General features: G+C 33.7%; 2 protein-coding genes and 2 long non-coding RNA genes across 4 annotated transcripts; all 4 read left to right on the forward strand.

The window, feature by feature from the left end:
- Window positions 1-4,368: 4,368 nt before the first annotated feature.
- On the forward strand, window positions 4,369-29,038 carry LOC133171741 (uncharacterized). Its single transcript, XR_009718858.1, has 3 exons — window positions 4,369-4,445; window positions 12,413-12,448; window positions 29,003-29,038. It is a non-coding gene; the product is annotated as an uncharacterized LOC133171741 (long non-coding RNA).
- A 7,504-nt stretch (window positions 29,039-36,542) lies between these two features.
- Window positions 36,543-52,791, forward strand: LOC133205129 (agrin-like). Its single transcript, XM_061340871.1, has 12 exons — window positions 36,543-37,297; window positions 39,050-39,265; window positions 41,866-41,904; window positions 46,009-46,218; window positions 48,702-48,826; window positions 49,075-49,183; window positions 50,226-50,335; window positions 50,671-50,785; window positions 51,207-51,398; window positions 52,345-52,398; window positions 52,521-52,574; window positions 52,697-52,791. Exons 1-12 carry the CDS (start codon window positions 36,979-36,981, stop codon window positions 52,789-52,791), a joined length of 1,638 nt encoding a protein of 545 aa, XP_061196855.1. The 5' UTR covers window positions 36,543-36,978.
- A 170-nt stretch (window positions 52,792-52,961) lies between these two features.
- Window positions 52,962-120,170, forward strand: LOC133171739 (agrin-like). The gene is made up of 20 exons (XM_061306532.1): window positions 52,962-53,161; window positions 96,000-96,167; window positions 96,399-96,548; window positions 100,331-100,582; window positions 100,962-101,081; window positions 101,813-101,935; window positions 102,493-102,642; window positions 107,746-107,950; window positions 108,649-108,861; window positions 108,975-109,222; window positions 109,748-109,882; window positions 110,607-110,729; window positions 111,936-112,053; window positions 112,274-112,385; window positions 112,779-112,892; window positions 113,205-113,391; window positions 115,823-115,904; window positions 116,496-116,735; window positions 118,567-118,670; window positions 119,105-120,170. The coding sequence occupies exons 1-20, from the start codon at window positions 53,041-53,043 to the stop codon at window positions 119,260-119,262; spliced, it is 3,123 nt and encodes a 1,040-aa protein (XP_061162516.1). The 5' UTR covers window positions 52,962-53,040; the 3' UTR covers window positions 119,263-120,170.
- Window positions 80,433-84,089, forward strand: LOC133171740 (uncharacterized). The gene is made up of 3 exons (XR_009718857.1): window positions 80,433-80,986; window positions 83,489-83,602; window positions 83,701-84,089. It is a non-coding gene; the product is annotated as an uncharacterized LOC133171740 (long non-coding RNA).
- Window positions 120,171-129,715: the final 9,545 nt, after the last annotated feature.

A 129,715-nucleotide genomic window follows, 5' to 3' on the forward strand; every position in this document is an offset into this window, starting at 1 on the left:
TCTCTATGTCTCCACTCACTTTTTATACCCCCGCTTGAAAAGTTGGGGAAGTATAGTGATGGGGATGTCCGTCCGTCTGTCCGTTACGCTTTGGGGTACCCATCTCTTATCCGCAACTCCTCTTGTACCACTGAATGAAATTTAATGAGACTTTCACAGAATCTTTGTTACATGGTGCCATTGTGCACCTCCTGTTTTACATTTTGATTGGACACATATTTCGGGTTTCCAATAGCAAAACATAGACACTGCCATTCTTTCTATAATATTGAGGGGAACCCATCTCTGATCCGCAACTCCTCCTATACCACCGAATAAAATTTAATGATACTTTCACAGAATCTTTATAACAAAGTGCTATTGTGCACTTCCTAGTTTACTTTTTGATCCGACACTTATTTCGGATCTCCCATAGCCGCAAAACATGGACTTTACCATTATAATCATCTGAGAGGCGGGGTATCATTTTGTGAGCTCAGTGCTCACATTTCCTCTAGTTTTAAGGGTAAATGTCATATGATCAAGATTATTCATATGAACCTACACTGTATTTATAACTTCTTATTTTAAGCTTTCCCACTGCGGCCTTTTTTCTTTAAAATACCTTATACATGCACGAAAGAAGGAGTGAACTTGGTCCTTATTTTCAGGCCAAATTAAAGTAACCAAAGCCCGATAAAGAGTATACAATGGGGGAGTACCGGAAATCTGATGTAGTGAATGAGTACTATACAAAATGTAGTTAACAGATATAGATTAAAAGTTAAGTAATCAATGGGTACATGTATAAATAATTCATCAGTGTTATATATTAATTTTAAAGCCATCCGTTACCTGATTTAAGTCTTGGTTTTTAAGGTATGGGGGTATTCGATACCAAGTTTTCAATATTGAGTTTTTGTGGCTGATTTCTCAATGTGCTTGATTAGCGGCCGATATCTCCAGGGGGACGGATCTTGTGGGATGGATAAATTTTGTCAAAATAATATATTTTGACCAAAAATTCTTTTGTTAAAAACTTTGGTAGTTGAATCTCTCTCTCTCTCTCTCTCTCTGTGTGTGTGTGTGTAGCAATGCCTGAGTGATTGAGAGCAATGATTAAAGATATAAAGATATAACGCTGTAATTCCCTCTAAAACAAACAGAAAAGTACATGTATATCCTTGAATAGCTCTGTTCGGTGAAGTAGAATCAATTATTTTTTAATTATGAATAATACCTGTCAAAACAAAGTACATATCAGAATTCATGAAGATAAACTTGTCGTGAATAATATTGGTCCATGTATTGACTATTGTGTCGTCATTCAGATCCAAAACAATTAATTAAAGTACAGACAAGAATGAGAATCAAATATAAATGCTGCAGATAAGGAGGAGAAAAAATATAATGAAATAAAAAAGGTACAGTTATGGTTTGAAAGAAGCGGGGGAGATGATCGATTAATGATAAAACAATTCATGGTCATAGAACGTAATGTCAGAAATAGTAATGCAAATCTTGTGTCGAAAAAGCAGGTTCGTGGCTGGGCTATGATACGGCAAGCGGGAGGGGGTGGGGATGGGTGCCACCCGGAAGTCTGTATAAAACTTTTGCATGGTAGTAATGGTACATGTATTAAACCTAGGTTTAAGTTAGTTTATTGATTTTAATTTTGATTAATATACCTGTAGAGGGATAATCTCTTTATCGTAACAAAAATGGAAAATTATATCAAATTATGGGTTTTATGTTAGGAATCCATGTATATCGCGTCTTAAAAAGAATTCGCGGAAAGGGAGATGGGTGGGTTACGCAGGAGCGGACGATCTATCATTGGTTGTGTTAGAAAGTGCGCATGGGGAAATGAGATGATATTTCTTTGTTGTTTCAAATAGTTCTGAATTATAACATTTATAAAATATGTATTAATTGTTGTTATTATGTTTCAGTTTATTTTCATTTCTCATCAGATAATTATTTATTTATGATTTTATTTTTAAAAAGTTTACTATAGGCACTCCCCGACGTGGGAGTGTGCAAGACATGAACGCAATTTTTTTAATGATTTTCTGGATAATTATTACAGTGGAAAAAGTGATGAATAAAAATTATAAGTTGGTAAGCTAGTAAAAATTAATTTGAATATACTACAACTGCAAATCACAGGTGCTTGAGGCCAGGACCCCCCCCCCCCCCGATATAGACCCCGGGCCGTTTCGACATTTTTCTTATAAATTATCTTTCCTTTCAAAAGGACAAAGATCAAATTGTAAACTACCTTGTTATATTTAACAAAGAATTTGTCAAATTTTGTGTTTGTTTTCTTTATACGTGTATTTAAATTGTTTTATAATGTGTGCTTGAAAATTTAATAAAAAATCATTCCAATAAACAACGTTTATCAGAAACTTATTTACTTAAATGTAGTTAGTCCTCTTCGTGCTTTGAGCACATAAGGCCTGCATCGAGGACCTCCATCTCTGCCTGTCCTGTCCGCTGACATTTGCTCCACCACGCCTAAAGTCCATCCCTGATTTTTCATCTCTTTTCTAATGGACGTCGCCATGTCTCCTTTGGTCGCCCTCTGTTTCGTTTCCCTGGTGGAGTCCATCTTAAGGCTACCCTCGGTATATCCGATGTTTCCATTCTCAGGACATAGCCAATCCAATTCCGTCGTTTCTCTTTAATCTGGTCGGATATGGCAGCTGTTTGTGTTCTTTCATACAGCTCCTCATTGCTGATCTTGTTCGGCCAGAAATTAGTGTTCTACGGAGGCATCTTATTTGGAAGGTATCTATATTTTGGGTGATGTTGTTTGTCACCTTCCAGGACTCAGATCCATAGTGGAGGACCTCAATAATATTTGTTTTGAATATCCTTCTTTTGGATCTCGTTCTGATAATTGAAGACTTCCAGATGTTCAGTAGGTTTGCAACGGTGGCACGGGCTTTTGCTAAATTCTATTTTCTACGTCCATGGTGAAATCTCCATTGGCTGTGATTTTGCTGCCAAGATAGATAAAATTGTCTACTTCTTCTATTCTGTTGTTGTTTGCTGTAACTTCTTTATCTTCATTAAGATATCATCTACAAAGTCAAGATCTTCGAGTGACTGTAGAAATGTCCAGGATATTATTTTTTGGCCTGACTAGTAGTGATTTTCATAAGCCAGTCTATGCAGAAAGTAAAGAGCAACGGTGAAAGCAGACATCCCTGTCATACCCCGTTTAGATTGGGAAACTATCTGTCAGTTCTGTGCCGCAAATCACCTTTGCTTGGAAGTCCTTGTAAAGCATCTGAAGATTGGAAATGATCTTGTCAGGGACGCCATAATGTGTGATTATCTTCCTAAAAGCAGGACGATTTATACTGTCAAATGCTTTGGCAAAGTCGATGAAGTTGGCATACAGCGTTGTGTTCCATTCATTGCTCTGTTCTTTTGCCTTAAGGAAAATATCTGCTGATCTGTGCATGATTTTCCTTTTCTGAATCCAGCTTGTTCTTTACGAAGGTATGGGTCTACCACTGAGGCCATTCTGTTTAATATGACTCTGCTTAAGACTTTGCTGGTAACTGCATGATAGCAACATAATTCCTCTCCAATTATTTGTGTCGGCTAAGTCACCATTCTTGAGTAGCTTCACTTTGAGACCAACCTTCCAATCATCTGGTGCTGTTTCTGTCAGCCAAATAGTTTGCAAGAAGTTTTGGTGTTAATACTTTCTGATATTTATCAGAAAACAAACTCTAATTTACTGGGAATAAACGTAGTTTGAAAAACTTGTAGTGTTTTGTGTGACGTTTTGGGCAAATAAACATGGAGCTGAAGGAGTTGACCATCCTTTTTGTATATACGTCCCTGGTAGCACACGTCTACACCCCCCTTTAAAAATAACAAACAAAAAACCCAACAAACAAACAAACGAAACAATAAACAAAAATAAATCGCGTTTATAGAATTGAAACCCGTTGATATACTTTTGCAACAAATTTTCTGCTAAATTATGTCAGAAAAATTTATCAATGATGGGAGGAGGGTAATACATTGATGTAAAACTGTTGAGGTTACGCCGCTAGGATCAATGTATGTTTAAGTAGTATGCTGATATATAAATATATATATATATGTTATTTTATCTCTCTGGTTACATGAAATGACATTGTGAATTTTATTATTTTGCGGATGATATATTCATCTAAACTTGGTGGTTTTTCTCTGTTGTCAATATTTACACCCCCCCCCCCGCCCCCTCCCTCCCCGAGGTGCCTTTGACTGAACCGGAAATTTGCAAGTTCCCATTTCGGTTTTTGACGTTATATACCGGATGGCGGGAATTGTGGAGGGTGAAGCAAGGTAGGCCTAGACTAGTGATGCGGAGGACTGGTGATAGTTAGCGTAGACTTTGTCCTGGTGTAGCCATAGCTTCTCTTTCATTGAACAGGTGTGACAATTCTAAGTTGCAGGTACATTTATAATGGACTTTAAATGGTTTCATTATCAGCCGCAGAAGCGGCCGATCATGGGGAAATGAGACGATCTTCTTTATCAGTTCGATATTAAAATAATTGGTTTATGATAACATGTGTAAAAATTATGAGTAAAATATTTTTAAAACTTTCTTTAAACTAAATCTTAATTGCAGTGATATTTGTCATTTTTATTTTCATTTTCTCATCAGATAATTATTAATTTATGACTGAAGGTATTCCATCCCTAATAGCAACAGATTCAATGAAATTGAATACATAGCAGGGACCTATATACTAACTAGTATATAGGTCCCTGTACATAGCAGATGTGGAGGGGTTGATAATATTTTGTAATATTTAGACATAATTCCCATTTATTACTATTAGCATGATTCAACTGCATTGAGCATGTTGAGTTAATCATTCTTGTCAAGAAGGGAAGGTAATCCAGATTAGTACAGAGGCCCGTGGACTACGTGTTTTAATTGTGACAGAGACACTGCATTTCATTACTTTAAGTCTGCCGCAGTCTTAGTATCAAGTTCAACTAATGCATAAATGTCTTGAAAAATTCTGCCCTTAGGATGAACCCATAATGGAAGTCATTCATTCAGCAGTATGTAACTACATTGATTCAGCAGTGTATAACTGCATTTTTTCAACAGTATGCAACTGCATTGTTCTCAGGCAATCGTCAAGGTCCCTGGACCCTTGCACCAGGAATGTGTTTGAACAGAAGAAATAACTTAGAACTCTGTAAATGTTAAGTGGCCTTAACTCAGGTGATCTGATAGAGGAATTGATAGATCAGAGGCAGTTCAGAAATTAATGATTCTGTGTGAAGTCTGGAGAGGCCAGGTCATAAAAACACTTAATCCACTTCTCTGTCATGCTTGTCATTGCTGAGATTGTTCCTCGCTGATGATGGATTAGTACAAAGTTTAAAACATTGGTGCCTAGCAGTTTTAAGCACTGTTACGACTGTTCTGGGACATTTGAAAATTTTCATAGTGCTTTATACATATTAAAACTTTATTTATAGAGTATATGAATATACATGTAGTGAAGACCTGCTTATAACAAAGTAAGAATCTTTTCATAAGCAGTAGTTCTAAAAGGTGTTTTTAATTAATATATTTTTTTCCCAAAAGATTAGCTCTTTGAATCTAATTTTTCTTTTTCAAAATTCAGTAAATTTTGTGAGGTAAGAGATGAACATGTTTTCTGTCTATCCATCCATCTATAAACTTTTCACATTTTCAACTTCTTCTCATGAAAAACTGGGCCAATTTTAACTGAAGTTGGCACAAAGTATTTTTGGGTAAACGGTAATTTATTTTGTTTAAATGAAGGACCAATCCCCTTTCCAAGGGGAAATAATCAAGAAAAGGAAAAATAATTGAGGTCCTAAAAAAAAATTTCTTCTCAAGAACTACTGGGCAAGAAAAGGTGAGACTTATGTGGAATCTTCCTGAGGTAGTGTGAATTCTAACTTGTTCAATATTCATTTTTATTCCTACATTGATTCAATATATATATGTATCCCTTTGAACTCGAAATAAAAATCACCACAGAGTCTGACGCATCTATTTTGTATTTGGATGTTTAACAAGAAAAAGACATTGATGGCAAACTTGATGACTTCAACTTTTCTATAGTAAACTTCTGGTATCTATGTAGCAATATACCATTTTCACCTACATGTGGGGTTTATGTCTCAGTTGATTCGATATGCAATAGCATGTCCAATGTATGACCAAATTCTGAAATGAGGCAGGCTACTGACAAATAAGTTGACAATACAAAGATATCAACAATCTCATTTTAAGTCAACATTTCCCAAATTCTATGATCAATACAATGACCTTGTCTGCAAATTATATACAATCTATCATTATGTTGAATGTTGACTGATGTTTTTCATCGAAATTGTAAGTCTATTTTTTTTAATACCGGATTGTATACAGATTTTTCCATTTACCTGATCATGATGGGTGAAACAAGTTTACAGGGGATGCTCACTCCTCCATGGCACATGATCCCATCTCTGTTTTCAGAAGTCCACCTTTGCTCTGCTTACAGTTTGTATAATTGTTTTATTAGTCTTATTAGCATGATAACTGTTTGTAATCCTCACATTTCATTCAAATCATGGTTCCTGGGTTAGGATGGGGCCACAACTAGGGAATCAAAGGTTTACATTGAAATATATTTATAAGAAAACCTTTAAAAATCTTTTCCCAAAAGCACTGTTCCAGAAAAGATGAAACATGAAAGCTTCCAGAAGTAGTGTAGATTCTAAATTGTTCAAACCTTTGCCCCTTGGGGGAATCAAAGTTTTTCATTGAAATGTGTAGGAAAAAACCTTAAAAATCTTATATAGAACCACTGGGCCTGAAAAATGAAACTTGTGGTCAAATTTGTCACAGGGTATCCTTGGCCCAAGGGCTCCCGTTTATACTAAAACTAGGTTTGTGACCCTTAAACAAGGGGAGATAATTAGGATAATAGAAACAAAAGTACTGGTTGCTAAAAAATCTTGTCAAGAACCACTGGGCAGATTATCACCAAACTTACACAAAAGGATGAGGATATGTCATAGATTAAAATTTGCATGGGGATTTACCCTGGGGCAAAGGGCGTGGTCTCAAGGTCACTTCAGAGTTGACCAAAAATTACATTTCATTAAAATGTTGATATTTTGCTTTCTATAAAGACTAGGATCATCAAATCTTGTCAGTTGATGCATCTAAGGACTTCAAATCATGTTGACTCAAAAGTAGGTCATGGTGACCTACTTTGGCCATTCTTTTTCAAAATGATTTAGAGGCATATTTTGAACAATTTAAGGTCTATGATCATCAAACTTTGTCAGTTGATGTATCTTGGGTCCTCGGAGTACGTCGACTAAAAAGTAGGTCACCATGACCTACTTTTTGAAATTTATGGTTAATCTTTTTCAAAACAATTAAGGTCATTAATTCGAATACTGAGAGGTTTAGAATCATTGAATCTTGTAAGATGATGCATCTTGGGGCCATAAAACATATTTATTAAAAAGTAGGTCACAGTGACCTACTTTTTGAACTTTGCAGGCATTCGATTTCAAAGCGTTTTAGAGGCATAATTTGGATATTTTAAGGCCTATGATCATAAAACTTTGTAAGATGATGCATCTTGGGTCCTCAAAAAACGACAACTGAAAAGTAGGTCACTTTGACCTACTTTTCAATTTATATGACTATAGTTGAATTTTTCAGGTACTACTTGGCTTTGAATCATCAAACTTTGTCAGTTGATGCATCTTGGGTGTTCAGAGTAAGTGGACTGAAAAGTAGGTCACTATGACCAACTTTTGAAATTTTATGGCTGTATTTTATTATATTTTCGGGTACTATTTGGCTTAGAATCATCAAAATTTATCAGTTGATGCATCTTGGGTCCTCGGAGTAGGTAGACTGAAAAGTAGGTCACTGTGACCTACTTTTCAATTTATATGACTATAATTAAATATTTTGGGTACTAATTGGCTTAGAATCATCAAACTTAGACCCTTGATGCATCTTGGGTCTTTGAAGTAAGTCAACTGAAAAGTAGGTCACCAGACCTACTTTTGAAAATTTATGGCTGTAATTAATATTTTCAGGTACTATTTGGCTTAGAATCATCAAAATTTGGCAGTTGATGCATCTTGGATCCTCAAAGTATGTCATCTGAAAAGGAGGTCACTGTGACCTATTTTTGAAATTTTATGGTTATAATTTTAAAAATAAGTTAGGTATTAATTGGATTAGAATCATCAAACTTAGTTGATGCATCTTGGGTCCTCAGAGAATGACAAGTGATAAGTAGGTCACCATGACCAACTCTCAGGTACTAATTGGCTTAGAATCGTCTTGGGTTCTCATAGTGTTTCTTCTAAAATGTACGTCACGATGGCCTACCTTTGGAATTTCAAGGGTTTATCTAAATATACAGGATACTGAGAGGCTTCAAACAGAAGTGATAGGTTGTACAGTTTATCAGTGATTCAAGGCCCTTGGGCTGCTTGTATGTAATTGATGAAATTTATGGAAATAACGAACAGTATTCAAGCTCAAAAGTCCATTAAACAATGGAAATTTTGGAGCAGAGCAAACAAGAACCTCTAAAACATCAGAGGTGGGGTCAGGTGCCATGGAGGAGTGAGCATCCCCTGCCACATTATGTTTGACTTTTTAAAAATGTAAACTGTAGAGAAATTATAAAATTCCTTCCAGTGATATGTTTAATTATTTTTCTTCACCGAAATATGGCTGAAATATTGCTGACTCGGCGTTAAACAATAATAATCGATCAATTATTTTCCGTAAGTCAGTTGTTGGTCCTTGGGTTCACATTGAAAGAACATTTTTTTTCCACTTTTATATTTATTTGTATGTTTAAATTACATGGTTACGTTTATTGGGATAAAAATTTGAGTTGACATTTTTAATGTGACTGATTGCGCTATGAAAGCTGTGTTACATCACAACAGTTAGAAGTGCGATCAGTCAGGAGTGATCTCCCTTGAGAACTCTCCTATTCTGCTGTCTGTCATGACATGTTACGGTGTTTTACATAAATAAATTCTAGCCTCGTCCCGCGAATTCCCAGGTGTATACCAGGAGATATTTTGTATTCATTTAAAACCACTGAGAATCCTTGCTAAATGATTCCCAATGTGAAGAACGTGTCACTGAAGATGAGGGACTCTGTTATAATGAAGTATGCCAGTTGTGTACTGGAAAATAATACAGTGGTATTTCATAGATTCTATCATTCTGATCTGCATTAGGAACATGCCAGGAATTAAAATGAAATATCTGATCAATGAAATGATATCTTCTCATACAAACAGATGCATATTGACTATATTCAGATTAATAAATCATTTATTTTCCAAGGGTAATTTGAAATATAGTAATACACAGAGTTGTTGAATGTTGTTACAAGTGTCCTATAATCTTTAGCATCATATCGGTCTGTTCATCTGTGTGATCTTGTTTGTCTGGGAGAGGCACTCTTAACTTTCGTTGTCTGACCCACCTATCTATTCTGTCTGTGTTGGAGAGGCACTCTAACTTCCCTGTGTCTGGCCCTATATTCTGTCTGTCAGTCTGTCTGTGTTGGAGAGGCACTCTAACACCCCCAGTGTCTGGCCATCTATCTATTCTTTCTGTCTGTCTGTGTTAGAGAGGCACTCTAACCCCCAGTGTCTGTCCCTCTCTCTATTCTGTCAGTCAGTCTGTCTGTCTTGCAGAGGCACTCTAACCCCCATTGTCTAATCTATCTTTTCTGTCTGTCAGTCTGTCTGTTTGTCTTGGAGAGGAACTTGAACTCCTAGTGTTTGGCCTTCTATCTATCTTCTGTCTGTCTTGGAGAGACACTCTTACCCCCAGTGTCTGGCTGTCTGTCTATTGGTACATTTGTCTGTGACTGTCTTGGATAGACACTTTAACCCCTAGTCTGGCTGTCTGTTTATTAGTACATTTGTCTATGTCTGTCTGTCTTAGAGAGACACTCTAACCCCCAGTGTTTGGCCTTCCACCTATTGGTATATTTTTCTATGTCTGTCTGTCTTAGAGAGACACTCTAACCCCCAGTGTTTGGCCTTCCATCTATTGGTATATTTTTCTATGTCTGTCTGTCTTGGAGGGACACTCTAACCCCCCAGTGTTTGGCCTTCCATCTATTGGTATATTTTTCTATGTCTGTCTGTCTTAGAGGGACACTCTAACCCCCCCAGTGTTTGGCCTTCCATCTATTGGTATATTTTTCTATGTCTGTCTGTCTTGGAGGGACACTCTAACCCCCAGTGTTTGGCCTTCCATCTATTGGTATATTTTTCTATGTCTGTCTGTCTTGGAGGGACACTCTAACCCCCAGTGTTTGGCCTTCCATCTATTGGTATATTTTTCTATGTCTGTCTGTCTTGGAGGGACACTCTAACCCCCAGTGTTTGGCCTTCCATCTATTGGTATATTTTTCTATATCTGTCTAGGAGAGTCTGTCTCTTTACCTATACCTCCCTCTCTCTCTCTATCTCTCTCTCTCTCTCTCAAGTTTATTGATGACAGACTTTAATCTCACTTATGCATGCATTGTCTGGTCTTTACTCTTGTTAGTTTAACTGTCAGTGAGATGTTTCTTAGTTTTGTCATGATTCCCAAGTCTATACTCTTGCTTAAACATCAATAATACTTAGTATTTCTAGCATTAAAACCTTAAACCAATCATACCAATTATTAAGTTAAGTACATAGTAAGCAAAATGAAAATAAGAAGTCACTAAGATGATACTGGACTACTGAACTTAACTGTGGTACATATGTGTGATGTATTTATTGAGAATTGACAAGGTTTGACGGTGATGAGTAGGGACTAACGGGGCTTCCTTATTTGTTGGTATCTCTCAGTCCTCCATTAGAGATGAGAAACAGATGTGATAATTTCCTTTTTGCCTTTGAAGGTAATGGAGGAAAAAATGCAATAAATATCTCATAAATCTGGCACAGTTAGCAGAAAATGGTAAAAAGAATTACATCAAATATGAATTTTAATGATAGAGTTGGCAGAGCTGAAGCCTGAGCGGTTAGTGACTGGCCCCACATCAACTTAATCAATAAGTAATTACGTGAACTTGAATATCTGTATTGTGAAGTTCGACACATGGGACTCCATTGTTTCACATGATACGTAATAATTCACCTTATTGGGTTAGATAATAACTTGGGTGTGCTGGAAGTATTAGATGCTTGGTTTTTAGTCTCCTTTTTGGGGGATATGTACACCATGTACAATGTATATATATATATATATATATACAAAGTCAAGCCCTAATTAAGGCTCCACTAGGGCTTCTGTTTAAATATCTCTTTAAAACAGAAGATTAGTACTGGTTATTAAACTGTGTTTGGGAATAATATTGATATATTTATAAATAAGAAGCAGAACTTAATGTATGGTTCCATTTACTGTAAATCTAAGGACTGTGTCTAAAAATGCTTTCTTTGGTTGTTAGTACGGGAATTAATGTTGCAGCTGTTGCAGAAAAAATAAATAACCCGCATAAGCGGGTTTTGTGAATTTTTTCTGCAATAGCTGCGACATTCATTGCCATACTAACAAAGAAAGAAAGACATTTTATTGTTTATATTTATATCTATTTAAAAAAAAATCAAAGTAAATTAAATATGTTAAATATTGTATTATAGATGTGTATGTCATTGTATGCATAATTGATGGAACAGCTGTTGCTTAAGAAATCTACGCAGGTGGCTTGCTTAGTGTTGTTTATGGACTGATTAATGGCAATGGTTTTTATAAGAAATAAAGGAAATAATATTCAGTGGATGTAAATATTGGTTAATCTTTGTTTGAGGACAGGGGTGTATATACATTAATTGGTTTGTCTGTTTGTCCATATATAACTCTAATATTAACCATAACAGCAGGAGGGTTAACTGCACAGAACAAAAAAATATAATTGTAAACATCAGTATCTAGAACTGACAGAGAAAGGGATAGACAGATAAATGTCCAGATGTCCATGTTTGAGATGAAAATTCATACTCACTCCTGACTTGATACCTGACATATCAGAGATTAAGTACCAAAGGTAAACCATATTTGATCAGAATTAAGGAGTTAATATGGCCAGGTGTTTAGAGTAAAAAGTCAAAGGAAGAATTGGGGTTTTAAATCCATATCTTGTTTGTAATACACCTTAAATGTGTGTCAATCCATCAATTTATATTGATGTCATTTTAAGTTTTTAAAGAATATGATACACAATTGTCACATGAATAATTTCCCCCCCCCCCCAAATCAGCAATATCAAGAACTGCAGAGTAATTATATTACATATATAAAGCATGTATATATAGTAGAAGTAATTACCTCTTTGAATGTATTTTGATGATTATTTATATTTTTCTACAGATATTCCATATGATGTTCCGCCAAAGAAGACGAAATGTGAGTATGAACTCTCTCTTGACTGTAATTACTGAAATTTATTGTAATGCCATAATTTGAGATTATGTGAAGACATCACAGTTTTAGTATAAAGATTTGTATGAATTTAAAATCTATAATGTACATTAGTGTGTTCGGTTACAATGCATAACACAATTGTGTTCTAGAACAGATTCCGACCTTAATCTCGTCTTTCATGGAGATCTAAAACACTCAGCAATGTTCATTTGAAGAAAAAAAATAATAAAATTGGAATGCGCTCCATGCAAGAGAAGGCCAAAGACTGGGAAGTGTCAAGAACATTAAATTATTGTCTTCCTGCTTTTATAGGTCTGGTTAGTATAATTATAAAGTCAGTTACATAGATATAATTAAATGTCGTTGCTCTGTTTGAAAATTGAATTTGAGCTGCTATGACACCTGATGAAGGGACTGGAGTAGGTGTTTAACATTTCCCATGACAGTACCAAGTTAACAGAGGACATGATTATTGATAATGTTGGTAAACAAAATTAATTACGTAAATATATTTCAAACTATTTGCTCATATCCTAGTTGTGTCAAGTGTCTTCCCACGTAAACAGTAGCATACCAAGATAAAATACTTTCAAATAGTATTTCAGAAAGGAAACACACTTCTCATTGCTTCTCCAACAGAGATGCTGTGTCAGAGAAATTAACAGTTATCTCAGTGAAATGTTGCATTTATTTTGGAGAAATATACAGTTATAGAAATATTTATTTATCTCAGAGAAATATACAGTCATCTCAGAGATTTGTATAGTTATCTCAGAGATTTATATAGTTATCTCAGAGATTTGTATAGTTATCTCAGAGATATGTATAGTTATCTCAGAGATTTATATAGTTATCTCAGAGATTTATATAGTTATCTCAGAGATTTGTATAGTTATCTCAGAGATTTATATAGTTATCTCAGAGATTTGTATAGTTATCTCAGAGATTTGTATAGTTATCTCAGAGATTTGTATAGGTATCTCAGAGATTTGTATAGTTATCTCAGAGATTTATATAGTTATCTCAGAGATATGTATAGTTATCTCAGAGATTTGTATAGGTATCTCAGAGATTTGTATAGTTATCTCAGAGATTTGTATAATATCTCAGAGATATGTATAGTTATTTCCGAGATTTGTATAGGTATCTGTAATGAGTTCTTTTGGATTTTGTAGAGTTGAGAAGGAAAACGATATCAATCAGAATAAACAAATAAATTTATTTACACAAAATAAATAAAATAGAAAACAAATAAATTCTATGTCACTCACTCACTCTCACATACAGGCTCACACACCGAAAATGAAATAAATGTAATAGTAAACTGTTAACTCAGTTTTCACCAATTCCGATACTTTACATTAATTCAATATTAATTTCTACAATTCTGATTCAGTAAGTATCAGCTATTATATCAAATGAAAAATTCACCAAAATTGACTTAAATAATATTTGAAAAAGCTCAAATAATTTTGGTTAATAATTATATATACTTCAAAAAATAAATTCCTTTTCTTAAACGGCTGAAAGTTACTCAATAGTTACTATATCACAGCTGCTTATAAAGGTTCACCGGAAGTCACACCACACGTGCATCCGCCAGTACCGTTCTCTCGTCACCACGTGGTAGTTGCTTTAACCGTAGCCCCGGGTCTATCGCCTCCCACTGCGGTTATCCTACAACATCGGTTCTTGTTCAGCATCGACGATTGAACATGACATGACTGGCCCTCCATCCAACGCTCCCCACTGACCTCAAACGCTTATAAAAGTCGTCAACTGACCCTCAGCCCGTCTTCTATGTACACAATATTCTCTCAGCACCTTATGCACTGAAATGAATTTACGTTTACAAAAACCTAACCTATATTACAACTGAAAACCGGAAATTATAACAATAAATCAACTATTTACATTATTTGAACACTCTTACCGGCTAGAACTGCATACACACGCTGCAATAGTCCTCCAAACAAGTTATATGGCTACCTGTTAAATTCGGTGCTATATCTCACCGAAATATATTCGCCACTTGTATAATCATGCAGGGGAAAACAACAAACGTGGCACACCTCCGGCTGGTCACTATACCGGACACCAAACTAGATCTGACCACTCTTACAAAACCGGTCCCTTTATATACTCGTAACAAAACAACCTCAATAGTAAGGAAACCCGTTAAAACCGAAATTAAAACAGTATATACAAAAAAAAAAATCAACTTCGTCACAGTATCTCAGAGATATGTATAGGTATCTCAGAGATTTGTATAGTTATCTCAGAGATTTGTATAGGTATCTCAGAGATTTGTTTAGGTATCTCAGAGATTCGTATAGGTATCTCGGAGATTTGTATAGGTATCTCAGAGATTTGTATAGTATCTCTGACATTTGTATAGGTATCTCAGAGATTTGTATAGTATCTCCGAGATTTGTATAGGTATCTCCGAGATTTGTATAGGTATCTCAGAGATTTTTATAGTATCTCAGAGAAATATACAGTTATCTCAGAGATATGTATAGTTATATCAGAGAAATATATGGTTATCTCAAAAAGATATACAGTCAAACCTCGTTACAGACTTGTCGAAATTTTGAAATCATTGTGACAGTCAGACATTTGGTCTGACAAAGTCAAATGTTTTGTCAGACCGGACAAAGATTTGTCAGACCAGATACATGTACTTTATTTTGACGCTGAGAAAGGAAAATAAATAACTGCACTAAAATGCCCTTTATTATTTTCAACAGCCTTCAATCTCACAAGTTTCTTTTCTTGGAATAGAGAGTCTTTAATCAGAGACATAAATGGCATGTTTTAATGTCTTTGCTGTAACAAATTTAATCCACCATCGTCACCACACGGCCATTTCTGCTGTTTTTGTGACCTTCATCTGAACACCACGATCCCGATCTTTTTAAAATTTGCTTCACTCTCGATTTTTTCAAACGGTCATTTGGACCGACATTTTCTTGAGAGTTAGCAGTCCAGACAATTTTTTATCAGCCTTGCCGACAGGACCGACAGATTTCGACAAGTCTGTCGTTATTGCGAACTCCATGGGACCGAGAAAAAACTTTGAGATATCTGGGGATTTGAGATGAGGGTAAAATCACTAAAGGAATAAGTGGTTGGGACTTCCAAATCATTTTGACATACCCATGGTATTCAAGATATTGGTGTTCGAGATATTGATGTTCAACTGTAGTTATCTTAGAGATTTGTACAATTATCTCAGAAAAATATATAGTTATATCAGGAAAAAAATGAAGTTATCTCAGGGAAATGTACAATTATATCAGAGAAATGTACAATTATATCGGAGAAATGTACAATTATATCGGAGAAATGTACAATTATATCGAAGAAATGTACAATTATATCGGAGAAATGTACAATTATCTTCAAGAAATTTACAGTTACCTCACAGAAATGTAGTTATCTAATAGAAAAATAAAAAAAATAAAATAGAAATAATAGAATGTAGTAATCTGATAGAAAAATTTTAAAAAAAAATTATTATTATTAAACATATCTAAAGCACCCTTTATAATTAGTAAACTTCTTTAAAATGCTTCACATAAAAATTGTGAGAAAATACTATGTCTTTTGAATTAAAAAAAAAGGAAACTATAAAAATAATAATGACAGGTTAAAATAACTCATAGTATAAGTGAAGTGTCTATAGTAAAAGTTGGATTAATTCTATTTGGTAAAAACCTACATGGTATGTAAAGCATGGTAAAGTGAAGACAATGAATTCTGTCATATTCTAATTAAGTTTAAGCACATCCAAGTCTGTCTCCTAAATACAGATGTTAAGTTAAATGATGGATTAATTCCAATCATTACCAGGTCTAAAAACTAACTTGGTATGCTTGGGTGTTGTTAGCATATCAGTGGTACAGAGTGTTATATTTTTGACAGCTAGATATCACCAATAGGTTTGGAGAATAGAGTCTTGGTCCTAAAACAGATCCTTGTAGTACACCACATTGAACATACTGAAGATGGAAATCTTTGGAAAGTGTTGATCCCATGGTCTCTTTCCGGGTCTTCTCCGAGAAATATGACTGTATCCATATGAGGGCTTATCTGGATATACCAACTGCTAGTTCCAGTCGCTTGAAACAGAATTGAGTGTGGTCAGTCATAACTGCAATAATGTCAAAAGCCAGTGACAGGTCTAACTTTATAAAGGAAACAGTGGAGCCAGAATCTAGGGCTGTTACAATGTCATGATGCACTTGAAGCAAGGCTGATTCTATTGAATGAAGGCATGGTATGCTCTCTAGGCTTTAGATGGTTCAATCCAGTTTGATGGTTTAAATGTTTTGCAACAACTCTCTCAACAATTCTGAAGAGAAATGGTACGTGGGTACCAATCTATAGTTTCGGAGTTCCTCTTGTTCCAATAAGAGGCCTAACAACTGCTCATTTAAAAGAAGATGGATGACAGATTGACTGAGTGATTTGTTTCCAAAGGGTGTAGATTAAATAGACAGGGCATGAATAATGATGTTGGAAAGGGGAAGGATCCAGATTACATGATGTTGGTGGTGCTGACCTGATGATGTTGTGTATGATATCCTGTGGTGCTGACGTGATGATGTTGTGTATGTTATCCTGTGGTGATGATGTGGTGTATGTTATCCTGTGGTGATGATGTGGTGTATGTTATCCTGTGGTGCTGACGTGATGATGTTGTGTATGTTATCCTTTGGTGATGATGTGGTGTATGTTATCCTGTGGTGCTGACCTGATGATGTTGTGTATGTTATCCTGTGGTGCTGGTACAAAGCTGCACATTGGAATGCCAGAAAACTTCTTATCTGATTTAAGTTACCTGGGAGACATGAACAGTTATCTCATAAAAATATAATTATCTCGGAGAAATAAACAGTTATTACTGAAAAATGTAGTTATCTCAGGGAAATGTCATCTCAGAGAAATATACAGTTACCTGAAGAAAAAAGTAAAGTTATCACAGAGAAATGTTTAATTACCTCCAAGGAATGTAGATTATATCCAAGAAATATACAGTTATGCAGAGATATGTTTATTAGAGTAACAGTTATTTCAGAAGCTGGGAAATTAGAAATGTCTCAGAAATGTGTCAGAGAAATGTTATCTCAGAGATATAAACATTTATCTCAGTCATTATATTTGAAGCTGTGAATGATTTTTTGAATTAGCTTTTTGAATAAAAATGATTCCACTTTCAGGCTGTATTACACATATAGTAGTCATTACAAGGATTTTATGATCCGGACATAATGTTTTATTCTGTATATTTGTGAGCCTGTTTGCCTGAATTTGACCCTTGATGATAAAATCTACAAATTAAAAAACTTGGTGTTTGATAAAGGGTCATGCAAGGTTAAGGTCAAGTCAGGTCAAAGATGTAAGTCAAGTCAGGTCAAGGACAAAGGTCATATTTCGACTCTATCTCTGTCGGAGATATTGTTTTGCACATACAGATGATGTTCAGATTTAAATTTCATGATGAAATTCACAGTTTGTTTTTAAAAACAGAGAGGAATTGATTTGGGAATTTCAAATCAATGTTAACACTAGTCATAAAAGAAAAGGTCATCCGGTGTTTTGAAAGCCTTAAGAAGTCTGCGTTTTAAAGTCAGAGCCATTGTTTTACCCTTGAGAGTACAGAGAATTATTGAATTATGTTTTTTAGTGCTTTTTTATGGCTTTGATCTGTAAATTCAGCTTCGGTGAAATAGTGACTTGAAACACGACACAATTATAGTTCATCTAGGCTGGTCTTAAATGACAGCTCGACAATAACTTTAAATGTTGTTAAAGGAAGGGTTGTCAAAGATCACAGGAAAACCTTCAAAGTGCAACATTTCCCTTTGACTAAATCTTTAAACTGCAGCAATATGAGATAAGTGCATGTGGGAAGGGAATGTGACAAATTTGACCCACAGTGATGAGAATGAGTCGTTCTTTTGGTCCTTCTTCTCTGTGAACATTATTAGGTACTAATGGTCAAAGTGAAGTGATGCGTATTATGCATTATATGCAGTTTGCTAAACGGTTTAGACATAAGTGGTTTGTTTAAAGCTGTTAGCCTCCTCTCATCACCTAGTATGATTAATGTTCTCTATGCACGCTTTGTCTTTATTGTGTCGTCTAACATTAAGCACAGTGCTACAGATCTAAAGTCTTTGACAAAACTTATTTGATCTTTTATGAGGTGTTTGTATAGCCATGTTGCAATATGACACTTGAAATTCTTGTTTTTCATCAAATTGAGAATTCATTACAAAAGTAAAGGTTCCAGCGATGACAAATGGGTAAATTTTGCTATTACTTGGATTTAGTAGGTTTTCACTTCAAGATATATAATTATATAGATGCAAAATTTATGATACATAATTCTGTAAATGTGAAATTGAAAGAAGTGTTTGTTCTACCACTCCTATAATTATAAAACTAGTAGAGCTTATTCTCATCAGAGACTTCTAGTGTAAAATTAAGAATTCTTATGGTTAGTAGCCCAGAGAAGTACTGCTATCATAGACTTTCTATTAGAATTCTTTCTTTGCTGTCTTGCATCTCTGGTACAGAATAATTTAGGGGGTCACCAAGTTTGATGAATTCCAGTCAAAGTTGGAGCCTCATCTTATATTCTCTCTGCAGTATGTGTTCATAAAAGCAGCCTAGTGAACATGGTAAAAGGATGATAAAATATTTAACTGATGTCAAAGTCAAATGCCAATGTAAAAAGGGTGAAGGCTTAGAACTTTATCTCCTACAAAGGCTCAGACTGTTGTACTTAATTTTCTTTAAACCAACAAATTTTGATATCCTATATAAATCCTGCTAGTTCTGAAATCCTATATAAATCCTGCGTTTTCCACCCAGAGATGTGAGTTCATATACACGTCCAAGATTGAATACCGTTGCATAAAATCTACTTTCCATCGGGAAAAACCGTGGCCCATCTCCTCTTAATCTATGAAGGATCAGCTGTCGTGTGATTTATCAGATCTCAAGGTCCGGGGTAGGATTGATCTGCTGAAAACCCAATCAGTGCCACAGACAAAAAACCTGCCATCTTCTGATTTGTATTGGGAAACCCTGCTCATCCAATCCGTCGTACATGAATAAACATGGTCTTGTCCAAGCGCAATCCCCTGGCAGATAAAATATCATCTTATATTGCCTTGTCAACACTGTTGAAGCCTATAGGAAAAGATGTTTTGTTTTCATGAAGAATATTAAGAATTTTTCTGAAACCTTTTCATATTTGTGACTTCATTTAGTTGTCTGTTTTGTGTCTTATGATACTTTAATACAGTACTTTTGATTGTCAATTTGGATAATTTATCTGTTTTTTTTTTTCCCCACATGAGTTTTAATTAATTGCAAAAAATAAAAAAGGTAAAATGAAATACTTACTAAAATTGTAACATCTGTACAATTTCTGCCATTTAGTTGTAAAAGTGTACATCTTTACAGTCAGTTGACTGTAAAGATGTATAAACATCTTTATACTCTGCACATTGTCAGGAATAAGTGTAACATCCTTAATCTCTACATTGTCAGTTTTGTGTAAAAGTGTCAGTTGGGTGTAAAAGTGTAATATATTTGTATTTTGTCGGTTGGGTTTTAAAAATGTAACATAAATTACTCTGTACTTTGTCAGTTGGGTGTAAAAGTGTTGGGTGAAAAAATGTAAAATTCTTACTTTGTATTTTGTCAGTTGGTTTTAGAAAAGTAACATGAATTACACTATACTTTGTTAGGTATAAAAGTGTACCATCTTTACTTAATGTACATTGTCAGATGAGTGTAAAAGTGAAACATCTTTACTTTTATATTTTGTCAGTTGAGTGTAAAAATGCAACGTAAAAGTTACTCTGTACTGTCTCAATTGAGTGTAAAAGTGTTAACATCATTACCCTGTTCGGTGTCAGTTGAGTTTACAATGCAGAAACAAATATGTTTACAAGTAGGTACTCGAGGAAGAGACTGCTTGATTAATTTATTAATTAGTTAGCAGCCTTTGTAAGTATTAACCTCCATTCTTTGGTCACTGTGGATCAATTAAGCAGACTCGATCAATACTCAGAGCTGCATATACTATCGAGTGCCTTTTAACAATGGAGAGACTTTGATCATTTTACTGCATATATTCAGAAATGGAAATATGCCTAACAAAATAACAGCGTATCCTTAGGTTATTTATAATTAAATAATTCATTGAGCTATATATGTAATCAATCACCTGTAAAGGAATAAAAAGTACTCTATCGTGTGATGTACTAAGTACTGTGTCATAATTGTAGTTAAGTGGTTTGGCCTTGAGTCTCAAAAGTTAGGAATTTGCAGGTTTAATCCCAGTGGAGTATTTGCCAGGGCACTTATTGTCTTCAGGGGAAATTAATTCAACACCACAGAAACTCATAGAGGAAACTGCAAGGTACGGAGGGAGAGTTGTTAATAATGAAATATCTGATTAATATTTGATTGACCTGAAGAATAAATTAAAACCTTTTATGAGCGTATAAAACAATAGATGTGCAGGAAACGCTCAGTTTTGTCAAGTTTGAGCATTGAAGCTGTGTTATCCATCAGGACTGTGTTCCACTACTTTCTGAGGATTCACTAGGGGATAAAGTGCTAAAATAAAAGGACAATATAATATTTAGTAACAGTCGACAAGTGAGTGCTATCAAGTTAGGTGTTTGGATTGTTGATTTTACATTGTTCTGTCTCTGAGGTTCAGAAATTTGCCATGAAATCCTGTGAATATAAAGCAAGGGAAAACTAACAAGGAGGAATCTTACAGTCAAGCGTTGCTGAATCGAGGATTAGAAAATCAGGAATTGGTGGGTCATTTAATGAACAATGGGGATGAGTTATTGGTGTTTATTGTAAGCAGCTTATATAAAAAAAGAAGAATATTGTTATTAATTATCATGGTAATTATGAATGAGGGAAAATGATTGCCATAATCAATTTAAGTGGAGGACGTGCTTTGTTCCCTGGGAGCTGCGTACAAGTGTCCTGATGATGTACAAGTAAGCAGTGGCTTGGAACAGTAATGACAGATTCGGGGTATAGTCTTTCATGTCAAAGCATTGTGATTCAATTATCAAAGGAAAAAAAAATTGATTAAAGAAAGTGCATCTAATTCTGATTACTGGAAAAATGAATTGGATTTGAACACAGTCTTTTTGATAGTCATTGAAGCAAAGTAGAATGCAGCCAAAATAATGTGTGTAATTTACTGTAGTAAACAAACAGAAGATTATTTGTGATAGTGTTTGCCTTTTGTTAGGCCAAATTGATGCAATGTTATACCCTAAAGGTCTGTACCAATTATATATTCTCTAATCGAAAGCAATAGATTCACTATTGGATTTTATGATCACTGGAACCCGACATTCAGCAATTACGTGAAAAAATATAATCATTGTGAATAAATGAATACCAAGAGTAATTAGAATTTCATATTGGACATAAAACGTTGTCTAATGCCAGAAACCGGACGAGCTAAGGATCCTCGACCCCAGATCTCATACTCGGAGGCCAGCACTGAAGACGACGACTCGCAAGCAAACATGTCGTTCCTGTCCCTGGGCCCCTGGTGTCGCCTGTGCTGGCAGAAACACTCTCTGGCCATTCTATGTTGTCTGTTTGGACTTTTCTGGTGTATTTTGGCCATTGTCATGATTCTGTTGTATACTAACCTTCTCAATCATACAGGTAAGATTTTTCACCTGAAAGCTTTACTGAAGCTAGAATACTACAGACTGGCTCTTGAAGAATGCTTCTCAAACACTGGTTAAATTTTAATAAAAATATGATTTGGAATTTTTATTATGAGATAGGTTTGTCAGTTTCAAGATTGAAATTTATATAGTGTCTGTAGATGTTGGCTTGTAAAAGACAAGATTCATTCAAGCATTTTAATTGGATGCAATGCCAATTTTGAGGTCAGCTTGAATCACAGATCTCAGTACATGTATTCCTTATATAATGTGCGATACATAATTCAGTTGAAAAATAATAGATTTTTTTCCCCCAATTTTTTTGGTATACATCTCTGGGAAGAAGTTCAAAATTTGTAAATTTTTAGTTCTTCCTCTCTGTTTGCCTTAGGAATGTCACAAATCCCCCCTCCCCCTCCCCCAAATGCCATTTTAAAATTTTTATCTATTTCAAGAGACTGATAAACAGTAAATGCCTAATTTTATTTTACAATGATCTCCAAAGAAATGCAAGTCACTAATCTGACCATGTATGTAAATTGTACTACTCTAGTATACTCTAATAGTCTGGGTATTTTACTACAATTATCAAGCATTGAATCTGTTTTTAAAAAATTAAAAAAAAATTAAATTTTAAGAATAACTGTTTTGAAAATAATTTGATATATTTACATTTGCAAATGTTTCCCCTTATATAACACTATTGAAAGCAACGCGTATCTATATCCGTATAAACACCGGTTCCTCGCGTCATAAACGTTCGACGTAATTTCTCAGTGACGTCATAAAGGGTGGACGCGCAAACAATGGATCAAATACCTGCCGTTGAGTTTGAAAAATAAAACATTTCATGCGTTAAAGATTATAATCAGGCAAATATAAAATATGAATAAGTCATAAATGTAAATATAAGAAATAATGTATCATTTTAAAACATCTATCGGATATAAATACGGGTTGGTATGAGATCAAATTTACCATAAAGCCCTTCGGGCTTTATGGAATTTGATCTCGTGACCAACCCGTATTTATATCCCGATAGATGTTTAAAAATGATACCTTATTTCTTAAGTAAATTCATTTATTAATTGTGATACATAAGATTAAAGCCTTGCATTGAAGTGATTCACTAATATTGCTTCACCTTAAAATCACAACAGGATTGATCCGAAACTTTTCTTAGGGGATTCCTTCTATGTCATAACCATGAATAGTTTGAGGGACAGAATTGGAACTTGTTTTAGAAACATGCATGTAGTTTTGAACTTCATTTCTTATTTTGTGAAATTGAAGAGTTAACATGCAGCCATTAAGTAAAAAACCTGTGTTTGACTCCTATGATACCATACACTTGCTCTAAAAAAATTTTAAAGAAATAATATTACCAGCAAAAACTTTACATTAATTTTGATCATTTATACATATATTTTTTATTTTGAAAAAACAAGGAATTCCATCATTTAATATCTTTTCAAACCCCTTGGTAATAGATTTAATAAATAATGGCTCAAAGCCTAGCCTAGCTAGGGCTTCAATGATAATATTAAGGGTTCAAATGAGATTTTTTGAGATTAAGAATATGATACACCATAAGGATTTGGTGAAATTTACATTTAAATATTTTTACTGGTGTGGGAAGAATCTGTTATCGAGATATTGTTAATAAAAATCATGGCTTGACAATTATAATATGTATCTGTTGTCATGTCAGCATCGATTGACAAACCTTTGATTAGGAATATGTCAGTGTTCTTAAACTGTCAACAGAAGTTTCACTTGAGAATTTGACTTGAGGAAAATCTTTGGGGTTTATGCAATCTCTTGCTGTTGATGGAGGTATTGTCAGATAGGAGTGATCAGTTGTCACATAACCATTACAAGCTGATGAGCTGAGGGGGTCCTTGTATAACGCCAAGCTTTCAGTGAACTGATGTGAAGTAATACTCCTGACCAGAAAAAAGTATTATCTCCTTAATGAGGAATCTGCCAGAGATTAACAAGTGATAAATGAGAAAGCCACTTGTTTAATCCACTTGTCTCTGGACTGCAATTACCCTGGCTTTCTGGGAAATCAGATGTAGCTAAACTGAGGACATTTTGTAGTTTTCATGTCACTCTATCTTAGAACCAGAGGGACAGTGCAGCAAATAAATGTAGTTCTGTAAGACATACTAATAGACAGTGGCTCCATAGGTGGAAAACAAGGAACAAAGAATTCATTAAGTTGACTTAATTAGTACAAATTAAAACAGACATTGATTAATGTGATTCTATTGTAGTGTTGCAGCATGTACCTTGTAAGTGTAGATCATAGGACGTGTATTGCAATTTGTAACATTAAAGTCTTTAAGGTAATTGTAATCCATGTATGTGTCAATTCATAGGTATTTAACAATCAATACATAGACTTAGGGACATCTCTGAGGTCAAAATTTGAAAACCCAGGATGGATCCACCAAGTGACCAGACCTTTTGGAGGCCAGTTTCCTAGAAGTCTTGTCACTTAATAAAATGTTCCTGTGCTTGAACAATTGCTGGACATCTCGGCATGTGGAGTCAGAGTTACAAAGATTTATAATTGGTATATATCATGTATGCATAATGGCCAAGAATTTAAATATTATAGATTTATACCTATATAGGACTGCTTAAAAATGTATTGAGAAAGGTGCCTTATGCTAAATTTCATTAAACTTAAGGAGGCTGGGGGGTCAACAAATTAACCACAAATTAACCACCAGATTTAACTTAATTTTTTAGATATGATATCTTAAGCTGTCAACTATCATTTGGCAAAGAAAAATTTCAAAAATTTTAGTTTTAAAATTTGATCATTTTCTATATCTTCATATGGAGCTCTTCTTCTAAAGGAGATCAATATAGTCTAAAATTGGCCACAACCCCCCAGCCTCTTTAAGTGGGTTTTTTTTTTATTTCGATCATTGCTTTGTCATATATTACATCATTTACATGATGGACTTAATAATAACTGAAACTTTTTGTGGGGGGGATATATGTGTATTGAATTGCTTTTTGTTTTTTGGATTTTAAGGAACAAATAATTGTATTAACTTACTGACTTATGTCTCAAATTTAATGTTCAGATTGGGTCGACTCATCCTGTGGTCCTAAAACACAGAAGATAATTGATGTTTTGTCGGTGGATCTGATTTTATTGTATAATAGGTCAGTCCAGTTTCTGGTTTTGTGTTCCAGGAATTAATTCCTGGTGATTGGCAATCGCTGTGGGCATCAAGTCCGTCCAGCTAATCAGGTCCCCCAATCCAAGCATGGCCTTCTGATTTCCTCCAGCTAATGGCTACAGAGAGCACACAGAAAAATAAATGTATAGAGAAAGTTATTAATATTTTTCATTTAATTCATCCTGAGTGGGTTAAATAGCTTCTGTGAACTGGGATTGATCAGATAATGATTTGTGAGTTGAAGCAATTGTTTTTCGGCATCTGTATGTAAATGACGTACAATATTCATATTACGGTATTTTTTTGTTAGTCTCCATTTCATTTCCTGTTTTTTCAGAGACTTGATTTTTCATTGTGATTTTTTTGTTGGGAAGACAATTTCCATTAAATTAATGTAAGAGAGATGTTCCATAGCACATAATGAATACAACTGTCACTCTCGATTTAAAGGTTGAAGGAATCCTTGACATTGGTTAACATTCCTTTCATCTTTGTATTTCATTATACCTTGATATTAAGTGACATTTAGCTAAGAAGGCAAAAATGCTGTGTCATTGGCTAATTACAAACTTATCTAGATACAAGGTGCCCCCAATCTTTTCTTTAAAAAAAAAAAACTGTTTATTGATAGTAAAATTAATGTGTTTTTGATCAATGAATTGAATTTAAGGATTCCTGCTAAAACAGACACTAATTATGTGAGTTGTTACATTTACCAAATATATCAATACATCAATTACATCCCAGATTTTTGCTTTTTTCACTCGTCATTACCAGAAATGATGAATTTTTGAATGAATATAAGACATTATCTAAGATTTCTAGCTTTGTTCAACGGAGCTGAGATAAGCTGATGCTTTACCTTTATGATGTCATCCCAGTTTAAATAAAGGTTTTGGGAACAGGTCCATTTACCAAGTCAGTATAAACTCATCTGGTCAGGACCAAAGTGAAACTTTGATGAGAGATGATGCAGATGAATAGTCAAGGTCCATTTCAAGAAACTCTAGATCCTACGTCAGAGTTTTTCTAGATCAGCTGAGTAGGTCCTAGGAAATCTACAGCCTTGACTTTAGTAGACCTCAAATGATTATAACCATTAAATCATGCTTTGTTTCACCCAATCCCACCTTATGCACGACGAAGTCAAGATGAGCTTATGCTATACCCCCGGCGTCGGTGTTGGCGTCCCGGTTAAAGTTTTAGGAGAAAGTCTATTTCCAAATAACTATAAGTCCTACCAGGACCAAACTTGCATGGATGTCATTGGATGATGCATCTAGGGATGGACACTACCAGACTTGCTTTGGATGCTGTATCTTGCCTCCGTTTTCCAGACAAGTGATCAGGTTAAAGTTTTTTGTGCAGGTCCATTCCCAAGTAACTAAATGCCTAAACTAAACAAAAACTAAACACTTCCCAACCTGCTTCAGATGCTGGATCTGACCTTTATTTTCTAGATGAGTGAATTTTAGCAATACTTTAACCAAATTAGCATGGATGATGTATCTAGAGATGGGCACTTCCAGACCAGCTTTGGATGCTGAATCTGACCTACATTTTCCAGATGAGTGACCAGGGAAATGTTTTTGGAGTAGCTCTATAGTTATGTGGCCTGATATGATTGATGCATCTGGGGATGGACACTTCCAGACTTGCTTTGGATGTTGGAAATGGCAGGCATTTTCTTGATTAGTAAACAGGTTAAAGTTTTTGGAGCAGGTCCATTTCCAAGTAACTATAAGTCCTGCTTAAACCATACTTGCACGGATAATGATTTCGGGATGCACACTAACTAGGAAAAAATATGATGTGAAATTTGCCATACTCTTAGATAACATTCCTCGAAGTGAGCTTAGTAATCTTTGATTACTATGTTTATACTTTCAGACTTGAATATATGTTCCTACAATTTCTAGTCAACCTCAAGGGAATTAATGGTAAAATATGTATGCATTGGAAAATATTGCAATATTTGAGATGCAAAATCTAGGTTTTAAAGTATTTGAGGAAAAAAAAATTTTGGCCTAGCTGCAATAATGTAGCCCTCTCCGATTTTTTAAATCTGATTTTTTCAGGAGAGGTCTCCAATTAAAACAAAAAAATTTGCAGCTATTTTTGGCCCACCTTGACAAAGATGGGGTAGCTAAAAAATATGAAATACCCTTTGCATCCCAGGGAAACAATTTTGGTGCATTTATTATATACATCTAGTAATTTTGTTTGTATTGGTAAGGTTTCAGATCCAACAATTTCCAGAAGATTGACCAGTTAAAGATTTTGGAACAATTTTTTTACTTTTTCTGTAGAACGACTGGGACTGATACTGTAGATTCCGTATTTTTAGTGAGTACTTTAGCAAAATAGCTCTTTGACATCAAATCATGAGAACAATAATTCACGTGGACGGTAGATCAAGAGATTTTATACTGATTTCAGTACCATAAAAATAAAAGGAAGTAAATTTATTTTGCAAGTGGTGTTCTCACGAAATTATGAGATAATTAATTCCTCACATATATTTCGGAATCTACAGTTTTTCAACAAACATTGTCACAAATTGTACTTAGGTGGAGAGAGTCATATTTGCAAACAAAGGGCAAGACCCTATTCAAGAGGGAGATTAAAAAAAATAAAGAAAAATGTTATAAATTCTTCTCGAGAACCAGAGGACAAAAAAAAAGTGAAACTTAAGGATCCTCTATACACTAAATCAAAATGGTTTTTGGACATTAAGAAAACTATATAGGATTGACTATATAAATTATTTTGTTCATTGAGAAATGAGTCTAAAAAACGAATCGCACACTTTATGAAAGCTGAAGGCCATTTGGTTGGACTTGGGTTTAAAGATTTTATTTGGTTATATAGGGAATAAATTTGTTATCCAGGTTCAATCAAGGGTGTACGGGTGTCTACCCTGGGTTCAATAAAACCTGGGGGAAAATCCCCGTACACCCTTGATTGAACCTGGATAATTAATATTCCCAAGAAAAATTGTCCAAAAGCTGAAGCATTCATTTCTCTGGTGTCCTAATGTCTGAAGGTCCACTATATATATATAAAAAATTAAAAACAAAATTATTTTGAAGAGAAACTAGCAGGGCTAAACAGTGAGTGTCAGAGTGTTTTTTTTTTACAAGAATAAAAAGAAAAAAATCTTGTTCTCGTGAACAGGGAAGCCATGGTTAGTCATATTCATTTGGAAACATCCTCAGGTAGCATAGATTCAGGTATAATTGAATAATTACTTTTCGGGTAGGATGGGGCCACAACATGTGATCAAAGGTTTACATAGAAATACATGGGGGGAGGGGAAATCTAATAATGAAGAACAGCAGGTTCATAGTGACTCAGATGAGCTTTGTGGCCTATGGGCCTCTTGTTTTCAAGGTTTCCCCCCAATATTTGGGGTGCATACATTACTTGAGTTTGTGATATACACTTATACACTCGACTTCGTGGTATGGTATCGTTATAATGATAACATGACTCAGGAAAATTTCCTTGTTAGGCTCGGGTGTGGAGGCCCATGGGTCTAATTACTGTTGGTGATGAAATTGTAATACACGTCTTTAATGCTTTAATTTCAGCTCCTTGTGATCTTAGCTTCTGTCCTTTTCATGCTCATTGTATTGTGAGGGAGGAGAAGGCGTATTGTGAATGTGTAGATAGCTGTCCATCAGATTACCAGCCAGTCTGCGGGACAGATGGCACCACCTACAAAAACCTGTGTTACCTCAAAAAAGCTAGCTGTGACGAAAGGAGGCGTATCAACAAGGCCTACACAGGGAAATGTCGCAAACCAAGTAAGTAGATTGACAACTACCAAGGAATGTCTCAAATCAATTACAGTAAGTGTAGAGTGACAACTGCCAGAACCAGGCACAGTACATGACACAGAGAATGTCAATGAGTGTAGAAGGTGAGGATGCAGCACAGGGGCTTAATCTCAGAATACATAAAAAAAATATCTACTAAACAACTACAGTGAAACACATACATATAGCGATTACGCTTATAATGAATTGATGCTTACAGGGAAGTGATTTTCATGCCCCTTTACTTTAAACTGTATTGTGATATTTACGTATATAACGAATTATGTTTAATATGAATCAAAATCATTTGTCCATGGCACTTCGTTATAAGCATGTTTTACTGTAGCAGTTGTTATATGAAATTTTTATAATCAAAGATTCAAACCCCCTTATATACTTTACCTTCTCGATACTGATTTCTGCTTTTCCCTAACCAAAGTGCTCAGGTGAGCGATGTGGCACATGGGCATCTTGCTTTTAAGTGGTTGGTGCTAAGGTTTTCATGCCTCACATATGTATTCTTGTGACAAAACCTCTGAGTACAAATATTTTGACCTCGTGATCTTGACTTGGAGTTTTTTACCTCTATTTGAAAAAAGTTTAACTTTGGTTTTGTCAGGTGCCATAAGGGGGCATCAGTGTTTCATAAATACATCTTGTTTATAAATATTTTTTTACTAATAATCCATGAACAAGCCACTGTACATAGAAAAGTTGAGACAATACTGTTTAGGGAAAGTCTTAAAGAGAGAAAGTAGGGTAACTGACACTAGAAATTCATCATTTTGGCATAAAATTGAGCAAAGGACAAGGTTGGTACAAAGTATGAGGGGGTTTAAATACAAATACAATAATGTATTCCCATTTGAATTTTGATACAGAGGAAACATATTCACATATTAAATTAATATTCTATTTATAAGTAGCAGTTCATGTGTTCATTTTTCTCATGTACATTGTATATTAGCATGATTTGCATTGATTTCAGTTGATGTTAAATTGTTAATATTTGATTATACATTTTAATGTATTGATTTCAAATGCTTTATAGTGCACAAGTCTTTTATTTTTTGGGTTACTGTTTTAAGTACCCCTATGTATAATAATATCCTTTAAAAGCTTGTTTCTGTGTATTGCAACAATGTAAAAGACGAGACGGAATATATTGATTTACATTTCACAAAAGTAAAGGGAGATAATGCAATCTCTAGGATTTGTCTTTCCTCTATCACTGTTACAATAACGTGGTATCTTTGAAATCTTCCGGAGAATTGAGTGTGCTGTCTATTCTTTTAATAGAAAAATTCAATGGATATTTTATGAGCACATTGCAGAAAATAGTTATTTATGTCTTTGAGGCTCATGAGATTAGCTGAATTTGATACACTTGTCTTTGAAGTGTGGAAGAGATGAGGCAGGGATATTGTATTCATTACTAATATATAATTGTACAGTTGACTATTGATTGAAAGAATGAAACAGCAAAATCAGGGGGGAGAAAGTTGTCTGTGGTTCATTTCACTTAGAAATCTATGTAAATACCACACTCAGTAAAACTGAACATGAATATCATACTTCCTGTAAATTGTAACACCAGATTTCAAAGGTACAGCATGATAAAATATATACATAAATATCGCACATCTTGTAGATTAATATGCATAATATTATATATCCAGGTAATCTACCTAAATGAAAAAAAATGTAAATCTGTATAAATATCATGCATCCTGAAAATTTACATTGATTTCACACATACTTACTAATAGTGAAGAAGAATTGAGGAAATGATTTAGCAGTCCCAACCACTTTTTCTCTATGTTTCTTCACCTAGTTATCTCAAAGTCTCTAATATGGGTTCAAGCTCAGTTCCATTGAATTCCATATAAGGTATACAATGGAACCTCATTATATGGAACTCCATGGGACAGAGATTAGACTTGGAGATATCCAAGAATTCGAGATAACTAGGTTAAAAAACATGAAAAGGAGGTTGGGATGACCAAATCACTTCTTTATATTCATGGTACAGTGGGATCTCGTTATTACGATGTTCATTTTGTCACGGTAAAACATCGTAATATCGAGGGCAACGTAATAAAAGTTCCCAATAAAATTCATTAAAACATCGTTTTGAAAGCTTATGTTATCCGTGTATGGGGTGTATTTTTTCCATTCCGTCTTCTTCCGTTCTACCTTAAATATCTTAGTTTATACACTTTGAAACTGTAATTTATTGACAACTTATCTTGTATATGTATATTTCTTTATGCTGTTGAACTCGTTTTGCTTTATTTCTAATGCAGCATTCATATTTTGTAGTAAACATCGGCTTTGTACATTCATTCCCGCCATTATCTTTTACTTTCACTTCACTGCGTACTTAGATAATGCATTCGTAAAAATTTCACTGAAAAACGGTTTCGCATACAACAGACGTTTATTACTTAAAAGACAACCCAAAACATCGTTTTTATTTATTTATTTTTTTTAAATTTAGATTTATTTTAAATCAAAAAGCAAACTTTAATTCACTCAAAACAGAGTTTTATGAGATTTGATAACACACAAGCTATATCGGTATACGTTGTAGTTCAATTGGCAGTTAACGATCCATGTTCCTATTAACATTTGTGAATTAGCCCAAGCCATTATCCAAGCTGTTAAAACTGGACTGAGGTTAAGTTTTTATCAAAATAATGTTTGACACCCAAGCTGTCCATTAACACAGTGTAACGGCAAACGTAATTACACAGTGGGTTTAACATGCATCAACACAATTAAAAGGAACGTTTTATTTTATAAATTAGTCTTTGGTAACCAACCTATGAAAAAATAAAGTAAATTTACAGAAATAAATAAAGTAGAAGCTATAGATATGCACCCTTTAATGTTTATCAATGGCTTTGACACAACGGCTTCACTTCTATAAACCCCGCTTGACTTGTCAAAGTGTGATCAGTCAAGCGTCACTAATCAGCTAATAGGTCTGTCAGGCAACAGGTGTTTCAATGTTTATTTAGAGGCTCCTTAAGTGTCAATTATTGATCAATACTGAAAAAAACAGGGTGGAAATCTTTTTTGCCAAATTTTTTACATCGTAATACCGAGTCCCGGCATTTTAGGACATCGTAATAAACAGTTCTATTTTGTATAGATTTGTTAAGAAATGGTTTTGTGCTTTGAATTTACAACGTAATAAGCGTTCTATCTTATAAAACCGTCACCGTAATAACGAGACTCCATTGTATTTGAGATTCAACTGTAGTTTAATGAAAATCTTGTATATAGCGAGTAGACAAGGAAGAATAGCTGCTAAAGGATAAATATATAGCTGAATGTAGCTCTCTCTGATATTGTAAATCTGATGTTTTCAGGAAAGGGCTGCAATTCCATCGAATTTTAATAGTGCAAAAACTTTTTAGCTCACCTTGACGAAGTCGAGATGAGCTTATGCTATACCCCCGGCGTTGGCGTCGGCATCCCGGTTAAAGTTTTAGGAGCAAGTCCCATTCCCAAGTTACTATAAGCCCTACCTGGACCAAACTTGCATGGATGATGCATCTAGAATGGACACTGCCACACTTGCTTCGGATGCTGGATCTGACCTAGATTTTCCAGATGAGTGACCAGGTTAAAGTTTTTGGAGCAGGTCCATTCCCAAGGAACTATACGCCCCACCTGAACCAAACTTGCATGGATGATGCATATAGGGATGGACACTACCACACTTGCTTCGGATGCTGAATCTGACCTAGATTTTCCAGATGAGTGACCAGGTTAAAGTTTTTGGAGCAGATCCATTCCCAAGTAACTATACGCCCTACCTGAACCAAACTTGCATGGATGATGCATATAGGGATGGACACTACCACACTTGCTTCGGATGCTGGATCTGACCTAGATTTTTCCAGATGAGTGACCAGGTTAAAGTTTTTGGAGCAGGTCCATTCCCAAGTAACTATACGCCCTACCTGGACCAAACTTGCATGGATGATGCATATAGGGATGGACACTACCACACTTGCTTCAGATGCTGAATCTAACCTAGATTTTCCAGATGAGTGACCAGGTTAAAGTTTTTGGAGCAGGTCCATTCCCAAGTAACTATACGCCCTACCTGGACCAAACTTGCATGGAAGATGCATCTAGGGATGGACACTACCACACTTGCTTCGGATGCTGAATCTGACCTAGATTTTCCAGATGAGTGACCAGGTTAAAGTTTTTGGAGCAGATCCATTCCCAAGTAACTATAAGCCCTACCTGGACCAAACTTGCATGGATGATGCATCTAGGGATGGACACTACCACACTTGCTTCGGATGCTGAATCTAATCTAGATTTTCCAGATGAGTGACCAGGTTAAAGTTTTTGGAGCAGGTCCATTCCCAAGTAACTATACGCCCTACCTGAACCAAATTTGCATGGATGATGCATCTAGGGATGGACACTACCACACTTGCTTCGGATGCTGAATCTGACCTAGATTTTCCAGATGAGTGACCAGGTTAAAGTTTTTGGAGCAGATCCATTCCCAAGTAACTATACGCCCTACCTGAACCAAACTTGCATGGATGATGCATATAGGGATGGACACTACCACACTTGCTTCGGATGCTGGATCTGACCTAGATTTTTCCAGATGAGTGACCAGGTTAAAGTTTTTGGAGCAGATCCATTCCCAAGTAACTATACGCCCTACCTGGACCAAACTTGCATGGATGATGCATATAGGGATGGACACTACCACACTTGCTTCAGATGCTGAATCTAACCTAGATTTTCCAGATGAGTGACCAGGTTAAAGTTTTTGGAGCAGGTCCATTCCCAAGTAACTATACGCCCTACCTGAACCAAACTTGCATGGATGATGCATCTAGGGATGGACACTACCACACTTGCTTCGGATGCTGAATCTGACCTAGATTTTCCAGATGAGTGACCAGGTTAAAGTTTTTGGAGCAGATCCTTTCCCAAGTAACTATAAGCCCTACCTGAACCAAACTTGCATGGATGATGCATCTAGGGATGGACACTACCACACTTGCTTCGGATGCTGGATCTGACCTAGATTTTCCAGATGAGTGACCAGGTTAAAGTTTTTGGAGCAGGTCCATTCCCAAGTAACTATACGCCCTACCTGGACCAAACTTGCATGGATGATGCATCTAGGGATGAACACTACACACTTGCTTCGGATGCTGAATCTGACCTAGATTTTCCAGATGAGTGACCAGGTTAAAGTTTTTTGAGCAGGTCTATTTCCAAGTAATTATAAGTCCTTCTTAAACCAAACTTGTATAGATATTGATCTTGGGATGTACACTAACTAGAAAAAATATGATGTGAGATTTGCCTTACTTATAGATAACCTTCGTCGAGGTGAGCTTCGTAATCTTTGATTACCTATGTTTTTATATTGTCTTCAGGCAAAATAAATGGCTTTTTAAGATTTGACTTTCTTTGACTAGGATGGATTATTTATTCATTATCATCACCCTATCCCTTGATATGCTAACAAAGTGAAGTGTAGCTACATGTTTTCCTGTAAATCAATGGCTATGACAGGTCTCATGTGATATACCGAGACTTGTACTTGAAATTTAGAATAGCTTGAAAAGTAAATATAGTTGCACATAAATTTTTTTTATCATGTGGTTTCACTTTAAAATCTACAAAAAACCATTTGATGTGGAATTTTGTTCATTTACAGCGGTATTTATGATGCTTAAAATATTGGATTCCTGTTAATTCGTTCAGAAGATCCTCTCCCTTGTGATCGAGTTCTCATTGGCTTGCCCAAAATAAAAATCGATTAAGGTCAGTAAAGATGACGGACAATTCAAGTTGTGATGTTGATATACTTGAAAAATAAACAATATATATATTGAAAAATTTTCATTGAATTTTTGGATCAATTTATGTCTTAAACAACATTTTTTGTGTTCAGGTAAGACATGTTAATAAAATAGTGATTTCTGATAATTCTAGCCAAAAAAATCTGTGGGGTAGTGAGACACTCCCTCAATTGCGCCATTATGGGGATCTTTTGGGGTACGTTGTAGCCACCCACCCCTTCCCCCACCCCCACCCACCAATAGAAAGAAATGGAGAGAACTAGATTATTGCAACTAGCTGAAGAACAATGCAGTTCTAATATTAATAAAACTGATATATGGTGAAAAAGTAAAGCAATACATATAGAAAAAAATGATATTTTTAAAAGTATTTCAAAGAATAAAGGTAAAATTCACCCATTTACCCAATGTCATTTAGCAAATTAGGATGACGATTTTAATAATTAACATTGCTATAACCAAGTATTACTGTAATTGCTCTTCTAAGAGAACTATTTAATATTTACTCCTCCCTGAAATTTTCTAGTAATGACTGAGTGAGGACATGATTAAGTTGCTGTCTTTGTTACACTAGATCATAATAAACGAGGCCAATAAATTTACAGGATTCTTTCCCTGAATATTCTTCATCATGAAGTTGCTTAATAGTTATGTTATACTTGGTCAGGACATTTCTTGTAATACTAATAAAACTGCATATCTTTTAAAAACATTTTCTTTGCATATTGGTGTGATAAGTAAAAATGTGCCGTTTATATTGATTGTTCTCAAGGATACTGTGCAAGTTTGCCTGAAAAGTATAGGCAATGCCATGTTATTTCAGTTAAATGCATTGTTAAGACGTATGAATTACCCTGCTGAAAATTGATTGACCAGAGAAGCTTTAAGAAATAATAAACACTTGATTTGATTTAGTGGACAAATAGAGATTGTATAGTCCGCTCTGAAGGCAATCTCCGGGAAAAACCAATCAGCTCTGCAGGCTCAATACAGTCTAACACAAAATCAAAATATTGAGGGGGGAAATTTTTGTCTTCTAATATGGATTATTGACTCAAGTTTTCAGAATCCATCACTTGATTCACATTTGACCCTAAAGCATTCACATCTTGCAAATAAAATAAAAAAGATGGAGACTTAAACAAAGTGCTTTACCAGGAGATTTTAACGGCAATCTACCAAAAAAAAATTCCAGTCAGGACTTATCCCCCATTTGATCAGCAGGGTAGCTCCAGAAAGGAGGAGGAATTTTTTGTCATACAGTGATAGATTGGAGCAGCAGTAGGAAGTGTTTTTGTCTTTAGGATTTGAAACACGGACAGACATCACTGTAAGGTGAGAAATCACATTATAGGAGGTCTAAAGAGTCGGCAAAATTCTGGTCTATGGGGACCGCACTGTACGATAGCTTTATCGAGTTCCAAATACATTCCTACCAAAACTAGTGCTGACAAAAGCTTAATGGTGATGAAGCGCGGCCCTTACTTAACAGAATAACACCAGATTTTTATGGAATTGAATGTAGAAAAGAGAGAGTTTATGTGGGTGAAATATAAACCTTTGATGCACTTTTGTGTTGGCTGCAAGAATTCAATAAAACACAGAATGTGATGAACTGTGATTATTAATGATACAACCATTAATATTTCAGACTGTGTCTGTCTTTGAACGGAGGAAAACAAGTTGAATTTTCTGTATGGATTAATCAAGGTTTATACCGAACAGTGAGAGAGAGGAGTTTTTTTTCCATTAGCAGCTTAGAGATGACAAGCTCAGTGCATCTTACATGTTTTGATGACTCTAGCAGAGAGGTCATCTCTGCACCATCCATACAGAACTAAATTTCTACTCTATATTTCTGTTTATCGTTGACATAGAGTTCTCAGAATGATCGTCTCTAGACTTGGAATACATGGAACTCTGTTTTTCTCTTTATTCGTTCGGGTGCAGGGTTGCTATGTCTATCCAGAAGGGAAAAGAGATCCTTGTCAAAATAAGACTTGTCATTTTTATGGCCGTTGTATTCCGTCTGACGATGGTCGACTTTCTGTGTGCGTTTGTCCGCAGTATTGTTACGATTACGGGGATAACGTGGATAACGAACCAGTGTGTGGAAGTAACAATGTGGACTACCCCAATCTCTGCTCCTTCCAGAAAGCTGCATGTGAAACTCAGAAAAACATGACTTTTACAATCGGAAAATGTGGTAAGGATTACTTGTATGGGGTAAATGCTCGTTTCTTTGGAATTCTTCCAAGTAAGAGCTACGTTTGCAGTAATGAGAATGGAAGATGATATTTTGAAAGATTTAAAAGTAGTTAAATGGTAAATGCCTAGTATAATGAAGTAAATAATCAATTCAGTTTTGATATTACATAATTGTCATTTCAAAAAGGGAAATAGATATTAGATGGATATTAGAGGTATTGTCGCTCAGCAGGAATTTTGTCTTCTGATTTCTTCAATCTAGTTTTGGTTATTGATCTGTGTTGCTCTAGAGGTGAGTTGTCATGGAGATAAATTTTCAGAATTTGTTCAAATTGTGATCGCTCTGTCAGTCTTAAAGTCATTTACAAGGGAAATGGAGAAACAGAGCTTTTTTGGGGATAAAAAGTGAAGTGTATTGATTTTCTGATGTAGCTGCCGGTCTCCAGAGGGGGTTGTATTTTTGTGGTAATTGAATTTTCTTTCCTTTGTTTGACAAGAAGTTTAACAGACACTGCCACGTACGTAACAAAGAAGTTGTTTTAAACTATCTGAGGGTCACAAGAAATATTTTATTGGCCACAATATCTGTCTGCAGATGAAAACTATTGGGTAACTGCTTTCTTAAAGCAAAATATTCTGTTCAAAATCAGTTTCTGCCAACTGATGTAGAATCACATGCGCTATGACCACCATCTGAAACCATGAGATCTGAATTAAATTTAAAGAAAGAGCAAACCTCAGGCTGCATGGTAATTGTATCATGAGTTTTGTGCTTTAACACACGTACTGTAAAAAGCCTTATTATGAAAAAGACTGAGTTTCATGGTGCATAAAGTTCATCAGCACAAACATTAAGAATAATCACTTTCCAAAAACCAGAGACTTTACTTCCTGTGTGTCTACAATGCTATACTCATCAGTTAAACACTATCACTACAAGTTGTTCAGTCAGTGTTTTGATGATTGATAGAGCCTTAGTTGACTACAATAGATTTTAGAGATTTGAGTGTTTCTAAAATGTATCAAGCTTTCAATGTAGATATAGCTTGGTATTAGTCGCTGCTATTTTTACTACAGATGGATGTATTTCTGAAATGTACTTGGGCTTTGCTAGGTCTTATGTTTGATTAGAGAGAGACTAAGGTATTAAGTAGCTAACATATCCAGCCTTTATTATAGAGAGACTAAAGTATTAAGTGGGTGCCAATTGTGTTCCTATAACATATCCAGCCTTTATTAGAGAGAGACTAAGGTATTAAGTGGGTGCCCAGTGTGTTCCTATAACATATCCAGCCTTTATTAGAGAGAGACTAAAGTATTAAGTGGGTGCCCAGTGTGTTCCTATAACATATCCAGCCTTTATCAGAGAGAGACTAAGGTATTAAGTAGGTGCCCAGTGTGTTCCTATAACATATCCAGCCTTTCTTCTATGTATCTGTAACAGAGCTTGATGTTAGTAGGTGCTCTTTTTCTTATGTATTTCTATAATGTACTGAGGTGATTTATTGGAGATAGGTATTGGTTGGTGCTCCTTTTCTTACAGTCAGTGTGTCTCTATAATGTATCTAGCCTTTCTAGATAGCAGAGATGGGTATTAGTTTATGCTATTCCTCCTACAGATGGATGTGTTACTATTATAACACTCTCCGCCTTTTGATTGGTGTTAGTTTGTGATATTCCTCCTACAGATGGGTGTGTTTCTATAAACATACCACATCTTTTGATGGACATTATGCTATTCCTCCTACAGATAGATGTAAGGATTTGGCCTGCACATCGCCCCAGGTCTGTATCGTCGACCCAGATACTGGTATCCCACGATGTGGGTGTGTCCAGAAGTGCGAGGACAGGATGGCCCAGGTGTGTGGGACGGACGGTCGTCAGTATAGCAATAGGTGTATGTTAGAACTACAGGCATGTCAGAGTAGACAGAATATCAAGGTCAAGAACGAAGGACCCTGCGAAGGTACTGACCTAATTAAGTCCTGCTGTCAAGCTTTTGACCTATTTAAGTCAAATGTCAAAGTACTGACCTAATTACGTCCTGCTGCCAAGGTTTTGACCTAATTAAGTCATGTCAAAGTACTGACCTAATTAAAGGTGCTTGGACACAGATTTTAAGTTAATATTTTCTCAAATTTTCTGTATAATTTCATGACTTATATGTTACTATAGCATTTCATACTAAAGTATAATAAAAATCTTGTTTCATCTCGAAGTTATTAAAACTTCGAATTTCTGGACGCGTTGGATTGACACATCCCTGCGCTTTCGCATATTTTAATTTTATTCTTAATTCTTTAGAAAAGTGGCAATTTTGTTGTGTATTAATGAAAAATATGAAAACTATAACCAAGAAATTTAAGAGTAGAAATGCTCGAAAGCAAAACCCACTCATAGTATTGTAAGTCCGTACTCAGTGGTGTGTGCAGAGTTTATCAATTGAACACACCTGGTGAATCGTAAACATTAACAATAACAGAGCTCGTGCCCTGTTTACAAAAACAGTTTACATTTCACGGGTGTGTTCAATTTGTTAAACTCTGTACACATCACAGAGCATGGACTGACAATACTGGTGAGATGGTTTTGCTTTGGAACATTTCTACTCTGAATTTTCTGGATTATAGATGTAATATTTTTCATTAATACATAACGAAATCGCTTCTTTTCTTAAATATTAAGGATAAAGTTAAAATCTGTGTAAGTGCAAAGATGTGTTAATCAAACACGTCCCAGAATTCGTAGTTCCAATAATATCCAGATAAAATAAGTTTTTAATTATATTTTCGTGTGAAATGCTATTGCAATATATAAGGCGTGATATTATACAGAAAATTTGAGAAAATATTAAGTTCAAATCTGTGTCTAAGCACCTTTAAGTCCTCCTGCCAAGCTTTTGACCTAATTAAGTCATGTCAAAGTACATGTACTGTCCTAATTAAGGGGCAGATAAATTATATTGAGTGCTGGCAGTATAAGTAAAAAAAGATGATATAGCATAAATATGTAAAAGTGTAAATTTTTAGGGGAAAATCTCCACATCTTTGCATTAGTATAAGTTGGCATTTGTCAAAAGATAAAGCCTTGGTATCTTTTTTTTTGCAAGATTAATAATAATTACTGTAAAAGTTAAAGAAATCACTTTCTGATTATTACATAATTATTTATGTCAGTGTCAGTGTTGCTTCATTATAAGAATACCTTTTTGGAACATGTTAATGGTTAATGGAAAGATAACATTTGATGGAAAAAATCCAACAGGATTACATTTTCGAAGTCTAAAGGAAACACACAGTCTCAGTTGAATCAAAACAAGTTATGGATTGCTGATTCTATGACTTTTTTGGGCATGCATATATATATATATATATATATATATATATATATATATATATATATATATATATATATACATAAAGCACATTTTACAACAACTCTTAAACTAACATAACTGCCCTAAGTGAAGAAATATTAATATAGAAAGCACAAAGAAATTCACTTTTACAAGGATACCCACTTCCGCCCCAGCCCAAAATAACTGTATCTCACTTCCATTCTCAATGACCGTGTAGTGTAGGGCAGCGCCGCGAGAATTCCATCGGCATCGAAAGCAAGTTTTTGACTTGCCTAGATAGCCGAGCGGTCTAGCGCGCTGTTCCTGTACTGCTAGGAGACAGATTTCGTAGGTCGAGAGTTCAACCCCGGGCTGGGGCGGAAGTGGGTATCCTTGCAAAAGTGAATTTCTTTGTGCTTTCTATATATATATATATATATATATATATATATATATTAAACAAATATAAAAAGAAAACACAAGAATCCTCCGTAAAGCTTTAGCGCTTTCATTAAAAATATATATATACACATGTTGTACATTAAGGTCTTTCCTATTCCATTATATATGGTAAATTTGTATTTTGTACCCTATATTATATATACTGTTGTTTGCCAGAAGTACAATTGTTGTATCAATAAAATTCTGTCAATTTGTGTCCGTGTGTGAAGTCCTATGTATTCTTTATAAATGGCATATTTTAACTTTGCATGAGTTGAAAAGCAAACATGGATATATATTTAATATGACTGACTTCAGGCTATATTTTTATAGAGGATTATTGACTGTTCTAACAATCAGTATGAATTTTTAAAGTGACCTATTGTTTCTCTATGTTAATTGTTTTGATCAGTTCTCACGTTCAAGACAAAACTTGTTTATGTAATTAGTTATACACTGTATTAGCGTAGATATATTTCAAAGACTATTATTGCATACTGGAAAACAAGAACAATTTCCCCATCTCTTCCTAAGACAGCATAGTAACTGAAATAAAGACATTGGTCATAGAATACAGACTTGTGCTCTGAATAACTTTTAACATCATGTTTTTGGCAAAATGAGGTTATATAGAATTATTCCAGATTGTCATTAAATATTTTTATGTAATAATGTGATTAATGATTTTGATGGAAACATTTGATTATTCTCTGTTACATATGTTTTTTTTGGCTTAGAATAGTTTGCAAAAGAACTATGTTACAATTTGAGTATAAAACTGATTTTAGATCAGCTGATTGATGGTGAATATAAACCAATGAGTGAGGGTGAGATAATCATGTGTTGTTTCAGCTTCGTGTGTATGAGCTGGTCTGACAGAATTATGTACGGAAAGGAATCGGTAATCCTTTACAATGATCATGAGTTTACAGTAATAAACTATGTCAAATTTAAAATTATGGAGAAATCTGTTGAAATGAATTAAGTTGATTTTCTCGTATAAAAAAAATGTAATTACACAGACTTGGTTTTTTAGGCTAAATAAATAAATATATATATACTCTCATGAAAAAATAGGGATTCCGAACTGAACATCAGTTGATTTTCTAATCAGTATGGTATGGTTACTAGTTATTCCAAGATTCTGTCAGATTGAGGCATCATACGTGTCTCTTGCCATAAACGTTGTTGAGGGGCATATGTCAGCACGATTTTGAAGAGCACAAATAGAATAGAGCACCTGTTATAGAGGACCTGTTACAGTAGCAGTATTGAGCCCCTCCCTCCTACTCCCTCATCAGCACAGAGTTAGGCCCTCACTAACTTTATCATGTAGATATATATGAAACATTAGGCATAACTTTTAAAATCATTTTGAAATTCTTTTTCAGTGAATGTCTTGTGTGTGATTTTGATGTACCTAATTCTTATGCATAATGACCATTACTTAGTGTTTTCCTGCATGTAGTTTGGGGTAGAGCAATGTTTTTTGAGGTGTTGTAACTTTTGCATTGTTGTATTTTATTCATTCAATTTGCTGTTTAAATATTTACTTTGTAATGATAGTAAACAGATTGTGTTAGTAGAGTTTAATATGAGAAAGGGATAAATTAATGAATTGAAGAGGCATGAAGTAAAATTATTAATGCAATAGATGAGTATTGCAATAATGGTAAACCATTGAAAGTGTAATGGAAAAATGGTAAAGCAAATAGGAGAGGTGTAATAATGCAATGAAGCTATAAAATATGGTAAACCAGTAAATGGAGGGATGTTGATGATTGTAAACCAATGACGGAGAAGTAATGCAGAGATGGTAAGATCAAATGTAACCATGCTATAAGGAATATATGGTAATCCATGACATAAGGGATGTATGGTAAACCATCAGATAAGGAGTATATTCAGGAATATATGGTAAACCATTAGATGAGGGGTATATTCAGTATATGGTAATCCATTAGATGAGGAATATATTCAGTACATGGTAAACCATTAGATTAGGAGTATATTCAATAGGGTGAGTTAACCATGCATCAGACACATACATTGCTTCGGACAACTTTAAGCAATAAACTTTCATTGAACCTGAGTCTCCCTGTGTTTTTACTTGTTTCTGTCTTAAAGGTGAAGAATTAAACTTTTTAATGATGCTGATTTTTATTTTCATGTTGTGATAAAAATACCACAAGGATGGCCTTGAAATTACGTCATATTTTGCATCATCAAAGGGGATAACCAGAATTTTACGATTTTGCAATTTTTAAAGTTGTCATTCTTTTAAATAGACGTCAACGGAATGGGTCGGACCGGCGTAAAATTTGTCAATGATTGATGATTCTACACAAATTTTTCAAAAATTTTACCTCAATGTGTGTATAATATTTTATAGAGTTGTTTTTAACTAGTATATTTATTTCACCGTACATCGGACACAAATTAACCATGCATTGGACACTTTCCGATGCATGGGTAATCACTTCCATTTTCATGTAAAACCCAAGTGACAGCTGTTTTTTACGGAACTAAAAAATAGGAACCAGTGTTTTCAATAAGAGCCGGCAACCGGCAAAATTAACCGCCTGTATGAGAAATTTTGCCGGCTATTAAATTTCCGTCACTGGGATTTTGCCGGAGTTTGTACATGAAATCCGTAGATTTTTATCACGAATGTAATCACTACATGATCTAGAGTAACTTCCCTTGAGTGCGCTCTTTTTCATTAAAGTTTGGTTTGATCCAATAAGTACGGTACTACAACTACTAAACAAGGCTACAGCTACAACTTGCGAGAATAAAGTTTAAAGAATAATTTTTTTAATGAATAATTCCAACCTCATATAAAATTCACAACTCAATGATTGTGATTTAACTAAAGCTTTACAGGATATGACCAAGATTATTGAGAATTTGGGGATTCATTGACAGAAGCATCATGTATCTACGGCTGGTCTAAAATGTTGAACAGGAAAATAAATGTTTTTTTTTTTTATTCACTGTCACTGCACAAGTTAGGTCAAGATTAACACAACAGCAATTATTTATATCCAGGCTGATATAATAGACCTTACGAATAAAAGTCTTAATTGTTTAATCCTGACTGAGACGTAGGACGTAGGAATTCTTACAGTATTTCCTCAAACTGAAAATGTCAAATTTTTAGACCTAACAAATAAAGTCTTAATTTTTTAATTGTGGCCAAGACGTAGGAATTCTAACAGAATTTCCTCAAACTGAAAATGTAAACTTTATATTCTCATTTATTTGTGTTAGATCTCTTGAAATACAGGAAAAGTAATTACCTTTAATTTTAAATGGCTTTATAAGGTAAAGTTTGATGATTGATAGTGACCGAAATGTGAAAAAACATGGTACTTTTTATTGGCCTGAGAGGTAAGAAAAATTAGTCAAAAAATCTAATTTTTGTTTTTGGCCGGGCCCCCCCCCCCCCCCACCAGGGCTTTGCCCTGGACCCGTTTGGGGCCTGATGCGGCCCCCAAACCCCCCACCGAGATTGGTTTCCTGCTATTCCAAGTATATTTCCTTGTATTGAAAATCTTATTGAAAACACTGGGAACTCTAAATTTTCAGTGAAAATACAAATTATCGACATATGATGACTAGAAGTGGACTCAATTTATTTCTTTAAACTAGATGATGATAACCCACAAGACAAAGGTGCGAGTTGCCATATTACTAGCATTGTAAAGCCTTTCTAAGGCGATGTGATGCAACTAAAATCTCTTCACATTTGTGAATCGAAATAGTCATTCAAATTTAACTAGAAGGTTAATTTTTAAATAAAATAATGTTTCGATTTCACTAATTTCAAAGCACCGAGATCAAAGTATAATATTTTTCTGGTTTAAATATTGTATGTCCGATGCATGGTGAATATTTTCCGATCCATGGTGAATTCTGACTTATTTCGGAAAAGTCAGTTTTTAATGATATTTTCTTAATAAATATGGCAAGATTGTGTCAAAAATTTATATTTTAACCACATACTACATGTCAAGTTCCATTTTGGTAGTATTCGGTCGGTAGCGATATCGCTAGAACTTGTTGAAGTGCGAGGGTGTCTGATGCATGGTGAATTCACCCTATATGGTAAACCATTAGATATTCAGGAATATATGGTTTACCATTAGATAATGTCAGTATGTTCAGAAGTGTATGGTAAACCATTAGATAATGTCAGTATTATAACACAGGTAAACCTGTGAGTGAATACTTGACTGTTAAAAAATACATGAGGATTTTGTCACAAGTATTTAGCAGTGATTGGGAAGGTGAATAATAGGTCATCAAATATGGCTTAATCATATGTGTGTGTATTTTCATCAAGATTATAAATGTTGTGGCTTTTATTTTTGTAAATTTTGTTAAAAAAAAATCACTTGTCCTTGTATCTGGGACAAATTTTTGCACTGAATTAGTTTTAGTGAACAAGTATTCCATTGCAACACTGGGCAAAATTAGTCTTTCATCATTAAATTTTGTTTTTAAAACATTTTTAGGAACTCTATGATAGATCACATTTCTTAAATAAGAGAACTTACTTACAATAAATAAATGTTCTTGTGATTTTTCTGAAAAGAAGTACATGTATTCCAAAATATGTAGTTTTCCAAAGTATTAAATGAAAGATATGTTAAGAATAATACTGTTTCGTTTAGAGTAAATTATTAAAGTAATTAAGTCAGAAATAGAATTAAAATTCAATATTTCAAAGAAGAAAAAAAAACATCCAAAGCAGAAAGATAAAAAAAAAAGTTATTTAAAGTTTACCTTACTTTTAGATCTCCTTAAAATTATGATTGACTGTATGCACATACGTATGGTCCTTTAACTATTGATTATAATGTTAGATAAATTTTGACAAACTTAAGCCTTTAAGTTTAATGATATAAATCTCATTTCTTTGGAAGGTCCCTGTGCTTCTGTGAGATGTTATTACGGTTCATGTCGAATTGACAACCGGAATCAGCCAGTTTGTGACTGTGAACCAGAGTGTCCCGACACCGGTCCTAACCCAGTGTGTGGGTCTGACGGACAGAACTACAGTAGCGAGTGTCAACTTAGGAAACATTCCTGTAGGAGTGGAAAATTAATCAACAAGATACAGGATGGACCATGTGGTAAATCTGAAAATCATGCTAGGTTTTTATTTATTAGGGCCCCACAAGGATTTGCGGGTGCCCTATAGTAATCACTCTGTCTGTCTGTCCGTCTGTCTAGCTGTCTGTCTGTCTGTCATTCTTCCATCCACAAATTTTCTGTTTTTTTCTAATAACTTTTTTTGTAGTTGACCAATTAAGTTCAAATTTGGTATATTGGTTGAAGAGGCAGTAAGACATATTTTGATGCTAAGTTTGGTTCTCTGTGTCATCCAGTTTGGAGCTGGGGTGGTGGGGTAGATTCCTAAACTTTACATTAGAATGAATGCCAGGGCAAAGAGAGATAACTGCTGAGAATGTTCCTATTGTAAACTATGAAAGCTGCAACTAGTCCCATGGGATTAATTAACTTTCCTCTAGAAGAAAATCCAAAGCATTATCTGTTTCTGTCAAATTGAGATTAATTAACACCTCTGTCTGCAAATGAAGTTTGTTTTGAAGTTAAGGTCAATTCTGAATGATGTTTACATTCTCTGAAATGTGGATTTAAATAATGTTCATACTTTATTTTGGTTAAATACACGATGAGTTATGATTTTATTGAATTCTCAAAGACAAGATATACATCAAGATATGTTTTTTTATTATTTATTTATTCATTTTTTAAAGAAAATTTTTTTGCTGCCTTATGTAAATTCAAGAATACATGTACTATTAATTTTAACAGGTAGTCCGATAATAAACTCATTCTATCATTACTGAAAAAGTTCTTATTGTAAAACTTGGAAGAAAAGGATGAAAGAGCAGTACAATTAATCCCCTGGGATTAATTATCTTGTCTGGGGCAGAAAATTTTCTAGGCTTATCTTTATTTGTCACTTTAAGATAAATTACCCTTTGTTTGCAACTTATGTTTGTTTTGAAGTTAAGGTCAAGCCTGGGTGATACAGGTAAACTTCGTTATCTCGACATCGACGGGACCATCGGAAAATGTTGAGATATCCGAGGTGTCGAGATATCAGAGTTGAGACTTGACGTCCAAGATTTCACTGCATAACCAAACACATACATGTGTATAAGCTTATTATACGTACATGACTTCAATATAGACTGTAGGTCAACTTATTTCAGCAATCCCTCTATTTTTATTAAAAATCTAAGAAGTTATTTTTAAAAATCTTATTTATAAAGCATGTTCTTTCTCTTTATCGAAATCGTTCTAAATTTTTGTAGTTTTCCATCCAGCATTCGCATGTTACTTGCTTTTTTGTCAGAACAGGATACGAAATAGCGCTCTATAAACTTCGAACCGAACCGTATAAACATGATAAAGTCGACATCCGAGAAACGAAAACATATTAAATGCGTAATTTTTTTCTTCTTATTTCATTCAGGAAGAATGTGCATTAATATTAATTTTTTTAAGAGATTTGTGTATCTAAACTAATGTAGTGATATTACAGATGCATGAATTACGGATGATTCGGTTAATCAATTCTTTAGTTTGAATTTATTCAATATGTTTCTTATTCTTTGTAATTTAGTTATCTTTTTCAATTTTAAAAGTTATGTTAGGTTTCGACATAAATAAACACCTGCAAATTTAAGCAGAATCGTGTAGATTTATCAGTGATATTACCCAAACTGAACATTAAGCAATTAACGTCTCAAAGACGCCGAGGGGGCTTTGGATTCACCTACAAACACAGTCTATCGAATTAATTAAGCAGCATGCAGTCATAACATGGGTGTGAAAGGTGTGAATTTTTGACGACGTCGAGATACCCGGAGCCGTCCGCGCGTGACGAGCGACCCAATCTGACAAACAGTTAGGTTCAGTGGAGCAGAAAATTGCCGATGTCGACATATACCAGGTAAATTTTGCTCTTGGGACTGTGAATATACGTCGAGATAACCAGGGTTGTTGAGATTACCGAGGTCGACATATCAGAGTTTTTGCAAATCATTTATATAGTAAATACTGCCTGGACCGCGGATGGACGTCGACATATCCCAGGTTGTCGACATATCCGATGTCGAGATACCGAAGTTTACCTGTATTTGCATTCACTGAGACTGGCATTTTATAAAACACATGCTTTTTTCTTGTTTAAATATACATTTAATTGAGTTATTATAGATGTGATGTTTTTTACTGCCTTATGTAAATACAGGGATACTCTTTACAGGTTGTTGGATATTTAGGAATTATCTTGAAATTTTATAAATACAGTTGTTATTGCATATTCTTCTTCATATATTTTTTAATTTTTGTAATCAATTAAAATTCTCATTCTGTAAGCTGCACCCTTATATTTCTTCCCCTCAACGGGGCCCTTGCTGACTGGTCAGTTTTCTAGTCCATCTTACTTTAGAGGACCTTTGAGATAATTAAGGGTGACTGTAAAGGATCTTTTTACATAGCTATTTTACCCAGGACAATGTGAATCAGGTGAGCATTGTTGCCTATTGGCCTGTTGTAATTTTATCTCCCATTTTTGTAGCCCCTATACCAGAGTCTTGTCATACCAAACAATGTGGTCAACATCAGAGATGTGTGGAGGAGAATGGCCGAGTGGTGTGTATGGACAAGCCGTGTAAAAATTGTCTGGGGGAGCAATTTAAACCTGTAAGTTTACCTCAGTAAAACTTGGAAGAGTGAAAACAGTAAAGTTTTACAATTTTCTGCAACTCTACATTTAAATGCTAAAGTATTTTTGTTTAAAAAAATATTGATTAGAACACGTAGACCAATATTTTGAAATTTTCTGAAATTCTAACATATGACATCTTAAATACCTGCCACTGGAAACATGAATGATGCAGCTTGAGTTTCAGTACATTCAGTACTTTGATTGTAATATTCTGTGTTGTCAGGTCTGTGGCAGCAATGGAGCGTCTTATGACAATATGTGTGAATTACAGAAGGCTAACTGTACAACTGGAATTGACAACATCATTAATCTACAACATTATGGTTACTGTGGTGAGTAATAAAGGGTAGTGGGGGATTGAGAAGGTTGAATAGGAAGAAAGGATTAATGGGGAAATAGAAGGAATGGGTTTAATGGGAAAATAGGAAGAAAGGATTAATGGGGAAATAGAAGGAATGGGTTTAATGGGAAAATAGGAAGAAAGGATTAATGGGGAAATAGAAGGAATGGGTTTAATGGGAAAATAGGAAGAAAGGATTAATGGGGAAATAGAAGGAATGGGTTTGATAGGAAAGTAGGAAGAAAGGATTAATGGGGAAATAGAAGGAATGGGTTTAATGGGAAAATGGATGAAATGGTTCATGGGGAATAGAGAGAAAACATTAATATTGGAGTCAGGGTTTTAAATGATATTAAAGTGAAGAAGTGAATTTATCCATTTGAGGAGGCTATTTTAGAATTATATCTAGTAGTTTATTTTACCAATTATGAAATTTGAAGCAGTGAATTCTGATCATTGAAACAGTGATAAATTGCCTCCTGGCACCTCTTATTGGGGGCCTTGACAAAAAGATAAAGTACAGGGAATAGGGGGAATGAGTTAATGGAGAAATAGGGGGAAAGGGGAAATGGGTTAATGGGGAAATAGGGGGAATGGGTTAATGGGGAAAAAGAGAATAGGATTTATACAAGAGAATAGGGTTAATAGGAGAATGGAGAGAATAAATTCATGAGGATTAGAGGTGGAGTAAAGTATTTACTAAGAGAGGGATTGATAAAGAAATAAAGGGGGTGTATTAAAAATGTAGGAAAAATAGAGAAAAAGGGTTCATGGAGAAGGGTTTATAGGGAAATTGAGAAAGAGTGGCTGAAGGGGAAATAGGAAGAAGAGGTGATTTGGAGAATAAAAAGAAGGATCAAGTTAGAAATAATAGATAGATGTTAATGGGGAAAAAAGGGGAGTTAATTTATGGACATATTAAGAAAAGGTGTTAATTGGAAAATAGAGAAAATGCATTAGTTACAGCTACTAAAATAAAAGATAAAATTATAAAAATTCCACTACTTTTGTAATCATAACAACTTGCTTTGTAGCTAAAGATGGATGTGGGGACCTGAAAGGGGCATGTGAGTATTATGGAGTTTGTAACGGAAATGGCCAGTTTGCTCGGTGTATGTGTCCTGATCCTTCGGACTGCTGGGGAGTAAGCCTTACTTATTACCTCTCTCCGAGTAACCTTAAAATGTATTGATTGTTCTCTTTGATACCTTAGCAATTTTGTAAACTCTTTTAAAGAAACCTGATTAGTTTTGGTGCTTGATTATAATATTGTAAATCAACTACCATTCTTTTCATAGAATATTTCATTCAAGAATTTCCAGTTGAAATCAGACCATAATAAAATATATTTACGATCAAGATTTCCTTATTCTTACACCTTTTAGAGTGAGCTAAAGTTGCTTTAGATGAATCAGTGAATCAGATATTTCTGGCATATGTATACAAGTTGGCTTACAGTATTTCTTGTACATTTTACAGGCTGACTCAAAAATTTGTGGCAGTGACCATAAAACCTATGACAGCGAGTGTATGATGAAAGTGAAGTCATGTAAAGAGAGGAGAGTTATCTCAGTCACATCCGTGGGAGAATGCAGTAAGTAAAATGTAGGACGGTGAGTGTATGATGTAGGTGACATCATGTAAAGAGAGGGGGGTTATCTCTATGACATCAGTGGGAGAATGCAATAAGTAAAATGTACCAAAGTGAGTGTATGAGTGACGTCATGTTTAAGTTCATCATTGTGTGGTTACTCATTCTGTATATAGGTATTTTAACCAAAGCTATTTTTTACTTTGCTAATGTAGTAACATATGATTAGGAATATCATTTTGACTCTGCAATTTTTAATTTGTATAAGTTATATTGATTTGTATGATATAAGTGGTATTGTATGATATAAGTGGTATTGTATGATATAAGTTGTATTGCATGATATAAGTGGTATTGTATGATATAAGTGGTATTGTATGATATAAGTGGTATTGTATGATATAAGTGGTATCGTCTATTTCAGCAACATGCCAGGAGGAGTGTCAGTTCTTCTCTAAGTGTATGTATGGTCGTTGTGAGTGTGACGCGTTCTGCTCCTCCGCAGGTCCCCCTGTCTGTACGATTGATGGACAGAGATTTAACAACAAATGTGAGATGGAGAGGAATGTGTGTCAAAATCGACGGCAACTGAAAGTCGTGGATTGTGAACCGAAAGGTAACATATATTTATTTCTTTACGTTTTTAGATTCGGTACTTTCCGTGAATTTTCGTATCTTAAGAATACTGGTTTTTCATGCACGAGCGATTTAGTGCTCAGTATAAATACATTTACTGGGTAATGTTCAATTCATGCGACGTTCGTTACAAAGAATCGCAGGTCGTTTTGTGTCTTTGGCTTTCCCTGCCCGCCCAGCCCTTGCATTGTTATTTTGTAAAAATTATATAATTGATTTGTGTTATTAATAAAAAGCGATTTGTAACGAACGCTACAATCCTACAATATATTCTTTTTCTTTGTTTTTCAATAAATTAGTCAAGAAAATATTTATTTTCGGAGGAGTGAAACGAGGGAGAAAATAATGAAAATGACTCTAACTGGAAAAACTATGTTAATTTTTTTTTTTTTTATAGTAATTTGAATAAGTATTTAGTTACTTAGATAAAAAATGCAACAAATATAGAATGGAATAATTATTCATTGATAATTCAAAGTGCAGAGAACTATACCTACCTTCACCCCTACACTTGTTTGTCACATACAGATTTTGTGCTTTCTAGATTTTCATGCCCCTGAAAATTAAAATGGAGGTTTTATTGTTCAGTTCTATTTGTAATTGTGTCTCGGTAACTGCATGTCTGTGCCATATATTTGTTCTTATGCTGTCTTTCTTGACAGACTGTAAATCGGACTACCATTGTCTGTACTATGGTCAATGTATAAATGGCGTCTGTCAGTGTGTGATATCTTATGTTTCTCTTGACAGGCTGTAAATCGGACTACCATTGTCTGTACTATGGTCAATGTATAAATGGCGTCTGTCAGTGTGTGATGTCTTATGTTTCTCTTGACAGGCTGTAAATCGGACTATCACTGTCTGTACTATGGTCAATGTATAAATGGTGTCTGTCAGTGTGTGATGTCTTATGTTTCTTTTGACAGGCTGTAAATCGGACTACCATTGTCTGTACTATGGTCAATGTATAAATGGCGTCTGTCAGTGTGTGATGTCTTATGTTTCTCTTGACAGGCTGTAAATCGGACTATCACTGTCTGTACTATGGTCAATGTATAAATGGTGTCTGTCAGTGTGTGATGTCTTATGTTTCTTTTGACAGGCTGTAAATCGGACTATCACTGTCTGTACTATGGTCAGTGTATAAATGGTGTCTGTCAGTGTGTGATGTCTTATGTTTCTCTTGACAGGCTGTAAATCGGACTATCACTGTCTGTACTATGGTCAATGTATAAATGGTGTCTGTCAGTGAATGATGTCTTATGTTTCTCTTGACAGGCTGTAAATCGGACTATCACTGTCTGTACTATGGTCAATGTATAAATGGTGTCTGTCAGTGTGTGATGTCTCATGTTTCTTTTGACAGGCTGTAAATCGGACTATCACTGTCTGTACTATGGTCAATGTATAAATGGCGTCTGTCAGTGTGTGATGTCTTATGTTTCTCTTGACAGGCTGTAAATCGGACTATCACTGTCTGTACTATGGTCAATGTATAAATGGTGTCTGTCAGTGTGTGATGTCTTATGTTTCTTTTGACAGGCTGTAAATCGGACTATCACTGTCTGTACTATGGTCAGTGTATAAATGGTGTCTGTCAGTGTGGCCAAATTTGTCCCAGCATGGAGAAGAAAGTGTGTACATCTGATGGTCAGGAGTTCTATAACGAATGTGAGCTGAAGAAACACATGTGTCAGCAGCAGATCTCGCTGACCTACACGATTGGGGAGTGCCTGACAGAAGGTTCTGGATCGGGGGCATCTGGGGGTATACATGTTGTCTGATCCTAAACCAGGTTTCTCACATCAGTTGTATCAAACTTTTTGTGCTGCTTGCCATATGTTAGAACCCACGTATTTGCAAGCAGCTAGATACACATAGCATAATTTGGTGTAAAATTATGATTGTCTACTTTTATGTCAACTTAAAGAGTTTTCAGTAACTTGTTACTATTTATAACACCATTACATGTCAATCAAGCTCATGTCATTATGCAGTTAAATCATTTTTGGAAAAATTTTTCAAACACTCCATGTGGGAAACTTGGTTTTTCTAAAGTTTTTCAGTTTCTAGAAGAGTTGCTATGTGAAATGTTATTTTATGAAGCACTTTCAAATTCTTTTTTTTTTTTTAAATTTTGGGTGAAATTGAAGGTTTTGTTAATAGTCAGGAATGATGTTTCAAATAGATGCACATTTCAATATTTTAGTTTCACAGAAGTATACCTGTTAACTCTCATGCTTCTTGCGAGGGAATCTGTCTCTCTCAAAAATAAGGCAGGGTCCTTCTAAATTAAGCTTCTTTGAATATTTGTGTCAGTCAAAATGGTCATTGCATTGAGTATTTTCCAGAGATTAACAGGTAAACTGGTCTCCGATTGGCTATTCCTCAGTGTCAGATGTAGCATTGATAAATGTATTAGAAAATGCATGGATTTTGAATGTTGTAAATATATCTCCTTTAAACTTGTGTTGCTAAAGTTAAATTTGAAAGAATGCTGTTTAGTAAGACACTGTGTAATTGGTCAGGTTTGAATATTGTCATGCTATTGTAAGACACTCTGTGATTGGTCAGATGGCATGGAAGGTTCTGGGGAGGAGGAGTTTTCGAGGTTATTGATGTGTGATGACAGTTTGTGTGCCTATGGTGGGATATGTCTGCCGTACCCAGATGGTACACATAGATGTACGTGTGACTTTGGCTGTATTGCTGTGAGGTAACCATCTTTTTTACAATGTATTCATGGTATGTTGGTCATAATATTCCAAGTTCTATTAAATTATGTTCAATAATATTTTTTGATATTTGACCCTGTAGAGACCCTGTTTGTGGATCTGATGGTCAAACCCATGGAAACCAGTGTGAAATGCAAGAAGCAGCTTGTAAAGCAGGCAAATCTATTGTTGCTGTGAATCCAGAAAACTGTGGCAATGGTATGTCAAATAAGAAGAAAAATCAATGGTAGGGGGCCATAATACAGGTATTAAAGCGAAGTAGTGATAATGGTTGACCATTGACATAAATTGGGCATCTTGATAAGGGTAATTAATAGTAAAAGCATTATAATAATGTAACCGTGCACAAAGGAGCACTATAATGGTAACTGATGTTAAAAGCATCATCAAGAAATGGAACGAGCATTGTAATTAATTGAAACTAGGATTAATTTAGTGTTGTAAGAATTCATGTTTAAAAGAAAAAGCAATTATATTGTATTACGTACTGTAATAATAATTGTCAACCAGTGAAAAAAAGCTGCCTAGCAACAACAGTAACAACAGAAGAAAAAGCAGATTTGTGATCACATTATCATGATTATTTTGTGTTTAAAGCAGCCCTGTAATTATGGTAATTTGGAAAAGCAATAATAGCAGTAAAACACAAATGAATTGTCAAGGATGGCATACCTTGTTATAGCCATAATTTGTTATATCTATCTACAGCTGTGAATTATTTTCTTATAAGGTAAAAAATTTAGTTTGTTGTAAGCTTGACAATGCAAAATCAGCCACTATAAATATTCATATGTTCTACAGTGGCGGATTCAGGGGGGTTTGGGGGGGTTCGGGAAACCCCCCCCCCCACCCACCCAATCAAAAAAATTTTTTTTAGAAGTGCCATTTTAACAATATCTTTCATAAGTGAGGCTCTATCCAAGCCCACTGTTTTACACAAAGAGATGAAATATACAGCCACCACGAGAAATCCCATTCCGCTTGAGCGCACACAGTATATACACAAGTAATCAACAGTACAGAGATCATGATAGTCCGTGCTGCTAGTGATGACACAAGGTCATACACTAACAACCAAAACTGCACATAGTTATTACGTTATGTTTTGGTATTGGTTAAGTAATATTCTAACATGAATTTTCATTCTTCGATAATTGAATGTTACTTTATTGAACTACTTGAATAAACTGTGATTATTATTATTTGGAAAAAAATTAATTAATACAATCAGGGATGTATACTATATACTATAGTATAAACATCCCTGATACAATATTTTCATGACATAACTATACTGGGAAAGTAGACCCTTCAAAACTTTCAAAACTTTTTTTTCAAACATTGGGCTAGTAAGTGGGTAAAAATAAAAATAGAATTAAAGAGTGCATTTATGTTAGAAATTATAATTAAACCCCCCCCCCCCCCCATGAATAAGCAATAATTCCAACATTTTCCCAAAATAATTTATATATATTCTTCAATACGAAATACCATTATTTTTTTATATTGCAAATTATATGAACAGTATTGTCAAGTAGTTGAAAAGAGTAATTAGGGTTTCTACACAGAATCCAAATTTTCTAAGTGTTGGGAAAATGCACATCAGTTGTATTTTGGTAGTCAGAGCTTCACATGCGACACATTGAACGTGCGTTTTAAAATAAAGAATTCAATATTATATATCAAATGGCGATATTTCTAATTTGATCAGATTTTACATTGATTGATTGAATTTTTTTTTTTTTTAGAAAAGTCTCATTTTTCATGTTTACATGGAAGTTAAAAATAAATCTCAAAATTTTTATTTTTTGTTCAAATTCTTGAAAATTTGGGTAGGTCGGTCTTGAAAAACAAGTGGCAAAAAACTAATTCATTCAATCTAAAATGCTGGAAAATGCACCATTTGGAGCCATTTTTTAAGAAAACTTCTCGGGGGAGGCCCCCCGAACCCCCACCTATGGGAGGGGGACACCTCCTCCCAAGCCCTCCCCCTTCAGCCCTACGGGCCTCAAAACCCTCCAACAAGAACTTCTGGATCTGCCACTGTTCTATAGTGTTAGAAGGAAATGGAGTAACATGATAAATTAAGACATGGAAATTGATAACATTCCACAGCATTAATGGAACATATCAGTTGCATTCAAGCTTTGAATAAGAATGAAGATACCCTAAATTAAATTTAATTTTCTGAATTGAGATAAATGTGGTAATTATATATTTTTTTAATTTTAAAATACTTGTAAGCCACGTAGAAAAGTGACTTGTTTTGAGCTAGCTGGAAGACTATATTTTTGTAGACATGGTGCATTGTATAAGTGATTATAAATTAAACATTGTTGATTGTTAATAAAATTTATTTTTAAATGTACAACTGTACTTCTTATTGAAGGATCACTGTAGCTGAGTTTGTAATTGTAGATTTATTGGAGGAGGCTTGTGACGGTAGTGCTGCCCTGGTAAACCCAGTAACAGGTTGGGATTATAACTGCTCCTCAGAACTGTGTCCCGCCAACAGTTACTGTCATCTTAAATACGGGAAATGTTGCCGAGAAGGTAACTGAACAATTCATTTATGTGTGTAAGGATAGATTGATGTGAATAATGATTTCAAAAGAAAAATGTGAGTACAAACAAATACTGATGTGACCTACTTTCTCATCCATACTTGTGACAAGATGTCCCTGAATGAAAATTGACAAGTACAGTTATGCTCAAAACTACCATGAAGTATTCTAGACATTTAATTGACACATTTTGCCTTATTTCAAGATTTATGACATTATATATAATTGAAAAAGCTGTAATTTATGTACTTACGTTGACTTTTGAGATATAACCTTCAATCAAGGTGACACCTTTTGGTTGAGGCCAGAGGAATAGCATAGAAATGTTTGAAATAGGTGCATGAAAAGTTCCCACATACACATTTTCCTAGTGACCTTGACCAATGAGATTTGACCTTAGGGTAGAATTAAAAAAATCAGTGCAGTGGACAAAACCACACACAAGTTTAAATCCATTGGGATCATATGTAACAAAGTAAAAACCCAAACACTGAACATTTCAATTCCTAGTGACCTTAACCTTTTGGATATAACCTTGGATTTAGATAACGACAAATCTGTATATTATGGGCAACAATATACTACACTTAAAATTTATTTTAAATGAGGTATATCATGATCTCATTAACATTGAGGCACAGTTCAAAAAGTTACATTTAAACTGATTCATCTGAAAGTATTATGAGAAAAAATGAACTTTTAATGGAAATGTTCTTCCATAGCATTTGAAGATTTCTCCATTTCCAATGATGAATAGCGTGTGAGTTGTAGTAAATGTAGTAAAGTGCCGGTTGGTGTTAATTTGTTGCCTTGATACCAATTCTTACAGAAAAATCGGATCTAGTTGCTGGGTGCTCGGACACTAAATATGGATGTTGTCCTGATCAGGTTACTATAGCAGAAGACCCTTACCACAAGGGGTGTCCTTGTAAGTTATCACTGCATTGTAAATTTAGCTCAATTTTAACTGATACTGTGGAGTAAAATTGCAAATATCAGAATCTAATGCAGCTCAATGACATAAAAGCAATCTGTAGGTGTGATATATATATATATATATATATATATATATATATATATGTATATATATATATATATATATATATATATATATATATATATATATATATAGTTATACAAGAGGCGTGTTATGGGATATTTGGCGTATCTCAGACTCACGTTGTGGGATCCTTAGGTGGTTTATGGGTCATCTATATTTTGACCCATAAACCATGTAGTCTAAACTTCACAGAAATGTTGGAAATGCTATTCCTACCATAAAAAACAAAAAAAATAATTTTTTTGACCCATAAGGATATATAGAAAAATGTCCCACAACGCAAAATCTATTTTTAGAACAGTCGGTCTAAGTCCCTCGCTTTCAACATTTTGTGTATCTATAAATGTCAATTGGAATATCCCACAATACGGTGTAGCGATACACGCAATGCATTGTGGGAGGACAATGGCGGCGTTTAGCAGGGGTAAAGAGCTGTAAGACAGTAAGTATCTTGTTATTATTAGTAGAGCAATTGAATATAACACATATTTATGATAATTAGACGAGAGAACGAGGAACTTTCGAACTTGTTTGATCGTAAGCACAGTTTAAGGTTGGTCGCGGGTTTACTGCATAAAATTTTTTACGGGAAAACATGTTCAGAAAAATTTGATATAATGTTCCTTAGAATTTGCGGCATATTGTCTGAAATTTTTATTAAATTTGCCTACGTGAAGATAAGTAGCTTATCTTCTCTAGTATTATGAAATTCATATTCTGCCCACAAAGTCAGAATGAAACGGTATATTGATATAAACATTCTTCGTGCATTAGAATTAATATGCAGTAACTAGTGATGGGAATCGGTAAGAATTTCATAATCGATGATCGGGCTACTGTAACTAACTAATTATCAATTATAATCGGACATTTACAAAGTCTGTCAATTTAGTTTATCAAATGGTAAGAATGGATGAATAACTACTTTCTGTGGTGGTCCAGCTGTAGTTAGAATAATCTAACTGTGTTTCGGGACAAGCCCTAGTCCTTAGGACAATATTTTAACGATAGAACGTTCGATCTAGTCCAGCTGGTTCTTCATTCATTTTGTAGAATCCAAAGTATGTCCATACCCGGGAATTAGCGTTGTTACCCAGGTATGAATACAATGTCTGTTCGTCTACGCCATTACGATACACAAATAAGTTAATAGAAAAGTCGCGGCTGGAATATTTGGCTTGAAAACTATTACGCTTGTAAAATAAAATAAATAACCCGATTAATCGGAATAGAAATTTTGTAATCGAGCGCTTGGATTATGCCAACAATCGACTGATTTTCGATTATAATCGATGATTGGAACACCACTAGCAGTAACACTGCGATAGATAATATAATACAAGTAATGTTAGGATGTTCAAGTTCATTATTAAGAATTCAAGTATAACACGGTAAAGGAAAAAAAAAAGTCCACCATTGAAGGGGGGTGGGGGTTATCGGTAATGTTCTTTTTAAGTCAATCGCAATTCAGTATATAGTCAGAACTCTCAAACATTTGTTCTTTCTTGTTTTTTTTTCTTTATTAATTTTTCATCATTAAAAAATATAAAATTCTTGCATTCAGCTTAAACACAGATAGCTTAATTTTGTTATAGAAAAAATTGTACTTGAAGTCTTGATACTTGTATTTCGTAATACATGTACAGTATATTAATATCTGTTTAGAGTGCCATAAAGGTCCGATATGCTGGGTGTTTGTATGAATTCATTTTAAGGGGATGAAGTACACATGGTCACATGACTGTTTAACTACATCAAAGTCTCCGTTTATATAAGTGCAATATGTGTAAAGCATTAATTCTTGTATAATTTTTTGACAATTTTTTAACTTTAATTACCATCTTATATAAAAAAATTAAAAAGTTTTTACGTTCTTGTAAACATTAACAAATTATGAAAAAGATTGATCCACTCCTCTGTTTCCCTAAACTGCGTGTCCAACAAGTCAGTGACGTCATACATGATCTGTTAGTACAGCAAGATCATACTCGGTGAACACAGGGGTGGTATTACAGTGGTTCCCGTTTTATCGAATAGTCAAGTTGTCAGCATAGTTTTATCCGAATAGCCGAAAATTAGAATAGCCGATTGCTCCATACCGAGTCCAAAGATAGATGTATAGAGCTACATGTATTGATAATACATCGTAGCTAGCAAATTTCAAGCTTGCACTTTTGTTTTCTTTTGACATGTTTACTTAATGACTTTACTAAAAATAATTTATTTCACTTACTTATGAATTTAATATGAAATTTTTTATCAAATAAATTGACGTATAGAGTATATTCTTTGATAGTTATTGCCATCTTTCTTCAGCACATGTTTACATTCCTTCTTCGATGGTCGCCATTTTGGAAAAGGAAGTAGACTAAATGCTTGACTAATAACCGTAAACTATTTTTCCCTGGATAGATTGTAAATTGAAAATAAACAAAAATATTAAATACAGTGAAACCTGTCTTATCCGACATGCTGCGGGAAATAAAATCAATGTCGGATTAGGCAGTGTGTCGGATTATCCAGTGTTGAATATTTCTAAGCATTATCATTAGTGTCAGATGACTTCATACAAAAAAAATCATTTCTCAATAGGTTTAAAGTACACGTATATTTAATTGGCATAGTGTTTGCATAACTGTGTGTTTCTTTGTTGTATAAAATATACCCGATTAGCATTTCTTTGAGAAACAGCGTTTGTGACACAGAATTAGTAACTCTGTAGTAATATACGATGATTTTTTTTTTCATGGACAAAACAGATGGAACTGCCGATGGCTTCGCGATGTTGCAATTTAATTTTTACTTTAATTGACAGTGCAGTAGATAAAAGTAAATATTTCGTCTACCTTCTCTACACAGTGGTATTATTTTTTTTTCAACAGATTTTCGTCATTGTTTATTTCTCAAAATTGACTGTGCTACACTGTATTAATAACGTCACGCGACTTTTTATACGAACGGGACAAAACTCTAAAACATGGTGATTGCGATTGAATTTTAATCAAACAGACGTATTGGTAATATTTTAAAATTTAATGGACAAGTTAACGCGGTAGTTTTTGCTTCCAGCTAATCTTTTATGTGCACAGCCTCGCTTTATTCAGTGTATATTAACTCGGAAATGAAACGTTTTCCATTAGACAAGATGCTGCCTACAAATTGTGTATTGTGTACATTTTACACAGTAGTTCGCCGTACTCGTTTTTTATTTTCATTACATGGCTTTACGAAGGACTCTGACTGCATATTTTATTTTAATGAAATTAAAAATCTTATTTATTCTGTAAGGTAAAGGCGATCTAAATATCATGTACTATTTTTTTTCTGTGGCGTGGATGCTATTTTGTCAATGCGAGAATAAAATTGATAACTACAAAGAGAAATGATTGCCTAATTTTGAATTTCAAAAACTGTTCATTTAATGCTTAGATAAACACTTTCAAACTCGCACGTGTAATTAACTACTCTCTAAGAAGACCAATCTTATCACCAAACGGGACGTTCATGTTACCTGGCCAGCGGCTAATTACGGTACACCAGTGTAATTATGTCGGATTACTCAGGTGAAATCATAAAGTAATTATCTAGTTCTGTTGACAAAAAAGCGCCGGAATTCGGAATGTACAGTGGTCGGAATATACAATGTTTTATTCTATGTAAATTATAAAGATTTTTTGGGGAATAAAATATGAGGTCGGAAAGTCCAGTGTGCCGGATTGCACAGTTGTCGGATTGGACAGTGGGTACTGTATATGTAATTGTTTCCTTTAGATTTGTTTCTTTAATACGGTTACATATTTTATACTGTGTGTGAGTTTACCAGTCTCGTTCTTGTCTGCTGAAGAGAGATTTTGAGAGCCATGTCGAGAAAGTTGGTATGAATTTTGAGACGTATTTTTATAGAACGAGCCATTTGTGACTTTTACCATAAATTTTGCACTGAAAAGTGAATAAATATTAAGCCAATTTACCAAGTTAAACGATTGAATAGGGTTATTTCATTATCCAAGCAAATTGTCATACACAAGCTAATCAGTTCAATAATTAAAATTTCGCCGAAAAAATTGCAGATAACTGTCATAATTAACAAGTGCATCATTGAACCCAAGCTGATCACCACAACTGTAATCAAAACATATCTATTTACTATGCCCACTATTGACACAGGTAAGGTGCCTGTGTGCGTCCAGGCGTAACTAATCCCCTCATTGTCGTACTCAAGCCAGTCAAGGTAATTGGTGTCAAACTGTGTAAACAAAGGCTTCACATACGAAGGTGGAGCAGGGCTCGACATTAATTTTTTCCCCTTACTTGTCCAATCGGGCAAGTGACCAAGACATTTACTTGTCCGAACTTCAACTTCACTGGTCCGAAATTTGTTCAATAAAGATACAATACTGTCAACTTGAAAACTAATATAAAGTCCATTACATGTGATTCCTTCGTGATGTTATTGATAAATACAACAAACACATAAAAACAAACTTTTATCTAGACTTTCTATCCTGACAACAACATAAATGTTCACAATTATCAAAAAGAACCTAAACTTCGTAACTCGACGTAACTTCATGCCCTCCTTTGCAGTAGTATGCAATTAGTGAACTTCGATCCCGATCGAGTGTGAACTCAATTACATAGCGATCCATATCGGGATCGAAGTTCGTTTTTTTATGTACTGCTTACGTCTTTACCGATGAACTTTCAATAGTCGTTCTTTTTATTATTTGAAGACTTCTTTATATTAAAATGCACTTGTGCCCAGCAATATTCACTTGTCCGTAATTTTTTTTCGCTGGTACCGGACAAGCGTTAATGTCGAGCTCTGTGGAGGTGTGAACAAAGTGCTGATTATCAAAAAACACTATGATAGTCCAAATTTTTGTATGGGATAAAACAAAATTCCAGTATTTTTTCATCAGAATATCAGGTGAAATTATTAATAAATATATAAGAAATGGTTTTGTGCTCTGATATTATATTGAAAAAGCCGAAATATTCGTTAAACCGCTATCCGATAAAATGGAAGCCACTGTATTATGTAAAAACAGTTCATAATCAGTATATGATGAAATATTTTGAGAAATGGGGAACACAAAAATTATCTGTAGGTCATATGTAGGTATATCTTATTTCGCTTATTTAGCTTACCTGTGACGTCATAGTTGGTTTTTCTCGTAGTCGAGAAATGTAACATGACACATTTTTGTCATGCTTATGTCCTCTTTAACGATGTCCTGTGAAATAATGAGGTCAGCTTCATCATTTGAAATTTTTACAGTTATTCAATAATTTGAAGGATTTGCATTTCAACGTAAATTAAAAAATATTGAATGATAGAATTTTTTGTAAATTACATTTTTTATTGCTTAAGTTGTCTTAAAAAGTGCGTAATTTTCCCTATCCAGATGCAGTGTGATAGACAAAACTTGCTTTTTTGAATTTTAAATCCTAGTTATACTCTGAAATAATTTAAAAGATACATGTCCACTTTGATATTTTTTACATATGCTTAAAAAATCCCATTAAGGACAGAGTAATTAGCCCGGAAACATGGAGAATTAAAACTCCACTTAGATACAGTAGGGCATAGTAATTGTCAATCAATATCTCCAAAATAAGGTAAGAAACCTAATGATATAACTGCTTTAAGATATGTGGGACATACTTAATTAGAAATATACAAAATATGAAAAAAATTGAATGACAAGTATTTTTTCAGCTCAAGGTCCTTCTCCTTATTATAACATGTTTAACATGCATTTCACTGATAAATCAATTCCTTGCTAGCCTGCTTATAAATAGAGAACAACTTTATTAGATTCAAATACAAAATATTTTTTTAAAAAAGAGGAAAATGCATTTAATTAAATTTCATCCATTTTTAGTGTTTAGGGTTGATGTTATCCTTAAAATAACAAATGTGTTGTTTTTTTTGGCTGTGATGAGCAAACATGGTGCATTACACACCTTCCCTTCATTGCAAATTTATGTGCATACATACAGCCTTTCAATTTTTCAATGTAGCAATTTACTGAAACCGTTACTTTCATTTTGCATGCCATATTTTTAACACTGAATCAATTTGATTGACCTTTAGTAGTTTAGTATTATTTTCAATATAAAATGAATTCCATGCATTTTGCATCACATTTATTATGTTTTATAAGTTTGTTCTTATACATTACACATATAATCAGAGCAGAATTAACTTATAATCCTCTAGGTTCATACATACAGTGTGCGAAACTAATCTGGAGAATGAAATAGCCCATTTGACTATCTCATTTGAAATTGGGATAGACCGTAGACAAATAGGAATGTCCAAAGAAAGTAAATTAGGAAAAAATGTGCTCTTGTTATTGTTAAATTTTTTAAAATTTATTCATTTATATTCTTATTGAAGTATCTGCTATATATTTTCATGATTATTTAGTGAAAATTAAATATAATCATGCAGTGTTCATGCATTTCACACCCCAAAAAACTGTGCAATTATTCAGACTCGTCGTATATGAACTTCACTCTGCAGACCAGCTAATATTTGTGAAAGACACAAACTCTAATTTCATCTTTATAGCTTTCCCTTTTCTCGGATTCATTATTTTATTTTCAATTTTTTTGGTTGTCTTTTTGTTGATTCAATTCGTGTTTTAATGCAGTGCTTCCTGCAGTCAGGATTTGTAGCATGCCTGATATACATAAACAGCAAGCATTGGGTAAAAATTGTACACCACTAATTCATCGAAAGATGCACAATGTTATAAATTAATAAGTAAAGAGATTTAACAACAGTTCTTTTACCATGTAAAATATAAAAGTATTAAATTATTTTTTCACAATTATTTTGTTTATAATTATGTGTTAAAAATACGAAATGGTCATTCTTGTTCAATCTCATTTTACCCATGGCCAAAATTGGGATAGAGAATTCGGTCTGTTTCAATTCGGATCTGGGTAGACCAATTCAATTTGAGATAGATTCGGACCATCGGACAGGCGTTAATACTTTCGCACACTGTACATACGCCTCGTATGGACTAGATTCTATTGCTAATTAAAGTAATTTTCAGAGAAATAAGCAGGAAGCAATGCAACATCGCCTTTGTGATGTAACTCACGTCATAATCAAATGTGCACAAAACAACCACTCGAATTGTCTAAATTGTGTACCGAAATTGATGACAAAAGCAAACCCGCGACCTACCTTACAAATGACGGATGCTTCAGCCTGAAGCAGCTGTGAAGCATAATTACCAGCTTGTCAACCTCAAAAAAGCACATGCACCGATTCTGAATGCAGATGGCATACTTGGGGTGTTAGTTTTATGTTTATAGTTTCCATACATGTTTAGGCCAAACAAAAAAATATGTTCGTTTACTGTTACATGCCGAAATAAAATAGGGCCGATAGGTAGGATTTTTTTTATTTTATTGAATTTTTTTATACACAAATTCAAATGAATTGGTTGAAAAACAAGACAGTTTTACCATTGTGTGGTGCTTTACTTTTGTTTGGGCTTGCCATATGGCAATATCTTTCTTGCCAACTGCCTTACAGCTACCACACAATGAAAAAAACTGTCTTGTATTTCTTCTTTAATTCCATGTTGCACTAACTATTTCTAGTACTTTCAATTTCAAACGCTTGACTGATTAAGATGCATGTAAAAGTTAAACCGACGAATGAGTGACTTCTGGATTTTTACGACGAAAAAAAATTTGGGTTGCCTATTAGATATAGGGTCAGTCGGGTAACTGTAAACAAACATATTTTTTTTATTATGCCTTACCTCTGATGAAAGAAAGGAGGGAGAACATAATATAGGGCCTACTACAGAAGCATTAGGAAAAACCTCAGTTATAAAACATTTTTTTGCATTTTTTGAGATTGGCATGATTCAATTCCCACTACGGTTATTTCTAGATATTTGTGGCTTTTCCACATTGCATCTTTTGCCATTTGCTCAATTGCTAAGAGAAGTGTTGCACAACTTTTCATACAAACAGGGTTTTCTAAACATTTTGATCGTGATCATAAAAATTTTTATGACCAGGACCTGGGAAGGGGCCATATCATGTGCTATATGTGCATACTGCCGAAAAATGGCCCAATGCATTGATGCACTGATGCCATGCAGCACAACACACATTGTTTTCTACTTTGTGAAGTTCATATCAGTCTGCTCTATCGGTACAGTATTCATCGTCGAAGGTAGATGGAATCTGTAATGTATCATATTAAAAAATTGGAACCGACATTCAACATATTTTACATCCATTGGCAAAGAAATGTTGAGTCATTTTGGATGGCTTACCACAGATTTACGAAAAAAATTTTACCTTACAATGAAAAACCACATCATCGAAGTTTTTTATCTTTGCCTGTCCCTTGATCTCTAAATCGACAATTTAAAAAAAGTGTGTGTTTGGTTTAAATGTAATTTTCCTAAATACTTGCTGTGGTAGATGACGAATGATTTATGAATTTCTTAGAAACAGAAAAATCACTTTTCAGTCAGGGGTGAGACTAAAATCCGTCATTTCTGAAAAATGATGGATAATCGTCATATTTACTAACTACGTATTTTCGTCATTTTTGTCAATATGACTTACTATCATCATATTTTCTTTTTCAACTTAATTCTTCTATCCTGGTTACATAAAAGCGAAATTTGAATTCACCGCTGAAAGAAGAGTGTTTACGCAAGTTTCATTTCATCCGGGTCACTAATTACTGCCGACCACGTGCGTTAGAACATCAACATGGAAGGTGAAAGTTATTATTTAGCGGTAAAATGTCGAATTTTGGTAGAACTAATTCGCCATTTTTACATGGCTTTTAAACCTATAAAAACATTATAGTACACCGTCTGGAAGAATACGTACTTGTGGAGAAAAGTCTTTGACAAAAAGTTAAAGCCATAAAAAAGTAGTGCGCCCAGTAAAACAAGCGAGATATTTCAGTGCGCCCAGACCCTCCATTTTGAAAAAAGACGGTATATCGTCATTTTCGTCTTCTTTCCTATTTAATGCAAATAAATTGACAAATAACTCTGCCACTCTTATTTTTGCTTGGGAAATTTGTACTGTCGACATAACCAGTATTGTAGTCAACTGTATTAGAGAAATGAAGTTTGTTTACGATGTTTTTTGTCCTTTATTCGGTTGGTGGATCTAACATTTTTCAAAGAGAGGTAACTCGTTAGTCTAGAAACACTCTAAATTTTTATGACTGTTTTTCGTCATTTTCTTAAAAATGACGAGTTTAAGTCATAATAAAAATTTTATTTTATGACTAAAAATCGTCATTTTAAAAATGACGGATTTCAGTATCACCCCTGACTGCTTTTGCTAGTCAATGTTGAATGATTTGTCAATTCCTATGGCATTCTTTAGCAACTTAAATTTAGGTGTCAAAGATACATGTATATGCATTATTATTAGCACAAAACTATGACATATTTTAGAATGACCTGAATATATTTCCTCTAGACCCCTTAAATTTCAAAATGACCCTGGTTAGTGGCTATAAATAACAGGGCCATTTGCCCGCATCTGTTGTTTTACCTTCCCAGGCACTGTATAACAACTTTTTTTACACTTATAAATAATTGAAATTAAATACAGGTACATTGATATTTTCGGAATTTCCCATATTTAACATGACAAGGATCACGTCAACACATTGCTGTAAAGATCGCTGTATTTAAAGAGGTCTATATGCTGTTTGTTTTATAATTAAATGCATTAAAGTTGACAGTTTGTCAGTTATAATGCTATATTTTCTCACAATAAGGCCACAATTAAAATATTGTTGGTTTGGCGTTGCCGACTTAGTCTCTATACGTTTGGTTCGGTAGGTAGGGAAAATATTTTTTTTTATTTAAATTTCAAAAATGGTACATGTTGTTAGTATCCAAAAGTCATGGGTTTTCGATAGTTTAACAACCACAGTCCGAATTGATTCTCAGTTTTGTCATTGATTTTCAAACCCTATTAGTTTTAAACTTTTAATATACATGTACATAGTATAAAAAATCACCGACATTAAATTAGTGTAAATTCGAATCATGTGCACGAATCCAAGCATGGCAGCTAGACTAGCAAATTGGACAAGACATTGTACCGTGAAATTTCTGTTTTGAATTGGTATATCTTATTCATCAGTTTACTTTTAAAACCACATTACCACAGAGAGTCATGTCATCAACTTCTGTTATACCGAGTTTACATTTTACCGCTTTCAACAGCCATGCTTGGATTCGTGATACGCATTTATTCAACGCCACATAGACGCTTATAAATGAAAACTGTTTGATCAATCAAGCGTTTACATGATTCTTTCCCATTCTGTACATATTAAGCAAACGTACAAACACCTAAATCCGGATGAATAAAACGAAATAAAAATTATGATCAATATCTGTTGAAAAAATTCTTCCGACCGCACCGATTTATGCGAGTCGGCCGGCAACGCCAAACAAAGCTAATTTTATTTTTGGCCTAAGCTAGCTTACAATTAAAAAATTTATCATCTTTTAGAAATATATGTATAAAAGTTCCCACAGGTAACAAGGACTTCCTGTGTATACTGTGTGTGTATAGGTATTAACACCATACACGATCAGCCTCTGGGAAAATCTTAGTCCCTCCCCTCACCAGAGAAAACTGTTCGGTTAAAAATATCAGCCTTTAAAACTGGTCGCTGAAGAGGCTACTAGTTCTAAAATGGTAGTGGCCCATACTGATTTTTAACAGCTGGTATTACAGGCACTTGTTTTGGTAATAAATTTTTCAACCCATAGTATGATGATAATACAAGGTATCCAACTCCATATTACATTGAGTACCCCCCCCCCCCCCCCTTCCCCAAAATTGAACTTATTTACACTTTCAGAGGAAATGCACTGGCAAACTGTTTATTACCATTGTCCTCTACGATAATTTATCTACACAACTATCTATGACATGTTTGTCTTTTTTATTAATTTTCTTTTATTTCCGTAAACAGTGTCAAAACTCTGCTCGCCGAGTGCAAAAGTCGACTTTCTTGTCTAGTCTAACTTTCAAGATAAATTTGTTGTAAAGTAAATAAAACTAATCTTTTAGTATATAATATAATTAAAACTAATTTGATATTGTATATTTAACAAGTAATCAAAACTAATTATATAAAAATATATATATATATTGTATACGCAGCTAGGTTTAGGACTCCCATACTTACATCAGCCTATATGCAGAGCTTCTGGAAATCGATTATAACGTCACAATGAAACTGAACAAATAAATCCTAAATACTAATGTTTTCTTTTTCATACACACTCAAATACAGTCTTTTCTCATAACATGATAAATATTGTAAACATAAATTGATGTGTAACTTATCATGTCATAATAACACTATTTGAATGTAGAATTTAAGCCATCTTGACCTTCCTGCACTGACTAAGATGACGTCACACCCTAGTTTGACAGACAGTTTCTCTGTACTTGAGGCATAGATCAAGCTATTATTGTAGCTTGTAAATATCAAATTAAAATAAGTGTGATCTGACCAAAACTAAGTCATATTTTTGAATGTATTAATCAATATTTTATAGTCTAATTAGGCCTAAAAAAAATTGTTTGCTTCCTGTAACATTCCCAAAAAATCAAGGGTCGGTAGGTTGGGAATTTTTTTTTTTTTTTTTTTTTTGCTTATGGATAAAAGGGTCAAACATCTCCAGACTGAATTAACCAGGTGTTATATTTAAAGTGGACACCCAAAATGGCTGCTTAGCAGCAGAGAACGAAATTCTAAAAGTTGTGGGTGGAAATTGTTGTTACAATAATGATTACTCTTTATATTCAAGGTAAATGTTGACTAGGATGACATATTTTATATCTCAAATAAAGCTACAATTAATATTTTTTGAATAAATGGAATCAGCTGATCCATCGAACCAAAGAGCAAATGCAGATTTGGCAGAAAAAAAAAAATCCGCCGGGGGATAATTTGAATGGGTCGGTCAGGTTACAGGAAACAAACTTATTTTTTTTTTAGGCCTTAAATTGAAAATGTGTAGACCTCATATAAAGCCACAGTAAGGCACATTTATACATTAACAATCTAGAATAACAGGCACAGCCCCTCGAAAATCTCAAAAGTTCAACGATATCTGCTTCACTATAATTTATGAATTTTTATACGCCCGTCTTTAGACGGAACGTATTATGTTATGGCGTTCATGTCCGTCTGTCTATCTGTCTGTTAGCCTTTCTCGTGTCCGGCTCATAACTTTAATACTATTAGGCCTAGGATTATCAAACTTTGTCAGCTGATACTTCTTTGGTAGAAGGTATGTCACGCACTAAAAGTAGGTCGTTCTGACCCTTAATTAAGATGCTATGGCGAAATATGGAAAAATCCTGTCCGGCTCATAACTAGAAAACTATTAGACTTATAATCATCAAACTTGGCCAGGTTATGCATCTTAGGTAGAAGGTGTGTCGCGACTTACTTCAAGGTCACTGTGACCTTTAATTTAAGTGAAATTTTTAAAAAAAAAAACTGTCTTTTTACTATTAAATTACACAATCCCAAAAAATGTAGAAGTGTTGCAGTATCCTTATTAAAAAGATGTTAAAATCAAGAAATACTTATTTTTTTCATTATATACTTTACAGCAATCTATAACAAATATAATGTTACAAGAGAAATTCCACCTCTCCCATGGGTGTAATTATCAAGCACTGGTCAAGGAGAATTTTGATAACAGAAAATTGCATGTCAAATTAGCGAGAAATTAGTTTAGTGTGAGGAGCTAACTGGTAGAGCATCTCTGATCAAGCAGGTGTTATCTATAGGTATCACACCGGTAATTGACCAATCAAAATGAACTTAGTCAATTGTAGTTCCATACATAATAAAGAAATATTTTTTTATTGTGAGAAATTTTTTTAATTTCCCTTATTCTATTTTTACATTTTTGGTATCTGTGGTTAGGATATTTTATGTACTTTGTAAAATATTAAAGGTTTTTGACAGGAACTATTTCTTTCGGGGCATAGGAGGCCACTTCCTGGGGTGCACACAGGATGTTTATAAACACATTGAATACACGTGGTTTTGAGGGTATTCCTGTTTGCGGATGGAAAAAATCAGAAAATGCCGTGTAGGTACCCTATTTTTTGGTGTCGGCTGATGTGACTGGTAACGTTTAACACTTCCAGCTAAATATTTTTTCATGAATTCTAATACCTGATTTTTAATGATTTTTTATTCTATATAGAATTACATAGTGAAAACAATTACCGGTGTGATACCTTGAAGGTGATTGTGTAAAATCATCTACATCCATATTAAAGGCAGTTTTAATTTTATAAAGGCATATTTCAACAAAATATGTCATTTTATGAACTTTCTGTGTGAAAGCACATATTTTTAAATTTAGAAGCAGGGTTGACATTAATTTATACAGATTTCTATGTAAAATACTAATAATATGTCATGTTTTACCCTCAAAACTCCAAATTATGACTTTCAAAGGAGGATTGTGCATCTGACATGTAGAAAGAAGTTAGAAAATGTTGTTTTTTTTATTTTAAATGACTTTAAACTCTGTGCACCACCTGACCGCAGTCAATTATAGTGTCTACAGACTTTGCCGTAAAAGCACTTTAGGCTGATTTTTTCAAGAAAAGACTAATTCTGGGTTTGCGAATGAGTTTTTAACAAAAGCGACAAAATGTGAAGAAGTAAGACATGTTTTTAAAAAAGTGTTAAATTTTACAGAGACTGGGTTTACTTTCATTTTATTCACCTTAAGTGATTCATTTATTACTGGAGTGGAGGAATAGAAATAATGAAATGAGTTAAATTTGTCTAATAAAAGTAATGCACAAATAAAATTTATTAAGAATTTTTAAAAAATAAGAAGCTTATGACCAAAAATGCATAAATACTGTCAGGGCATGAGAGTGAATACTTATTCTGAGTCCCAACCATGCATCACACATATAGTACAGAATGTCACTTAGCACCATGGTATGCCTGTTATGGTTCTCTAGACTTTTTCCATGCTTTCGCAGCTGACATTCAAGATTTTTCAGTTTGCCGGAGAATGTTTTTTGTCATTTTACCACTTTTATGTAGGTGTTGACCCTCTCTTTTAAATTAACTCTCAGTCAGGATGTTTATTTTAGCATGATTTGTTAAGCACATTAATGTACTGAAATATTAATAAATTACAAATTAAAGTGATGAAGAAATTTGACATATTTAGACAATCAAAATATCAGAATAACCATAATTCAGCTAATAAAGTGCCATGTTCTTCTTTTGTCACTTCCTAGAAATTTTATCAGCATTTTTTGTACACCCACCCACCTCCAAGAATCATGGAGGATGGCCTGATATTAGTTTCTTTGTTGCATTTATTCACAGTTAAAAGTGTTAAGACCCATAAAAATGTTTAAGATTTATATTTTTAAATTTAAATGTTGAATTTTTATGTAAATTTAGTGAAACAAAAAGCTGTAATCTTGAATTAATCATGCAAATTCATCAAACACCTTTGAAATTCCTGAGTAATTCAATGAAAAGAGGATAATTATGTATGTTCAATTGGAATTTCATGGCTAATTTGTGTCTGCAAAGAAAGCCAGTTACATAAATCACAACAATAAATTACATCCGAATTGTTTTCTCCATTTTCTTATCATCAAAGCAAGTTTAATGGAGTGTCAGAGCTGTCTAAAACCTCCCCAGATGCTGATATCATTTGGACTGCCCAGTGTTACAACACAGCTTTTAGATAAACTTCTGCATAGCAGGTTGTAGACAAGTACCTAGGCTTTATTTGGAACATAAATTGACCAGATGCAGATTTTATTATCAGCCTAATATTTAACAATTTCTGTAAATTTTGTCATTCATAGGAGGGTAAAATGCAATTTTGTTATGTAATAATTGCATAATGGTCTCAGACTTGTGAATTATTTTTTGTTTGTTGTGAAGAACAATGCATATACTCTCCACGGATACAAAATTGGTTGCCAGGCTTAGTCTATTAAGGATGAAATTCTGCTTCAAAATATGCACAAAAAACTTCTGTCAGAGTGCTCAGTGTGTATTCTTGACTGCTCTGGAGTAAGGGAGATAAATGCATCATATCTCCAGCAATAATGGGAATTAGATCCCCAGACTTCAGGATGTTAGTGACAGTTATTTAAGAAATCTCAGGTGCAAAAATGAAAAAAATCTGACAACTTCAAAGGTCCTTCAAGGTATCACACCGGTAATTGACCAATCAAAATGAACTTAGTCAATTGTAGTTCCATACATAATAAAGAAATATTTTTTTATTGTGAGAAATTTTTTTAATTTCCCTTATTCTATTTTTACATTTTTGGTATCTGTGCTTAGGATATTTTATGTACTTTGTAAAATATTAAAGGTTTTTGACAGGAACTATTTCTTTCGGGGCATAGGAGGCCACTTCCTGGGGTGCACACAGGATGTTTATAAACACATTGAATACACGTGGTTTTGAGGGTATTCCTGTTTGCGGATGGAAAAAATCAGAAAATGCCGTGTAGGTACCCTATTTTTTGGTGTCAGCTGATGTGACTGGTAACGTTTAACAGTTCCTGCTAAATATTTTTTCATGAATTCTAATACCTGATTTTTAATGATTTTTTATTCTATATAGAATTACATAGTGAAAACAATTACCGGTGTGATACCTTGAAATCTCTTGGGAATTGGGCAGAGGAATCAGCCATGTTGGATTAAATAGTTTTTTGTGGGCTAGCCTAACTTTTAAAATGAATTTGGTGAAAAGTAATTAAAACTAATTTGATACAATAATTGTATAATAAACTAATTTGATATTGTATAATAAACTAATAGATAGTCCCTACAAATCTAAGAGTCAAGCAGAAACCTTATTAAAAATGTTGCATCAAGATTACAATTTTTTTTTCTTTTTATAAATCTTTGTAACAAATTGAAAAAAAAAAATCTTTGTTTTCAAATTTAATTTCAGAATGACATAAATATTCATTTTAATTGCACTACAAAGCAGATAGCACAGATCCATTCATCCCTTGGGAGTAATGAGTGGACATGCATCCAGTTAAAGATTAATTAATGAGTTCAGTGTAGGAAGGCTAGCTGTTCTCAATCATTTCTGTTAGAGCATCTCTGATCAAGCAGTTCTTATCTGTATCCTTCGGGAATTAGACAGAAGAACTGCTGGTCAGTTTATAGCATATGTCATTTGATGGCCAGTCTTTTATTTTAAAATTAAATTGGTATAGATTAACATCAATTCTCTGTAAGGACCAAAAATGCTTGGCCACGCACTATCATGGAATTTTATTTTATCACTATAATATTAGAGAGTGCCCTATATAAAGACTATTGGTGGGTAAATTTTGGACAGTACCTCCTTGGTTTCCATAGCAACGACTTTGAAATATTTTGTTATGGCAAAACTGACCTGATTGTCATCACCATGTAAAATAATTCCGTGCTTCCTTAATGTAGGAAAGTTATGAACATAACATGGGTTTCATTTTACAGCTAAGTAATCAAAGTTTCTGTGCATCTAAATTTTATTCAATTTAACCCAAGGTTTTTAATATGATACAGATCAATTTACATGAATTTGTCATAAAAATGAATACAAAGGTGCCTATTTCTTGATATGCATATTGAATTTTGCAGGCAATTGAAACTTAGAAAAAAGATCTTTTTAGTAAGATCAAGCTTAGATCTAAAAGATGCAAAAAGATTTGAGGTGGGGAAATCAGTTAAAAGTCATATTCCAATCCCCTCAAATTATAACTTTTCCTAAAAATTAACCTAGAGTTATTTCCCTTTGCTGACTCTTTTGCACTGAAGACAAAAAATTAAACTGGTGTTATTTCCCTTTGTTGACTCTCTTGTATTGAAGTCTAAAGAAGTTTATAACAACATGTGGCAAAAACAGACGCCAGAAAAATAAACATGAAACAATAACGGAAAAATGATGTGTTTTTCAACTTTTTAAATTGGAATTCGGGTGTGAATGGCAAAGGAATTCATCAAATGAAGGAGACACTGCTTTCTCAGCATTCAACTTGATAATGATGTACAGGTCTTTATTATGATAATAGATTTTTAATGTCAAATTCACTTTGCAAAATATTGAAACAAATTTTATGAGGTCTGACTTGCATTCCCATCATGTGGGATTCCATGTACTCTAAAACCCATGAGAAAAATACAAGATGCAATTGGAGGAAAACAACAAGCAGAAGATAGGGCAGTCAGTGGGAATGGTTAGAACAACCCTAGGCACAGGTATAAATTTGAATGTTTTCAAATATTCATTTTGTATAAAAACTACACGTAAGAAGCTTTTTTCAAATAAATTGACATTTTAAATAATTTTTTTTATATAATAGACTTAATTGGTCTATATTCAAAGATCACCATGTTAGCAGGACATTCCAGATATATACATCTTATTAATATATTTGCATTATAGGAATTTTTGCTTGCTTCAGAAAGCAACTTACTTTGGCAAATCATAACAACAAAGTTTATCAAAAGGAGGAGAATATTGTAGAAGATGTAAGTTTGTATGTAATAAAAAATATACACAAGGCTATATAAAAAAATTATATATTTTTGGTAACATTGTACACAGTGGCGGTTCCAGGAATCTTGAAAAGGGGGGGGGGACCAGTGTGGTCTCGGGATACTGGCTCAAGGCCACACCAAAAAAATTGATTTATTAAATCTGAAATCTGATGTATATTTTGGACACAAAGAGGGGGGGGGGGGGGCTGGACCCCCCTCTAAATCCGCCATTGGTACAGTTTAAAATCTAATTTGGCCAAAAAAGTAGTTGGTGGTGGGTAAAAATTAGAGATGGTCGACTTAACGGAAACACATAAAAAAAAATTTTAGCCTAAAAAGAAGTCATATAATTCCGATTCACTGTAAAAGAACAAAACATATTTAACTGCAGCTATAAATACAAACTAATAAGATATAAATATAATATAATTTAGGACTGTGACACAGGAGCATCACTTATGAAAGGTTGCACTCAAATAGTACAACGATGAAGGATATATGAGCAACTGTAAGTACACTATAATTTAATTAATTCAATTTTCTTTTTTCACTTGATGTATGCTTTATCAAACTTTTAAGATAATCTTAATTCACAAGCAAATTTATGGTGGGTATAATTTATAAATATTCAATCAGAACTTGTTCAGGAAAGTTTCGCTTGTGAGTACAAGTTCATACATTGAATATGTATAAAATTTATTTAATATGCAATTATATAATATATATATATATATATATATATATATATATATATATATATATATATATATATATATATATATATATATATGAAATAGTGTTGATGACTTGTATGATTATCCCTAATGCATATGATTTATACAAGAAAATTGCATAGGCCTACATGTATAAATTAACTACAAATAGAAATATCCAGTATACAGTAATGATTGATATAGTTGCAAATGCTTGGGAAAGAACCTTTATTCTTGTGTTTTTATCATCATTATTCAACACAAAGGCTATATACCAGAAGCAGGAGGCAGTTACAAAATTAACTAATGGAGACAGAAACCTTGCAATTGACTGTGAGAATTGAACATTGGACAGTATCTTCCCTGAACAATATTCTTTTGGAGAAGATTCTGTTTGAGCATGGGGACAGCTTTTGGAGTAGGTGATGGTAAATTGTTTCAGTTACTTTTATCTTGCGATTGGCTACACTGAAAATACTGTATGTGTACATAAATTGGCGTATTCAAAATTTAGCGCAATCACTGGGTATGGAGTAATCATGAATTAGCGCTACATACGTCTGCGGCATGTATTGTATTTATTAATGATTTAGTTAAGGTATTCATTAATTGGTGCATTGTTGTCTGCGTTAAAGGCAATAAAATATGAAGAACAGGTGCTTGGGAATGGGACCCCCTCCCCCGCGTTCCATACTCCAAGGGTTCTCCCCGACTTTTTTTATAATAAAATACATTTCTATTACACATTCACAAAGTATTACAATTCAAAAATCCAAAATATAATCTAAAACTAACCTTTTATTAAAATTCATAATCTCTGATACTAAAAGTTCTCTTTTAGTATCCGAGAGTATGAATTTTTATAGGAGGGGGGGGGGGGGGGGGGTCCCGTCCACAAGCACCTGTGATATGAAGCCTGCTTTTTAAGTACACATGCAGGAATTTTGAGGCAATTTATTTCAAGATGTAAATACTAACTACTAGCTTAGTATTATATACATTTTGATAAAAATAGATATGCTTATATACTTGTATTTGTTATCACATGAAAAATGTAGTAGATATTAAACAATTGATTTTTGATTAAAGTATACATGTATGTTTTTTTTTTTCAGGGGAAAAGATGAAGATGATTATTTCAAGTATCACTTTTCAAACCCATTTAAAATTCTTCTTTACTGGTCAGACACAACACCACATAATGGTCAACCTCTGATGTAAAGAGAAATCATGGAAACATCAAGCCTAGCTGTTCCTATTGTCTACAAAATTGCTATCTAGCAGCTATTTTCTACATTTTGTTTATCTCTAAATACACATTTTGGATAATGTTTAGATGTAGATTATTGCTTGATTAATAATTTGAAAAAAAAACAAACTGTTTTTAAAAGTAACGATAAAATTATACATATTCACATGAATATGTGTATGTTTTCTGATTGTAAGACCATACATTAATGGTATTATTTTTAATGGGGTGTTAATTTATGGTCAGTCTAAATAATTCTAAATTTCTTTAACCAAATAAAATTGACATCTAAAGATTTGCATCTGGGAACAAGCAAAATTTAAAAGGAGGAAATTAACATTAGCTTATCAAATTTCAAACCTGCTAAATTAATACACTGTATCTACCTACCTATGCATGAAAAACTAATAATTTATTATTTATTTATCATTTTTGGTTGAAAAGTATCATTAGAGTTTTAATCCATTATCTTTTTCCATTTTTTACCTAGTATTTGAAAATGTTGTTTACTGAAATAAGTTCCAGTGAAAAGTTGAATAGCTAATTTTCATTAGATTTTGAGTTATCTGCCCTTTGTAAAGGATCATAGAGAAACAATAATAATTCATTTAATTTTGTTTTATCCTATTTATTATCTTTAATAATATTTACTAATCATTCCGTTTGTCTTATTTATTAGTGAGAAAAATGTTTGGAAAAGAAATTTTATAAAACAACCAGTGTCTAGTAACATTTTGAACAAAATATTATTTGGCAAAATGCCAATTTTCGAAGTAAAAAATACCGAAAACGAAAAAAATCCCCACTCCACTTTTCATAAAAGTTAACTAATATTATTATGGTGTTTTTAAAATTTCAGGTGATTTTTTCTTGAATTGCCTGCATTTCTTGAAAGACTTCTTGAAATATAGGGTAAAAACGACCATTTTCAAAATGTAAGAATTTGGTCATCTTTGAGCCATCAATTGAAGAATTTGCAGGTGACTTGTAGAATTTTTTTTATTGTGTTATATAGTGCTTCATTTGTTCTATTCATATAATGTATGAATTATCTCAAAATAATAAAGATGATTAAACCACAAGAAATCAAGTATATAGCATTTTTATGCTTGAATTGAGAGTAAATGGGGACAAAATCTATATTGGCCCGTTACCATGGCAACCAAGGTAGTAACTTTAATTTTGAATGTTGATTATGTCATAGTGTAATGGCATTAATCAACTGAAAAAGTTTCATGAAAATCGCTCATGGTGTGTGCCACAGCCCTACAGTAAAATTTTGGTCCTTACAGAGAATTGATGTTAAGTTGTTAAGACTAAATTGATTTTGTTTAATATGATATTTTTATTTAATTTTTTGAAAATATCAACTAGTAAATTTCAGAGCATCATGTCTCACAAATATGAAAGATGTGTGTGTGTGTGTCACTGTGTATGTGTGTGTGTGTGTGTGGGGGGGGGGGGGGGGTGCAGATGGGCATTTGTCAAGCTCTAACACTACCAGTTGAGGATCTATAATGTAATATTTGTTATAATGCCTACACCACAGGAAATGTATAAACAAAAATTGTAAGAAATGGAAAAATCTTGGAAATCCTTGTATCAAGGTTGACTTTATTTTCTTGCACTCTAAACTGTTCGTGATAATTGAACAATATTTGACGGGCGTATCATGCTGGGGCACTTTATTATACAAAGGTAGTAACATCCCTACTACTTTGAAAAGTGCCAGGAGCTGGTTGTGCGCTGTTGCTTTTTTCCGTATTTTATCATTATTTCAATGCATATTATGTCAATGTAGGAAGTTTATCAAAAATTTTACATAATTCTCAGGCATGGGGAAGTTGCTCCCAGCACTTTTCAGGTTAAGGAATTTGTCTTAAAGAAAACAAAATTAATTTCATAGTGAAAAGATATCCGTATATCGTTGTACTTTATGATCTTTGTAGCCATACATATTTTTTGTAATTTTAAACATATCACTTGACAAACAGCTGATGTAAGTAAAGTTGCTTTGGCCGAACTCGGCAAAGACCTCATGTATATGAGGGTTGTCCCAGAAAACACAAACTTTTTGTATATTTCAGAAACTATTTGACCAGAACTAATAATTTTTTGCAAGTTGTTGGAAAATGATATTTTCAGTATTATGACAAAATATTTTAGGCTTGTGATGTCATTAATATGTAAAAACGGCATTTAAAGGGTGTTAAATATCGGTGGTCTGCACACTGCAGTTTATTGACTTTTAAAAGTAGCATTGTCAATGAATTTTTCTTTATTACCAGGCTATACGGAAATATAATGTCACAAACTTTACCTCCATAAATACTCTTTGATCTAGCTGATATACTTGTGTATGAAAATTCATTAATTTGATATCATTAATGACAAATATATGACGTTATATGCCAGAACACTTTTAATTAGATATTGTTAAAAATGGTGACGTTTAGTGATAATTTGGAGCACAAATTATTAAGCAGCACTGTCTTTAAAACAGGATAGGACTCTTGCCCATACGATGAAAGAGATATTAGTGCTGGAAGAGACATTTTGTAGACCAAAAGAAATGAAGACAAACTGAAAGTCCTGAGCTTTACGTCATAAGCCTAAGCCAAGGCCATCGTTAAACAATGTGAACTGTTAGGTTTATTATCGGAATTGAGAAATTGTCTATTGAAAGAATTAATTCCACAATCTTTTAGCAACACACGCCGTATTTGAGATGCATTACTTGGTAAATAAAATAAAATTAAATACTGTGCCGAATTTATGCTTAAATAAACTAATTTTATCAGAAGCACATTTCCAGAAAAAATTCACAAAAATGTTGATCATGATCTATGCCTATTTTTAACTTTACAGTATTAGTGAAACAAAAGATATTGAAAATGTTCACGTATTTCTGGGACAACCCTCCTACATATGCAAATAGTAGAATTCCCATTAATCAAAACTCATGCTGTAAAAAAAAAATCAACACTATATTTATTTTCTCGGAATATTTTTAGGCGTATTATTTCCTGTGGGCATCCTTAACCTTGCTGCTTTATATTTTTTATATGGATTTTTATATCTTTACAACAAATTGCAGAGTGTCATGTCTCACTAGGATGACAATTTTTTAGAGTAAAGAATAACATAATTTTCTTGCACTCTAAAATGTGTACGATAATTGAACAATATCATACAGTGGCAGGGATTTTTATTACTCTTGCAAATTGTATGAAACAAAAATTATTTTTGGAAAAATACATTGTGATTCATATATTGTGACTACTATATTGTGATTGTTGCATAAAACCTGTATTGTTCCTGCAGTCCTAATATTTCATCATATATGTTATTATGTTTATATGTAACTTTAAACTTTTTATTTATGGTTTTCATTATCATTTTACAAGCATTGATGCATCTGACAGCTTCCAAAGGCTTGGAAAGTAGGTTAATGATGCAGCTATAGACAACCCCATCTTATGCATGTTATGAGAAGTTAAAAGTGTTTAACAACTACTCCAGGCTTTTTCTTTGCAAGAAGGGATATTGATAGAGGGAAGGAGATCAGATATGACTATGGTGATCCCCATGCCCAATGGACAATCTTCCTTGGAGTTCATCACTCATCAGGTAAATATTTAGAATAATGGATTTTCAAATTTGATACGCTGCATCCTCTTTGTAGTGCATTTTTTTTTTCAATGTTCTTGAGAGGTCAAGAGATGAAAAATGTTTTACCCAACAGTGTTCCAAGTCACACTTACTTTCAGGTCACTAAATGAGGACCTAAAAAAAATTTTGGCCACCATTTCAGAATATTTCACTTGCCATAATGAAAATATTTTGTGAATAACACTAGTAAAACAAGGAACTAACACCCTGTATGTTTTATGTCTTTACTAAATCAAAGATGTAAGGTATTACTGTGACTATAAACAATTTGCTAGGTTTAAGGAAATATTTTTATTAGTACAACCACCCTTATGGTTGTACAGTACACAGAGGAACACAAGAAGACTGATCCTAGAATTAAAATTTATTCAAAAGAAAATACCAAGTTTGACACTTATTGAGACAGGACTTTGCCAGCTGTTTGTCATGTTTACTTATTATTACATAGTACGTACCTAACCCATTAAACAGTCATTATTAATGCTGCCAAAACACTTAATTATTGTAATATGCAAGCAATTGACCAAATGTTTCAATAACAAGGTCAGGTTCTAAAAAGTTTATGACGTTTGGATGCCATTCTGTCAGGGACGTATAGTATAGGTCCGTGGTTCCATCAAACTGTATAAGTAGTCACTATTAAAGCATGCTGTCATAACATTACGACTTGATGATTAATGATTTTTTTTGCGGACAAACAGACAGATGGATGCACAGGGCAAAAACTATATACCCCCGAATCTACGATTACAAGGGCACTAAAATTGATGTTCAGCAGATGCAAGTTTCTGAAGTTTACATCACGTACATTGAAATATATTAATTTGTGAACTTTTTTTCCAAGAATAGGAAAATAGCAATTGGTGAAAATGATGAATTAATTAAATTGATGGGGAAAAAACAACATCTTTTTGTGATCCATATTTTAGATAAGACCAAAAAAATAGTCTTGTTTCCTGCTACCAGCCTGAAAAAAGAAATAGGGTAGGTAGGTAGGAAAATTATTTTATTGTATATTTTCATTTTATTTTTTTTTTCGACAACATTTTTTGGATATGAACTAATAAAAGATAAAATTAAACATGTCACAGGTCAATATTGTCTTTTAAAATCAAATTTCATGTCTTTTGACTAAACTCAAGTGGTATTCTATGAAAGTCCACATTTAAAACAAGAATTTCATGAAATGTTAACACAGAAAACGATTATGGTGACAGAACGATGAAATTCCGGAAATTCGAGATTTTTTTCTTCCAAAATTTAAAAAAAACAAGACTATTATTTTTTTTTGGCCTAAATAAAGTAAATTATTGAAAATAATACCTCTAAGACAAGGTTAGAGTGATTATTATTATTGGATTACAAGATCACCTTGATATGAAATATATGGAGATAATGAACAGTATTCAAGCTCAAAAGTCCATTATACAATACAAAATAGGAGCAGAGCAAACACGGACCTCCAAACATCAGAGGTGGGATCAGGTGCCATGGAGGAGTGAGCATCCCCTGCAGACCGGTCACACCCGCCGTGTGCTCCTTGTCATGATTGGGAAATAACGGAAAAATCCGTCGACAATTCAGTGTGTAAATAATGGTCTAACAATTAGTATGAAAAACGTCAGTCAGCATTTGACTCAATGATAAATTGTATTTGCTGACAAGGTCATTGTATCGACCATAGAACTTACAAAATGATGACTTTAAATGAGACAGCTGATATTTGATTATATGTACAGGATCACCTCTTTGCCTCATGCTATAATAAATATATTTGTAATACCTAGGTTACACATATCCTTAAAGTTCTTAGTATTGAACAATTGCAGTAATTTATACGTATGGATGTTTTTTTTAAAAAGAAATAATTTGCATTGATAATCTTGATAAACAGGACATACTAGTAGAAAGTGATATTCATCCTCGACACAAGTATGACACAAAAAAACATTTCCAGTGGGATCTGTTTGCTTTATTATATCCAGTTTCAATAGCTAAAAGGTGTGAAGATAATCTTAACTTTGATATACATTTTTGAAACTTAGTCAGAATTGAATTTCTTAAATAATACGGTAGGTAAAACCCATCAAGTAGATATTTATAGAAAGAACATTTCTGCGAACTTTGAAGTTTAGTATATTTCTTGTTTAGCCTGATCCAAGATCCTTTGATAAATTGTCATAATGGTCCTTACAATTAGGGTCTACCTAATAGGACTTCTCAGTTGATTGTACAATTTACACCTGGGTGACCATTGCCCTTGCTGTTTAGTGTTATATAAAAAAACAATTAGTTTATTTGATACTTTTTATTAATTTATTTTATGTTAAAAACATTTATTTAATAGCATGTTAAATTTCTATTCAAAATGCATCGAAATAGCTTACATTAAAGGTATCTGAATGTAGTTGTAGGCATAAATATAATCACAATTAATTTTGTTTTGCACATATATTATAGGAAGCATTTTGGAGGCAAACCCTGTTGCAGCATTTCTACATGTTCCACAGATTGTGCAGACTAGTCAGGACCTTGTAAATTCACATGTTCAACAGCTTAGGCAATTTAGTACAGGTATGTGTAACTCTTCTGAAATATAGGAGGAAATTTCAATACAAGACTTGTAGCATAACTTATATTACATTGTCAGTTCTTCTTTGCATGTTCCTTAGAGTGGATTATTGAGGCAGACCCTGATGGAAAACTTGCACATGTTCCACAAACCAGTGAAGACCATTTTGCAGAATATAAACTTCTTCCGCAGATAAGCCAAGACCCTAATGGTGTTCATGTGTGTGTGGTTAATTATTTGCTCTGAAGCTGATATGTGGACTGAATATAAAACTGTCTTTTTCTACAGTTAAGTCCATCTTAATCTGAAAATACTACCGGTACATTTTGAATTATGCTTTATTATGCAGAAAAAAAAATAATTAGTTTCAAATATGAAAAGTCTGTTGATACACTGCTTTGCAATTCCAAAAGTGATAATGTGATAAGTTTTGATGTGAATATGTGACATGTGCCATTATCAATTTTCATAAATAAAATCAAATACAAAGCCCATTCCAATTTAATGTTTTGCTTGTCGGACCCGCACGCTCTTATTTGAACAAAGCTATACAAATAATATTAATTTAAATCTCCTGCACCTGGGAAATTCTGTGCCAGTTTCTGTTTTATTTCCGCTCTATTTTTGATAATTTAAATCTGTTTACTCTACAAATCAGAAAAAAGTAGAAAAAATATAATTGTCACTCAATTTTTTTCATGTTATGCCTAAAAATTTTGCATACAAAAAAGTAATAATATTATTATTTAATCTCTTGCCCGCTCTTACTTTTTTCACCAGATGTGAGACGAACAAGAAATTAAATTCGCGTGGTGAAATTATGTTTTATTAAAACTCATTTAAAGCTAACTGTCTTATTTTTTGGATTCCTGATGTGATCAATCGAGTGGCTTGCGTGATAATTTGCATAAACGCCGAAGGCGTTTATGCATAAAATTATCACGCAAGCCAATCGATTGATCATCGTCATGAATCCAAAAAATCTGATAGTTATTCCTTATATTTACATGCTCCCAAATTCCCATGCTAATAGCCCCGCTTCTGTCTCTATTTGTCCCGCCCCGCACGTGATTTTTTTTTAACCACGCCTATCGATGAACTAGTAGATTTATGTAGAAATAAAGTATTTTTACAATTTGTAATTTTATCTCGGACAAAGACATTGGAAATGTAAATATTTATGCAATAAATGATAAATAAAGACTAAACAGTCATGTTCACAAGCCAGAGGTGATAAAATATATATCTATTCTATAGGAAAAAAAGAATTATAAAGTGACATCAATTTTTCAAGTAATGTCTGTCTAGAACCTGTACATCAGATTTCGTATTTTGTGTGATTTTTTGAAGGATTTTTACACTAACAAAGTTAATAAAATCAAATCTTAGTTCTAAAATTTAATAATTTATTTTTAGATTGTCAAAATGCTTGTTAATTATAGTATCAAAGCTTGAATTGTATATCAATATTCTCCAGGAGGTAAATATTTCTATATATTGGTATATTGGTTGTCCCATAGTTTGTGTATAGTTTGTGGGTCATTGTCATATCGGTTCAACCTCTTGGATTGTGGGTCACGGTTATTTATTGTTCTAACATTTTACAATTTTTTTTCTGTAGTTTGTTTATGTATTTTTGTATCATTTGTGTATATGCATACATGTATATGTGGTTTGTGGATTACTGTCATATTTACATGCATGTGTCTGTTCATGGTGGATTGTGGGTCACTGTCATAGATTGTTTGTTTTTGCATTTTTCCTGTAGTTTGTTCATGACTTTTTTATGTCTTTGTGTATAGACATTTGTGTATATGCATACAAATATATGAAAATGTTCATGGTTTGTTGATCACTGTCATGTAAATAAGTGTTTGTGTCTGTTCATGGGTTGTGGGTCACTGTCATATATTGTTTGTTCTTACATTTTTCCTGTAGTTTGTTCATGACTTTTTGTGTCTTTGAGTTAAGACATTTGTGTATAGGCATACATATATATAAAAATGTTCATAGTTTGTGGATCACTGTCATATATATACATGTATGTGTCTGTTCATGGATTGTGGGTCACTGTCATAGATTGTTTGTTCTATCATGGATTGTAGGTCATTGTCATAGGTTGTTTGTTCTAATATTTTGCCTGTAGTTTGTTCATGACCTTTTTGTGTCTTTGGGTTAAGACAGTTGTGTACATGCATACATATATATAAAAATGTTCATGGTTTGTTGTTCACTGTCATATATACATGTATGTGTCTGTTCATGGGTTATGGGTCACTGTCATAGAATGTTTGTTGTAATATTTTACCTGTAGTTTGTTCATGACTTTTTTGTGTCATTGAGTTAAGACAGTTGTTTACATGCATACATATATATGAAAATGTTCATGGTTAGTGGATCACTGTCATATATATATAAGTGTTTGTGTCTGTTCATGGATTGTGGGTCACTGTCATATATTGTTTGTTCCATCATTTTTCCTGTAGTTTGTTCATGACTTTTGTGTCCCAGAGTAAAGACATTTGTGTATATGCATACATATATGAAAATGTTCATAGTTTGGGGATCACTGTCATATATATACATGTATGTGTCTGTTCATGGATTGTGGGTCACTGTCATAGATTGTTTGTTCTATCATGGATTGTAGGTCATTGTCATAGGTTGTCCTAATATTTTGCCTGTAGTTTGTTCATGACTTTTTTGTGTCTTTGAGTTAAGACAGTTGTGTACATGAATACATATATATGAAAATGTTCATGCTTTGTTGAACACTGTCATATATACATGTATGTGTCTGTTCATGGTTTGTGGGTCACTGTCATAGATTGTTTGTTCTAACATTTTTCCTTTATTTTGTTCATGACTTTTTGTGCCTTTGAGTAAAGACATTTGTGTATATGCATACATATATATAAAAATGTTTATGGTTTGTTGATCACTGTCATATATAAGTGTTTGTGTCTGTTCATGGATTGTGGGTCACTGTCATATATTGTTTGTTCTATCATTTTTCCTGTAGTTTGTTCATGACTTTTTGTGTCCTCGAGTAAAGACATTTGTGTATATACATACATATATGAAAAGTTCATAGTTTGTGGATCACTGTCATATATATATACATGTATGAGTCTGTTCATGGATTGTGGGTCACTGTCATAGATTGTTTGTTCTATCATGGATTGTAGGTCATTGTCGTAGGTTGTTTGTTCTCATATTTTGCCTGTAGTTTGTTCATGACTTTTTTTTGTGTCTTTGAGTTAAGACAGTTGTGTACATGAATACATATATATGAAAATGTTCATGGTTTGTTGATCACTGTCATATATAAGTGTTTGTGTCTGTTCATGGGTTGTGGGTCACTGTCATAGATTGTTTGTTCTAACATTTTTCCTGTAGTTTGTTCATGACTTTTTGTGCCTTTGAGTAAAGACATTTGTGTATATGCATACATATATATGAAAATGTTCATGCTTTGTTGAACACTGTCATATATACATGTATGTGTCTGTTCATGGATTGTGGGTCACTGTCATAGAATGTTTGTTCAAAACATTGTAGAAGTTTGGTTATGGCAGTTCAATTATGCATGTGTTTATGGTTTCTTGATGACTGAGTAATCATTACTTTCATAGAATGTGATTCACTGTTTTAAGATTTTTTGTATTAGAATGTGTCTGATTATGGTTTTTGGATCAGTATCAGTTTAAATATATGATATAGATATTTGTCTGTTCGTGTTTGTGGGTCACTGTTGTAAAGTACTTGATTGTGAATACTATTATGTGTGTTTTCCTCACTTTGAGAAATAAATACATAATCTTTAACTGATAAAAGTGTTACCTTATCAGTGTTATCTTACCCCTTCAAATGAAGAGCCTGGGCCTAAAATAATTTTTTTCAGCTGCCTAGTAACCCACTGAAAATGCACCTGACCCAAACTTTTTCCAGCTATTTTGTATTATTTTTTTTAAGCTTCAAGCTTTCAGGATAGTGAAACTGCATGTTTCATTTTCGATTTTTGGTATTATCAATCAGCGACTTATAACAAGAGGAGCTTATGTTAAGTAAGCCTATTTTTGTTAGTTAAAACATATTTGAAAACTACATTTTTTTAGAAAAATAAAAAAAATACCGCCCATTCTAAAAATTTAGGTTGACAACTGCAAACCAAGAATTTTTAAAGCTTGGCCCTGGTATATAGGAATTGCCTTGTCTGTCTGTTTATGTTATGAGGAGGGATTGCCATGTCATGGCCATAACTTTGAAAAAAGCATTTATATGGCTTCTGCTTATATCTTACACAGAGATGGACATGACCATGGGTTTGTCATGACCTTGACCTGGTATTACTTGAACACAGTCTCCAGAGAAAATATTTTGTGTTATGACTTTTATCAGGTATTATTTAGACAAGGTCACAAGGAGAAAAATGTTGGAATTCTGGTGTGAGCCATAGCTGTATCAGAGAGAAGAATCTAACTAGACACAGAGTTTACTTAAAACCTAATGCTGTGTCAATCAGATCATTTTCATTTGATAAGGGTCGGGGTGGGATGTGATAAACTGTGTGTGGGCCATTTTTGTGTTACAGAAATTTAAGAATCTTATGGACACCATAGTTGCTTGTGATTTGAGGGTTAGTCCTGCACCTGACACGAGTCAACTAGACGTGCAGAACGTCAGTTTGGGGAATTGTATGGGGGTCATCAACTTTTTTCAAATTGTATTTTTTTTTACCATAATATTCTGAATTCTATTGTCTCTATATTTTTTTAGAGATTTTTTTTTGAAAGGGGAAAAATCATGAAATTCAATTGATTTCTTTGACTACTTTAGTTAATTTTCTACTTAGTTAATTAAAGTAGTCAAAGAAATAAATTGAATTTCATGATTTTTTTCCCCTTTCAAAAGAAAAAATCTTCAAAAAAATATAGAGACAATAGAATTCAGAATACGGTAGATGTAGGGGTCGAAATGTGACAGAGTATCGCATTTGTCTTAAGGAAAAGGGAGCAATTATGATTTTTCCATACCGTGAAAATTTCTCTCTCTCTCTCATATTCATCTATCTAACTATTGAGAACATGTACGAAACAATGGTTGACTCATTTATTTAATAGCAAGAAAAACAAACCTTAGTCCTCAGGGCTCTAATTGGCGACTAATTTAGTCGCCGTGGGGCTTAAAATATTTGATTGACGCCTAAAATTTTCTACAAGTCGCAAAATTGGCGACCATTATAAACTGACTTGGCGATTCTCAAATTTCGGAACTATCAACATTTTCAACCTTTCTTTCTGAAGAGGAGAAAAGATAATTCAAATTTAGCAATGGGCATGCCTTGCGTTTCCTTTGTCAACTTGTTTGTTGTTCTTTTAGTCACGCACTTGTGAACGAAATTTCGCATCGCATCAGTGCACATACTGCTCATGTCATGTAAAAAAATAATCCTTAGATTTGTCTTAAGACGTGTCTAAGGATATTTTTTAGGACATACATGTATCTTAGGAATATCTTAAGATACGTCTTGGTGTGTAAACCAAAAACGTCATAGGAATATCTTAAGGTCAGACGACGCGTTTCTCAAAATATATAATTTTTCCCAAGAATTTGCCATTGAAGTATTGCTACTTAAACAAGTTTCCTCACCAAAAATTGAGGTACCCTATCAGGCATTTGGGCAAGATACCAGAGGGTGATATTTCCTATATAATCCATATAGGTAATCTTTTGAATTGCCAACGTTACAATTACTGGTGTACTTATTTTTAAACATATTGAAAACAATTAAGAAATCACAAGACAATGACAATTATGAATAATTTTTGATATAATACCAAGGTATACAATACAAAACATATAATTGAGTAACGTGTCGTCTGGCCTTAAGTAAAGATGTCTGTAGTTCAATTCTAAGCATTTATCTTTTTTCCTTTTTTTTTTTTTTTTTTTTTTTTTTTTTTGAAAACAAGTGTTTCATTAAAATTCCTATTTCCAGATTCCATCATAAGCATGTGCAGATGATCAGGAGGGGGAGGGGTGCTCATGGAGTCACCCCGAGTTTTGAATCAGATTTTTTTGATGAGCGTGTCCCCTCCCCCATTGGAAAAAATGCTTGGATTCACGATTGATACCCGAGGTTTTACAATGTAAAAGGTTAGGGGGCATATTAAAAGTAGCACATGACTGCATCCTCCTACCGCCGCCCCCTTCCGAATAAAAAAAGAACAATTAATTAATTACTGATATTTTTGTATATATTTTAAAAGGGTTTAATTGAACCTACTTCAGAGCGTTTTTACGAAAGCCGGATAGACTCATTTTTGATAAGAAAGAAAAAATACTCGGTATAACGAGATAGTTATCTCGTTATAACGAGTTAGTTATCTCGTTATAACGAGTTGGTATCTCGTTATAATGAGATAATTATCTCGTTATAACGAGTAAGTTATCTCGTTATAACGAGATAGTTTTCTCGTTATTTCGAGATTTAATAGCAATATAGTAAAAATGGCTGTAGTTTTTAATGCCATTGAATTATTAGCTAGTAATTATCAATCAAATTTAACTTGAACAATTGATAAATGGTTGAAAATTTAATTTGCTCTGGGGTTTACTTATGATTAAATCTTGAACTATCTCGCTGTCAATAATCATATTTTGATACGTATAGCAAATCTAAGGCGAACACATTTACACATTAATTCGTGAACGTCTACTCAAATTGTTGCATTAGGATGCGATATTTTTCTTAAAATAATATTACCGAATATACTTGCTTCAAACTTTGTCAATTTATTCATGACAGCTATTTCGGATGAATGACACTATTTCGACATGTTTTGGACGATTTATACACTTTCATATATCAATTTCTATACCGCTAAAATTAGATATGAGAGACAATACAAATGCAACATATCGCAGGTGTTCATGCAACATATAATAATATATACGATTACAGTGTGATACATATGTTATTTTTTAAATTCAGAATTGTTTTGAAGAAGGGGTATGGTGAGACATCAGCAGTTAGATCATTGGCGTTTTAATAGGGGGCTAATGTCCCAACCAACACTTTTGAAAAGGGGGCGGACAAGAGTATCTTTGTGCCCCTTCCTCCAGATTTTTTTTTACCTGAGTAAATATCTCCCGAAAATAATGGCAAATACTCGTAAGTTAGTTCTTGAAATTAAATTCATCATATTTATTATTGAGGGGAAGGAGGAATTGATGATAAAAACAACGTGATTTATTTTTTTGTCAGACATTGAATTTTGATCTGTATTCCTTGTTAACAGGCAAGGGTTAATCAAAATATGGACGTTAAAGCCTTACAAATGGTATATCGACATTTTTAATCCGGAATATATAAAATAATGGGATTATTTCTTTGCATTTTTATAGCGACAAATGTTACGCAAAAATAATAATTTCAACAAAGTCAACAAAGCTTGAACAGGGCAGTTAAAGCAGCCAGAGTATATCTTTTTGTTTTTGATCTCCTTGACAAAATTTTCACGTTATGCACATTCTATTTGAAGATGACACTAATTCTGCAATTTTAAGGTATAAAACAACAACATGAGGCGGTCATATGTTTCCGTATATTTCTCTTCGGTCTTTTCAATAAACAATAATAATCAAAGGCATAACACAAAAAAACTAGTATGTTGTTGTTCCATAAAAACACACACACTTCAAACAAATTTGATCGAATCGCTTTTGTATATTTCCTATTATAATGGTCTATTCTTTACTTAGATATTTAAACACTTTAAATTAATTTTTATCTCGTTATAACGAGATAACTAACTCGTTATAACGAGATATTAACTCATTATAACGAGATATTAACTCGTTATAACGAGATAACTTACTCGTTATAAAGTGATAATTGTCTAGTTATAACGAGATAACTAACTCGTTATAACGAGATAACTTACTCGTTATAACCAGATAATTATATCGTTATAACAAGATAACTAATTCGATATAACAAGACAACTAACTCGTTATAACGAGATAACTAACTCTTTATAACGAAATAACCAACTGGCTATAACAAGATAACTAACTGGTTATAACGAGATAACTTACACTTTATAACGAGATAACTTACTCGTTATAACGAGATAACCATCTCGTTATAACAAGAAAACTAACTCGTTAAAACGAGATAACTAACTCGTTATAACGAGATAACTTACCCGTTATAACGAGATACTTACTCGTTATAACGAGATACCAACTCGTTATAACGGGATAATAACTGGTTATAACGAGAAAACTAACTCGTTATAACGAGATAATTATCTTGTTACAACGAGATAACTAACTCGTTATAACGAGATACTAACTAGTTTTAACGAGATACTAGCTCGTTATTACGAGATAATTATCTCGTTATAACGAGCTAATTTTTTTTTTTGTCTTATCAAAAATGAGCCTATCTGGCTTTCGTACGTTTTAACCTTTAGATGCATAAATTTTTTAATACTTCAATTAATGAAAATGAAATTTTACCAAATATATTGGATTTAATTAGACAATGTTAATTTCATAATTGTAAGTTGTTTTCCTGGCAACATCGCTTTTTAAAATTACCATAGACATGTCTTTTTATTCTCGTGGTCGTTAATTTAAGGATAGCTTTAATTTATAAGCATGCCTGCAGAGGTAAAACAGCAGTACCGGGTAATTGTTGGCTTTTGATATGAAGTGTTCATTTCTAAAAGTTTTAAAGTTTAAGTAACAAAAATTAAAAGGTACTATACTATTGTACTATACATGTATCTTTCATCTTTGATACAAAAGTTTTATCCCCATTAAAGGAAAACATGTTCTGTGACTATTAGAGCAAGAGTTTGTGCATTCTTAGGTTCGTTTTATCACATATTATAAATAAGTTTTCACAGTTGTCATTATTTAAAAAATCAAGATAATTTTCTTAGTTGGTGTCAAAAAGAGAAACCTATTAAATAGAGAATGTATAGTTTCCATAATTGTAATCCTCTTTGATTTAGCTCTGGGTAAAAAATGTGCAAAAAGCCAAAAATCCAAAATAAAGTCTCAAACCTTTTTTTTCAGATGTTATAAGAAAGGTTAACGTTAACATTTGGACCCTACCGAAATAAAACTTCATGAAACAAATGGGCGATTGCTAAGGAAACTAGACCTCATAAAGATCTTTTCAAATTTCTTTATTGTTCTTCTCATAAAAATGTAGGAAAGATTAAATTTATGAAAAATAACAGACATGACAAAATCAGTATGCCCCTGACCTTCGAACTCAGGGTCCAGGCAATATTTATCACCAGGGTGGGACCAGTGCAAAAAACAATAATTATTGATTTTAAAAAAGTCTTGGTCCAACACCTTAAAGAATGAAAAAAGTAAATGATCCATCCTCATTTTGTTTAGAAAAGTCAAATTAACATTTCTGCATATATAACATGATCTGAATTATCATCAGCTATCTAGAGGGGTGGGGTATAGATGACTAACAGTTGTAGCTGCATACTCCATTCAGTTGAAGTAAAATTGGCATTTTCCTTTTCAGAACCAAAATGTTTATGTTTTGGAAATTTAAATGTGATTTTGGGATAATATGCAACTTTGAAATGTATAAAAGACGAGTTAAATCATGTATATAAAAATATCTGAGCCATATTGCATTTGAGCGATAGAGGAAGATGAGGGATACCTCTAATAGCTTTGGTACACACCTTGCAAATCTGATTATCCCCTCGCAACGGAGTTGGAGGGATATAGTAACGCAATCGATCGTGTGTGGGTTATGTCCTGTGCGAAACGGAAGTGACGTAATTTGCATCGGGATCGATTTCGAATGCTCCCTTGCATTTATAGAGAAGCTCTTTGCGAGGGATGCTCCTCTTTGCGGTGTCCTTGTTAAATTTAATTTTTAATATGTATTTACAGGCCTGAATAATCAAACTAAATTTCTTAATGCTACTGATTTAGAAAAATAGAGCTTCTGATATTTAATGAGAACTTGAATTTTCATAGAAAGCATGGATCCAACAATCATCATCTTAGGGTCAATCAATCCATATGGTTGTATTCTCGTAATTGACCATAACTTTTTCTCTTATTTTTCATTGAAACATGGTAAATATGGTGTTGTTTTACTTGTTATAGCATGTAATTTCTTAATCTAAAATAATATATTGTAAAAAGACCTGAATTTCCATCGACAGCATCTATAATCATGTAAAGTTCAGTCAATTGCTATTCGTGTGTTCTCTTAACTAACCATATAAGGTAAATTTGGTATTATTTTTCTTGTAATAACCCACCATACTTTCTAAATCTAAAACGATATCTTAATCTCCAGACAATTTAGAAATGTTAAAGGAGACAAATGACAGATTAGCACTTAATGTCAGGTCTAAATAGTGGAAGTTGGAAGGAACCTGTGATTCTATAGGGTTTCTTTTAGGCTTATATATTACTACACATATATGACTATGAAATGTTCTCCCACTTTTTATGCTGCGTTTGACCAGGCGTCAATAATTTCAGTTAAGGAAAGTGGTCTGTTACCAGCTTATCTTTTGAGATTTACAAACCAATCTTAAGATATACGATGCATATATTTTAAAAGACGTTTTACAGATCAGGCCAACTTTTTGGTCTGTTTTCAGTTTATAAAAAGGGGTACACAAACCAAACTTCCTCCTGAGGTGTATCTACATATCTATGATCATTTCAATGGGTGCTTTGCATGCTTCATCTGGCCTACATTTCATGCTTCCGTGATTCATTAAGAACAGTTTCAATTTTGTCTTATCACAAGGAGTTTACAAAGCAAACTTCCTTAGCACATCCCTGGATGTTCTGTTTAATGCATTTGTACAAATCTGCATTCTCTTTGAGTATGTCCCACAGGATGCACTTTTCCACTTAGGAGACAGCTCTAGTTCTCACAAGTATTTGATGGAAATTTACCTCAAAGAAAAAAAAAATATACACTAGTCTGATAAAATGATATGTGTTTTTAAAGCTCCTTTACAAATCATATTCAATTGTATGCTATATATAACTGTTTCTGCATCCATACATGGTTTGTGGGATATCTCCCCCATATTGCTATGATATGGTTTGTGGGTCCCTACCGACAAGTATGCTGCACTTTACCCCTTAAGAAACACCTTTAGCTCTCACAGGTGCTTTGATGAAAATTTACCTCAAAGAAAAAAACCTATATACTAGTCTGATAAAATGATATGTGTTTTTTGAGCCCCAATACAAATCATATTCAATTGTTTGCTATATATAACGGTTTTTGCATCCATACATGGTTTGTGGGATATCTCCCACAAAGAATATATATATATATATATTTCTATGATATGGTTTGTGGGTCCCTACCCACAAGTATGCTGCACTTTACCCCTTAGGAAACACCTCTAGTCCTCACAGGTGCTTTGATGAAAATTTACCTCAAAGAAAAAACCTATATACTAGTCTGATAAAATGATATGTGTTTTTTTGAGCTCCGATACAAATCATATTCAATTGTATGCTATATATAATTGTTTTTGAATCCATACATGGTTTGTGGGATATCTCCCACAAAGAATATATATATATATTGCTATGATATGGTTTGTGGGTCCCTACCCACAAGTATGTTATATATAATTATCTACTATAGATCGCTGTGGGACTCATACCCACAATGTAATGACCCACAACGTTATCTATAGCTTTGAAACCAAATATGAGAAAACTTAATAATTTTTCTATATTTGGGATCTACATCAAAAACTATTCTTAAAAATGTGTTTCCTTTTGAAATAAGCCTATTACAAATGCAGGGTCCCATAAACCATGTTTATGTGACATGACCCGCAAACCACGTCAAGTACGTATATATATATATATATATATATATATATATATATATATATATATATATATATATATATATATATATATATAATATGGTAGATAAATGGAGTTTGTTAATCATACATCAGTATTTTATACAGATTTTTCAGCTGGACCACAAATCAGGACAAATCATGTTACAATTTTGAATATTTGACCAATCAAATTACAGAGATACTTTACTGTTTTGATTTTGACCAATCAAATTTCAGAGTTACTCTGTTGTGTGTGGTTTCCTTGCATGATTGATGTTGTTTTTCCAGTTTTTTTTACTAAATATGTATACCCAAAAATATCAATGATTTATTAGTTTTCATGATATAACTATCATATTCAACAATTAGTGAACTTTTATCTTATATCATTGATTGTCAAATTGTGTTAACCATTTTATGAAACTTTATAATTGTTTCTTTTGATTGAATTTCATGATCTTTCTGTATAGTAAAAGGGTTCATTGATTTAAAATACTTTTTACAGTTGATTGTGATTGTAACAGTGCTGGCTCCCGCTCGATGTCATGTGACCTTAAAACCAAAGCCTGTGACTGTCATCCAGGGGTCGGAGGTCAGAAGTGTGACAAATGTAAGCCTGGTTACTGGGGTCTCAATCCGGAGACACGCCCACTATACACACCAGGATGTGTCAGTAAGTTAACCGTTTACTGTTAATTGTCATCGTAAATAACTCATTGAATATGTTAGATCACCAAATGTTCCCAACACCTTTAGGCCAAATATCCAAATATTCTCACTTATTGATAAAGATCTAGGGAGGCAATAATGATGAAGTCTCAAAATTCAACAGCTTTGGACTTTTATGTTTTAATTTTTTGGACAGGTTGTGGATGTAATCAATCTATTTTTTTTTTTTTGACAGGTTGTGATTGTAATCAGTTTGGTTCCACTCGCTCAGATTGTAAACAGAATGATGGTGGGTGTGTCTGTAAACCAGGGGTCAAAGGTCATAAGTGTGATACATGTGAACGTGACGACAGTCCCGTCTCATTTGATGTGTGCGGACAGGATGGTTAGTCTATAAATAGAATGATTCTATACAGGTGAAATCCCTGACAGTTACAAATTGTTAAATTTTTCTGAATCAGGTTTAACTTAAGAACCATGAGAAGACAGATAACCAAGTGACTATGAGCGAGGAAATAACCTGATTAGACTTCTTGTATGAGAGGTGTGTCTAGGGATGTGCACTACCAAATAGGGCTGAATCAATATATCAATATGTATTGATATTCAAGAATGTGAAATATCCAAACATTACCTTCCAATACATAGCAGTCAGTGTCTAACTTCTGTGTAAAAGTAGGGAATTTCATAATTAAAGAACATATATATATCTTAAACTGTTCTTAAATAGATACGACCTATTATCATGATTATGAAATAAAAATTATTATGAAATAAAAATTGAAATTCTCAGTTTTCATAAACTTTATACATTAAATGATTTGGAAGACCTTTATTATAGGATGGATAAAAAAAACCCTTCAATATAACTTTATTTTGCTTGGTAAAAAATCGTTTCATATTGACACTATCAAACTTAGTTTGGATGCTGTATTTGACCTATGTTTGCTGTATGGGTCACGCTATCTATAACCATGATGCAGTCACTAAGAGCTTAAATGCCATACCATTGATACTAGTCTAAAATTAGTAGCAAACTCCCAAGTTTTAGTTTTTGTAGATGGCTCAACATGTCATATCTTCATTCAAAATAAGTAAAATTGATGCAAAGCATCATATCGGCCGTAAACAAAATTTAGCATTTTAAAAATACTTTCACAATTATGCATCCAAGTTTGAAGGAAAACACAAGATATTCAAAGCTGATAGAGTGATCATAATTATTTCATATCTTCAATGCAAAAAATAATATACAATGATAGCCTTTAATTTTGATGAGGTCAATCCCTAGATATATAGACCATAGAGAAAGCATATTGACTGAGCACTCAGGTTGGGGAGTACCTATTGTAAACTCTTTTTGATAATTTAAAGCAAGTTTTAAAAATATTTTATGCCTGATTTTATACTTGTTATCATTAAAGAATTCTTTAACTGAACTAATGAAGAATTAACTTCTCATTTTCCCTTGTGCACTTCCTAACACAACCACAACGGCGCACCAAGTAGCGGCCAATAATTAAATACCATATTGGTAGAAATTTTAGTGAGACGCAAATTTAGAAATTTTTCTCATAAAATCGATATATATTTTTATTGAAAAGATATTTTAGCCATTTGTAATGTCAAGAGAAACAGCTGTAACAACCAGTATGGAATAAATTGTTGGTGATATTCAATTTTAGCAATCTCAGAACCCTCACTAATAATGCCAAAATTGAAACCTTGCTAAAAATTCTGCTTACACGCATTTAATACGGTATTTAATATTTTTGTATGTCCCCTGTTTTAAAAGATGTGAAAATGATCATTTTTTAAAGGGGAGAATTTGATTGTATATTATAATGTTATATAATACATTTTCATCAAGGAAGACTCAAAATACAAACTTGAAAAGATATTACATTGTATTTCCTATATAAATTGTCTTCTGTTTAATATGAAGTGTCTGTAAATATTTATACCCCCGCTCCAAAGGAGAGGGGGGTATACTGTTTTACCCTTGTGTGTCTGTCTGTCTGTGTCTGTCTGTCCGTAACAAATTTTTCGTTGTAGTTTTCTCAGCAACTACTCATCGCAGATGCTTGAAATTTTAGCACACACTTTTTTGAGGCATGCCATATGGTGGGATTTATTTTTGTACGAATCGGATGTCAACTTCCTGTTTATCCTTGCGTCTGTCCATACCGTACATAACAAATTTTAGTCGCAGTTTTCTCAGCAACTACTGATTGCAGATGCTTGAAATTTTAGCAGGCTCTTTGTTAAGGCATGCCATATGGTGGGAGTCATTTTTGTACGAATCCAATGTCAACTTCCTGTTTATCCGTGCGTCTGTGTGTACCATAAATAACACATTTTCGTTGTAGTTTTCTCAGCAACCACTGATTGCAGATGCTTGAAATTTTAGCACACTCTTTGTTAAGGCATGCCATATGGTGGGAGTCATTTTTGTACGAATCCAATGTCAACTTCCTGTTTATCCGTGTGTCTGTCCATACTGTACATAACAAATTTTAGTCGCAGTTTTCTCAGCAACTACTGATTGCAGATGCTTGAAATTTTAGCAGGCTCTTTGTTAAGGCATGCCATATGGTGGGAGTCATTTTTGTACGAATCCAATGTCAACTTCCTGTTTATCCGTGCGTCTGTGTGTACCATAAATAACACATTTTCGTTGTAGTTTTCTCAGCAACCACTGATTGCAGATGCTTGAAATTTTAGCAGGCTCTTTGTTAAGGCATGCCATATGGTGGGAGTCATTTTTGTACGAATCCAATGTCAACTTCCTGTTTATCCGTGTGTCTGTCCATACTGTCATAACAAATTTTAGTCGCAGTTTTCTCAGCAACTACTGATTGCAGATGCTTGAAATTTTAGCAGGCTCTTTGTTAAGGCATGCCATATGGTGGGAGTCATTTTTGTACGAATCCAATGTCAACTTCCTGTTTATCCGTGCGTCTGTGTGTACCATAAATAACACATTTTCGTTGTAGTTTTCTCAGCAACTACTGATTGCAGATGCTTGAAATATTAGCACACTCTTTGTTTAGGCCTGCAATATGGTGGGATTCATTTTTGTGCGAATCTGATTTTCAGTTCTTGTTCATCCTTGTGTCTGTCCATAACTGAACTTGTGTACATTCACATCAGAATGTATATTCACATCAAAGCGGGGGGTATTACTAGTGAGCATTGGCTCACAGACTTGTTCATTTTGCCACATCCTGAGGATGGGCTGAATGAGTTATTTAATCACTCATAATGAGACATAATGCAGGCAACCATCAGGTTACTTTTAGCATTAAATTTTTAGCTCACCTGAGCTGAAGGCTCAAGTGAGCTTTTCTGATCACATTTTGTCCGTCGTCCATCCGTCCGTCTGTCCGTCTGTAAATTTTTCACATTTTCGACTTTTTCTCAAGAACCACTGGGCCAAATTTAACCAAACTTGACACAAAGTATCCTTGGGTGAAGGGGATTCAAGTTTGTTCAAATGAAGGGCCACACCTTCTTACAAGGGGAGATAATTAGGAATTAGTGAAAAAATAATGGCATCATTTAAAAATCTTCTTCTCAAGAACCACAGGGCCAGGAAAGATGAAACTTACGTGGAAACATTCTCAGGTAGTGTAGATTCAAGTTTGTTCAAATCATGACCCCCGGGGGTAGGGTGGACCCACAATGGGGGATCAAAGTTTTACATAGAAATATATAGGAATATATCTTTAAAAATCTTCTTCTTAAGAACAGCAAAGCCATGATAGGTCATATTTATATGGAAGCATCCTCAGGTAGTGTAGATTCAAGTTTGTTCAAATCAGGATGCCCGGGGGTAGGATGGGGCCACAATGGGGGATCAAATTTTTACATATGAATATATGGGAAAAAATCTTCTGCTCAAGAACAGCAATGCCATTTGTTATATTGATATGAAAGCATCATCAGGTACTTTAAAATTCAACCCCCCCCCCCCCCCCCCCCCCTTCGTTAACTTTTCAATACTAAACTGATATTTGCTTTTTTTCCATAGCCAATGTGCTCAGGTGAGCGATGTGGCCCATGGGTCTCTTGTTTTTTAATATGAGAATGATCTTATTTTTCGTTGTCATATGATGTCATTTTGTTCCAGACAAGCATGTATAACACTTTAATGTATCATTCCAGTGCAGACAATTTATAACCCTGAACACAGCTGTACCAGATCTGCCAGCCAGTGTCAGTTTGGGGCGTATTGTCAGGACACAGTCTACGGAGCCGAGTGTCTCTGCGATCGATTGTCCTGTTTTTTCTATCCAGATGGTGGCTACTCGATATGTGGCTCTGATGATAAGACATACATTAATGAATGTCACATGACCTTCGAGAGTTGTAAACAACAGAGGAACATCACAGTTAAATACATAGGACCATGTACAGGTCAGTAATCAGCTTCAGGTATATAAAAATTGTATTCAATTTGTGAATTTAGCATAAAGTTCTCAAAACAGAGCTGACTGTCTCAGACTAGCAAATGTTTGGTCCAGTCTAGTGTATTTTGCATCGTAATTGTTCAATCAACTGGAAATTACTAGAATATATTTAGTTCATTGATTTGAAATTGATGATTTTTCAACTGTGTGTTAAATTTGGAAGAAGCTACAAGAGGTGAAAAACCCTGGTTACTTGATGAAAATAGGGAATACCTGTTAATGACTTTGATATAAATCGATCTCAGCTTCGGACTGTTCACATGCAATGTTTTAGTAGATGTACTTGTGTAGTGGTATTTTGTACTAATTGTGTTCTTCTTCTGTAGGGAGTGCTACAAGTCACCCCTCCTCATATACCCGAACTCGAAAGACAACTGGACGACGAACTGGTGATTACACTCAAAGAACAACAACTAGGACAACAAAACGACCACAGTTAGGAGGAAGTACGTACTGAACAACAAAAGATTTACTTGTATTTCATTATTTTTGAATGTTGTAATACTTAACAGTAGATGTGAATACAGTATAGCTCATGAGTATTCCCAATCTCTTGATGGAAGACACATCATGTGAACTGGCCTCTGTTACACCAAATACATGGTATAGCACCTTTGTGTGATTTAAAATATATGAGTTGGTATGCTGCATCGTGTCCAGAAAAATTTCCCTTAATGCTCTCCTTGTTCCTCGACGTGGTCGCTTAAGAGAGCATAGACATTTAGCTCACCTGAACCAAAGGCTTGAGCTTTTCTTATCAAAAGATTTTTGAAGTTTTCACATTTTGTACATCTCGAAAATGAAAAAGCCAATCACACCTTAACACAAAGCATCCTTCAATAAAGGGAATTCAGAATTGCACAAATGAGGTGCCATACCCTCTTTCAAACTAACAGAGTTTTCACAGGTTGTTAACATTAAATTTAATCCAGCACAGAAAACATAACATCAAAGACATGCACAATTTTCATTGTCCTTACTAAAACAAGGACTGTGTGCCCATTGCATGTCTTGGGGGGACTACCGGTATTCACAAACTATATTGTTGATCTGAAAATTAATCCCTAATTAAGTCCTTGTTCTTTAGTGCAATGCCAGTAAAAGAAAATGCTTATTTTTATGCATCTTTGGATAGATAGAAGATCTGCACATCATTTTCTTTTATTTTCATTTTCAGAGAAAATCAAGGATATCTGCTTTGCCAGACGCGATTGTATAGCTAACAACAGTGAATGTCACATGGGAGTATGTCGTTGTAAAGTGGGATTTATCAGTACGCTGGACGACACAGATTGTAAAAGTAAGAGGGATACAGAATGTCTACAGTGTGATTGTAAATTCAAGAATTTGTTGTTTATGTGTTCAGATTTGTAAGAGAATGGCTATAAGGTCTGTTTTGTGGTGTCTTCTTAAAATCAATCATGGGAAGTAGAAATCAATTATTTAGTATGGAATCTTCAGAGTTTTATTTATTGTTGAATGAATGACAAAGTCTGATAAAGAGAAACCTGACCTAATTTAGCAATTCAGCAATTAAGCTCAAGTGATTCAAGGAAAATCATTGATATTTGTTTCTTCGGAGATTTATTGAAGAGGTATATAATTCTGAATGATGTGAATTGAAGGCTTGGCCAAGTTTCTGAAGCTTTTAGCTAAAATACTGAGATACTAAGACAAAACAGGCCAAGTTGCTACATAACTATAAATATATAACCAGGGAAATAAATCCTTAAAGAAAGACTATTTGAATAATTAAGACAGTGCAGTGTTAAAGTTTAGAACATGGTTTTATTGTCAATGACATCCAAGCTGTTAACATGATAAACATGTTTCTGTAATTTAATGTTGTCTTAATAGAAGTCTTGGAGAGAGCACTAGACAATAGGACATATATAAACCCGTGCTCGGACAGCCCCTGTCTAAATAACGGTCATTGTCAGCTAGACGTATCCCTAGGATACCGGTGTCTGTGTCCACTAGAGAAAGCAGGCCCTATCTGTCATAAAGGTTAGTCAGATCAACATATCTAGTAGTATATAGTTAACAAATATATCATATGATTATCTGCTAAAGATGAGCTGATTGAATTGTAATTGGAAATTATGAAGAAAAGGGTGGGTCATTTAGAATTCTTCTCGGAATTGGTGTTTTAGAGCAAAACTCATGTGAAAGCAATTTTTACAAGGACACCGCAAAGCGGAGCATCCCCTCATAAGTGAGCACATACATTATATAAATATTGCATGCTAGCTAGGGTAACATTAGAAATTGTCACCCCAAGAAAACCATTGTTGACAGAGGCGAAGCCAAGGTCAACAATGGTTTTCAAGGGGTGACTGTTTTCAATTTTACCCTAGCTAGCATGCAATATTTATGATGTTATACTGAATGTTATATATAAAATGTTTCACAGTGTATGTATCAAAATGAAACAACTTAACTTTTTAAAAAAAAAAATTTCTTTAATCATAAGTCAACTGAATTCAATAATATCACCGAACACTGTCTTGAAAGAAATCAATATCACATAACGCCATGTTTTTAATTAAATAAACATTATAATATAACATATAACATTAACTGAACAAATGGATATCTCAGAACAAATGGATATCACAGTTTGAATGTGTATTTATCATGGAACATAATATTAAGGATCAGTTCAAAGAAGTTCACTATTTACTTTGGGGGCACAAAGTTGAAATGAACCACACAGTTATTGAGAGATGGGTATACATTAATGCCCTTGAGAGATGGGTATACATTAAGGACATGCGCAACGTAGTTTGAACTTTATTGTCTTTTTCCCTGGAGTTGAAGAGTTCCAATACTTAAAGGAATTGTGTGCTACATTTGTATGTCTATATATGCTGTTGTACACTTCTTTTAAAACAAGTTTGGATAAACAAAACATCTAGAATATATGTTTAGTAATTTTTGTGTATTTTTTTTGAATTATATAAGAATTTTCATCAATTGATATCTTTTCAAAACCCCTGGTAATGCATGCTGATTTTTTGTCGACGAACATCTGATGGCACTATGATCTTAAATTAAGAATATCTTGAAAAATTATCAGTAGGTAAGGTACGTTGCGTATGTCCTTAATGGCATCGAACTGACTTTGGCAGGTACTGAATTTAAGAAATTAAGTGGCTGTGGAGATTCCACCGATTTCTCTTGGTTTGTGGGAATTTCTGAAAATGTACTGTCATTAAATATATGTTACCCTGGCCTGGCAGAATCTAAAAAGAACAGGAGAGGTGAAGTACGTTACAATGTTTATTTGGCGGGTTTCAGCAACAATAAAAGTCTAACCCAAGATATGCACTATTATACATACATACACTCATTTAGTCTAGGGGATTTACAATTACTAATTTACTATGACATCAAAATATCACTGACTAGAATAAAACATGTGGCTAGTAGATTCCGTTTGATAATTTATCAATAAAATATTTAATACTACCATATCTTTATGTCCGAAACAGCCAAAACACATTTACATCTGTGTTTGTTTACGTTTTGTCTCAAACCGGAAACAGATTACACTACTCTAAAACATGACTCTAATCCGTGCAACTCAACTAATTCCGGAAACAAATGAAATTGTATATATTCTTTAGAAAATCAAATCTATATGTTTAGCAAATACTTTCTGTGATTATAAACATAACAATTCTGTACATATAATCTGTTCACTATTGTTTAAACTCAAAATAAAGACTTTTCACTGAACTCTAACCACATGACTAGACCATGCTGCATCAAAATACTAACGAATACATTGAAATTCACCTAATCGCTATATTTTGAGAAAAAAAATGTCTTATATCAAACATATTATATATCAAGAAAACAGTTACAAACATGTTAACTTGTACGAATTTATGTTCTTACCTTAAAAGAACAGGAGAGGTGAAGTACGTTACAACGTTTATTTGGCGGGTTTCGGCAACAATAAAAGTCTAACCCAAGATGCCCCATATTCCAGATTTACACAAATCCAAGAGTTATCTCTCTTTGATCATAAATTCTATAACAGACTAATAGATTACACAAAAAAATGGGGGTGGCTGAAACCCAATATAAACTACGTCACATATAGCATCAGGTTCCTCCATAGTTATATCTTCTAAAGCAACGTTTTCATTCTCTTTCTGATCATCTCGTGATCCTGAGAATTCCACTTAAACAGTCTGACATTTCCCGTTTCTTTGGATCACCAAGTCGACAAGCATAACTTCTAATTGAAGCTTCATTTTTATGGCCTGATGCTCTCATGGAATGGTTTGTGTACATGTTGGAAAGATTTCCAAGTTTGGAGATTGCTGACATCATGGTTCCCAGAGTGTTCTTTCCTATAGCTTCATGACAATACCACACCCTGTTTGACTAGAGATATAAATCCAAAGGACGCTGCCATAGAGCATCAAGCTTGGGGTGCAGTTTATTTATATATTTCTTGAAAGATGCTACAGGACACATCACATTTCCTGGCTTTGTGTACATTCTACCCTCACCAGTAGTGTCATCAGGGGTTCCATCAACACTACAATATTTTAAGAAAATATAAAGGATGACTGCACTTAATGCCTGTTTTTGGGTCCTTTTCGGTTGCTTCTGTTGCTTTTATATCTAAACCTTACCTCACTTTTGTATGTTTATGAAAGAATACTGTCAATTTGGAACCACATTTAAATCTTAAAATGATTTTAGACTGTGATACAATAAAATGATTCAATGTTCTTTGTCCTTACTGCTTTCCAAATATAGTGAATTTACACTTACCTGCCCTTGATTGAACATTAGATATGCATGAGAGGTGGAGCTAATATTGTAAGAATGGCTCTAAAATTAGACTACATAAATAACAATGACATGTTTTGAAAAGCGAACGTGATCACTCTTTCCAATCTCCCTCTCCATTCTGTATAGCACAAATACACTTCTGACAAAGGTTTCAAAACGAAATTAACAATATGAGCACATCAATGTAATTAAAGCAAATTTATATCAATGCCAGATGACTTAACGTGTTCGAACACAATGTCCTAGTTAGCACATCACATGCTTCCTTACAAGTCACGTGACGGAATTTAGTATTCACAAAGTTACCTGAGGTAAGAAATCACGTGGTGAATTATAATATTCAACATGTCACAATCCTTGGTTACAACACAGAGAGCGAATGTAAGAAGAAGCAGTTTTTTCTCTTTTTAACCATGAGCGCATGTTTGTCTATTAATCTCCTTTTGACACATTATTATTTATGCAAATATACAACTACTGTTAAACGTAGAAAAATAGACAAACATGCGCTGACTATGTATAAAGTCAGTAAATAAGTGGGCGTCCTCATTATCGAACGGAGATTCAAGAAATTGTGATGACCCCTGCCTTTGAAAACAGCTTCGAACTTCGTAAATACACACTTTTATTAAACGTAATTACATAAAGTTGTAGATTGGATGTTGACCATTCTTGCAATGAAAAGAAAAATGCTTGTTTTGAAAGTTTATTTTGTCGCAAATTCCGCATTTCCTTAAGTGCAGTCATCCTTTATTTTTTAAGTGAAATTTTAAATGTAATATAAATTATATGTATGTATATATTGGTTCAGAAGTGTTACCTGTGATTTTTATCAGCCTCATCAACAGCCTAGAATACAAACTGTCACCTACAGGAATCTGTATTAACTCCAAGTGTTGCTTTTGTCATATATCTTAAATTTTCCCGTTCCCTACAATAAGTGTAAAACATAACATCAAACCAGACTTTCATCTGCAGGCCACATGGTGTATTTATGTTAAATACTACACTTTCTGAGTTGTAGAGTTTTCTCAGGTCCTCTTGAGTAATCGGAGGTTTGTGGACGATGGAGCCATATCACTTTTTTTTTTCATGTCAGTAACTTTTGCCTTGAAGACTTTTTTGCAGTCGCTAAATTCTGGATCATTGATATCAATCTTGCATGTTTCTTTCAGGTATTTGGAAAGTCCATACTTAATACTCTGAAGGGAAGTTACCTTCAAATTATCAGATTTTGATCTTATTGACACAAAAAATTTCATTAAATGTTCCTTCGAGAGACTCTCAAACTCTGGGTTGATGTTTTTCTGGGTCAGGAATGACCGAAATAAATTCAGCAACCTTTTTATGGTCCTCTGTATACTCTTTGAATCTTTTTCTTTGATTAAACATTTAATATGGTCTTCATCAATGCTTGCGAACATTATGATTTTCATTTTTCGTTTGGTTTACCAATCTAGGTTAATTTAATTAATTGAAGACGCTTTATGACAATGTTTGTTTCAAACGCTTAAATGATACCTGTCGAAAAGTATGGTGAACCGTGCGTGCAGAAATTCTGCACAGTCACTATTTTTTTTGGACTATTACCCGTCATCTAGCAATGTTAACTGTTGCTAAGTTCAGTCACGCAGGAGAGCGTGGTTTTATCATTCAGAGGGTAATAGTGTTTTTTAACAAATGTTACTTGACGAATCAGATTCAACTAATTTACATGAAAGTATAATATTCAATAATATTTGTAATAACTTTATCTTTAAAAAGCTTGTTCTAATGAACAGCAGGACTTTGATTAATGGAGTCAATAGTAAAGTATCTTCAGGTAGTGTAGAAATAGCTTTGTTGAAATAATGGCCCTGGTGCAAGGGTTAGGGTCTGTCCAGTAGGGGTCAAAGTATACAGAGAAAAATGCAACATTTCCAAATATTTTTCCTTAAGATTCTTTGCAAATTAGAAAAAGTTCATGTTCTCATATTGAACTACCGTGGAATGAGTAAGAATATTTCCATTGTTATGTAATTAAGTCAAAAAATAGTGCACACTTTTTTTTCAAAAATGATCATTGAATGACAAATATATGTGGCAAGTCATCAGAAAAATATTGTAAATATAAGATGAATTTAATTTTTGAGAATTCATGAGGTACATGAAATACAATGCTAATGCGCTTCATGAAATAGGCCGGTGTGAAGCGTCATAGTTCATTTCCTCATGAATTCTCAAAAATTAAATTCATCTCTTAAATAAGAATGTCAGGTTCTAGTTGATCTTTATTTATTCTCATTTGATTGACAGCTGCCAGGTTCTCTGTGCCTTCCTTTACTGGAAACAGTTCCTATCTACAACTGAGATTGAGGACCAAACCAAACGATGATCTGATGTTTGAGATTCGCCTGAAAATTCTAAATGATGATGGAATAATTACCTTCGCCAGTCAGTATCCTAACGGAACTGGTGACTTTATAGCTGTCACCGTTGTCAATGGGTACCTGGAGTTCAGGTAAGAGTCCTAGGAAAGGTACTCACTATATTCACTGTACTTGGATAGGATTTATAGGTACTTAATGATTTATAGGTACTTATAATTTTTCGGTACTTATGATTTATGTGTACGTTAGGTATGATTTAGTTTTGTGGTTACTAGGATATGATTTATAGGTACTTATAATTTTTGGGTACTTATGATTTATGTGTACGTTAGGTATGATTTAGTTTTGTGGGTACTAGGATATGATTTATAGGTACTTATAATTTTTGGGTATCATGATTGATGTGTACGTTAGGTATGATTTAGTTTTGTGGGTACTAGGATATGATTTATAGGTACTTATAATTTTTGGGTATTATGATTTGTGTACGTTAGGTATGATTTAATTTTGTGGGTACTAGGATATGATTTATAGGTACTTATAATTTTTGGGTATTATGATTTATGTGTACGTTAGGTATGATTTAGTTTTGTGGGTACAAGGATATGATTTATAGGAACTTAAAATTTTTGGGTACCTTTGGTATAATTTTGGATACTTATGATTTATGTATACGTTAGGTATGACTTAGTTTTGTGGGTACAAGGATATGATTTATAGGTACTTATAATTTTTGGGTACTTACGATTTATGTACACTTTAGGTCTGATTTTGTTTTTTGGGTACTCCTATATGATTTATAGGTACTTGTGATTTATGTATACTTTAGGTATGACTTGGGGAGTGGTCTAGCTCTGATACGAAGCAGGGATCAGCTGAAGAGAAATGTGTACCACAAAGTACTGGTCAACAGAGTGGGCAGGTCCGGCCAGTTACAAGTGGACAATAGTCCGGTGCTACAAGGACAGAGTGAGGGGGCACTGACCTCTCTTGACCTTGGGGATTTTCTGTACCTGGGGAACATCCCTGAGGAAGCTAAAGAGTAAGAGACTGGGTTATTGAAAGAACATTATTGTTGCTTCATTTTGCATTTTAGGATAAAATTACAGTTTTTACCACAAGATTTAGTTAAGTAACATTTGACATATTTTATAGGGCAAAGAAAATGCTGGGTATACAGGTAGGCTTGGCAGGTTGTATCGACTCCTTTGCTGCGGGGAGCACAGTGTCCCCCTATACCTACAGCCTGAGTTATCCCACCAGGAGTGGGGATTTAGTTTCAGGATTAGATGTGTGGGAATGTGGCAGCAACCCTTGTAGTTCCCTACCCTGTCATAATGGAGGATCTTGCTTCATGTCCGATAAGGAAGTCTTCCATTGTGAATGTGAACCCGGATTTACAGGTAAATTCTTAGAATTCAGTGTTGGAGAAGTTTTCCATTTAGATGATAATTAGAATTCACTGTTGTATGGATCCAGTGTTGGGATGTTCTTTCAAGGTCATATGCAGTAAGCAATTAAAGGAGGATTTAAACACATTTTTGAGATGGCACTGAGTCTACTCGGGACTGATGTGTAACAAATGAGGTGATAGGCATGATCCTTGCGATGTGGCATAAGGTCCGTGCCTGAGATGGATACACAAGAATTCTTTAATTTTAGGTGATTTTTATGAGGTGACGTTAGATCTGTGTCTGAGGCTGATATGTTGGAACTGTTTGATTTTATTTGATTTCTGTGAGGTAGCTTTAGGTCCGTGCCTGAGACTTGGCAGTGTGAGAATTGTTTAATTTTAGGTGATTTTTATGAGGTGGCATTAGATCCGTGCCTGAGACTCGTATATGAGAATTATTTAATTTTAGGTGACTTTTATGAGGTGGTGTTAGATCCGTGCCTGAGATATATATATGAGAATTATTTAATTTTAGGTGACTTTTGTGAGGTGGCTTTAGATCCGTGCCTAAGAGCAATGTGTAAGGAGGGATCTACATGTGTAGTCACAGATGATGGAGGATTTGAATGTCAGTGTCCAGCAAACATGGAGGGGCAGTTCTGTGAAAATGGTGAGATAGATTGACATTGTACGTAGGTCATAGATAATTAGTGCAAGTAGGTCAATGAATCATTGAAAGTAGGTCAATAGATTATCAATGTAAGTAGATCAAAAGTAGGTAAGTAAATTATGATTTAAAGTAGGTCAATATGTTATCAATGAAAGTAGGTCAATAAATTTTCACTGAAAATAAGTTAATAAATTATCATTGTAAGTAGGCAAATAGATTATCATTGTAACTAGGTCAATAGATTACCATTGTAAATAGATCAATAGATTATCCTTGTTCCTATAGGTTAGTAGATTAACATTGTAACAAGGTCAGTGGATTAACACTGTATCTAACAATAATTAACAGTAGGTTAATATTGTAATCGATTAGCAATGTCAACTAATAAGTTAAAAAGTTAATAGATTCCACTGTAGCTAAGTTAATAGTTTGACAATGTACATAATTATGTTAATAATTTGCAGTGTAACTAAGAAAGAATAGTAAATATGCCTAGATTCCTGCATGAACAGGTTAGACTTGGTTGTGCAAAGCAATTAGAATTGGTAACTAGATTTTGTGGAACATGAAGGTAAATGTCCACATATGACAAATGGACATAAAGAGTCCACCAGGAAGTATTACTCTTTCAGAATCATCACTTAAGATTTGTAGTATACTGGTTTCTTATTAACTAAATATTTTAAACTTTTTAAGCTCAATATCATGCTTTATAACATTACAGAGAGACTGGAGGAGATAGCTGTTCCAGAGTTTAATGGGTCGTCTCTCATTAACCTTCCTCTTGGAGAAGTAGGAAGTCACTCAATGTCCATCAGAATCTGGTTTAAATCGGCAAAACCAAATGGTGAGGGAAGTTCAAATGGCAGACAAAAAATTTATGAGCCAGTGAAACAAGTCTGATTTTTTAAAAAAAGTTTATTCTCTATCTCTCTCTCATTACAATAATTACATATAATTACACTATTTTTTGGTCACTTGAATCACTCAAGGTTACACCTATTGCAATCCGTTTTCATCTGTCATTGTAATGGTGTGTATAATCTTTTGAATATTTTCATCCTCTTTTCTTGAACCACTGAACCAGGTCTAAACAATTTTGGTATAAAGCATCCATGGGCAACAGGGAACAAAAATTTTAAATTTCATGGTCTCTGCTCCCCCCTCCCTGGAGCCTGAGGGGTGGAGCCTATCTTCCCTGCTCCAAGGCATCTAGGATGCAAATAGAGTTTAAAGTTGTAGTGAGGATTTCTTTTTTAACCAGATTTTTTTGCAGTTCTTGCCCATTTGTCAGGAATTCTAGTAAAGGACAGGGCTCTATTGATTATGTAGGTAAATTTTTACTTCACATTGAGAAAAATCATTCAACTTTAGGATAATAAATCACTGTAAATATAATGGGTATTTTCTGTGAATCACAATTTTTTGAAAATATGCTATTATATTTTGGGGGGGGGGGGGGTATTTTAAGTTGGTGTAACCCTATATTTTGGATTGTCCAATTGGTATCATGATAGAATTTTCTATATTATAATACCTAATCAGTGACAGTTTTATGTGAGTTTTATTTTTGCAATTAAACAATGCTCACAAAGAAAGCGAAAATTGGATTATCAGGAAATTATCCTGTTATGCAGTATGCCAATTCAGTAAAAGGAATATACAATATTTAAATGTAATTCTGTAGTTTGTTATGGTCAGAATAAACTTGTCAATGTAAAAGAAAATGAGGCAAAAATACCTTATTATTATTGAAAGACCAAATTATAAATTTGGCAATAATGACAAAATGAGTGTCCTACTAGATACTGGCACATACAGGCAATAAATGTACTTTTTGCTGATAACCAAACTATTTTGTTGACCCCTGATCATCCTAGTTCTGTTGATCATTTAGCAACATACCTTCATCTATCAGTATATCATTGCATTATTCATTTGCCATTCTGTGGATCCTTTACAGAGTTTTATTATACTCAGGTGACTGTTAAGGCCCTCGGGCCTTGTCATAAATGTATTCTGTGAAATTTTACCTGTGCTTAATTAATTACAGGTGTGCTTCTGTATGCCAGTCAGTATCCACAAGGATTTGGTGATTATATTTCTCTGAACATCATCGATAGACAACTGGAATTCAGATTTAATGTCGGGACAGGAACTGTTGTAATCAGGTAAATAGGACTGTGGTTTGTGAGGACGTTTATTTGCATCTTAATGAGCACATCTATTGAACTGCTCAGTCTCAGATCCCAGCTGTCTACTCATAAAACAAGAACAGGATAGTTTATTTACTGATATATATTCGTTTGCTTTTATTCTCCAGAAGTTATATTTCAGGATTTGATGGTAACTTTTAAAGAATTTGTTCCTCATTATGTCCTTTTCTTGTAGGAGTACTAAGAAAATCAAATTAAACAAATGGCATGATGTATTAATGCAGAAAAATGATAGAACTGGGACTCTACAAATAGACAATGAATTGACTTATACAGGAATGTCACAGGTAAATATTGTAATAGTCACATGTCAATATTATAATAGTCACAGGTCAATATTGTAATAGCCACGGGTAAATATTGTAGTAGTCACAGATCAATATTGAAATAGTCACAGGTCAATATTGTAGTAGTCACAGGTAAATATTGTGATAGTCACAGATGAATATTGTAATAGTCACAGGTAAATATTATCATATTCACAGGTAAATATTATAATAGTCACAGGTAAACATTGTAATAGCCACAGGTCAATATTATAATAGTCACAGGTAAACATTGTAATAGTCTCAGGTAAATATTATAATAATCACAGGTAAATATTGTAATAGTCACAGGTTAATATTGTAGTAGTCACAGGTAATGCAATGTAAGTTACTTTCCTTTTTAATTTTGTTTAGGGAATCCTGACAGAACTGAATTTATCCAACAGTGTGTTACATGTAGGAGGCTTTAATACCAGTGTTCCAAGTGACTCACAGATCTCAGCTAACTTCACAGGAGTCATACAGAGGGTAAGGCATTGCTATGGGCTATTTATAGTGATGATGTAAGATTTACAAATTCAGATTTATCCTAAGATAGGAAATATTGATTAAATTTGTTATGCTTATTGCTCAATGTATGACCTTTCTAACAATGCTGTTAACAAATAATGTAAATGAATTATCAATGATGGGGTAATAAAATGAATGAATGAAAAACCTTCAGTCTTGGATATTATCGTCAATCTAAATGCAGCAATCTCTACTTTCCCGCTCACATTCTTTTCAAAGTCTGAAGAGCAATACTTTGCTATGATCACTTTTTTTGTGGAATTTTGACAGATATACATTAACGGACACCTGTATGACAATTTGATTAACTCTGCCACCTCCACTGTCAACATTAGGGAGTATCATGGCCCCCCGTGTAATGTCAACCCATGCATGAACTGGGGAGTGTGTGTTCCTCGATTGGATGAAGCAGACTGTAAATGTCCAACCAAGTACATTGGGGCCCGCTGTGAGAAAAGTAAGTAGAGCCAAATGCAGAGGAGAAATTCAGAATATTGAAGTAAAGAGACATTAAATGAGGAAAGTCACTAAATTATAGGGATGGGTATCGGCAAAAATTTCATATCATGATATATCACGATTTTTTCCCAAAAATATCACGATAAATCATGATATTTTTACACATAATTTTTACTACAATTTCAAATGATTTTCCATAATATTTCTTAAAAATATGCTTTAAAAACATACATTTACTTTTTAAATTTTGATTTATTTAATATAAAGCATTTTTAAATGCCGTTGTTTAACTGCTTTCAACATTTTTTACACTTCCTGTAATTGTCATTCAATAGTTTTAACAAATAAATGAATAATTTCCGGAATTTATAGTTATGTACCAAATACTGATATTTTAGTCTCCGTATCACGATACGTATCACGCAATAAAAAATCGCGATATACCGGTATACCGATAAAATCGCGCATCCTTACTAAATTATACATAATATTTTGCTCCTTTGGAAAAAAGGGGTCATATTGGGTTTGTATGTCGGTCAGTAGACCATTTGTTGTCTTATCAATGTATTAAGTACTGTACTTGACAGATGTCAAACCTGATATATTGGTACTTTCTGATGAGAATATGAACCCTATCGACTGACTTTGGGTCAAAACTACTCTGGGCATGAGAAGATATATTATTCAATTAATATCTTGAGAATCTTTTGTTGACAACAAAATTGGCATTCTGGTACCTCCTAAGGAGAAGATGACCCCCATTAATTTTGATGCCACTACATCAAGGGTCAAACTACTCTAGAAAAAAGGAAGATACTTTCTAAATAATTTTTTTAGAATTTTTAACTTGAGGGGCATAAAAATAATTACACTGATACCATCGAAAAAGTAAATGAGGCCAAAATAAAAAATACCTTTGTTTCCCCTAACGCGCCCGACCCAATTAAATCGCCCCGACTGAAAAGATTTTTCAAATAAGATCATTCAAATATTTCTTTTTTTTTAATTATTTATCAGCTTTTATAAAATACAATTAAAACATTGTTCTACTGTGATTTTCAAGCGTTTGTTGGAAACAAAAAGGCGCCCACAAACTATGGTCACAGAGGATTAGTTTATGTTACAAAACAACGGCGACGTATCAACATTATGCCTTTAGCTTTTCAGAATCATACACCCCAGAAACATTTCGTTTATAAAATATACCATGACTAATTAAGAGTGTTTCGGTGATATTTACAAACCTATCTAAAATTAAGGTACTTTGTACATGGTAAGACCCGCCTCATCAGCAGACGAGGGGCCCACCTTGTGAACATATCAATCAATTTCACTGCATTTTATTTAATTTGAGTTTTGATCTAATAAACAGTTCATCTATGTTTTCTATTTGGGAACATAGTTGTTGTAAATAATCCTGATGAATATAATTCAGACGTCCTTTCTTCATGCCTTTTATTCATGGGTTAATCTTCGTGACTATTACATTGGGTATGGCATTTTTATCATTGTTAGATATGGTTTGGTTCAATTAAATATTATTTACATACCTTTTCCAAATAGTTTTGAAATCACGATACAGCTTCCTGAGACGTCCAGTGATTTTTTTTTCTTTAATTAGGTCCTTAAAAATTGGTTGTTTCTTTGCTTTAAATTCCTTAGAGATTTGGTGGACGACAACATTTGAATATTTCCCCGGCGAAAGTCTCCACTTTGGCCATTTAACAATGAGGGATCTTTTTGTGCCAACATCTACTGCGACACTGGACCTAAGTTTTTACGGTCCCATTTGAAGGACCGGTCTCAACGTCCCTCATTGCGATTTGAACCATTAGCTCCTTAATAACTTCGGGACTCCAAAATGAAATGCTCTAAAACCACTGCACAACTCAAAGCCCTTGAAAAAGTACATTGCACGTGTAAGCACTGTAAGCTGATATTAGACTTGAAAATATATTCGGATGTCCGGTCTTTGAGTATCTGAGAATCTTGTCTTTTTAAGTATATATTCGATTTAAATAAATTTACACTGACGTGAGATATTTCACAAGTTCAATTGAATAATAGTTGTGAATTAATTTACCTTAAATTTTGCTTTTAAACGGCATTTGTATTATATTCTGTTCACATATCGCTTTCTTTTGTACTTTTCTTATTTATAAAGGTTTTATTCCATTAAATGTCAGATGGATTTTCAAAGCTGGTGTCAGGGAAAAAAAAATTTACCTACCTACCTACCCATCTTGAGATTTTAGGGTCGGGTTAGGGGAAACAAAGATATTTTTAATGATGGCCTGACCCATATGATTTTAAGATCACAAGGTAAAGGGTCAAACAATGTTGTTTCTAAATTATTTCTTGATTTAATTAGAAAGTCCTTAGCACCACTGCTATATAGAACTGTATTGTGTGATACCTGTTACTTTTAGTGGCAGATCCTAAAAACAAGGACTTACCTGTGGCTTTTGATGGCAGCACCTTTTTACAGTATCCTAATGAAATAACTACACAGTAAGGAATTATTACCTATCATCTAGTTCTTAATGCATTCGATTTTTCTATTGAAGACAGTGTTTGTTTGACAAATCTTTGTTGTATGTAAACTTTTTTAGTGGTGGGTAAATATTTCATAAGCTGTTTTAGCCCATTGCATTTTTCCATTGACATAGCATCTTCTATGATCATGATAACTTTTAACATTATCAATTTTTTCAAAATACGTATCTATCAGGAAAAGAAAATTGTCATAGATTTTGTTAAGTCATAAAATTCTAGAAGTTTAAAGTTTAAGCTTTATTTGGCCTTGCTTTGAAGCATGGATTCAGATAAGTTCACTTTCAAGGAGAATTGTTAATTAGCAGAGCTGCCAATCCGTATAATTTTGGCATAAGACTTATTGTGTGAATGCTAAAATACCCACTACAAATGTTGTTTATTCTTTTGAAATACTGGCTTACTAATTTTATTTTATGATGTTGACAGAGCTGCTGTAGGAAATAGTCAGAAAAGACTCGTTAGATTGGTCAGACTTACGAGTGTGAATTTTTTTTAAAAAAGACACAAGTAGTTAGATAATTAAAAGCCTCTGACAAATCTTTCCAGGCAAACAGCCCAGAGAGTGAATAGATACAGCATTGTATTCAAGACAAGATCCATGGAGGGCCTCATCTTGTTCCAGAATGGGCGGAGCAACATCCTGGGGGATTATCTGGCCCTAGCTGTGGTGGGTGGAAAAGTAGAGCTTAGCTACAATCTGGGTAAACAGACAGAAGGGGATCTCCACATCATCCGCTCCTCTACGAAGGTGGACGACGGACAATGGCATCATGTTATTGCTCGACGGTACATCAAGATTTCATAGCCTGATCAGAAATACTGAAGTTTATCCACATTTATATTTCTAAATGGAATTATCTGCCGGCATAGACTTTCTTGGACCTAGATTGCTTAAACTTTCAGCTCGTATAATATCCAAACCTCTAACACACCTAATAAATTCTAGCATAATCAAGGGATCCTTTCCTTCACAGTTGAAAGTCGCAAAAGTAACTCCTCTTTTTAAAAAGGGCGATAAATCTGACCCAGGAAATTATCGCCCAATCTCAATTTTACCAACTATATCGAAAATTTTAGAGAAGCATGTAGCAGAAAATATATGCATCTTTACTTCTCATTTTGATTTATTAATGAAAGCACAATCTGGATTTAGAGAATTTCACTCATGCCAGACAGCTCTCACAAAACTAACTGAGAATTGGTTGCATGCAATAGATCAAGGAAACTTCGTTGGCATTACTTATTTGGATTTTAGCAAAGCATTTGATCTCGTAAATCATTATATACTAATTAGAAAACTTAAATGCTATCACTTTGATCCAATATCAATTAAATGGTTTCAATCATATTTATATGATCGAACTCAAAGTGTTAAAATTGGTGCATACACATCTAAATCACTGCCAGTCACAGCAGGTGTGCCACAGGGCTCTATTTTAGGTCCTTTATTATTTCTGTTATACATCAACGATTTACCATTATCTGTTGAACATTGTAATATTGATATGTTTGCTGATGACACTACAATGCATTTTCATGGTAACAATATTTCAGGTATTGAATCAACTCTTAATCATGACCTGTTTCAAATACAAAACTGGTGTCAACAAAATCAAATGATTTTGAATACTGATAAAACAAAGTGTATGTTAATGGGAACACAACAAAAGAAATCAAAATTAGAAAACGCTAATCTTCATTTACAACTTTCCGGTCATCCCCTTGAAAACATAAGAACAGAGAAATTATTAGGTGTTCACATTGATCATACTCTTCAATATACTTGTCATGTAGATGCAGTTTGCAAAACTCTTACATATGAATTATTTACTTTACGCAAAATTAAAAAGTTCCTTCCACTGCATACTAGAAAGCTATTTTATAATGCATTTATTTTACCATCAATTTTATATTGTCTATCCATTTGGGGTAACTTTTCCTCAAACTCACATCGATAGAATATACAGACTTCAAAAAAGAGCAGCTAGGATTATTTTAAATGAAAAATATGACGCACCTTCAATGCCCTTATTTAATAGTTTAGGCTGGTTAACAGTTCATGAACTTCTGTATTTACAGAAAAGCATTCTAATGTTAAAAATATTCCATGGTATGTCTCCTGATTATATGCATGACTTTTTTGAATTTCAAAGTTCTGTATCATACACGTTACGCTCAGAGACAAATTCAGAAGTTCGTTTACCAAAATATAAAACAAATTTATTGAAAAATTCTTTACAATATTCAGGGGTTATTATCTGGAATGAGTTGCCTATTAGTATCAGGAATTCCCAATCCCTTGCAATATTTAAAAGTAGTGTTGAAAATTTTTTACTTACGAAACGTACTGATTCTACATGAATTTAAATATCTTACTTTTTTTTCTTACTCTATCCTTTCCCCCTTTTAATGAAATTTTGATGTTTCATTTATTCTGTTGTAACATAGTGTTTATATTTTATTGTCTTATAGTTGTGATTTGTGTTTATTGTATATATACATTGTATATGTGTTATGGAGAAGGCCCCAAGGAAGACTAGTGCTTGCACTAATCGGGTTACCTTCTATAAATAAAGTATTATTATTATTATTATTATTATTATTATCATTATTACAGGGATGAGAGAGAGGGAAGTCTACAGGTGGATGGAGAAGTCCCAGTGGTGGATCAATCTGCTGTAGGGGCAGATCAATTAGACACTAATGGCAGGCTGTGGATTGGTGGGTTTATAATACAAATATCAACAGTGTAGCTACGTGTACCAAGATTCCACAAGCTGTTAGCTACCTTGCTTTTACTATTCCCCACTTATCAGCATGTAGGTTAAAGTTCTAGCCTCTTGGTCCATTTCAAGTATCTATGAGCCCACTTGGACCAAAGTTACATCTAGAGATGCTCACTTCAGAATGCTTTGGATGCTGCATCTGATCTATTTTCTTTAGCGACTGAAATGTTTAAAGTTGTTACAGCAGGTTCATTCTCATGTAACTATGAGCCCTACCCAGACTAAACTTGCAAGCAGCATGAACAAAGTGTTCAGGAATGTGCACACCACTGCTAGTAAATCTATATTTTATGGAGTTTTTGAATTTGTCTTAGGAACATTTCCCACCTCTATGTTCACTGTTGTAAACTTTTTTATGTCTATTGTCAGGTGGTAAAACAGAACTCCCCCTGGGTCTACCAAAGGAGTACTATACTGGATTTACTGGATGTATAAAAGAAGTTCTAGTAGACTATAAATCTCTACATTTGTTAGAGAACAGGAATGGACAGAGTACCAGTTTAATCAGAAACTGTGGAACATCTTAGCAGAGTAAGGAAACCAGTTTATTCTTCATATGGACAGAGCACCACTTTAATCAGAAACTGTGGAACGTAGCAGGGTGAGAGAACCAGTTTATCCTTTACCAGAGTGAGAGAACCAGTATAATTTTGTTTTAATTTCATCACCATTAATAACCACCAGGAAGTGTATAAGGATAGGTATTTGCTTCAGGTGAGGTCTTTAGCAATAGACTTTTCTGTTGGATTTATTAGAAACATTTATATTGGTGATATTAGCATGATGTTCTTATTGCAGACATTGTACATGGGTTCTTTGTCAATCGTTTTTATACAAGTGATTTTATTTTGAAGACTTTTTAGATATAATATAAATGTCACATTAGGAAGAATAATGCTGCTTTACTTTAATGAAGGACATAAGATTTTGTGACATAATTGTGATGATTTTAAACAAAATGGATCTTTTTCTGTATATGAATTGATTTGTATCAGCCAATAGATGGTTACATGTAATCCAACATGGCTTTTACACTATGTAAGGACTTAGATAAAAATGTTATACCTTTAAAGTGTGTGTGTGTTTGTGAATATGTATATATTATAAAAAATGCTTTCATCAAAAGTTGGTATTTTGTAGTGTATATACGAATATTTAAAGCCTGCTAATGAAATATACCTGTACTTTATCAGATGTATTCATATAAAGCTATTTTGCTTGGTATTTATTTTACATACAACGTGTAAATGAATTTGATGAAAAAGTCATAAAAATTTGTTTGTTATGAATAATTGTAAACAATCACAGAGGATGAATTTATGACTGGAATTTAATGCCGATTCACATTAGTATTGGAGATATTGTTTTTCTGTGCAGAATACATTGTTAATTATAGAAAAAAGTTTTTAATAAATGTGCCAATGGACTAAACTTATCAGTGCTATGTCATTTCATCCAATCTCAAAAACCCATAATCTTTGACCATGCCATGGTATTCCATAGGGAACTGGGTTTTTCTCACCAAATTTATTTAATAATGTGGAATCATCAATCATTGAGAATCCAATGTTTGTGAGAATTTCATGGATCACAATTAACCACAAATAAATCCATGTGAATGATCAATTTGATTATTAGTAGTGTCTACCTTGGTTGGCCAAGAATGTTGATGTCCAGGAATTGAACTGATTTTACAGTTTAAAAAAAGAATATAGATGACCTAGAGATGTGTTATAATCTAGACTTGAAGTCATGTATCTTTAAGTTAAAAGTTACTAGGCAATGTCATTTTTAATTTGTACTGAATTCTAATTTGAATATGTTGGTGGTGACCTTAATGTTTGTCATGAAGTTTCCTCACCATTGGATTTCAAAGGTCAACTTCTAAAGGTCGTATAGTGATGGCGATGACCATAGTTATAAAATTGGAAGGGAAAGACAAACACCTGGAAGGCAAATCATTTTGCAAGGAGCATCACACGGTGTAGAATCACATTTGTTCAAATCGTGGTGAATAAAACAGAACAAGTTTGGGAGCATTTGATTAGATTGTAATATTATGGAATTGAGGAGACCAGACTGATAGGGCTGATGTTCTGTGGATTTGTATTTGTTCTCATCTTTATGTTGGACCCTGAAGGTAAAAAGGGCCCTCAAGATGTCCATGGGTCACACTGCTCACCTGAGTCACCTTGGCTCTGCTGTTCTCTGTAAAATATTTTCTTTCTCTAGTCTCAAGAAAATTTTTGAGACATATTGTTGCCTAAGCTCAGCCTCAAGGATTTTATGTGTACATCCACTGAATACTTATCCTTTATTTCTTGTGAAAAGTGATTACTGTTGATCAATCAATAAATTCAATCCAGTTTTAAATCCAATAATTTAAGTATGAAAGTTTTTTAAAGAAGTTTTCAGAGGTCAACTGTTTCATGACCCTTCCAATACTGCATCATAATATCGATAATGCAACATAAAATTTAACAATATGTATGACACGCCAAATTTACGAAAGTGAGCTAAATACGGTATAGTTTCACAGTTGATAATCTATGTCTATCGACTGTTAAGTATATTTTACGGACCGTAAACCATATTTAACGACGTTTATCTATATTTCACATCTCCAAACCATAGTTAACGCCTCAATCTTTGTTCCACAAGTGTAAACTATACTTAACAACGAAAACAATCACTTGCGATTGCAAACATAGTTTAACTTAGTACATGACTTTCTTTATTACATTTTCAACAGTGAAATACTGTGATTTATTACATTTTCAACAGTGAAATACTGTGATTTATTCATTGAATAAAAGTGATATTCTCTCACAGTGTGAAAGGATACCAAAAATGATATTCTCTCACAGTGTGAAAGGATATCAAAGTAAGTAAAAAATAATTTCTGGCCTGTCATAAGATAGAGATAGTAACTAAGCATCTTGATAGAGCTAAAACTGCAAATTTCTTCCTAAATATGTTGCTAAAATCCATGCTATGTAATTCATTCTGTTTTCAATCTGACACACAACTTCTAAGCTATGACGTCTCAACCGCTCAACTATGACGTCAGGCCTATGACACTGTGTTATGAAAAGACAGAGGCAAAGGGAAAATCAAAGAAAATGTAATAAACAGAAAATTCAATGTTTTGTAGATGAATATGGAATTTATTTCACTCGTGAGACAGGATTTTTTGATATTTTCACTCGTGCTTCGCACTCGTGAAAATATCAAAAAATCCTGTCCCACTCGTGAAATAAATTCCATATTCATCTACAAAACATTGAATATCCTCTATTTATTTATTGAATAAAAGTGATATTCTCTCACAGTGTGAAAGAATACCAAAATGTTATTCTCTCACAGTGTGAAAGGATATCAAAGTAAGTAAAAAAATAATTTCTGGCCAGTCATAAGATAGAGATAGTAACTAAACATCTTGATAGAACTAAAACTGTAATTTTCTTCCCAAATATGTTGCTAAAATCCATGCTATGTAATGTTTTCAATCTCACAGCTGCTAAGCTATGACGTCTCAACCGCTCAACTATGACGTCAAGCCTAGCTATGACACTGTGTTAAGAAAAGACAGAGGCAAAGGGAAAATTTTAGAAAATGTAATAAACAGAAAATTCAATGTTTTGTAGATGAATATGGAATTTATTTCACTCGTGAGACAGGATTTTTTGATATTTTCACTCGTGCGAATATCCTCTATTTATTAATACGGTTTCACGATTTGTAAACTATGGTTTACAACTCTAAACTATAGTCAACGTATGTTAATTATAATTTGCGGTTGTAAACTATAGTTTACAGATATTTAAGGCGCCGAATTCACAAACCTAATTTACAGTTTCAGAAACACATTTTCACGCTAAAATCATCACTGATTTTGTATTGGAGATGCACAATTTTCTGTAAAATTTATCTCACGACTCTAAAGTATAGTTTACGATCAAAACTATAGTTAACAATAGTTTTGTCCGTAAATCATAAATGAATTAATCCTAGTTAGGGACCAGGCAAAATTTATCACAATGATGGGACCGGTACAAACAGGCATGGACAATGAATTTTTTCATGGGACAAAAACATTTTTTAGCATTAAGTAGCCATGGGATAAACACTTTTTTTTAAATGAGTTATAGTACTAATTTATTATATTTAAATATATTTTATCTTTAAAAAAATAAATTCTTTAAAATATCTTTTAACGTCAAACAAAGGATACAAAGTGTAAATCTTCAAATTAATACTGCATGCAAAAATAAAGTAACAAACAGTGTTAATAAGAGTTATGAACATGAACAAACAAATTATTTCGATAAATCATTCAAAAAATGCTGCTAATAAATTCTAGAGTAACATCTCTAAAACAACCAAAATCAATCATGTACTTTACACGAATGGTCTCTAAAGTTTCATCCATTCAGACAACTTTCATGGAACGATTATAGGCATTTATGGCTGCTGTTCGATCCAATTCATTTATAATGAAAAAAATATATTTTAAACTAAAACTTTCATCAATGTTTGAAATATCTGTAATCTGAAAGACTCTTTCAGTTAATATATAAGAGTAATTGTTAACGTTGTACTCTTTGTTTTTTGGTTATTTTTTGCAATAATCTCACATCAAGATTTAACCATGGGACAGTAACTTTTTTATAAGTCTAAAGGCATGTAATACAGCATAAGAATCTGAAACAATTATTTTCATTGGTTGTTAAATACTGTAAACGAACTATTATTTGCGTCATCTTTTATTTGCGATTCGTCAGTTTGAAATCAATCCGCGACGATTAATTTTCGCGACTGAGCATACATTCTCTACAAATACGAAGCAAAGTAAATGTTTCGCGGCTATTAAAATTCGTGAGTTAAAGTAGGTTGCGAAACACGCGAATAAAAGTTGGTTTACAGTATATATATTTCTTGTTGAAATTAAAAGTTTATGTTCTTTCATTTTAAAGCAGATCTAATTGAAATAAATAGAAAGATGGCAGAAAAATTCTGGATTAAAATCTATTTTTTTATTTGAAAGAGATAAATAGTGAATGCATTTTGACGGTTTCTAACCAAATTTTTCTTCATCAGGAACGGATAAATCACTAACATTTATCCTTGCCGTCTTTCCAACCTTTTGCGCTGATCAAACAAAAATGAGCATTGCTTGTATCAAAAGTTTGAATTATAAATTTAAGATTACCAAGAATAGAAATTACTCAAGTAATTCTGTTAATATGAAGCAGGATTTGTTTTCCGTTTTTATATATAACCTACGGCAATGAGACACATTCAGTATTTCCTCTCGCGATTGGTGCCAAGAGATTTTGAATTGAAAACTTCGTTAATTAACAATTACGACCGAAATCTATGATTAACGAATGTAAAACATAGTTTATCTGATAAATATAGTTTCATGATTTGTGAAACTATGATTAACAACTCTAAACTATGGTTAACGAATGTAAATTATAGCTTACAAATGAGAATCTATATTTATCATTAAATTCTATCGTTAACGTTTATTTACAGACAGATAAACTTAGATTAGCATTCGTAAACTACACTTTACAACCGTTAAATATAGTTTTGCAGATGAAAACTATAGCTAACGAATCGTTAACTAAAGTTTACAGTTCGTAAACTATAGTTTACAATCAATAAACCAAAGTTTATCAACTGTTGAACTATGTTTATCTACTTTTTGTGAATTTTGCATGCCATAAATATGTGTTTCTTTAAATTTAGTTATGCATGGATGAACAGTTGCAATCATTGTAGAAAATATTTACATATCTCACAAAGACAGACGGGCAGACCAATATCACCCTTTTTTTTTTATTTTAACTATATATCTGGAGAATCACCGACCTTTTTCACAGTAAGTTGAATAAAAGTAATCCACTACTTTTAATTCATACTTTTTGAACTATTCATTTTTTAAATCTTTTGGTGGAAAATGTTTCACCATAAATATTTAAATTGTGTTAAACATGCATGAATTCGTTTACCAAGTCTTGTTAGTTGATGTAGCTGGAAAAAAAGGTATGTGCAATCGAGCTTAATTCTGAAGTTTCTCTTATTTGCCGAGTATAGTAATGAATATTTAGGACTCCGCATGAAAATGTGGGAGCCCTAGAGAAATCACGTCTGTTCATCTGTCTGTCCGTCAAACTTTTATTGTGACGCCATAATTCGAACAGTTTTCAACGAAATGTTTTTAATTAAATTATGTACATATTTTAACTAGATGCTGTCATGAGACAGTAATACCCGCACTAAGGTGTTTGCCTCTAAATGCACACTCCTTCATATTGGGCATACCAAGGAAAAAGTCCAAATAATTCTATAATTTACACAGTACATGTATTCGTCAAATCGAGCATAAAATGCTCAGGTGACCATGTGACCCATGAACCTCTTATACGCATTTCATATACTTAATTTATTACCAGTATGAAATAACAGAATTTAATTAATGATGTAAATTAGGTTTTGATAAAAGGGGGGGGGGATATAAATTTTTGGCCCATAATTGGAACTTTTTTAAATTTATTTTCTCAACAACAAATAATATTATTTTAGTACAAAGCGTTTTTGATGAATTTATCAAAATGTGCAAACTTTTTTTGGTATTTGATTAGGCAAAAACCTCCTTGAAAAGCCATACCCAATCAATTTTGTCCCCCCCCCCAACACACACACACAATTTGCCTGTTTTTGGAAATAGGCCTAGATGGCAAAGTTATGTTAAAACATCGTTTGTTATGATAATTTAAAATTTGTTCTTGTACTGTACATGTAAGTGAACACCTTTTTGAAAATTTCTACATCACATTGGGCTTGCGTCACCCTACCAGTGCTAGTACTAGTTTTACCATTATCATTTTTAGATTGCACATGCCATGTGACATGGTGCAGTGTTACATGTATATCAGTGGAAATTAAATCATTTTCTGTTTTAATTGGATTATATTTCATGAAGTTGACAGGACCTATGACAGTCGGTAAGTACAAGTTTAAGTATAGATTGGGGTAAAAGGGATAAACCGAAATGCAAATGGTTAGGTTAAAGTTTAAAAAGGATCAAAGATCATCGGCAATCTCCTATGCAGAGTTGTCGTTCGTTTCTCTCTCAGCCACTGAATGTATGAGCCGATGGTAGAGAGTGGATCATCAGATGCCACAATAGACGAATTTCACATTCTGAAGAGTTATCTCCCGTTGTCGACATTACATTCAGTTACAGGCACAGATCCGGGAATTTTTTTTCCGGGGGAGGGGGGGTCCACACCTCAGTCCAAAAAAATTCCAGCCCAGAATTTCCTGAGGAGCAAAAAAAAAAAAACAAACAAACAAACGAACAAAATAAAAACAATGATGGTGGGGTCCATGTTTTTAAAGGGGGAGGGCATCCAAAGTCATTTTTTATTTGCTTCTGTAAATCAGTATATAGTCCTATTTAAATAACTCTGCAAATTCCGGGGGGGGGGGGGGTCCAATCTCCCTAGCCGCTCCCTGTCCCTGAAATGGCAAATGATCATGTGACTCCTAAATAGTAGAAAACTTTTCCATTTGACTATACATAATTTTGTTTCTTGTGTTATTATGTTATGTACATCTAATGGTTTAAGGTTATGAACCCCTGGAGGTCATCCCCACTCTCTTAATGAACTGGAAATGTTCATAATATGACTACATCAAATTAAATAAAAGTGCATCAATGATAAGATTACTTGACATTTCATTCATGAATTTGGGTCAATCCATGTACCCTCCTAGAATTAGGAATGAAAATCATTCAAAGAGATGGACCATTAAACTATTTGTATATATTCACATTTTTTTTATGTCAAACCAAAGTATTAGACTAGTTTGCATACATAACAAACAGGGGTCTGGGAAGGGGAAGGGGCAAGGGGAAGGAGTTATCTCTTTACGTCTTAATTGTTGAAAACTCCTAAAATGAATTTTAACCTCAAATCCGACTTGTACGTCTTCATTATTTTTAAGTGGTGGTGTCTACGTATGAGTGAAAAATTCCCAAGAGGGACATTTAACAACAAACAAACATTAATGACTTAAAAAACACAATATACATGTACATGTTTATTAGTCAACGGATATACTTCTGATCATATCTCTAGTTCTCCCTTGAATCAGAAATGATGATATAAATATTTTAAGAATGATTAAGAGTTGAAAAGGTTGTGCATTTTAAAATTCACTAAGCTCTGTGGTTGAATTAGCTATACCAGTTTAGCTTATTTTGCTACTCAAATCACCTTGATTAACTAGTTTTAATCATACCATGGGCGGATACAGGTTTTGTGATTAGGGGGGGCGTGGATAACTTTGTTCAGGCAGGGGGTCTGGGGGCCGCCTTAAGGCCCCCAGTGGGTCCAGGGCGAAGCCCTGTTGGGGGCCCAGGGGGCGAAGCCCCCGGAAGCTCCTGGGTTTTCGTGTATTTTAAGAGTAAAACCAGGCACAATAATAGGGGTATTGGTTAGTTTATATGTACCAAAGTTTGGCATTATTAATACTAGTCATATCATACTTTGAATAGAGGGGGCCCAGGGGGCGAAGCCCCCGGAAGCTCCTGGGTTTTCGTGTATTTTAAGAGTAAAACCAGGCACAAAAATAGCGGTATTGGTTTGTTATATACCAAAGTATGGCATTATTGATATTAGTCATATCATACTTTGAAAATTTTAAGGGGGGGGGGGGGTGTGCGCCCCCCACGCCCCCCCCTTAAATCTGCCAGTGCATACTGTTTTCTGAAATGTGAAGTTTTTTCAACATGGATACAAGTCATACCTTTTCAGCTTCTGAAAACAATGCATGAAAAAAAACTGCTTTTCAAATACTGTAACTCTTTCCAAGTACTTGTGATCATCAGGTTTTAGCTCACTTGAGTTTTTCTGGTTTTCTGATCACATTTTGTTTGTCATCCATCTGTCCGCCTGTAAACTTCTCACATTTTTGTCTTCTTCACTAGAATCGCTGGGCCAATTTCAACCAACCCTGCCACAAAGCACCTTCGGGTAAAGGGGATTCAAGTTTGTTCAAGTGAAGGGTCACACCCTCTTTCAAGGGGGGATAATCAAGAATTAGTGAAAATTTGGTGGTATCATTTTAAAAAAGTCTTATCAAGAACCACTGACTGGGCCCAAAAAGTTGAAACTTTCTTTAAACAGACTTAGTGTAGCTTCAAATTTGTTAAAACTATGACCCACTGGGGTAGGGTGGGGCCACATATGGGGATCCAATGATTTACATAGAAAAATGCAGGGGATTTTTTTCCATCATAAATCTTCTTCTCATGAACAGCAAGGGCATTATTGTCGTCCGTTTTCACAAAAGGGACCTAGGGGACATTAAATCTCATTTGTCTGTCAGTCTGTCCATTTGTCAGTCTGTCCGTCTGTCACAATAAATTTAACCTTGGTCATAACTTCTGAATAATAAGAAATAGGGCTTTCATATTTCACGTGTACATTACCTACAAGAACTTTCTAAACATACCGTGATTTTTGAACCCATGACCTTAACCTTGAAGTTTGACCTACTTTTAAAAAAATTTAACATTATTTTAAATGATCATTTTGAAAGAGAAAAGATAGGGCATTCATATTATACATGTATATTACCTGTGACAAGACCTTTCTAAATATATCATGACTTTTGACTCTGTGACATTGACCTTGAAGTTTAACCTACTTTTCAAAAATGTTATATTTCCTTATAACTTTTGATTGAGAAGAGATAGGACTTTTATACTTGACATGTACATTATCTGTAACAAGATGTTTCCAAGCATGCTATGATTTTTTTACCCCTTGACCTTGATGTTTTACCTAATTTTCAAAAAATTTAACTTTGATGATTACTTTTGAATGAAATATGATAAGGCCTGCATATTTGAAACAATATGTCATAAATAATGGCATCCCATCCACTAGGACACGGAAAGCAGGGGACCACAATTCTTTGAATTTGCTTGTTAGTCATTTTGATATGGAAACATCCTCATATAGTGTAGATTCAAGTTTTTTATGCCCTGCCATGAATATGGCCGAGGCATATAGTTTTGTCATGTCCGACTTCAATAAAACGTCATATACTGATACATACTGATGTAAGCTTTTCAACTGCATCAAAATTTTTGACCTTGACTTTTCCTTTGACCTTGACCTTACTTTTCTTAAATTAGTGTCTAGATCAGTTTTGAATAAACAATTCAAGAGATATTTATCAAACTTCATATGCTGATATATACTGCTGAGAGATATCAATTGCATCAACTTTTTTGACCTTGACGTTTCCTTTGACCTTGACCTCACTTTTTTAAATTAGTGTTTATCTACGTTTTAAATAAACCATTTCTGATATTTTTATTGAACTTCTATGCTAATAGTAAATACATACTGATATAAGCTTCTCAACTGCATCAGCATTTTGACCTCTACCTTTCCTTTGACCTTGACCTCTCTTTTCTCAAATAAGTGTTAAGCTCAGTTTTAAATAAATCATTCAAGATATTTTTATCAAACCTAATATGCTGATATGTATTAGTGAGAGCTATTCAACTGCATCAACGGCGTTAAACAATAATAATCAATCAATCAACTGCATCAAAAACTTTTCACCTTGCACTTTCCTGTGACCTTGACCTCCCTTCTCTTTAATTTGTATTTTGCTTAGTTTTAAAGAAACAATCTAAGATATTTTTATGTAAGCATGCACTTATACATAATTTTGTGAGAATTTATCATCTATATCCATTTTTTTTTTAGATTTTAGTTTCAATTTTAAAGATACTGTTCAAGATATTCTCATCAAACTTCATACACTCATACAAAATTTCATGTTGCATTAGTAATATACATTCAGCGGGGCATTTATGTCCTATGGACATATTTCTAGTTTTCAAATCATGACCTACGAGGATAGGGTCAGGCCACAATAAGG

The sequence above is a fragment of the Saccostrea echinata genome, unplaced genomic scaffold (assembly GCF_033153115.1).
Source record: "Saccostrea echinata isolate AGI-Se365-2 ecotype Australia unplaced genomic scaffold, CSIRO_AGI_Sech_v1 ptg000054l, whole genome shotgun sequence".
Classification (NCBI taxonomy): Eukaryota; Metazoa; Mollusca; class Bivalvia; order Ostreida; family Ostreidae; genus Saccostrea; species Saccostrea echinata.

Coding starts and splice junctions, on each gene's coding strand:
- LOC133205129 (XM_061340871.1), top strand. CDS start 36,979: ATGATCGTCTCTAGACTTGGAATACATGGAACTCTGTTTTTCTCTTTA. Junction 41,905..46,008: donor ATATAAACCAATGAGTGAGG/GTGAGATAATCA, acceptor TTTCTTTGGAAG/GTCCCTGTGCTTCTGTGAGA. Junction 50,336..50,670: donor ATCCTTCGGACTGCTGGGGA/GTAAGCCTTACT, acceptor TACATTTTACAG/GCTGACTCAAAAATTTGTGG.
- LOC133171739 (XM_061306532.1), top strand. CDS start 53,041: ATGGAGAAGAAAGTGTGTACATCTGATGGTCAGGAGTTCTATAACGAA. Junction 96,168..96,398: donor ATACACACCAGGATGTGTCA/GTAAGTTAACCG, acceptor TTTTTTTGACAG/GTTGTGATTGTAATCAGTTT. Junction 112,893..113,204: donor TCACAGGAGTCATACAGAGG/GTAAGGCATTGC, acceptor GAATTTTGACAG/ATATACATTAACGGACACCT.